General features: G+C 37.8%; 2 protein-coding genes and 1 long non-coding RNA gene across 4 annotated transcripts in view; 1 reads left to right on the top strand and 2 right to left on the bottom strand.

The window, feature by feature from the left end:
- Positions 1-3,551: 3,551 nt before the first annotated feature.
- Positions 3,552-17,331, bottom strand: LOC137858553 (uncharacterized). The gene is made up of 3 exons (XR_011097825.1): positions 16,809-17,331; positions 11,783-14,706; positions 3,552-5,493 (listed from the first exon to the last, which is right to left on the bottom strand). It is a non-coding gene; the product is annotated as an uncharacterized lncRNA (long non-coding RNA).
- A 36,058-nt stretch (positions 17,332-53,389) lies between these two features.
- On the top strand, positions 53,390-103,420 carry COL3A1 (collagen type III alpha 1 chain). Of its 2 annotated transcripts, XM_068686487.1 has the most exons (51): positions 53,390-53,531; positions 69,559-69,767; positions 71,844-71,876; positions 72,451-72,567; positions 74,781-74,852; positions 77,727-77,792; positions 78,337-78,390; positions 78,611-78,664; positions 79,366-79,419; positions 79,578-79,631; positions 81,193-81,246; positions 81,761-81,805; positions 82,024-82,077; positions 82,760-82,804; positions 83,400-83,453; positions 83,751-83,849; positions 83,973-84,017; positions 84,142-84,240; positions 84,965-85,018; positions 85,150-85,257; positions 86,476-86,529; positions 86,647-86,745; positions 87,834-87,887; positions 88,200-88,298; positions 88,441-88,494; positions 88,613-88,666; positions 89,228-89,281; positions 89,631-89,684; positions 89,870-89,914; positions 90,002-90,100; positions 90,222-90,329; positions 90,860-90,913; positions 91,878-91,931; positions 92,032-92,085; positions 92,765-92,818; positions 93,166-93,273; positions 93,450-93,503; positions 94,006-94,059; positions 94,564-94,725; positions 95,380-95,487; positions 95,965-96,072; positions 96,479-96,532; positions 96,712-96,819; positions 97,454-97,507; positions 97,618-97,725; positions 98,874-98,927; positions 99,149-99,256; positions 99,934-100,216; positions 100,630-100,817; positions 101,006-101,248; positions 102,234-103,420. In XM_068686487.1, the coding sequence occupies exons 1-51, from the start codon at positions 53,453-53,455 to the stop codon at positions 102,378-102,380; spliced, it is 4,380 nt and encodes a 1,459-aa protein (XP_068542588.1). In that variant the 5' UTR covers positions 53,390-53,452; the 3' UTR covers positions 102,381-103,420. The 2 variants fall into 2 exon arrangements, with proteins under 2 accessions (XP_068542588.1, XP_068542589.1); XM_068686488.1 differs by lacking the exon at positions 74,781-74,852.
- An 8,823-nt stretch (positions 103,421-112,243) lies between these two features.
- The window catches only part of COL5A2 (collagen type V alpha 2 chain), a 100,516-nt gene continuing 68,580 nt past the window's right edge, over positions 112,244-144,179 (bottom strand). The window contains exons 16-54 of the mRNA XM_068686489.1: positions 143,450-143,503; positions 142,569-142,613; positions 139,581-139,634; positions 137,733-137,831; positions 137,233-137,277; positions 137,029-137,127; positions 136,523-136,576; positions 135,267-135,374; positions 134,560-134,613; positions 133,728-133,826; positions 132,931-132,984; positions 132,019-132,117; positions 131,856-131,909; positions 131,702-131,755; positions 131,149-131,202; positions 130,451-130,504; positions 130,092-130,136; positions 129,555-129,653; positions 128,753-128,860; positions 128,585-128,638; positions 127,691-127,744; positions 127,521-127,574; positions 126,387-126,440; positions 125,464-125,571; positions 125,303-125,356; positions 125,049-125,102; positions 123,920-124,081; positions 123,711-123,818; positions 122,612-122,719; positions 122,404-122,457; positions 121,970-122,077; positions 121,804-121,857; positions 120,350-120,457; positions 119,353-119,406; positions 118,575-118,682; positions 116,779-117,070; positions 115,617-115,804; positions 114,819-115,043; positions 112,244-113,915 (exon numbers count right to left, since the gene is read on the bottom strand). Of these exons, the coding sequence (XP_068542590.1) occupies positions 113,769-113,915; positions 114,819-115,043; positions 115,617-115,804; positions 116,779-117,070; positions 118,575-118,682; positions 119,353-119,406; positions 120,350-120,457; positions 121,804-121,857; positions 121,970-122,077; positions 122,404-122,457; positions 122,612-122,719; positions 123,711-123,818; positions 123,920-124,081; positions 125,049-125,102; positions 125,303-125,356; positions 125,464-125,571; positions 126,387-126,440; positions 127,521-127,574; positions 127,691-127,744; positions 128,585-128,638; positions 128,753-128,860; positions 129,555-129,653; positions 130,092-130,136; positions 130,451-130,504; positions 131,149-131,202; positions 131,702-131,755; positions 131,856-131,909; positions 132,019-132,117; positions 132,931-132,984; positions 133,728-133,826; positions 134,560-134,613; positions 135,267-135,374; positions 136,523-136,576; positions 137,029-137,127; positions 137,233-137,277; positions 137,733-137,831; positions 139,581-139,634; positions 142,569-142,613; positions 143,450-143,503 (3,480 nt within the window). The 3' untranslated portion in view covers positions 112,244-113,768. The remainder of the gene's footprint in view (positions 113,916-114,818; positions 115,044-115,616; positions 115,805-116,778; positions 117,071-118,574; positions 118,683-119,352; positions 119,407-120,349; positions 120,458-121,803; positions 121,858-121,969; positions 122,078-122,403; positions 122,458-122,611; positions 122,720-123,710; positions 123,819-123,919; positions 124,082-125,048; positions 125,103-125,302; positions 125,357-125,463; positions 125,572-126,386; positions 126,441-127,520; positions 127,575-127,690; positions 127,745-128,584; positions 128,639-128,752; positions 128,861-129,554; positions 129,654-130,091; positions 130,137-130,450; positions 130,505-131,148; positions 131,203-131,701; positions 131,756-131,855; positions 131,910-132,018; positions 132,118-132,930; positions 132,985-133,727; positions 133,827-134,559; positions 134,614-135,266; positions 135,375-136,522; positions 136,577-137,028; positions 137,128-137,232; positions 137,278-137,732; positions 137,832-139,580; positions 139,635-142,568; positions 142,614-143,449; positions 143,504-144,179) is intronic.

Below are 144,179 nucleotides of genomic sequence, written 5' to 3' on the forward strand. Positions count from 1 at the left end.
TATACATAAATTGGTGAGTTTTTCTTTTCTGTCTGGGAAAGACATGGAGCTCATATCGAGGATTACATCCTTCAGATTCATCTAAAATGGTAAAAGACGTTTCAACTCTTCATGTCTGTGTAAATCTAAGAACGTTTAATACTGCAGAAGTCTGCTGTACAGTGAGTGACCTTTCCCATCATATTAGAAGTGCTTTTGGAGGAGCATGAGGATGTTGGAGCCATTTAAAAGTAACCTCTTTTAAGTATTTTCTCCTATAAGTACCATCGGTTGGTTTTTTTGTTTGTTTATTTTTTTAACGTACATTTAGTGACACTAAACTCTTATTATTTTCTGGAAGATATTTCATGTGTGAATAGATGTTTATCATTTTTGTGGCATGCTTAATATTTTAATATTTTCAAATTCACAGTCCTTATATTGCACCAAAATGCGTTTTTAGCTGAAATGGTAGACAAATGACAAATAGCAACTGCTTTAAAACCAGGCTTTCTTCAAAGTTTCTGGAGGCATGATATGAGAACTCCAATAAGTTTTTGCTAAAATATGTCTTCAAAATTCTGTTACCCTTTTATTAGACATTGCAATAGCTGAAACATTGGGGATCTCTTTGGGATTTAGTGACTAGCAACAAGGCAGTGATGCTATTTATTGCTTGATGCCATCATCCACTGAAGCAGATGGATGGGGAATTGTTTACAAGGGAAGATGTAAAAAATGAAGTAGGTTCAAAGTTCTTTTTCTTTGATTTTTTTTTTTTAATTATTATTTTTATTACAGACTTACTAAATTTGCAGTTGAAACTTCTATACCATTTTTGCAAATGCTGTATTTGTATCATCATCATCATCTTGGAATATTTCAAGAATTTACCTGCAGAATTTATCAGATAGCAATATGTGATATTAATGCTGAACATTCATACATATGAAGCTACGAATACATATGATTTTCTCCTTTACCTTCTTTTTAATAGCTATGATGTTATAGGACTTTAAAAATCTACACACATTGTAATTAATCTTTTGAAGTATTGTTTATATTGATTTCAAGGACCTTCCAGAATACACAGCAATGACGATTATTTTATAACATAAATATATTTAGTCAAAAGTAATAAGAAGAGTAAAGGAAATGTCATATTTCTGATAATCAAGTATATTAGCTAGATATTGATAGAAATCTGAAATGCCTGCATCTGATTTAAAATCTTAGAAAAACCTTTGCTTGTTTTTTTTAAAGTTTAAAAAACTTTAAAACTTTTTTAAAAAACTTTTTTTTAAGTTTAAAAAAAAAAAGTTAAAAAAAAAAAAAGTTGCATAACCAGCATGCACTTATGTGTAACATCTCCCGGAAAAGTAATAAATAATAACTGTACATAATGCATGTACTTAGCTTTAGGCAGTTGGAACTGAAAAATAGTTGCCAGAACACATACTCGTAACAAGTTTATCTTGGGGAGGCAAAGATAATCCATAGGCAAAGGGAACAAAACACACAAATCCTCCCCTTCCCCCTTCTAATATCAGGTGGTGTTGTGTGTGTTTACAGCTCCCAGCAGTGGGAATGTATAAATATTTTGTGAGTATTCCTCTGCAAGAGACAATTGCTATGATGCACATTGTTTTAAATGAATACATCCTGAGGCCATGACCATGGCATGCTGGTTTTTGTTTTTGTTTTAGTCTTTCTGAGATTACATCTTGATCAGGTTTGGATTTTGGAGGGGGTTTGATTGCAGTTTACTATCAGCCTGGAGCTCTGTGCTAAAAGTACCAAGTATGGACCTCCTTGTCTTCCAGGGTTTCCTTGGAAAGCAAAACATCAGTTGCCTAGCTGGCAGTTTTGCTAATGATGCTTAACTTATTTTTCTGTAGATACATTGCCTATAACATTGAGTGGACTATGGTTTTGGTCAAGAAAGCAAGCAGGTACAAACTACAAATCAATTGAAGTATTGTGGAAAGAGCAACCTTACTTTTATTTTTTTACAGCATCTAAATTTAAGTCACCCATTGTGATAAGAGCTGCCCATACAAATGGCTGCAGAGACTGTAAACATTTCGGACCTTCTTTGTATAAACCTGAAGTAATGTTCTGCAGCACAAAAGAAAACCCATGTTCTTCCAGACTTCAGTGTGTCAGGATTTTGCCAGAAAAGTATGGTAGCTATTCCTTTGTACTTCCTGCAAAGCTGAGGAGGCAGCGGGCTAAATTAAGACTTGATGACGTAGTTCCAGGAAACTTAGGGATTTAATTGATAATTTCTAAATAACAAACCTAACCATCCCTTGTCACTGGAAGATAACATAAATAGGATGGAAAATCAGTATTCCCCATGGGATTCAACATGGGAATGAATGTTACAAAGCCTCCACGTGAGGGGAAAAAAAAAGTCAGAAGAGTTGCATGTTATCTTTTCTGTGTACATTCAGTATTTTTAGACAGGCAGTCTTCAGAAATAAAGATTAAGGGAAGCATAATTAGAATTTGTTGAAAGAAATGAATGTTGCTTAATGAAGTGAAATATGTTTGAAAGACACGTATCTGATCATCAAAGCTATAAAAAATAATTCCTCCACGTGGATGAACTGTAGAGATACAGTCAAAACCTGGTGAAATCTCACTGTGCTCTTGCAATGTGTTTTGATAGAAGAGCTGCCAAAATAAAAAAGAGATTAAACAAAACAATAAGGACTTCTAAAACAAATACGAGATAAGGTGTTTAATGTGAAATGTGAACCAAGTGAAATTGTAAACTATGTTAACAATATTTCAGGAATGGATAGCAAGTGGTGTAAGGAAAAAGTGGCACATTCCATATGCTTTTAACCATGGGGCTTGAATATGAGGAGATTAATTTGGCGGGAAAAAAGGCATATGTCAGGAATGTTGACAGAGAAAAGAATTTTAATAGTTTAATCTTGGACATTCTTAATCTCACCAAAGCTTTTTTAAGAGAAGCTTTCTGCAATCAGAGAGAAAGATGTCTGGGGACTGGCAGAAATTGAGAGAGAGGTGCCAGTGAGAAGCGCATGAAGGGTGAAGAACATGTAGTTTACAGGGGAAAACACAGGGAGAAGACTCCTGGATGCCACCAAAATTATGATCCAGGAAACAGTGAAGCGTGGTGAAGTAGATTTTGTTTGTTAAAAATCTTTAATCTTTAAAGAGGTGGGTGTGAAATTACTGAAATACTGGGATGCTCATATCAAAAACGCTGGTAGGAAAAGGTATTGATGAAGTCATTTAGAGGAGAAAGACCAGGGAGTTACCAAAGTCAGTGAGAAATCTCTTGCTAAAATCCCTAGGGCCAGGTCAGACTTGGGGAGAGAAAAAGGAGGGGAACTGAAAGCAAATAGCAAGGATGCTGATTAGGAGAGAATACCTAGGTACAACAGGAATATAATGAATAAATCAATATTAGCTGCTCGCTTATCTCTGAAGGGAGCAGTTAGTTTTCTCTGCTCAAACTATGCTGTCCTGTCTAGTCAAGATTTCTTTGAACATCTTTTGGTAAGCTTTCAGGCTCTTCAGTATAGATTTATTTAAAAAAAATAAATAAAAAGCTTCTGGTACTCTTCATGTTTTTTCTTAACGTCTGTGGTACAAAATTAAAGATCTATACCAAATTATTGTCCCTGCTCCCATGCATATTCCAAATAGCAAACTGCTATTGCTATTATCAGTTGGACATTTTAAAACCACATTATTCTTTCATAGTCAGGAAAATATTTTAGTGACTAACTGTGGTTGCCTTCACTAGGGAACACCTAATTTGTTCTGTTAGATAGTGCCTTTCTGGCAGTGAAAAAGACTGCAAATACTTCCATATCCCACATGGGTATATGGCTAGCTCTTCTGTTTTCCAGTAGCTCTTTGGGGAATTCATTTTCTTGCTTCAGACATTTCCTGTTTGATGTTGTCCTGGTTTCAGTTAGGACAGAGTTAATTTTCTTCCTAGTAGCTGGTAGAATGCTATGTTTTGATTTAGGATGAGAAGAGTGCTGATAACACCCCAATGTTTTAATTGTTGCAGATCAGTGCTTACACCAAGCCAAGGACATTTCAGCTTCTCACTCTGTCCTGCCAGTGGGCAGGCTGGGGGTGCAGCAAGAGCTGGGAGGGGACAGACCCAGGACAGCTGACCCAAACTAGCCAAAGGGGTATTCCATCCCATCTGGGGTCATGCTAAACAATATATAGGGGTGGCTAGCCTGGGGCCGGACTGCTTGGGATTAGGCTGGGTATCGGTCAGAGGGTGGTGGGCAATTGCATTGTGCATCACTTCTTTGTACACATTATTAGTAGTAGTACTATTATCATCATTATTGTTATTATTATTTTTCTGTCTTAATAAACTGTCTTTATCTCAACTCATAGGCTTCACTTTTCTGTTTCTCTCCCCCATCCCAGAGAGGGAGGGGTGAGGGTGAGCGAATGGCTGTGTGGTGTTTAGCTGCCGGCCAGGTTAAACCACGACAGATGTAATGGGTTGTCTGCAGTTTGGTAACTTTGTTGTAGGTTTATTATTAAAATAAACACAGTTTTCCAGTGGTTCTTGAAAGCACCTTAGAATTCCACAGTTCCCGTAGGGGTTGTATTCTCCAAACAAAAGATAAAACAATGATAGCAGAAGAACCGTAGCGGGGAAACATAGATTTAAGCATTTGAGGAGGTTTGAGTTATTTCACTGTTGTGGGTTTTTGCAGCATGGACATTGCAGCATTTTATCTGAAACTGTACACTTGCATTTGGATGCTCAGCTATGTCAATCTACTCTGTGAGTTCTTTAGGGTGTTATCTTAGGGATTGTCTTGTGCTTGATGTAAGACATTAATCTTGCCTGGGATTCTACATTGTGTTTAGCAGCAACTGAAAGGATTTGCAAGTGAAATAATGCTTTCTTATATTCTCATTCCTCTTATGGTATTCTGCCTCTGCCAGCAGCCACTTACTCATGTTAAGGTTCTGCACATAAAGCAGTTTCCTTTTTCTTAAAAAGGCTTAAAATACCCTATAGTATTATCCAGTCTGCTATGTCATCAGCCTCTCTTTTTCTTCTGGGACCTATACTTGTCCATTTTGCAAATTCCCCAGCAATGTGGTCTGAACTAATGTAACAATCTGAAGTATTAAATGCAGTCAAAATTAGAGGGGGAAATGTGTATATTCATAATTTTTCCTTCTTAATGAGTGTTTTTCTGTTCTTCCCAAAACACAATTTACATCCATCCCAAAAATACAGTTTATGACTATTTCTTCACTGAGACAGGAGTTGAATGTGAATTTTCTCAGATGCTGACTGCATTCAGCTCTGCCTCAGCTGCTCTGTCTGGCAGAAGGCATTTGTGTTCACCAGAATTAAACTGATGCTCCATCCCATGAAGACAGAATAATGACATGAAGAGCAGGTCATTTCATTGAGTGATGGTGAAAACAGTCTGATGCTGGTGATTGTGCCTGAAGTGAATATAGACCAATTTCACCACTCTGTGGAAATCATAAGCATGTAAAAGGAGACCAATAGACTACTGTGCAATTTCTTATGTTCTGCTAAAGGAATAGGTTTAAGCACTGCCAATAACTGTTACTAAAAGCAAGAGAACTTGATTCTTTCTCCAGTATTTTCATATAAGAAAGTGAGGTCATTGTTTGAACACTGCTGCTATTTGACAGCCATCGTGGTGCGTGGGATAAGGTTTAACAAGGCCAAGTGCCAGGTCCCACACTTTGTCCACAATAACCCCGTGCAGCCCCATAGACTTGGAGCAGAGTGGCTAGAAGGTTGTGAAGAGGAAAGGGACCTGGGAGTGTTGATCGATGCTTGGCTGAACGAGCCGGCAGTGTGCTCAGGTGGCCAATAAGGCCAATGGCACCCTGGCCTGTATTAGAAGTACCGCAGCCAGCAGCAGCAGGGAGGTGGTTCTCCCCCTGGCCTCTGGTGAGGCCGCACCTCGAGTGCTGTTCAGCTTTGGGCCCCTCACTACAAGAAGGACATGGAGGCCATGGAGCGTGTCCAGAGCAGGGCAACAAAACTGGTGAGGGGCCTGGAACACAAGTCCTGTGAGGAGCGGCTGAGGGAGCTGGAGGTGTGTAGTCTGGAGAAGAGGAGGCTCCGGGGAAATCTCATTGCACTCCACAACTTCCTGAAGGGAGGTTGGGATGAGGAGGGCGTCAGCTTCTTTCAGATAACTAATAACAGGACTCGAGGAACTGGCCACAAGTTGCGCCTGGGGAGATTTAGTTTAGATATCAGGAAAACTTTTTCTCTCAAAGAGTGGTCAGGCACTGGAACCGCCGGCCCAGGGAGGTGGTGGAGTCACCATCCCTCACAGTGTTCAAGAAACGCCTGGCTGAGGTGCTACGAGGTACGATTTAGTAGCTTAGTGAGTAGTATTGGTGATAGGAGGACATTGGACTAGATGATCTGGTAGGTCCTTTCCAACCTTGTGTTTCTATGATTCTGTGACTCTGTAATGCTGGTGTTCATGTGGTCTCAGAATACAGTAGGCCGCTGGAGGAGCTGAGGGGCACTAGGTTCGTTGACTGACTTATTCAGGAAGAACACGTTCCAGTAAATTACGTGGTCCCATTTTAAAACAGATTCCTAATCTGAAAGGAATGTTTTGTGAACCTCTTGGTTCAAACCATTGCATATTGGTTAAATCAGATAAATACTTGTCCTAGGCCTTAGGATTTCTGCCCTATGGGATTAAGTGCAGCTTTGCTAGGAGAGCAGTACTTAAGATGGTGCCACAAAACGTTGCAAAGGATCTGCTTCCAACATGTTCACAGCTATTAAAACAGACTTCCCTGTGGGAGAGTACATGGAGTACAGTAACCTGACAGTGCTCTTTCACGATTACTCTGGTAACTACTGATTCCACTGTATTTGAGCTCTTCCCCTTGGGAACTACTGAGAGATGAGTCACTACCAGGAATGAAAGCAGCTGTATTTTGTATTCAGAATCAAGAAACTTGGCAGTGGTTCTCCTCAGGAACTTAAAAAGAGAAGCACCTAAATTATCATTATTTATTGTGGTTTAAATTATCTAGTACAGTTTTATGGAAAAGGTTGTGTCACTACTTATATGATAGTATAGCTTCCTTTATGCTGGCTGTTCAGATGTAGTGATATTGGCTTTTTGAGTCAATAAGTGAACAGAATGATTGAAATCTTTTACAGTAGCTCTTTGTGGAACCCCTCTGTGTCAAAAACATTCCTCTTGTATGTATGTGCATATAAAATACTACATCTGGCACAGATAGACAAAGTGAGCTTCTAGTTTCTTGTTTACCTACCTTTAAAATCAATAGCGTAGTTATATAAATCTTATCTGTAAATTCCTTCCAAAACTTATCTGAACATAACAGTTTCTAGATGAGAAAAATTCTAGCTTCTCTGCAGCAGTTCATTATCAAAAAAAGTCCCAACAGATTTTCCTTACAAAACAGCCAAAGGCAGGGAAAACAAACTAAAATAAATAAATAATTTTACATAACACTTGTACACTTTTGAAAAGAATACATATGCATGGGTCATTAAAATCATGTTTAAATTTTGGATTCTCTAAGCATGTCAAATCTAATCCCAGTTCTCTCTCTCTCTAGAGAACAGCAATAATATGTGTAATAAAAAAGCTCTCCAAAATGCAAAAGCTCAGTTTGGAGAGAGAAGACAGAAGTCAGAAATGGGAAGGGAGATGAGTTATGGAAACTGGGATAAAACAAGAAATTTCACCCTGTCCTGTACAAAGGCCACCATGGTGACCAAACAATATTATCTGTCCATATTTTTTCACTCCACAGATAGCTGAAGCTTTTATTTTCTGCTAATGTCTAAGATGAATTCTGTGTACTTATAATTACATCTTTAGCATGTCCACACCTGCATAACATCTGGGTCCCAGCAAAGGGGGGCCTCAGCTGCCATATACATGGAGAGTTTGCCTGACAAACTTAGTGCATTTCTAAACAAATTTTATAAAAGCCAAACGTGATTTTTTATCCAAGCAAGGGAAGTTATCTGGAACCAATGTTTTATAGGCATTAGCCAAACTGAGGACTATTTTCCTTCTCTGCAGTTGCAGCAAGAGATGAAGCCTTCTCAAGCCAGCTGTGGCGTACCAGGCCAGTGTTTTTGGATTCAAAAATGTGTGCTGTGACCCTGGCAGATTGATCACGCAGCTGATAAAGAATAACAAGTCATTCCTAGGAACAGCTGCTAGGCTGAGTAAGGATTCCAGGCTCTCAAGTGTAAGTAAGCACTCTCAGGTCCTATTAATTTAAAGAGAACTTATTGTCACATGAACTGCAAAACTTCTCTCTCCAAGCTGTGGATTACTGTGCAGACTACTTTGCAGTTCCCAGAAGTCTGATCACCAGCAAAGCACTTCTCCCCAATATTGTTCTCCAAGGTCTACTGCCAGCAGAGGCGTTGGTTTAGTCCCAGTGGGCTGTTTTGCCACGTCATTGCCGAGGATGGTGTGTTGTGTGTAGAAATAGTAAATTTAGATGGATTGTTTTGAATTTCTGTGGTAGTTGTAGCACAGTGTTTGTGGAGATGAACAGTGAGCTCTCCAGGAGTTTGGGTTTTTGTTTCACTTTGCTTTATATTTAACACTTAGATTTTTGGTCTCCAAGAATAAAAATGGGGGAGTGAGAATAAATTTCACAAAGCAGTTTCCTGTGAGCGTCTGTTTGAATATTTCAGTAATAAATATGCTGTGTCCTTACGACTACAGTTTTTCAGAATAAGGAGCATTGTTTTGCTATTCCTGTAGAACCTCCTCATTCCCTGATTCGGCCTGTTACTGTGTTTGACTTGCAGTGAAAACCTGAACTTTCTGGGGTAGAAATCCATGTCTCTCATGCATGCTAGCATAGTACCAGAACAAAGCTATGGCAGTGGCACAAAGTAATGGGTATCATGGACAGAAGAAAGCAAGTCAGGAGATAGTCAAGGACCCTAGGTCACTGGAGGACAGAGGGCCAAAGGTGCAGGTCAGCTTGGGGAAAAAGAAGCTGATGGGTTAGATTTTAATCAAGACCAGACAAAGTCTAATGCAGCACAGATTATCATTTGCACTATCATTTATGTAGTATTTATCATTTATATCGTTAAGTATTCCCAGACAAATACATTCCAACATCTATCTTTAGGGTCAGAGAAGGGCTAAACGTAGTCTAATAAATGATGCATAAAGGTGAATAATTACTTCTCTTGGTCTACTGGCTATGCTCCTGTTGATACAGCCCAGTCAACCCATTCCTCTAGCCTATGACTGTCACTCTGTTGTTCAGAATTACGGCTTTTCTCAAGCATGTCAACATTGCCCCTCCATTTGCTCTAAAACAAATGGGGCTGCCTGCACGCAAGTTAAGGTAGATCAAGGCTCTCATTTTTAACATATGAAGTAGAGTGAAACCTACTGTGTTGCCACACATCCTGAAAAACAAAATTGTAGACTTTTAGAGGTTGTAAACAAACATTGCCAAGTAATTTCTGAGTAAAGTCTTCATAAATAACAACAACTAGCAGGCTTCTCTTACAAGTGCTACCAGTGCATGAGCCACTTCATGAACAGTCAGAAAGATGTTAATTTTCAAACTTTCTGACTCAAATATCTTGGCTTAGTTATCTCAAATTTTCTCCAAAACAATTTCAGGGCAGCCACAAATCATATAGCATTTTGTTTTTTTCTTTTGTGAAAATATATCTCCATGGGAAAATCAAGTTAAAAATAGAGATTAGTTTGGAATAGGAATCTTAACTTCATGGCTGTGATGCTGTACTGAGGGATTAGTGTAGAAATAAAGCCTAAGTACTGTGGGGCGTTAGCACATGTATGGAGCCTCCTTGTTCTGGTGTTGATTTCAGGAAGTTCTGCACTACAGGTGGTCCCTGCAGATGGTCCATGGTCAGATATACTGGCCAGTTCTAATTACAGCAGAAGACTTGAGGAAAAAGTGGCTCACCTAGACACTCACTCCTTATATCAGAAATAACCACCCGTTGTCTGTGTTGCTAGTATTCTGCATCGATGCCATTCTCGATAAGCATTACGCCTACTTGAAAAAGCTACCTGCTACAGTCAGGGGAGTTGGAATTGGTAAAGGGTCACAAATTAACTATTTAGCAGAAAATCAAGCTAGAAAGTGAGAGGGATAAACTGCAAAAAGGTTAGGAGGAGACAATGGGAACATTTCGAAGGACTGTAGAATTCATCTACTGTATGGAGCACCAGTAATACGTCACTGCATTAAATGTACTCGTTAAAGGTAAACCTTGATTTTTCCATTGTAGCGTGCAAACATTTTCTAGATACGTCAGGTATGTAATGGGCTGCATCATCTACCCATATCTTGAACAGAAGAAATCTGCTTGATTTTTCTCAATAGAATACTAAAATTTAAGATATCAAGATTTGCTAACTGATTCTCATAAAGAGCAACTGCCACAAACTGAATCAAAATCCAGAATACTGTTAATGGTGCAAGCATTTGTAAGACCAAATTCTAGAACAAAAGAAAAGTAAGATCATCTCGTAAGCAATTTGACCTTCAGGAGGCTGGTAGGCAGTCCCTCAAAGGCCTTTCATTTGCTTTAGCACCGAGAATGATCAGTGTTTTGCACATGTGTATGTTTAGAATGCTACATTATGTCTCTGCATGTGAATGACCCGTTTTTGTTACAAACCAGACTGTTGACGTATGGTAATATATTTTAAGAGTGGGTTGATTTCTTTAGCTGTCTCTAAACAGTTTCTTAATTGCTTCAAATTTTCCTTTCTTTCCAATTTTATGCATAATGGTAGTTGACATGAATAACTATTACAGGTAGTCGTTAGTAAGCGTTTGTTATGGAAACTGGATTTTCTAGCATATTTGAGTCTATCATTTTCTGGACTGGTATGTATGTATGATACGGTATAAATTGCTTAATTTTTATTTTTTATTTTTTGGATCATCTTCCATCTATTTCCTGTTATTTTTGCACAAAATAGGTTATTTAAAAGTCAGTGAAGTCTGGTGACACAAGTTGGTGAGCCTTATCGACACTGTGTGTGTATGAGGATAGGAAAATTTTTCTGTTAATGCTGCATTTGGTATTTTCCACTCAGCAACTGTCTTCTGACTCTAAAGTGGTCATTTTCTGGTTACATTTTTTTAATTCATTTTCCCTTCCTGTGCATTTATATCCCAAACCTTTCTCCCTGTGATTCTCATCATCTGTGACCTCATCAAGGTGATGAAACCTCAAATTTCATTCATTCCTTTTTCTAATGAATTTTCCCTTTTCCCAACCAAAAGAAAATATTTTTTTTTTAAAAAAAAAAAGGTTTTAATTAAGATGCAGTTTTTCTTAACTTAAGTAACTTTGCTTGACCCCCTTCTGCCCTTCCTGTGTCATCTCTCTGGCCTTTGAAGCCTGAACAAATACTGTTTAGAAGTAAATGAAGGAGTTTTGAAATACCCCTTATTAAAACACTTTCTTGCACGAAGCATATAAAACTGGAGATGTAATTAAGCTCTTTTTTTTTTCCCCTCACCATTGGTGTACTGCTCAATGGAAACTCATTCTGGCAAAGACAGAAAGCTGTGGCTAAATGACATTAGTGGATGAGTCACTTGAACAGAACTTGCAAGGAAGGAAAGAAAAAAAAAACAACAACCCTCTGCTGCTTGATAAGAACCAGAATAAGTCCAGATGGTCTCAGTAAATCTTCCCATACTTGCCTGAGTAGTAATGGACAAAAACATTCAGGGCTATGCTTACATTTTCAGTAGTTCTTGTTTTGATGCAACAGGAGCTTTCAAGCACATGGGAATTCTCTTCATCAGGTTTCTGTGCAGATTAAGATCAATGAGGCCAAGCTGAGCACCACATTGCTTCCACAGGTGTTGAAACTTACTCACAGCTTAATAAGGATTGTAAGTGTTGTTATTAGGAATAACAGTTTGATGACTAAATACTTCACTTGTATGAATAACTGAAAATACAGGAGACAGAGTTTGCAGAGCCCAGTGCAACCCAGAGCTCCCATAGCAGAAGATCCCTGCTGAATCCTTGGCTGTGTTCCAGGACAGATGGAGTCTCTGGAGTAATGATGATGGGGCAGATCCCAGTAACTGCATGCAAGCTCTCATGTTTCAAATTTTTGTGTATTGGACAGGTTTTGGTAGATTTTCACACAAAAAAAAAAAAAAAAAAAAAAAGTTGGGCCAAGTTCTGTCAAATTTCAGTTCTTTGCTCCCAACCTGGAGATTCTAAAGGTTTTCAAACAAAGTATGACTTCTTACCCTTGCATCATTTTTAGAAGTGACTGAGCTGTTTTGTCTGATGCTCTTCCTTTCTCTTGTCCTGATTCTACATCAGTGTGAGACAGAGTTGGCCTGGGTAACTTCAACATAGGGAACTAGAACCGTGCAAGGCTCCAAAAAGAGAAGTAAGTGAGAGATACACTTGGGGTAACGTGATAAAGGTAATGCTGAGATGATGGTCATGACACACGAAAGGAGATGCTAGACCACTATGGACTTGTGTGTTTTTGAAGTGTTAGAATGTATACTTTCACATCAACAAGTGTAAGTGTGTTACACTTCCTACTGATTCTTTTCTGCTTATTCTTGTATTGTCAGGAAAATATCCTCAATCTGAGAATTAAGAACGTTCTTCTGTTTGTTTTTGTTTTCTGAAAAATGCCTCTCTAAGTGCATGGAGAAAGCAAGGAGGGACAGTTATTACTGAAATGTTCTTTGGTTTTCAGATGGCCTTGGTTCACTGCAGTGTGTGTGAGAGAACCTACTCATTATATACATGTATACTCATATATATATTATATATATATATATGTATATATATATAAACTCATTATATATACTTAGTATATAATTTTAATTCATGTAGAGCTGCTGAGAGCTGCTGGTTGATGCTTCAACCTGTGTCAAACAAGACCTTTCACGTTCAACTCGCAATTCTACCCAGCCACTGGCTGCTGCAGTGGCCATGCATCACTCACCACTTCCTAATCAGCCCATTGAAATTCAGCGCAAAGGATATGCAGTCTGCAGCGCATTCTTTGAAGAACAATGAATGACATCATGCAGCATAACTTCCTTGTAGGAACCACCGTGTAAACACAAGCGTGTACACAAGTGTAATTGCCTTTGAAGTAGCTCGGTTAGGTGTCATGTCAACAGGTTTGGGCCTGAAGTTCTTGGCTGAAAGATTTCTGTGGATTGGTGTGAAAATAAATCATTGGGTGTGGGCCAGCATGAAGTAAAACTGCTGGCAGCTGATCTTTGAATTCATCCTACTAAGACTGTGAGCTGACAAGTGATATTGTAAGACAGTGTCTTAGCTCATTGAGGGGGAAAAAAGGGGAAAGAAAAACAAGCACTAGTAACTAGGGAAGGTGTGCATGCAAGCACAGCTGCCTAACCTTTGACAAGCAAACCACATAAAGCTTCTTTTAATGCACATAATATTATGGTGAACTCCAGTTCCTAGTCTTTGGCCACCCACTTTGTCCTGACCACACACACTAGCCTATGACCCTGTTCAGCTTTTCAAGGGACACGGGCAGCGCAATGACTTGAGGGACACCACACGAGGGTTTGCAGTGAGCTGCTTGCTCTCCACTGCATTTTTTCCTGAAATCAAGCTTGCTTCCCCGTAACAGAGATCAACCTGCAAGTGCTCTTCAGTGGTCAGCACAACCGGCTTCAGTTTTGAAAAGGGTAGCACAGCAACACTATGCCTTGCTGGGAAGGGAATTCTGAGAGATTTTTCTTTGGATCTAGGCAAGCCTTTTGATCTAAAGATGCAAAGCAAGTTCCAAATAGACAGAGATAGGAGAAAAATAGCTCCAGACAGCCCTTAGAAACTGAAGCTTCAGTGTTTCCTTCGTCTCAATGCAATGTGAGAGGAGTTTCTGCTTATGAAAGCTTGTTTGTTCTAGGAATAAATCTGGAGGGGAAAAAGATTTGGAAGAGCATCAGCAAAATTAAATGTAAATGTCTGATATTAATCAAGTTCATTTTATATATTTATACCATGTGTGTTTATAGATAGAATTTTTTTTGACAAAATGGGTGTCTATACGTAGGGATGACAAGCATTCTGACAACAGCAGAGGAATTAGATGTTAGATGTTTTTGTGCATGAAAAAGAAATCTACTATGATTTTTTGATTGTTTCCTTAGAAATATCACCGAATCACTATGCTTCTTGGAATGCAGTTTGTCAAAAGACAAGAGGGGTGGGACCGACTTTTGACCTTTGCAAGGCCAGCCAAAAACTACAATCTCTGAGTTCTCTCATTGCTTAAAGTATAAAATGGGTGCTGTGGAGGTGTTGTGAGCACTCATACTCAAAGATTTGATATCAGGATCAAATCAAAAGCATACAAATGACAAAGTGCTATCTGTAGCCTTTTAAAGCACAGTTTTGAGTTATTGAAAAGGTGGAATTGTCATCAGAAAATGAGGGATGATTGTTATGTGAGATATTTAAGGAACGAAGAAAGGAAGGGGCGGGGGGGAAAGCTGTAAAAAATACTGCTGAGAGTAATCCAGCCCTGGATTTGGCTCCATCAATAATATATGTTCTGTGGTTGAGAAAACGTGCTTCTTGTGTCCACTGGCTGTAGTACATTCCAGCAAGGAAGCGTGAGATGCAGACACGCATTCTTTAGATATCTGTTAAGAAAAAAACGGTGTCATTCAAGTTAACGTAGGCTGCAAATACCACAAGCAGCAGAAAACCCTTGCTTCGCATTCTTTCTAAAGAGCTCTGTTGCAACACTTTATAAATGATAGGAGCAATATTTATAGGACACAGGGCACCTTAGGTTAATAAATAAAAAACATGAGTGAAACCAAGGCATTTTAGACAGAGGTGGAAATGGAGCACCTTCAAGATCTGTTCACGTTGTGGATAGGTGATAGTTTACTGCCAGCTGACAATCAGCAAACAGCGTGTAAAACGCAAGGTTTTTTTTTTGTTTTTTTTTGTTTTTTTTTTTAAACCTAGGTCTGCTCTCTGCTGTGTTTCTGCCCTCAGCTCTATTTCCAAGAAGTCCCTCCTTTGAGGTTTCTCATAAGCTAGCTGAATATTTTACTACATCAAGAAAGACTTGCATGTTATCAGCTGGGAGGCAGCAGGACCATGCAGCCATGAGCACGAGAGCAGCCAGAAAATAGATGAGTGTAGGTGCCTGTAGACTTGCAGATTCTGTACATGTCTGTTGCTCAGCAAAGCCCTTTGATCTGCTCTGAGAATTCATCAGAGAGGATTAAAATAAACCATATGCTTTAACTTCCCTGAAGAAGTTTAAAATGAATAATTGTCTGTCTTAAATACTTTGTATTGTACAAGAGGTTACCAGGCATCGCAGCTTCTCTCTAAGTGTTTCGGTTACAGAAAGCACTGAGGAAAGGGGGCAGATACAGAGAAAGGGAGAGTAGATGTAGAAATTGGTAAATACTGCTAGAATGACAATCTGTAGAGATCTCTCATTCAGTTTCATCAAAAGATTGGATGCGAGAGTGGGGGAAGACTTGGAGTGAAAGGGACAGGTTCAAACATAGTGTTTCAAAAAAAAGAAAAAGTCTGTAAAAGTGGTCACAAAAATGAACAGCACCATGAATTTTTTTTAAGGATGAGAAAACTGGCACAGCTTCTACAAAACTGAAAGTTATGATCCATTGACCTGAAGGGCAGGCTGATGGGAGTTTGGGAGAAAATAATCATTTCAGAGAAAACATACATCTGAAAAAGATTCGTGACAAACAGCTGGGGAAGGTATTGTGTAAAAATGAGTCAGAAGTTCTGTTTATTTGGCACCCATGAAAGGACAGATAATGTAAATGCGGTGGGACTGTGACATCTGTGCAAAAATTCCACATTTCCATTATTCCATAAGGGGAAACAGCTTAAGAGAGTTCATCCTGCACCTTGTGGTGGCTGGCAGCAGGTAGCCACTTCTTCAGCCTAACAGAGAATAAGGCATTAGTGCTGATGATTATTACAGTCATCTTTTCAGAACTATCTTAACTAAGCTGCATATTAGTCAGTGCTCTGGCTCATTTCTGCCTAAGCAAGAAGCAGATGGAGTAGTTTTGGGATGAGCTCATCTCAAATTAAGGAGCCGAAGGAACTTAGAATATTTCCAAAGGACGGGTCTTGCACACACATGTATATTAGCGTGGTCTGTATTACCATGAGATGCAAGTAGCCATGCAGGCATGATCCAAAGAAAATGAGATGGTTTTAGGCTCAGTCTCCCTTTACTTGTTGTGCTAGGTGCCCTTGAAATCCAGGGCTTCATCCCCTCAGGTAGTCATGTCTTTCTATCTGCAGGGTTTTGGATATACAGCAATCTCCTGATGCTCACAGTTGCAAACTGCCACCAAAAAAAATCATAACTGGTAGAACAAAAATATGGCAACAATGACAGACCATTACGTTTTTCAGCAGAGAACTACAGTAGAGCTGTAGAATCTAAATGTCTATAGCAGCCCTGAAGGAAAAGAGTGGGTCAAAACAGCAGTATTTATGCAAGCAAAGCACGGCACTTCAGCGAAACTGGAGACCGATCCTAGTGCCCTTGCTCACAATAGCATATGGAAATACAACCAGTGATGCTTATAAAGTAAGCGAAGGAGAATCAAAATGAAATCCCAGCTGTTTACCCTGCAGCACATAAATGTTTACAAGTACAACAAGCATCTATCATTCTCCATAAGTGCAAACTCAAGGCGTGAAAGATCTACTAAACGGTTGTTTCATTTCATCCTACCTGGTATGGTTTCCATTGCTCCAAGTAATCTTGTATAAAAGGGTAAGTTGATACTCTTCTCCAGCAGATAAGTTGGAACTTAGAAAAGAAAAACCAACTGTGCAAGTGTTGATATGCCAGTCATTCATTTTAATCCATTTTTTTTATTATTTGGGTTATATTGTTTCTATTATAGAAACCGAGCAATGTTTATTTTTAGGTTGACATAAAAATATTTAAGTCCTAAAATAGGCAGAGCAAAACAAGTCTAAGTGGGAATACTTGGTTAATGCAATCAAGCCTTCTTATTCTGCACTAGGGGCTGTTCCACAACCACTTTCAGGGAGCTTGAGTATTCCCATTAATTTGTGCTAATTTCAGCCATAAAAATCCACTTCACTTGAAAGGTTCCTCTACAAAATATTAATCTGATGAGCATCAGTTCTTCTCATAAAGAAGAATCCTTAGAATTACTTTGAAGGCATAGTTACATAGAACAGTTGTGTTTAAATAACATCAGTTTTGGATGTCATAAAATCTGAAATATCTTTATAGTTTCTGAAAGGCCACACCAGGGAGGAGGTGATATGGGAGGGGATAAACATACCAGAGGAGAGTAAAGCATCAATTTAGCAATGTCTCGTCCTGATAAGGAAATGCTACCCTACCAGACATGTAATTCTTCTGCAGCACAAACATTTCTCTCACCCTGGGGACCGTATTTTTCTTTAGAATTTAAAGAATTTAGTGCTTCTGTGGGGCCATAATTTATTGATAGAAGTTTCTTCATGCTTTTTTGCCAATGTATGGTCATTTGTAAAGTAAAACCTCTACATTTTTGGAAGAGGAGGTCATCACTATCAATTTATTTTCCCCTGAAATCTAATTAATCTTCTGAAAGGCTAAATTCCTCTTTTGCTAAAAGCCTAATTTTTAGAGCATGTTGTACTTCCTTGAGGTCAATGATATTAGCAGGTTGGGCATTGTGAGAGATTGAAACAATTTATATGTTCTGTTCCACTTTGGATGATATTATTTAGCTATCAGATAAAACTAGCTTTCAAAAACCTTTGTGTCTCCATTTTTTGTTAGTAAAATCTGGAGACTATTAATTTTCAGCAAAAGTAATAAAAAAAATAAAATAAAATAAAAAAAAAAACCTCCAGGTTAACCATTAAAATAATTTTCTGGATTTGTTGAGAAGAGCAATGTGTTTAATATAACAAAGCAAAAGCACTATTTGGGATCCCTCTGCTTCCTTTTTAAAGTTGTAAGTTCTCAAGATCTCCTAGCTGACTAAAGAATATGCTATACATAGTATTTTTGCTATTGCAGCAATCGGAGTTCACAGCAGAGTATGTGGATTTTCTGAATACCAGGCAGAACAAGTCTACTGAAGACAAGAAAAAAAAAAAAAAAGGCAGTAAATAGGAAAATATTCTGGGTGAGTTTGGTCAGTTGTTGTTGGCTTTGTTTTTCTTGTTGTTTTGTTTTTACTATAGCATCCCAAACCACTTAGATTAGAAGATTAGAAGCTTTCTGGCAGGCCAGCTATAAACTGTCCATATGTGTACAGTACATCCTACAAGATGCTTTGTTCTCAAGTATAGGGAAACAAATAAGGGCAAAAACACAAGATGCAGCAGAAAGTTTGTGCAGACATGTAGTGAGGAATACAGAAGAGTTTTGTATGAAGAAAGTGTTTAAGAGACTCAGTAGGGTATGTGAATGTTGAAGAGTAGGTGATAAAGATAAAGGTAGTAGGTGATAAAAGTATTTTGTATCCCTAAGAATGGTTAGAGGAGAGAAAGAGGAATGGAGTGTGCTCCTCTGCAGTTAATGGGAGCTTACTGCCTCTCCATATACTGTTGTAAAAGTATAGACTGGGTTACCAGTCACTGGTGCTTTTTTCTTTCTGGTGGGCTTCTACGTGCATTCCCCACTTCTCTAGACTCTTCCCTTACAGCTCCATTTTAGCATAAACAGAGTTTGGCAAAAATGAGGTGTTGGATTAGGTAGAATCAAGGCTGGAATGTCAGGACTGAGGACACATACATGTACAGCAGTTCAGCAGTACTGGGGGGGGGGGAAGGGAAGGGAAAGCCAAATCTGTTGCAAAAATGAACAAAACAAAAATAACCCAAACAAAAAAAAAGCCACAGCGTGCGAACAGAAAGAAACAAGGCACTCAATAGTAACAGATCTTTAAAGATAGAATAGGTTATTTCACAAGAGTAGAACTAAGCATGTTCTATTTTATTCCGTTTGTTTATGTTGAAAGGAAAGTCAAGTAGCTCTCAGATTCCTATCGCTAAGAGCTGAAGCTCCTGAGCTTCAAAATGGCTGTGGCTAAGCAGTCTGACACCGCAGTGAGTCACCCTGTGCCCTTAATGTCTCTCAACTATTTCAGTTTGTTCAGCCTTCCTTCTGAAAGAAGGAAAATCCATCAGGAATTAAGCACAATAACTTCTAAATGGTAACGATTTGAAATACAATTTGCAAAAACGCAAAGTTCCCAGCATATTGTGCAACAAGGAATGTATGCCTGTGCATACATTTCTGTAGTTTTCAACAATTTTAAGTGGTAGGTTACCTGCAGGTCTCATTTTAATCAGGCCCACAGTGAGGATCTGGAGCAGGGTTGTTTGCCTTTGAGGTCTTGTGGTTCAGTTCCATTCTGCAGTGAATATTATACACTTTCTGCTTCTAATGATTTCTACTTCTCATTTTCTTCATTACCAAATCACCTGCCTGCTATGTGATTTAGCCCCAAATCTTCTGTAACGGAACTGTTGGTACAACTTTTAGGTCAGGAATCTGCTTGAAAGAAGCAAGCATGTAGTTCTGCGTAATGCAATAGTAGCATGCTCTGTGATGGAATTTTGTCTTTACATATATCTGAGAAAAAATGAAACCTAGCACATCTAGTGCAAGCGACAGGACAGATCCCTGTCTAGAGTACCCACTGAAGGCAGTGGAATTATAACTGGAGATGAAAGAGTAGAGTTAAAACCAACAGGTTTGCTCTGGTGGTTGTAATGGAGGAGTAGCAGTTGAAAAAATGGACCTGGGGATTTTAATGAGTTGTTCAATGTCATGTTTTCATAGAAAATTGTCTATTTACTAAAATAAAAATATTCATCTTTTCCTAGGGCTGAATGCATGCTCCAAACATTCTAGAAACACAGTGATTCTTGTATGCTAATTATGAGTAGTCTCTTCGTCTTAGTGAATGAATTGCTTTGCTTAATGTCATGATGGGCAATGGTTGAAATGGAAATTAGGAGCACCCAGATACACGCTGTTTGGATGTATTAGCACATCATGCAGAAAGAAACACTGAGGGTATCTTGCCATAAACAATTTCCATTATGCTGACTTCAAATTTTTGATTTGCTTACTAAAATATTCCATTTGGAATTTCAAGAAAAATGTGTACTGAGGAACCAAAGTTTTCACAGAAATTTAACTGACAGTTTCAGAAATAAATCATAGATTTCAAAATATTTATAGTGCAGTACAAGAAGAAATAGTGTTTGGAAGGAATTACATACAGTTGTATATAAAACTAACCTTTGGCAATGACAGATCAGGAGGAAAGTTTAATTTTAGGGTTTGTTATTCTGTAGCTGTTCAGCAAGAATGTTTTCTGCTTGTCTTGGAAGCAAATGGTACCAACTACTATGGGAGATGAAAGTCAGAATAGTCGGAGTTCTGATCCAATGCAGCAGTTTGTGTGTATGACCAAAGCCTGTTCTTCCCTGTTTGTTTTTTCTCATCTTGAATATGTTTCGCTGTGACCCATTAGCCAAATGCGCTGTGTCTGCAAGAGTGCAACAAGTGTGCAGGATATTTTCTTACACTGAACAAAATGTAATGGTTACATTTCTACGATTACATGAAAAGGCAGGTGGCTACCACTTTGCCAAATGATTTCAGTGAATGAAGAAAACTTGAGCTTGTTTAACCTTTATAATTAAAAACAAACAAAAACATAATATATATATAATTAAATTAAAAAAAGAAAAAAAAAAGCATCTTCCTGAAGATGCAGGTTTCTGGAATGATATCTATGGTTTGTAACTAATCCATAGGCTGATTAGTTGCCTAATGAAAAGTAAACACAGTCTGACACTGGAACTTCTTTGGCCATTGCAATTTCATGTTTGCAGAAGCTGCCTGAGAAAAGATAAACAGACCTAAGACAAAGAGGAGGAAAAGATCTTTTCTACTAGGCCGTGAAAGATCAAATCCTACAGAGTAACAGCATGCTTAACATTTGCTCCAGTCTATAAGGCTGGAGTCCAGGCTTAACATTATGAAATATGTGCAAGGAAAGACTGAGGAGTAATGTCATATCAAACCTTTTCTCTGAAATTAAAGCTGGAAATAGATCTCTCTTAAATACTCTTTCTTATGATTTGAAAGGATAGCACACTTTTTTTTTCTTTTTTTTTTTTTTGTCATTGAGGTTAGTCTTATTTATTGCCTTTCTTTGTGAACTTCTCATTTTTTGAAGGCTTAAAATAAAAATAATTCCAATGGAAATGAGGTAGATAGTTTATTCTAGCTCCTGAGGGGTGTTTTATACAGAATTTTACAGGACAGGATTTGCCTTGCATATATTTAACTATATATGAACTAATTGTATACTGCACTGCCTGCAGTTTGCATTGTCAAGTATTGTTCAAATTAACAATGTTAATCTATAAGTCCATTGTCTTGAAGAGTTTAGGCCCCTTTTGCTCAGGTAAGACTTACAGGGACTTCACACAGTCAGGCCCAGCAGCTGTACTGTAGTTACTGATTCTGAGATGCCTGATGGGTTGTGGAAAAGCTGACACTGCCTAGCTCTTGCCTGGCCAACCCCCCATTCTTCTTGCTTCAGGCCAGTGTGGTACAGTGTTTCTGGAGCTCACCTTGAAGTCTGTTCCGGGGCCTCCATTCCCTCATGAAATTGCATAGATGCATATTGTGTGAAATGGTGTGAATGCTGGGTTTCCTCTTAAACCTTAGGGAAGTTTGCCGTGGCACTGATGTGCTCATCTCACAGCGAGCTGCGTGCATTGCAGGGACCCTGACTGGTGGGAACGTGCTTTGGGAGCAGCACAGATCTGGGTCCTGTAGTTTACCTTCTCGGAACCTTTTTTGGAGCATCATTTCCATGCCCCGTTCCCTTTTGTTACTGTAGGGTTGATCCTCTGATACTTGCAAGTGGAAGTGCAAAAACCTGATGAGTCACTGACTGCTAAGATGGATCTGTATTATTTATTAATTATTTATTGAAAGCCATACTATAAAGTACCCTGAACTCACTATATGACACACTGTACACTGCTCTTATACACTGTAGATGTCACAGGAGGTAATAAAAACATTCCAAAAAAGTAATATTGACAAAGTATGATTTAGCTTTTAAACTTATTTCTACTAATGCTGCTGTTTTCATTTCATCCATTATTATTATAAGCCTTTGGCAAAAGAAGCAAAACCAAAATAGTTCTCCACCCAGTATATTCAATGTTCTTGAGGCGAAAGAAAAGAAACAGCCTTGCTGTTTGCATATGATTGTAAAGGCTGTGTGGGGTAATGCATTTAAACCTGCAGCATTACAATCAGCAGGCCGTGAGAGTGTTAAACACTTACATAAACACCACTGTTAGTATTTTCAAATGAAGTGTAGGTAGGTTAGTCATGAAAGCCCTCTCCATAACCCTTTAAACTCTTTAAAAAGCATGAGTAATTTTCCATTCTTTTTTGTAAAACCTATTATAGACATGGTATTCTGTTCATCTAAATGTGCTGTTTGACTCACTGAAAGAAAGTAACGTAAATGAAATCTGAATTACAGCTGTTGTGTTCTAATGAGTAACATCTGCTTAGAAAGACACTGAGTCAAGAACCTAGTTCTCTGTGGAAGGAAAATATTTGTGAGTTTCACTGGAAAAGTTGACAGACATACATCTGTGTGCTCTGCTTCACAAGCTGAACACTAGGAATAATGCAAATTGTTGACTTGGCTTGGAGCAGTGAAAACATGGTTCGAGAATCCAACCATGTTCTGCGTGACTGAGTTCAAGAAGCAAATGTAAAGTCGTGGGCACGTGGTTTTTCTGTTTTGTCTTTTTTTTTCTTTCCATTCTTTTTTCCTTTTTTTTTTTTTTTTTTTTTTTTTTCTGTCTGCTTGGTTTGCCTTTTATATTTTGTGCTAGTTGTGGTATATTCATCCGGACTGCAGTGTGGAATGTCTTAAGCAAAGTTCACCAAGTAAATCAACACTTATTTTTATCCAAGATAGATAACTGATTAGCAAAGCAGGATGTAAAAGAGGGTAGCCTATTATGGTCTGAATTTTTCATGTATGTGCATGCAGCTTTAAATAAACACTTCAGCTTCCTGAGCATGCAAATTGTGTTACAGAGTTTGTGAGGTTTGTGTGATTTATAGGAAGGCTACCCTAAGAGAATGGTGTCTGTTTTTCAGTTTCACTGCAAGGTCAGCTCTGAATATGAGCAAAGCTTCAGCATGACACTGGACTTTCCTCTCTTCATATGTTCCAGTTGCTTAAGCTATTTGGAGAATGTGCAAGGCTTCTTCCAGTGTCATATGATAATAGCACCTAAGAATTTCTAACAAGTCATCTAACAAAATGTAGACTATTTCACCTCTTCCATTTGCATTTTATATATGCTTGTGTATCTAATAATAATTTTAAAATCACAAGCAGAGTTTAGAAAATGTTTAGAAAATCATGCAAAAGTGTAGAAAACCTGTATGACCATGTAACAGGCTGTGATGCACTGTAGAAACTACTTTCTACTTGTACAAGTAGAAAGACACCTTTACTGAGACTAATGTTCTTTAGCTTAAAATGTTCCATATTATTCTTTAATAAATAGTCATCTCTACATACCAGGTTTGAAAGAGTAATGCTAGTTAAATGTTAGAATACTCTCACTACAATGACATGTTAAGCCATATGTCATTATTTAAAATGAAAGGGCTAAAAATTTTGTCAGGGTTCACCTACCAGCCATTTAAAATGGCAGTAGGCATAATCAGTCTTAACATATAGAGCTTTGTGACTGAATTTGGGTTTTAGAAAACTTATTTGCTTTAAAAAAAACACTAATGCAGTCCATATATGTGGGCAACCAAACCTTTTTGTAAATTGTATTGCTGTCCAAACTCAATTATCATACTTAGTTTGCTTAAGCTGTCAAGCTCTTAGGTGATATTTTGTGTGCGCGTGTGCTGCATCTTGAATTTTGGCCTCACTGATGCCTGTGGATGCTAATGAAATCCATTGAAATACTTTAAAAAAGATTGTAGTAAAATGTGGATGCTTTAAGAATAGGATTCAGAACACCCAGGACTGAATTTCCTACTGCAAGTTAGAAACAATTTCATTGAGAGTTTTTCTTACCCAACAGTGAGAGAAGTGTCTGCCTAGAGCCTTTGTAGTTTTACATCACTTGATCTGCATTGCAGCATCAACTTCAAGCAATGCATGTTCTGTTTCTGCTTTTTTGGTGTTTTTGTCTGAGAATTTTTTTTGTCTGAAGTCTACATTAGATAGATCAAGTCATGAGAAAAAGCATCAGATCCTCTTATACTTGAACTTGGAAAGATCCATTCAGAGATATGAAATAAAAATATTTATTCCTGGAACTAATAATACTTTAAGTGTGTTTAGGTCACTTTATTCTCCTTGAAATTAGGTCTTTGTGTTGCAAGAATATGTTTCAAAGCTGCCATGTAGGAGACAAAAATTCATTTTCACATTCTGCAAACTTAGTAAATCAGTACATCATTTTTATTTCCAGTTCTGTAAAAGGACTTTGATTCAGATCCTTTCAGTACTTCAGCCTTACTTAGGTGACCAGATTTGACTGAAAATACAGATATCAGATAACACTTGATATTCTAAATAACGAGAGTTTACATTCATTGAAATCCAACTTAAAATTTTCTCTACAACTCTTTTTTCTTTTTTTAAAAGACACCGACACCTGGTAGCTGCAGTTGTGAGTCGCCCTTGGAATTGCAGTGACACTTTGAAATGAGGCTTCTTGATTTATGTTGGCTCTAGGCAGGCCCTATGAAACTCTGAAGCAAGATGGAAGAGCAGAAACAGCGCAACCATTTAAAAATATTTCACTGGAAATGGGCTTCTGGGAAGATAAAAGAATAGTTTGAGGTTCCATCACTTCAAAAGGAAAGAAAGAAAAATTTCTTTGAGAATACCCCAAGCAAATATCACACATTTCTCTCAAGATTTCATTTTGCCCTGCTTTCAGTCAGTCTCTCCTGATTTACATCAGAAGTAAGCATAGAGGGAAGACAGGCTGAGACAACAGCCGCAGCTTTGATATGCTGCCTTGTGATGAAATAGTTCTGTCAAATCTGATGTTCTCAGATAGTTTTGTGCTTTTGCACGAGAGGAGGGAAGCAGGGATGAATAGATGAGGATATTGATTTCAGCCCTCACAAAAGTCTTCATGCTCAGCGCTACTTAATTTATCTTAAACTTTTTTACTGCAAATGAGATCAAAACCCAGTTCTCATCTTCATGTGGATGATCATGTTGTCAATTGAAAGTCGTGTTTCTCCTCCACTTCACCATAAGCTGAATCATAGAGCTAAACGTTCCCACATTTGTAGGGAAAGGAACTGAAACATAAACCAGGCATGAATCCTGTGGCTTAAGTCCATCTCTATGTGTGATTTCTCATTCACTGAATTTTTTTATTGCTTTTTTGCTATTAAAAGCGACCGTAGCAGAGGTATAGGAAAGCTCCTACATCAGCCAAGTATAACCATCAGCTCTATGCTCTGTTTTTTCAACATTTACAGTTGTCGTGATTGGAGAATGACAGACACATTTGGCCCAGCCGCCTAAATGTAAAAAACACACTTCTGTAGTCTGGCAAGCTGAGTTGCTGTAACTTGTAGGCTAAATGGGAGAGAGACAGGAACAGCAGCACTTGTAGAAGGGTGGTCACCTAGGCCTGCGCCAGAGGAAGGGCACTACGAGGGTACGCGTGCATGACTTTGGCAACCTTTGGCAGTAGTGACATAAGGAGCATGAACCTCATTCAAAGTCATGAACCCAGAATGCTCTGGAAATGCTCCAGAGCAAGATAACATGTAAATTGTTTGCTTTATCTCCAAGAGCTGAACTTCAGCTCACTCACAGTAGCCCTTCCTGCTGCAAAGTGATCTACACAGCACAATTCGTGAGAGATTGGGAAGAATCAGTCAGGGTATGCGTGACTCCATGAGTGCTAAAAGTGTCATGGCCTTGGGGCAAGTTATTGGTTTGACCCAGATATTTATTTGAAGAATAAGCACGGATCTGTGCTGCAGAAGGTGGCGGCGTGCTCAGTACCAGCTTCTGGTTATCTCTGTTTCTTCTGTGAAGCCATAATGAGAATTATTGTTAATTTTATTGCTCATTAATGTCGTACTTAAAATTATCAGTCTCATAATATGAGAAACCAGAAACTCTGTGGAGATATTCCAGTAGAGTAGGAATGAAGCACTTAAAGGAAATAGTTCCGAAACATCCTTCCCGCTGAAATCATAAATCCGGGTCAAATGCAAAATGCTCAAGAATGTAAAACTGGTCAAATCTTCAAAGTCAAGCAATTATTTTCTCTAATTAGGACACTCTGCAAGTAATACAAATAAGCATGGCTGAAGAGTGGCTTTCAATGTGGTTTTTTGGTTGTGTGGTGGTGGTTTGTTTTTTTTTTAAGCATAAATGAAATACAAGGTTTCTCGATGTATTATTTTGTCATTAAGAGACTATTTTCCAAATCCAGGAACATCATTATGAATTCTTGTTTTAAAATATCATTTTCTTTTAATACTGCTTATAATCATGTATCATGGCATGAATCTCTCTTTCATAAGTAAGAACTTAAATACAGTATATAATTTAAGTGTGAGCCAAATCTCTGTAAATGCCATCAAATAACCTGGACTTCTATAACTAATTTTCCAAGTAGCATTTTCTGATTTACTGCTTTGCTGGAAGCACAGGAAGGAACAATAGGACTAGAATTTCTTCCAGGGCTGCCTTTTGACAGAGATGGTGAAGACTAGGTTCAGAAACAGCCTTTGTAGCATTTATCATCCCACACCATTTTAGTTACTTTTTTATTGTAAACCACAATTTAATTCTCCATGTTTATGCATTTACCTTCTTTTATATATGGGACAAGATTCAGGTGGCATTGGATAAAGCTGAAGTCTTGCTTCACCTTTATGACTTTCAAAAGTCTTCCCTCTGGCAGTTTCCAGCTCAAGAATTCAGCAGTCAGTTGGAGAGATGAACGAGAAGGGAAAATTTCTGGGGGCTGAGCAGCAAAGTTTAATATCCAAAGCTGAAAAGACTCCCAGATGAATAGAGCAAACCAGACAACCCACCAGACACAAACCCTGGCCCATAACCTGCAGATAAATGTGCTTGCATGGACAATTACCTACATGGTCCAATGATGTCAGTGGAAACCAACACAGAGGTAAGGATTTGAGGGCAGAAGCTTGGCTCTGTTCAGGTTAGGGAAGCTGCTCAGGTATTTCATTTCTTTGTCAAGTGAGACAGACATTAGATGCTTGCTTCCATTACATATTTATTCAGTAGGCCATTATTCAGTTCAAGCCACTCAGAGTTGCTGGCTGTCATGCTGAGCTGGGTGTTGCGCTTATCCCTTATTACTGGGAAGCTAGCTGCATATTTTAGACAAGGGCATGAGTGGAAATAAGACTTTTCATCCAACTATGATCTCCTTTTGCCACACAACAAAGTTTTTGTTGAATCTTGCGCAGTTTGGGTCATGCCTGAGGAGACACACAGAGTAAGAAAAAGTGAAACTGAACTTCTAGCAGAGTGTCATGGGAGAGCTGGCTATTATGTAACTAAACCAAAATAATTATGCTATAATTTTGTGCTTTTACGACTGAATCCTTTACACCAGTTTATAAATGCTAAAGTTACCCTCCGTGCGTGCTCTTTTATACTCTGCTCATCACTTAAGAAATACAGGAGAAAAAATGTGTTTTATTAATTTACTCCCTAATGCTGTTATTACAGGCTTAGATACACATTTTGTAAACATTTTTAGCTCTTGTTTCATCTTATTGTCTCCACTTGCTTTCTCCTGCTCTGATTTTGCATGGTCTTAGCCAAAGAGTAACAGATGTCCCACTGATTACTAATGTAGAAGACTGAATTTACTCTTGAAAGTCTTTAGAGGACAAAAGGGAAGTCCTCTGAATAATTCAGGCTTCCTTGTCTCTATTCCATTACTCAATCTGTGCTTTTGTTTTTCTCTTTAGATCTCCATGCTCCTTAAAATCACCTTTTTCTCACTTTTTTTCAGAATCCTCTGAAAGTGATTACTCCCAGCAGCCTAAGCTGGTTTAGACTAGCTTTCAGTGGACCAAACATAGGAGATATGGAGCATGAAAACTTTTCCTTTAAATGTGTCATGCTTCTGTCAGGTTCAGACCCGTTATTAACCTTGGAAGCTATTTCTCTTCGTAAATGTCATCCTATAAGAGTCTTCACAAATATATAGCTGAGAAAACTGACGTATTTAGTACTGAGCAGAAAAAAATACTTTTTTTTTTCCCTAATATTGATTATTACTATTTATAAATTAACCTCTGGTATCCTGTAAAAGTTCTGAGTTTGTGGAGTTGTTCAGGAAGCACACAAACTTTGTTCTTCAGATATTTAAGTAATCCCAATGTGTATAGAGAAATACATACTTTGTATTTTCCAAGGTGCAGAGGCAAAATTTGTGCTGAGTGCAAATTTAAAAGTGAGGTTTCTGGCTTGACTTTCAGGTGGGCAAAAAGGAAAAATAGGTCACATGGTTAACAGCAGCCACATGGAAGTTTTGTTTGTTTGTTTTCTCTGAAGTCTCCCTGAGACTAGTTTAAATCTTCTATCCTTTATACTGATGTTTTCATTTTATTTTGTCTTTCTTCTCATCATCTCTTGGTTCCAGAAATAGCTAACAGCAACCATTCATTTTGATTGCAAACGTATTTGGGTACTTTTCAGCTTAAAAGTATATTTACATCTATATGTTAAAAAAAAAAAACAAACAAACAAAAAAAAGAAAACACAACAACTGATTATCCTAATTTCAGTTTGTTACACTGTATATATTCAGCTGAGTTCCACAGACAACATCTAAAGAAATGTCATGTTTTCATACAGAGTTCTGGCATCTCTGCCTGCTGTTCTGCCAGACGTTTTGAGTTAACACAGGTCTGCCACTCAAAACCCCCTGGTTCTACCATCAGTACATCCCTCAGGCAGAGTAATAGTCAGTTTGTACCTGACACAGATGTTTGTAAGAATTACAGCTTGGGAGTTTATATGCATACTCTAAGATACCATGGTGAAAGCAGGTTGAAAGATGATGCAAGGTCATTATCGCAGAACATAGAAGGCTAATAATAATGGAGACTTTTTAGTTCATTATTAAACAATATTTTTGAGCTGATTAATCTTAGCTGTTGTCTGCTTTGCATTAAAAAAAAAAAAAATCAAGGAGAATTACTGTAGGGAGTAGGAGCAGTATGTCTTGGAGCACCATTATTGTTACGGCTTGAGTTTCCCATACCACACCACAATTTTAGTTCTGTATGAACAGGGCTTTCAAGGGCTCTCAGCCTCTCCAAAAGGTACTTCAAGGCTCTGTTCACTTTAAAAAATACAGGCTGCTCTGATTTTGGCTAATTCTTTTCTCTGGCACAGCTGAATTATTTTATAGTACACAAACCTTCCCACACTTCAGCTCACATCTTTGGCAATGCAACCAACCCCTGCTCCTACAGAGCCAGAGTGTGTGGAAGGCAGCCATGCAGCTGACTTAGGTTGATTTAAAAGATGGTGATCAGAGAGAGCAGAGTCCTCCAAAATGGGAAGCTCTCAAATGGGGCCGTAGCCACTGCACATGACTGACCTTTCCGTTCATTCCTTCTGGTGTCTGCTAATAGCAGCCCGATCTTCACTAAACATGCTTCCAAAAAAGCTTGGGCTAAGTGGAGAGGAAAAACATTTTGCCTGCTGTGTGCAAGCCTTTTGCTTTAGGTGTTCCTTTTCCATTCAGAGATCCATGAGGTTTACTACTTTCTTTGCTACGCGTTCTGTTTCTCTTTCAAGGCCTTACCAGACTGAAACACCAGGTAAATCCTCGAGACCCTTAGCCCACGCTATCTGCTGTGCATTTATGAATTTACACACTGATACTGCTCTCCTTTATCCTAGCTACCTTTTTAGTCTCTTGTTTCTGCAATACAGAATCACAGAATTGAAGGGGTTGGAAGGGACCTCAAAAGATCATGGGGTCCAACTCCCCTGCCAAAGCAGGTTCCTTAGAGCAGGCTGCCCAGGTAGGTGTCCAGACGGGCCTTGAATATCTCCAGAGAAGGAGACTCCACAACCCCCCTGGGCAGCCTGTTCCAGTGCTCCGTCACCCTCACTGTGAAGAAGTTCTTTCGCATGTTGGTGCAGAACTTCCTGTGCTCTGTGTTGTGGCCACTGCCCCTTGTCCTGTCCCCACAAACTACTGAAAAGAGGTTGGCAAAAACCTCCGTCTCCCACACTTCAGGTATTTATACACATTGATGAGATCCCCCCTCAGTCTTCTTTTCTCCAGGCTGAACAGCCCCAGATCTCTCAGCCTTTCCTCATAGGGGAGGTGCTCCAGGCCCCGTATCATCCTTGTGGCCGTGCGCTGGACTCTTTCCAGGAGATCCCTGTCTTTTTTGTACCGGGGAGCCAGAGAAACCAGAGATACACATATAATAATAATGCAAAATGCGAACATCCTTTTTTTTTTTTTTCTGTCTATTGCTTGAGTCATACATAACAGTCTATTGCCTGACTCATACGTAATAAGCAACATGAACACAAAGGGATAACTTTCTTGATGATCTGTTTTCTGTTAAGTGCTGTCTGTATAAAAGTCAGAGTATTGCTGTAGGCTACAATACTTCTTTCTGCAGGTCTTGTCACCAATATATCTCACCAAATGTATAGTGCAACTATATCATGATGCCAATATTTTAACCCCATGTCTTTACTACACATTCTTTTTCTTAAATAAAACAGTTCACATCCTAAGAAATATCCAGTTAAGTTTAGATTATGTTAAGCTTAGCCTAAATAGATAAGGTTAAAGTCTAGAAAATAGGGCTTTAGACCATGATCCGGGAGAGCTTTTGTGAAATGTTTTCCTGACCTAAATGGGATTATTCGGGTATTTAATCTTAAGTGTAAAAGCTTTGCCAAACTAGAGCACTGTTTAACCATAATACCTCTCTTGCTTTTATAGACTTAAAGGGAAATATGGGAAAGCTAAGCAAAACAACCTCAAACAAGATCTGTGTAACTTCTTTGGTATATAAATATCCCTAGACAGAGGAGAGAGACAACCAGAAGCACCACTTGAGAAATGGAATTCAAGGCAAATGTGAGTAAAAGCCTTCTCTTGAAAGCTTGCACAGAAAACTTTAGAATACGTTTAAGACAAAGATATTTGCCACATTTCTTATTATCATTATATCCTCAAAGCCTATTAGGGAATAAAGACAGATTTTTTTTTTTTTGATTAATTTTAGTATTACAAGCCTCAAAAATCCTGCCATTCCCAACTAAGCCTTAAACATTAAGGCTTTCTCATACTCACAAAGTATCCACAAAGAAGAGTTACTGCCATCCTAGTATCCTGGAGCAATGGGCTCTACATTTTCAATGTGATAATTCTGAATAAGTTTTTCACTCCCCTGGACCCACAAAACTGGAAGGTTGTTTTTGTGATGCCTTACCCATGTGGACACCTCTCTGTTTTCTTTCCCACATCATTTTTCATGGTGTTACTGTCTTTTATTCCTAGTTTCAAAGAGCAAGGCTTAAGTCTTCTGTAATCCATTAGACACCCATAGTAGCTTTTCCTTAATAATTTTCCTTAAATATTTTTCCTTAAATAACTTCCTATACTATTTTCCAGTTTTGAGAACAATGAGTATAGTTGTTATTGCATTTACTGTAGGTAATCTCAGTGTGGGGAAAAAAAAAAAGCAGGAGCACTGGTTCACAATTCTGTACTTTTGACAAGCTTGGAAGAACAAGCAAATCCAAAGCTATAGTACACACTTCTTAGTGTTTTATGTTTTAAATTATGTCCCACATTATGTTATGTTTTAAATCCACGTCCCAGCAGATTTCATAGCCTGGTTATTCAATAAGCATTTTGAAATCCTTGCTCTACTGAAATGATAAAGTTACAGTATAACTTACAAGAAATATTCTGGCACTTTTTTCTGTCCATATCTGACCCAGCCCTCATTGTTGCTTTAGGTAAACTCTCATCTTATTTCAGAAGTCAGTGTAATTCTCATTCTTGTCAGGATGATCCATGTTCTGTCTACCAAACAGAAGCAAGCATACAGACAACAAGCTAAACTTCTTTGGAGAAACAAAACAAAACAAAAAGAAAGGGAAATGCTCTTTCTAAAGAGCAGAGGGGAAATTCGAAGTCCCTTTTGCACAGAGCAATTTCATACCTTTGTCTCTCTGTTGCAAGAGGAGGCTGCTAGATTGCATGTTGTCTAGAGAGCCAACAGCTGGAGGAAGCTTTTGCAGTGGTTTATAAAACAATGAGGAGAATGAAAGAGGAATAAGGAATGGCTGTGAGCTGCCCTGAACTACAGGGCATCCAACAAGACTCTCAAGTGGCTATATCAAACCACACAAAAGGAGCATTTCTTCATCCAATGCAGCACAGTTCAAATGGTCATGGCCATGGGCCTTCCCATGGCATCTTGTGAATGCTCTTTGTAGAGGTTCACAACCCTCCTGGAGGATGCACGGGGAGGAAAAAAGAAGAAAATTACATTTGGAAGCTATTAAACACCAAACAGCACTTGTGGCTTAGGAAATCCCCAAGCTATAAATTGCTAGAAGCAACTCTACTGCAGGAAAGTATCAGTTTATTACTGCCCCGCTCTTCCCGAGGGGTCTGCTGTCGGTCACTGCTCAGACCATCGCACAGGGCTGAAAGTACCTTTGGTCTGATTCAGTAAAGGGAAAATAATATTTTTGTGCCAAGTAAATGATGCACGCAGTGTTTGGTAGTAAAATCTATGATATACCATGTTTCATCATTCAGAGGACCATCTTAAGTGAAGTTTGGTATGTTTCTCACCATGTAAAACATTCAGTGAAGGAAAGAACACGGGGTACAGAACAGTTAGTTAATTTGGGACTAAATCACAGCTCTCCAATAATCCTGCAGAAATATATGAGGTGGGTGTTTGGCATTAGATATTTACAAAGATGTTTACCCAGAAAAGACCCAGTTTTCTTATTGGTAACTTAGATTCCCTGTTATGTTTGTTTCTTCATAAAATAAGGCCATACTAAGAACTCTAGTCTGTATGTTTTTAAATGGCTAGAAATATTTATCAATCAAGTGATTTCTCTTGTAAGTCTCAAGCATCTAGCATTTGCAGTTTATTCGCATATAGAAGCATTGATATCTTCCTTGGGAAATTACAGGACTCCATGGATTTATATATAGGATATTATAAGAAAAAGCATTCAAGATTTTGGATGTCTGTCTGAAACACAGTGAAGTAGTCCCTCTCACTAATGAGTTCTTTAAATTGAAATCAAAGTCTCATGACAGCTGATAGTTTCACAGAATACTCTGAGGGAAATGGGGGGAAATGAAGGAAATGGGTTATATGCTGTAGAGTATACATAAGTATATAAGGCAGTAACCAGATATCTATGATTGCAGAACCAAAATAAACACTAAGTTCATAGGTTTTGTAAGGCTTTGTGTACATCACAGTTAACAGTGACAAAACCAAGACCAGGGCACTTAAAACCCTGCTGTTGCTGATGCCAATTTACTTAGATCTGAGTAACACATTGTACTGTTTTTCAAAATTACAGGAATTTGTAGACATCAGAATTTGTAAAAACAGAATAAAATTGAAGCTCATTCTTTTACTGAGGAGGGGACATTTTTAATAATGACTTTGTGTCATCAACTTAGAACACATACAAGTAGTTGGCCTGCAGATGAAATTTGCCATGGAGACGGAGCGAGCGAGACACAGACCACATAAGTATGTACAGTATGTTATTCTTATTCATTCCAAGGGCTGTAATTCAGCAAAGGTTTTCAGCCTGTTCTTTTAACTTAATAAATAGACCCACTCCATGCTCTTCTTCCTTCTGTGCAAGAATAAAGGGCTGATGGTGATTTATTTCATTTATTTTCATTGTTTCCAAACAACAGTCTTTGGTTAGATGATGTACAGGTGAGAATATGGAAGTGTTCAGCCCCTGCAGCATTCACGGTTGTATAACCCTGCTCCAAAAAGTATTTTGAGCTGCAACGTTAGTCAGCCACTCCTTGATTTCATGCCCTCAACATTTCTAAGCTAGTTCAGAGTTGTGTTGTGTTTCCTTACAGTTGATCAGTACATTTCTGCTTTAAAATTTATCTAATTTGCCTGACGAGATGGCATTGAGTTGGCTGTTTTTCTTCTTTTTGTTATGTCCATGTTTTAAAAATCAGGTTCATTTCTTCTGAGAGGCTGACATAAGCCTTACAACTAGCTGAGACTGTTAATGCTGAGTTGTGACAACAGCTATTTTTTAAAGAAAATAGGTTTTGCATAGTCTGCCATTCCCCACTATTTCTATATTCTCTTATCCCACTGTCCAGCTGTCATTTCACTGTTGCCTCTGGCTTTAAAATTGCTTAAATCTGCTCCCAGCCTACCCATGCCTACTGTAAGGCTGCTTGAGGTCAATCTCAGAATTCGGGTGAGGAATCTTCTTTCATTTTCTGTTATTTTCTGTTTAATGCTTTGCTTTATCACCCCTCAGATTAGTTCATATCTTTTTTACCCCATTATGGAGCTTTGGAAAAGAAGTGCCTGTGTAATAATGTGTAACTTTTATTAACTTTTAATTCTTGATTCCTGGACCATGAACTCTGTATCTGTGTGTATTTTATAAACAGCTCTTACTTATAGTAGCAATCATAAATACCTATTGAGATGATCTCCGTCATAAAACATGCATTTGCCAAAATCTTATTCCTTTGACTTCCATGTGGAAGATTATCCTGTAACAAAGAAAGAAACAACATTTCAGGGGGCAATACTATTTACCAAAGCTAAGTGTGGTATTTTTAACTACTGGCTTCTAAAACACAGGGCTCTACAAAAAGTTCAGGATAAAATCTAATGCAACCCACGCCATCAGGAAATATATTTTCCCTTAAGTAGCATCTCACATCCCCTAAGAAAACATGTGGACTAAGAACTACAATCCTATAAGACCACATCATATTGCCTTAAATTCATCAAGAACAGACCTAATTTAACTGTTTATATTTATAGGATATGTGAACTTGTAATGAAGTCCTATTACTTTGAGAATTTGAGTCTTGATTTCTAAATCAACATCTTTTAGAAATCTTTTAAGTTAGTAAATGTGTTCCTTGCCAAACCAAGCAGCAGCAGCAGCTGTTTCCTTTTGTATTCAACATTGACAAGCCACCTCTCAGTCTGTATAGAGGATGCTTCTGCACCATGAGTTACCATTGTCTGTAGCTACTCATAGCTGCAGAATGGCCCCATCTGAGAAGGATGAGTTTGCACAGACAACTTCTAGTTCAGAATCTGCTCCGTAGATGGCTCAGTGATGGCACAGAAATTGCAAAACTGGCAGTAGTATGTTAGGATCGGCGAAAAAAGAACCCATTTATTGACTCTGGTGAAGATTATGGTTCTCGCCAGCAGCATATGGTGTCATAATTAGATGTTATGAAGCTCGTGTGTGGAAAAATGCTACCAGACTTCTGGTTTACAGTACAGTGAGGAAAAAAAAAAAAAAAAAAAAACTAGCAAGGAGGAAGTTTTGATCTAGGAGCAAGTGCAACACTTTATTCACAGGTTCTTCATCTTTCTGAAACGTTTCAGAGAGGCATCTGTATCTAGTGATATGTGCTTAATAATGAGATGCTTCAGTGTGCTTAAGTAGGAAGGGAGTCTTCAGAGAAACAAAACATCAGGAGCACAGTTTGAATTAGAACATATTTACCTAAAAATATATTACTGTTAGAGTAGCGTAACATTGCTCACACTTTTTTGCTGTCTACTCGTGGCCTTCAAACTTTGATTGCTTTCATCCAAGTGCAGTGTTTCCTCTTCACATACAGATACGTGCCAGGCAGAGCCAATCTTAAGTGTTAGCCAACTCCCATCTGCTTATGGTAGTGGATATCAGGAAGCAAACTAAGATTGAAGTCATTTTATCTGAAAAAAAAAAATATATATATATATAACAATAATCCTTTAACAGAAAGTACAACATCAATTATTTGAAATGAAAAACATCAAAAGTAAACATTAGCCCATTTCCCAGTGTTCAGGTAGGCACATTTTTTTCTGGGGAGCAAAATGCATACCAAGCAAAAGACAAACGTATTAGTACCTGAGGTGGTTAAAAAGCTGGATTCTAAACCAGGCCATGAGGACACGAGTAGCCATCCAGAGTGGAGATGTCAGTCAGACTAGTATAGTTGCTCAAGAGCAGCATTAAAACAATTAAATGTAAGCGGTTTAATTTGATTTTATACTCTAAATATAAATAGTTTTCAGAAAATAAGACTATAAGGTCTTCTGGCAGTTTTTAACTTCTGTTTTCTTGGTATGCTACAAATAAGCATAGAAATAAACATTTTAATAGAATTTGGCGTTAATAGATTAGTAAAGGATTATTTTGACAAGTCTTTGCATGTTGCTATAATAGTACACTACAAGTATACATTTCTAACAAAAGTAGAAAAATGAAGGATAGCATTGCATTTATATATAGTAGGAAGTGAACCATCACAAAATGTGAACCCGAATACTTAAAACTGAATAAGTTGGTGTGTCATGCTCTTATCCATTGTTCCATCCCTGGCATACAGGAGGGAAATACTGGGTTTGCTAAATGCTTTAGTCAAAACAGCTCTCTGGTTTGGCGTGCCTGTAGATATCGCCTACTGCTCTGGATGCCTTCAAATGCTGTGTCAACAGTTCATAATCCTGTATGCAGAATTACTCCTCTCTTTTATACAAATTCATAATTTTCCAAATATGCTCATCTTTAGTTACCATTTTAATAAAGACTCCTCTCCTGAGTACACTCACATAATCTTGGAGACTAGAAGTGGAAAGGACTTATTAGGTCATCAAGTTTATCCATCTGCCAGTGCGTGATTTTGCCCTACAGTGCACTTTGTAATACTTGGTACAATGACATTTTAGGTGCACAAAGGGAAACAGGTTTTATCAGTTTAGAAAAAAATCTGTGGACAGAGATCTCTCATTTGCAAGTTTTATGTGTCTTGTTAACCTCTGTGAACATAAAGACTGAAAGGTTTTGCATGTTCTCCTTTCAGAGCGAGACTGCAGCCAGTATTTTTGCCTCAATTACATTGAAACTAAATAATAATAATAAATGTTTGAAGCTATTCCTCCATTATTCTTTTTTTTTTTTTTTTTTTTTTGCATCAGAACTTTCATACTATACTCTCTAGGTTGTAGAATGGATCGAAGGGTAAAATTAACAATATAAACTGTTCAAAAACGTTAAGATTTCTCTCTTCTTTTCAGTAGAGTTTTTTTTATTGATGCAGGCCCTAGACCAGAGCTTTTATTGTCTTCAAGAAGAGGTAGGGATGTAATGATGAGGCTCTGCGGAACATCTCCCACACTATCTCAACCGTGAGATATCTTTGTTTTCTCACACAAAGGATGTTGCTTTTTGGATTTTGATTGATTTAGAGTTACCTTGTTCCCGTCAGTGGAATCTCGTTGAGGTTAAGTCATTGAATCAGGCTCTGGCAAACACTCTTGTCTCGTGTCATTGTAGCAAGGTACGAGGTAGACATGGATCTTCAGAAGAGCCATCATACAGCTGCTAGTTTGCTCTGTTTTTTACAGTTCTTTTGGAATTAAGGCTTCTAGATAGTCAAAGATGAACATCTTTTCCCAGCTAGGTGTACTTAGTGGGTCCAAAGTTTCCAGTGATATGCTCACAAAGCATAGATGTAGACAACATAAAGAAACATAAATGCTTTGATATATTTGCATCTACATGCATACCTAAGGTCTGTTTTTAAAACTGTCCCACTGACACTAGGTTAGTTCTGTAAATAACTGTTCTGTGTCTTTATTTGGGAGTTCTGAGCAACTTTTTGTTGTTTCAAGACTCAGGAAATAAGATTGCAGGAGCTGTTCTTCTCTAAGTTTAGTTGTTTTTTTTGGAATGTATCCACTAAAATAGTTGCCTAAAAATTTGGACATGTGTTGCTAACAATTAACCTTGTATTTAGTATTTCATTTCTCTTTGCTGTAGAAGTCTTGGAGGAGAAAAATAATCCTAACATACAGAGCGCAGCTGCAGAATTGAATACAGCTGCAGAATTGAATACAGTTTCTATGCAGTTAGAATATGCATTAAATGTCAAATATGTTGATACCAAAATATACTTTATATACAGAAGTAATTGTTTCCTATATATATAAACACGGTATTACCAAAAAAAGTTATGTTTTGAATTCAGACTCTTAAAAGCTCTCCTAACACTAATTTCTAGGCAGGGTTATTTGCTTTGTCTTCATGAGAGCAAGTGAAACATCCAGGAGCAGGATCTGAGTGGTACCCACCTCAAAATTCCTTGTTGGTCTTGAAGAACTTTTACACGCAAAGTGGGAAACATTTATTCAAATAATTCCACTGAATCAGTAACGAAGTAATGTTGAACTTTGATCTTTTAATATATAAGTTATAATAAATAATTAAAAAAAAATCTTTATATTTGAAATAGGATATAAATCTAAAACATCGAACGGTTAAAAAAAAAAAAAGCACAATTCATTCAGAACTGATTAATTTGATTCTGCAGCTGAAGCTTGTTTGCCCCACATTATTTACAACAAGCATTTAGTAATCATTAAAACATAGAAAGTTACTGACAGCTTAGGAGTTTTCTAGAAACAATAAGTCAACTGTTCGTTTTTTCCCAGGCTGTTACAGATTTTATTGCTATCTAATCTAATGTCCAGAAACCCACTGTAAACACAGACTGATGTAAAGTAAACACTGAAGCCTCAGTATCAGATAAACAGAACACTGACAATTCAATTATTTTTTTTCCACACAAGTTTTCCCAACTTAATTCACATCAAACTTTCCATATGTATCAATTTCCATGGGACTTTATAAACTTTACATTGTTGTTTTTTGGGTTTTGTTTTTTTGATGAAGTCTAAAATTTTGCTGGCTATGCTGGGGGTTTGATGACACTGCATGCTTTCAGTAGATGTGAATTCAGAAAACAAATGCAGCATTGTGTATATTGACAAAATGTGGAAATAATACAGAGGTCAAGAAGAAAATATTTTCTTCTTTTTCTTCTTCCAGAAGAAAAAATAGTTTAACTCTTGCATGAGTTTTCTGTATGATTTTTGTGAAACTTTTGTGCTTCTTTGACATTACCTTCCACAAGAGAGAGGTGTATTAGTGGAATCTTTCAGAGACGTGCAGAAAATTGTGTCTAAAGACAGCCTTTGTCATAAATGTCATGAAAGCTAAGGAGGAGAAAAAAAAAAAAGCTTGGAAGTTGGTATATAATAAACTAGATAAAGGTTCTAAAAGGCCATTTGATAATTAACACTGGAGAGAAAGACAATGGAATGTTTCATGAAGAAAAAAAAGTTATTGATGATGATATTATTTGATGTATTAGGGAAGTGTTAGGGAAGACCAGAGTAATAAAGTGCGAAACCAAAACCAGAGGAGTTGAGACTACCTTTGTGTCTAGACACTGCTGTGGATGTTATTAGGCATTAAGAGTTTTTATGCAGAATAAACAAATTCATACTTCTTTATCTGCCAGCACAGGCAAAAACTAATTTCGTAGATCCAATATAGTTATCTAGTTTCTTAGTGTGTTTTTTTTTTAGCTCACTCAGAAAACAGTCAACCATGGTCTGAAAATTTCTAATTAGGAAAATACCAGGGATATTTTTATTGAAAGGCTGGCAGGAAATGGTGCATTAGTGGTATTTTCTTAAAAACTATCAGTTACGTTTCTGCTTGAGTTATCCGAATAGAAAATACAACATAAGAATACTGAAGGCAGAAATAAAAAAGGACAGTGAGCAGGTCAGAGGTGCAAAACTCAGCCTGGAATGGAAAAGGCAGATGTGGATGGGATAAAGGAACTGTGATCCAAACATTCCAGAGAAGTGCGCAATAGCTTGTGCAAGCACTCCCCTCAATAATTAGTGCCCAGTTTTGCATGTTCTGAGGATCAGAGGGATTTTCAAAGTGGAGAATACAATGAAATTCAACCCTGGTGCCAATTCCTAACTTCTTTCACCCTGACTGTAGTTAGGCACTCCATAACTAATCACTCAAGATATTAATGTAATATTTTCAAGTAAGCTAGTTTCTACCTATTGCATAACGTCAAAGTTTCTGCAAATTATTGCTGTCCCAGACATTAAACAGGAAGTCAGGCAGTGCTGTGTCTGCAGCTCTTTACAGGGAAGGCACAGAAGTGCAAAATTCGTAGCCAACATCGAAAATAGAAATTTACCCAAGCAGGTTAGAACAATCCCTGAGTCAATGAACATTAGTTTTGCTCCTCATAAATTTATCCCCACCCCCCAAAAATAAGCAAAGTATCAAAGAAGCTTTTAAATAAGCTTGTGTCCTTCAGGAAGATCATGCATAGAGAAACAGGCAGTTATTTGCTTATATGAGGGAACGGGTGAAAGGTTAGCAGACAGATCTATATCTCTGTGCTTCTGCTGCAGCAATGTCTGAAGGAATTGGCTGATCATTTTGTGGGTGGTTCTTTTGCTTTGCAAAGTCTCAGCTGAATAGCTACAGCTCTCTTCAGCCCCTCTGCTTCCCAAAGTACACAGAGAATTGAGGAATAACTAACAACTGTGAAAATAACTCGGGCATCCAAATATGCTATCCAAGGCCGTCATCTCATGAGACAGGCCAAGCCTTTGAAAAGAATGACCAGTTTATAATAAAATATATTATATAAAAGTATGTCATTTAAAATATATCCAAGAATATTATATATATATATATATAAAAATAAAAAATAATAAGAAGAACAGGTACGCCTTAAAGAAGCTGAATTTCTTGAAATTGCAGCTTTGTGTCATAAGGATAAATAGGACGGGAGTTAAAATTTTCAGATAATAGATTTCAGGATTCAGATATATGAGTCAACAATAGTTTAGGGGAAAAAAAAAGATCTGGTCAAAAAGAACAGACTGAAAAGATAAAAATGATATATGTGGGTTCCTGCAGATTGCAGGAAAAGTTATTGTACTTTTCACTAAGAAAATAAATTATTATTCTACTATTCAGATGTTTAAACTGAACAGAGTTAAAAACCACACTTGATCAGCAAGGCCTTTCTATTAACTACATTTTAAAGAATTCAAAACTTCCTCATCTCTACATTTCTGAGTGCACTCATTTACAAAGGTTAAAGGTCCGTGAAGTGTTTTATGTCTCAGGGTTAGCTCACTCCAGAGGGCATTCTGGAGCACAAGTGGCTCAGTCCTCACAGTAATTATTTTCAGACATTTTAAGTTTCATTTATTAACTTGTCAAAATATCTGACTCTTGCTCAGTTCCGTGGGTGGAGATGGTCGCGTGCTAAAGCCAATCTTCTGATCTATTGTTGCTGGCTTTGCCCCATGAGCTTGGAGGCTGGTCCCAGTAGAACAGCTCCTGCCCAGCTCCACTTTAGAAATGTTCCAGGGGCTTTGGTGGGGCTGAGGCAAGGGCAGCAGGGCAGGGTGTCAGCCCTCTGGCGCTTTTAGTGGCTTGCTGTACCCTGAGGTCCTGGCTTTCTTCCTTTCACAGCATCCATGTCTCACATCTCCACATCTACCTGCACAACTGTCTCTTCTACTTACTACCAAAATCTACGAGTTCTCCCTTTTCCTGGCCATGCCAGTAAGACCTCCTTGTGACTTGCTCATTCACTCCTTCAGTAGCTGCTGCAGTCTGTATGTTTTGGTGGCTCTCATAAGTTGTGTTTGAAGGGAGAACAAAAAGGCATAAGTCCCCCATTAACTGTACAGAGGTTAGATGGTTAACCCACTGCAGACAAGCCTGCTTTCATAGACGTACAGCTGTCTAAAGATAAAGTTCACTAGCAAAAATATTGCGAATATTAATTGTAATGTGTGAGAGGAGCATTTCATAATATTCATTTTAAAATATATCATGTGAGAGGAGTGTTTTACAATACCTATCGTCTGATAATTCCAAGGAGTCCTCAAAAGCAGATATTTCTTATATCTGAATTTATCACAAAATCACACAAAAAAAAAAAAAAAAAGTAGTTAATTTGAATTTGACCATATGCTCATAGGAAAAGACAAAGAACAAATAGTACAAGCCCCGTGGGGCAATCTTTTCTGTTTGTGCTGGAGATGGATTGACAATGAAATAGCAATACAGAAGGAATCTCTGATTTAGATGTCCTTCAATTATTTTTTTTTGTGTTAAGTAGCAAAATAAGTAGAGAAATAAACATGAGTGCAATGTCTGTGAAACACTGGAAGGTTAAAAGAAAGAGCAGCTTCTAGCTTTTGATTCCCTCAAGATAGCTGAGACGCTGCAGTGTCAGCCAAGAAGGGACTTGCTGATGCCATGCATCAAAATTGTGTGGTGTTGCTTTGTGCCTCTCTGGGGACAGGGCCTGAGGCATTGGGAGAGCTGGCTCTTTTGGCAGGCACAAGTCTGGATAGCTTGTGTTAAACCCCAATGTTGGGGTTTTTCCATTTCTCCATATGTACAGTGAGGTGCTTTGTTAAATGACTGATGTGTAAAATGAATGCGAACAAGGTCTAGAACAGAAAATGCAGGGCATGTAAACAGCAGGTATGTACCCCTCCAGATGCTGGTGGGCGCCTTGTCTTTTGCAAGAGGCCACAGTTTCCTACTGTTGGAAATAAGGCAATATGTATAGGGGTCATATCTGTATCTCCTAGTATCTCAATGCTCTCTAGAGACAAATTAATAGTAACTTTTAAGATTATTTTTTTTTCCTGGCAAGGCACAGTTTGGATGGGCTTAAGCCTGTATTCCCAAGGAGACCAGGCCAGCCTAGATACAGTCAGAGTAACATTTGGGAAGACTAAAGTGTTTCATTGATAAGGAATGTGGTAAGTCTGTTTGTATTGACGTGGTAGGGCTGTGGTGTTTGACACGTTCAGGAGTCTGGCTTATGTGTTTATTCAGCTCACTGAAAATAATACATTTCATTTAAAGACCGCAGAACAATGTCTTTTCATCCTCTTTTATATCCCACATCACTTCCAACAGCCATTCCTGGAGTGTTAAGAATTATTCTGCAGTGAAAGAATATTATTTCATGTGCTGTTTTTTCCTGATTCTTTCACAGGAACAGAAAATAAGGCGAGATTCTTCTTTATATATAGTTTCTTTCCATAAATCATTTCATTGAAAAGACCTTGGTGTCTCTCTAAATGTAACTGGTATCTATTTTAAGGTGAGGTAACACTTGCATAGTGAACATCTATATATTTTGGTCTTCTAATTTACTCTAAAAAGAATGTCTTCAGAATTTCCTTTCAGCTTGAAGCCTACCAGAAGCTCAGCTTTTAATAAAGTTCAATCACATACAGTGCTTCTAAGGAGGCCTAATAACTCTCTTTTGAGGGGTAATTAGCTCTGCACCAAATAGATTAAAACTGGCTTGCTCATTGTCTTCCAAAATAGCCAATGTGCTAGGTCCAGGGGAAAATTGGTGCACATTATTAGGCTGATAATATGAGAAGTTACTCAAGGACAAGTTCTTTTAATTGTTATGATTTAAATTATTTTTTACTCTGCCTAGCATAAATTGCAATCCACATTGCTTGTGTATTTTTACAAGTACTATATCTCATAAATATTAAAGTATTGCTATGGTCATCTTTGCAGCTTTCCAAAGATAATGATGAGGTGAATTGTACTAATTGTCCCTTGTTGGAAAATGGGGTTACAAAAAGGTTTTGATGAAAAGCTCTGAAAAAAACACCTTATTATAACTTTGAGTGGGTTAGTAAATAAATAAAAGCTATTGCCTCCTATCTCTATGCTTTAAGAAGAGATTGGACTGTGCACTTAGTCACATGGTCTGAACTTTTGGGTAGTTCTTGACACCTGTGCGGTGTCAAGAGTTGGACTTGATGATCCTTAAGGGTCCCTTCCAACTCAGGATATTCTATGATTCTGTGATCTCCCTGCCCAGAGCTTGTGTATTGAATATGTTTGATTTAAATGTATGCTGCTTTTCCACCTATGTGACATTTCATTCACAGGTTAACAAAAAAAAAGAATATGACCAAATCAGTGGTTAAAAATTTCAGTGTTGTATGTTGTCATTAGAAAGCTGCTTTAAGCTAGAATTCAAAAACCCTTTGATCACTAATGGGATGGTGACAGAAGTTTGCAGTTGGCATGCACCCATCTTGTCACAAAAATGATGGAGAGTATGTTGAAAAATGCACGCACATTACAGCCTTCAGTGGTTGTCGTGGCACCTAGGTGGCAAGGTCTCTGGGACCTTGGTAGCTACCTCAGCAGAAACCAAAATAATATAGTAACTAGTGTTCATATCATAATGTTGCCTGCACAGGGCTGCAGGTACACTAATTTTATATGGGAGGTACTGCACTTAAAATATTTTAACGGTAACATCCCCAGGTGCCAGGCTTTAAGACCATGCAGCGTAGCTAGTTGTTATTAATTTGTACAAAATTTACCACACAGCTTCCAGTTTCTTGATGTTTTTTGTCAATGTCTGCACTGGCAGTTGGCTCTGACGTGGTATGTGACCCATTCAGGAGTCAGGTACCTGTCCCAAGGGAAGCTGCCAACATGGACGTAAGGGGCAGATCTAACTTTGAGGACACTCAGTACCCTTCCCAGTAGAAGTTCATAAATCTTGCTGTGATCTTTCTTCATCATCAGGTTTTAACAGTGACATGCAGTAACTCCATAACACCGTTTTACAGCAGAGGTAACTATAATAGAATAGTGCGAAGGCCTTATTACAGTGACGTAGCATGTAACAACTTGATGGAACATGTGGCAAATTTACCTTTTCCTTTTTTCCACCAAGGTTTCAAGGTGCCATCGCGTGCTGGTGCACCTGTGCCGTAGCCCTCAGCAGGTCCATCATCACCCCCAGAGCCAGGCATGGTGCCACCTGGCTGTGTGTGCAGAGGGTGAGTAAGAGAAAGCTGTGAGGTTGTTGAAAGAGGAATGTTGTTTTATTCTGTTTTGCTAGTTAGGAAAAGTAAATATGCCAATGTTTTCTTCGTGATGAAGAACCTTACAGTGTGCTTGTTTTGCGTGGTGTTGTTCTCCAAAATCTCTGTTGCACCCAGGCAAATGTGCATGCACATGCTTGCAGGAGTCAACTACAAAACATTATCTTGAGGTCACCCTTGCTAAAAAGTAATCCAGTAGCTACTGAGAGAAACCTCCAGGAGAGTCCCTTTGTTGTTTATCTCCCTAAGGCAGTGGCCTTGAATTATGAAAATGGAAGGGGACTGCTCTAAGAACAGTCACAAGGCAAAAATGTCATCACCGTCTGTATTGATTATTTTTTTTAATCAGTCAGTGAAATCTGTTGATAGATTTTACATTTCAGTGCCTGATTTAGCTCAGAACGTAAACATCACCAGCTGGGCAGCTCTGTCAATAGCACTCAATTTTCAGAGAGGCTAAATATTCTTACAGTAATGTTAACTAAATTTTTCTCCAGAAATTTGTTCTATTCTGTTTCTCCGCTTAAGAAACGTCTTCAAAAATCCAGCCAAAAGCACAGAAGGTCTGACTGTGGTGATCTGCCCTATTTGGACATTAGTAGAACATTAATGAATCATCAACGTAATGCAAAATTTACTTTTTCACATGGTGATGGTACTACTCTAGTTCCAAAGATACAGATATTAAGAGTTTGACAGGAATGGCAGCAACGTTTCTTAGTCATAATGGTAAATGTCATTTGGCTGGTGAGAACCAAAGTTGAGGTACACAGCAGTCTTCATGCACTGTAGTTAGTAAATATGGCACTGGATCAGGACCAGGATTCTGCTTGTATCTTCTTTTTTATTTCTAGAAAATATTCTGTTTCCTTTATGCTGTAGTTTGCCGTTTGCCTTTGCAAAAATTACACTTCCTAAAGTTCTCAGAGATCTAGAGATGGTATATGTAAACTATTCTTCATCCTGAAATTTCACTACACTTCCAAAAGAAAATATTTCCTCCAGTTTCTGAGTAGTTGAAGTGGTCATGGGTGATATCTTGAGAGCTTAAGAAATAACAGCATTGCAGTGGTTTTGTTCACAATGACAAAACATAAAGAGGCACAGTAAGGCAGCTTATGGGAAAGATAGTACAATAACAACACTGACCTCCTGACCCTTGTAAATTAGGAAGTGCAATTTCTAAATCAAAAACAGCACCAGAAACTCTGGGAATGGAAACAGGCTTAATTCTTTGTTGTGCAAAGAAACCGAGATTTCCATAACAGCAGTTCAGATTTTTGGTTCCGTGGACATGTCCATTTGTTTCAGAAATTCCAGACAGCTGTGTGCTCGGAGTGGCTTTGGGAACAAGGATAGGCCAGTGGGGAAGTCATGAGGAGAATGGCTCGGGATCTGCACCCTTTCCATGACAAGGAGATGCAGGGAGGAGAACGAGATCTCTATATTCCTAAATGCTCTCTGAGGACTCTCTTTGCAGTCAAGACCATTCTCTCCTGCAGTGTCTGCAGGGCTGTCTTGAACACAGAGTCTGCAATAAGCCATGTACGTTTACCATCAAGGAAGAATGACCCAGACCAGATCTCTAATCTCAAAATAAACACTAACCAGATATAGTGGCATCCATGAAAAGATTCTTTCCACTGCTGCTTCTTTTAATTTTCTGTATGCAAGATTTGTTCAATACTATGGGTCCTGGAACTGATATCTAGCAGGAGTTTGGTGGAACATCCTTATGAGGACAGGCAATTCATCTGGGGCTGGGAAGGTTGGGATTAATTATATATATATTTTTTTCAAGGCATACTCTATTTCTTTGCCCCCTTGTAGTCATTTTTTTTTTATCCCTGTATAGTTCCACCAGTTTATTCATTGTTCTGCCATTTGAAAAGTGTTGTTCCATACCTTCAAATATTGATTTAATAAGAAGAAGTAGATACCTTTTTGAGTTTTCTAATGTGTGTAGAAAATTAACTGCTGAGAATAATTCATTCTTATATAAAAAATTAAAAAGATTTTGTACCTTTACACTATTTATTTAAAAAAAATAAAAAGCATAATCTCATATTGTTCAACTAAACATATACATATATTTTATGATATTTATTTTCACTTTTTTCATGATACACAATTGTTAGGAAAGGAGACAGAAAACATCTCTTATCTTTAGGAAGCAAAGAGCAAGTGGATCTCAAATAAGCATAACAATTTTTGTATTCATAGAATAATTATAATTTAGGTGTTTGGGCAGGCAGAAAGTTTACATTTGTGTTAGTTTGTCTGGGAAAACATCTGTTTAGCAAATGCAAAAAGATTGCCTGACATCAACCCAGGACTGGGTCAAGGCAGTATAAATCAGGCTGCCCTGCTGCTACTAGAAAATAAAACTATGGCAAGCACTTGGGAAATGTAAATTTTGTATCTGTATTACATTTACAGGTGTAAGCTACGTGCTATAAGCATGTGGAGATATGGGAGGAACAAAAGGAGATGTCTCAAGAACAGCCGCAGACAAGACAGTTTCGTAAGCAGAAGTCCCTACCACGCATAGAAAGCCCACGTTATGTTACAGCAACTTTGGTGAGTGATGAGGATGTGCTTGTGGGCAGGCTGGAAATCTGCAGGGGCTGAGGCAAGAGGAGGAAAAGAGGTGCCTCAGTACAAAAAACGGTGAATTCCAGGGTTTGCTGGATTCATACCACTGTTACCGCTGTTTGTGCCACAGAGTTTGTGGGGAATGAATGTGAGCTAACTTGGTTCTGTTTTCTTGATGATTCTTCCTGACTGTTTAACTTGGTCACCAGAGTCCACCACAACTTCGTTGTTACTACTTTTGGGTGGTTTTGTGACATCTTTTTACTCTGAGTATCTAATAAAACACCCAGGCTTGCCCAAGCAGATGCTAATGACATTGAGCTGTTAGATTTGAACTAGGATTTCTGTTCTGGAATACAAAACCAAAACCTGCAAGCTCATAAACAGCTTAGCCATAAAGCAGGTTGGGATCAGTAGTATAGTTGTTCTGTGCACGAGGATCCTGTGCATTACCCAGGATAACTCCTAAGTGCTGCCACTTCCCTGTAGCAGATACATGTATACCACGGCCTGTATGAGTGTTAGAGTTAACAAGAAAGGAATGCATGTGACAAGAGGTCATGGATCAGAAGAGATCCCTTCAAGCAGATGTGGAGAGCCAGCCTTCCAGGCCACCCAGCAGCAGCGGGGCTGGCCCAGCGTGGTCTGTGTTCCCTCCGCCCAGAGAAGCAGCTGGACACCACCTCTCCATTCTAGGAAACCCATACGCTCCTTGGACACGTGGCATGTCTGTGGTCCAGAAGAGAACGTCACACCTGCCTTGTACAGTCAGGGAAAATTGGTCCAATGTTAATCCTGAAGACTGAGATTTATTTTTCTTTTTTTTTTTTCCTTACATTTTGATGGCCAGGATTTCCTTTCTTGTGGATGAATCTCGTATTGCCATATTTTCTGACCTACTCACAGATCTTCCTTTGCCTCCATTTAGAATAGATTTTTCTAAAAAAATAATTGTTTTTCCTTTCTAATTTCTTCTGCTTTGAATCGTGTTAATTCCAAACCGATCAAGAGTTAAAACAATTAATCCTGTGTTCTTTGGTTTTGTTTTTTTCCAAACGATGAGTCATGAGTACGGATGGCCTTTTGTTATTCTTTAGTAAACTCAAAAAAGAATATTTATTCCCTCATTAGAAAAAACAATAAATCAGAGAAGAGAAAAATGTGAAAAAAAATAATTTTAAATAATTCCTGGCTGTGTCTTACAGTTGTTCTTTTTTATTTAGAAAATTAAAAAAAAAAATGGGGTGCAGAAAAAAACATTCCTAAAATGTGCTGGATCACCAGTACTGAAGGCTAAATCCTGGAATTTTTCTGTGTCGAGGTCTTATGTGAACCAACAGCTGAACTGCAGCGTGCTTTTGAGCCATGCTGGGAACTCCACGTGCTCTCTGGAACAGCAGTGCTTTGAGCAGAGGCAGCAGAGTGAAGGTTGGTGCACCCCCACTTCCTCCACAAACTCTGTGGTGCAAGGATAAAATACTTTATATGTTAGTGTGATCTCAGACTTCTCTATTCACAGTTTTATCAGTTTTTTTGTTACTTGGATGTATATCAAAACAGGATTTTTTGCACTCGTGTAAAAGCAAACGTAGCTGAGCAACTCACAACCAAATTTAGTCTTAAGTATTTTCTGCCATTTTTATGTTCTGTTTCTGTCCATCTAGAAGCCATAAGATGTATGTTGCAAAAGCCTTTACATGATACAAAGTCTTGCAGCCGTTCCATTGAGTATTTTCTTAGGGAATGGGATGGTGGTGTTTCTTTAAAAAAAAAAAAATGTGGAGGTCTGTTTTTTTCAGTTGCACAGTGGAAATCTGAATTAGAGATGAGAAGAAAGGATTCCTTGCAAAATAAGTTTGACACCTCGGTGAAAAAGAGGAGCATCTTCTCCAAGGCTTTGTGCCAGGGCCCTAAATTAACAGATTTCATCATTGGCGACAAGAGTAGGTACGTGTTCAGTACAAAAAACCACACCCTGGCCACAGATTCTGAGTTCCCCAGCATTCGGTACACCCAAAGGTCATTAAACTCGTTTGGCTTGCATCCCTCCTGCTGTGAAGAGAAAATGCTGTGGGTGCTGTCTGCTTCACCCGTATGCAGTCATAATGTTGGCTCTGCTCTAAGAGGCTTCACAGCTGTGCTGTAACACAGTTAGTTCCCAACATGACTCAGTTGAAGGATTTTATTTAATCTGCACAGGACTTTTGCAAAAAGAGAATTTTCATTTGTGAAAAGCGTTGAAGCTGTGCTAAGGTGAAAGCAGAAGGCGTGTGAACAGGAGGCTGCATCTCAAAAGCTAATTTCCCACTGTCTTAGGAAATAATTTCAGAGAAATGGAAAGATAGGAGATAAATGGAACAATTTCATTGATTTGGCCACCTTAATTCCTGTAATTGTCCTATTAGTCATCAGTGCTGTGGTCGTAGTTTGTATTACTTCTAGTTCATAAACAGGAATGATTAAATTGCAAGGGTTTTTGTTGTTGTTGTTTGTTTAGTGGCTCTAAATTCGGTTCTTCCGGTAGGTCAAGTATTTTTTAAAAGTGGGCTTGAAGAGAAAACAATCTGCTAGATGCATCTTAGCACTGTGTCTTTGTTCACTAATAGTGCAGTCCAGGGGGAAAAATATAAAGTCCTTACAAGAATGGTTAGAAGACTTGAACCAGGTTTCACTGACGTGGCATTTGGGGGAACTTATATAAACTAAGTTCCCCTATTTATTTATATTTGCTTTTGGTGATTATTTGCACTATTTTTGGCTTTTTATTCCTTTGAAGTTATATACCCCTTTTTAAATTTCAAGATACTCTACAATGATTTAAATCCTTCTAGAATAACAGCAACAAAAGAAATCTTGTTCCTGACATAGGACAATGACAAAAACTGAAGACTGGCAGTTCAGATTAAGCTCTCTTGGGGACAAAGGATAGCTACCGGCCTGTTTTACAAGTCTGAATTTTGAGAACTTTCAAAGTAACACTTAGATCATTTGCTTAAGGACTGATCTTTGGTGTAGGTGGACCTGAAGTCACCTGATAAATATATATTTTGTATTTGTATATATTATATATTCAGAATTTCATTGACCACGAGACTCAAATGTACATAAAGAATCACAAATTGCAGAAGGAGTAGCATATATACTCCAAAGTTGTCTGACACTGAGATTTGACAATAGTTTTGGTCTACACATCCTCCATGGTATCCATGGTAAAAAACAAATATATTCAGTAACAATTTTTTCCAGGTTCCCTCCATGCCCGTTCTCTGATTCTGATATGAATACATTTTTTCCAGTTTAATCCAGATGCCAAGACAAAATATGACAATACATTGCGCTTTCACTCTAGAAATGTAAAATCAAATCTACCACCACTTTTATTTAAAGTTAGCATTGATGAGAAACTCCAATGCAGCTGATTGTTGCCATTAATTATTTGCTGAGTCACAGCAAAGATGCCCCAGAACTCACGGAAGATAATGTCAATAAGTGCTAGTGATTTTTATGGGATGTAATCATGAAGTAATATAGGTTATGTTTCTATTCAGGAATGTCAGAGTTCATTTCTGTACAAATTGAAGCATGCAGATTGACTCTCCAATGCCTATCAGAAATAGTATATATCGTGATAAATTTGGCTTCATAACTTAGTTGGGGCATAATTTAATAGCCAAGGTGAACCATCCAGAACTGTTCTTAGAATTTAGATTTTAATTGAATGATCTAGTGTCGTTCTGTATAAATTGAAGGAAAGCAGTAGTAAAAATAAGGTATTCACTAAGGGTGTTCTCTGTTTTTTAAAAAGATGAGAAGCATAAGGAAATATTTGGTGAAAATATGAAAAAAATCATATGAGAATATGAAAAAATGCGTAAGTAAAACCTTACAGGCATGTGCATACAGATTTGAAGCCTTTTGGTTAGGATAGATCAATAGCAGGTGGCTATCTGCTTATTGTAGCTAGTTGATATCTATACGCCAAATAACTTAACCTATTAAGTAAAGTGATACTGGGTATGGAAACCTACAACTGCCTGAAATAACTCTGACATCCCAACACAGACAAGATGGACAATTTGAGAGTATTTAATTCAAACAGAAAAGCCCTTCATCATTCCTTTGAAAGGTATGAAGCCATTTCTGCCTTCTGATGTGTAAGATGTAAAAAGAGACCCTCCAGGTATGTTGAAAGTGTCATCAAGTTATTTAAGATCTCTTCATACTTGCTTCACCCCGTTTCACCTCAGGTGACCCTGGCAGAAGATGACTTTCCCATTTAAGTGCAAATGTATTTCAGGTAAATAGGTTTTGAAGTGAGACCTAATACCTATCAGATTAAAAGATAGCCTCACATTGCTTTGATTTTTTTATGCATGCACAGATGTGGGTCCCTTTTTTGGGGGATTGATAAATGCAACATTGACAGGAGAGACAGTTCCCTGGGTCACTGGTATCTCAGCAATGCTTAAGAGCAAATGAGTGAGCACTCTTGCAGTTAATGAGCTGGACCAAATTAACCAACTGAGAGTAGTAATTAATTTGATCACTGATTTATCAGAGATGCGCACTGACACAGCTTTCTGCATTCACTTTGGAGTCTCTCAAACTTGTAAGTTAAGCTAAATTGCCAACAAAACTAAATTTGTAACAAAACCTGTTTAAGCCATCTTATTTGGAAAATAGTTCTGTATGTTCTGATTCTTCTGATTATCAGTAGAGTGTTATATGGAATAATTCAAGAACAGAGGTTAATTAAAAATAGTAGTTTGATTTTTTTTTTCAGCTATATCTTCCTGTTGAGGAGCAAAGAGTAAAAAAAAAAAAAAAAAGTGGTACTTGCTGTAATAACAGCATTTAGCTGAATTATTGAAAAATGTATTGGTTTGTGAAATTGGTACCTATGCGCATATATATTATATATATATATATATTATATTTATTTATTTATTTATTTTTAATGTAAGCCTCCTTCTCCCTAGGTCACACAAAATCCTGATGTGAGAAAAGCACTGGAACAGAAATGTTGCAATTTTCAGGCCTCCCCTTCGTTAACTCTGATGAATCTTCAGCAGAAACAGCCAAGTTTGCTGCTGCACAGCTGAGACTTTTCAGTTTTGGGTGTCACATCAGGTACTCACCTTTCATCTTTGCTAGGAAGCACTAAGAATTATAAATTGTGTTTGGGTTGTATGACTGCTGATTTGCATGAAAAATGCTTTGCCCTGGGCAGGCTGCTGCTGGGCTCCTTTTTTTCCCGTCCATACATCTCGCACGCAGCACACACTGTGCATATATAGGCTCAGTGCGCGCTTCACACATGCACAAAAGCTCCAGATGTGCTGTGTATCTTGTTTAGTTGACTTTATTCTTCTGTAAAGCCAAGAGAAATATTAATCATTCATTTACTGTTAGGGGATGGGTCTTCTTCTCATATTTCAGTAAAGGGGGTGGAAAAGTAAAGTAAGCCAATTTTTTTCCTATTTAAGGCCAAAGCTGGGGAATGCTTGTGGCTGAGTTCTGTACATGGCCCGGTGCTGGAAGGGCAGGGAACGACCGATGTTGCTACTTTGAATAGATTTTTCTTTCCCCCCCATTTTTTCTTTTTGCACAGAGAGTCTCATGTCTAATATTTAGACATGATGAGCTTTGTGCAAAAAGTAACTTTGCTCATTCTTGCCGTGTTTCAACCCTCAGTTATTTTGGCACAACAGGACGGTGAGTAATTCAAGCTTCTTATGATTTAATGTTCTTGTTTTATTTTTTATTTTCACCAATCACTTAATAGCTGGTAAGAAACGCGTACTGACAGACCTCACCAGAACACTTTTCCTTCACTAATCCAGCAGTAAAGACAGCAAATGCTGAAGCTGAAAGCTGCGGGAGCATGCCTTACCCTCCCAAAGTTGCTCTTCGCTTTGCTGTTTGCCGGTGGCTAAGGGGACTGTGCAGTGCTCGCTGCTGTGCTGCATTTCTTCTTGTTCTTACTTGTCTTCCTATTACAGACACTGGAGAGTTTTTTGACTGTTTCCTTTAACTCGTGGAATAGCGTTTCAACTGCTGGCTGGGTGCTGTCTGGAAGTTATTTGTCACAAGCAATAAGTCTGCTTCCAGCTTTGTATCTGGACCGCTCCTTTGTACTTGCTTGTTTCCCCACAGCAGCATGGGGCTTTGTTTAAACAATTTGTGCACGGAAAACAGCCTGAGAAATTCTCCCCAGCTCTGATGAAACAGTTTTTAAGAGCGATATATGAAAAATATATCAGCGTGAGGGGTTTTTCCTTTGACATAAAGCAGGGGGGGTGGCTGAATTCCCCTAAACACAATGGTTTCTGTCGTGCATCTGCAGGCTGCTTTGGTCCCTCCTGGGACTGAGCAGCGACTGGCAGTGTCTGTGAGTGCCTGAGAGTGCTTATGTGTGTGTCTGCCAGGCAGCAAGTGAGCGTGGAACTTGGAGAGAGGAAAAAAATCCTTCATATAGAATAATTCAGCTTACTAGGGAGATAAGTGTGGTATGGTGATTTAAGTTAAACATTCCCAAGTGCATCTGACCTTTTTTGGATGTGTCCTGGTCCTGCTTGCTAGGCAGTTGAGAACAGACCTTCCTTACAATAAAGCGTATTTCTTTCTTGTAAATAGAAAAGATCTGCAATGTATTTATTCCTGTACTAGGGCAACAAATAACTTTACAAATCACTGAATAAGTGCCGGCCAGTTACACTGCAGCAAAGGAGAGCCAAATGCCTTTAAAGCCACACCCTTACCCGTCTGTATGCTGCAAATCAGGAAAACAGCTAGCCAGCTGATATCAAGCCTATCTGCCTAAGCCTGGCTGGAAAGCAGGAGCTTGCCATGAGCCCAGCAGCCGGCTGTGGCAGCCAGGTAGCACCGCCTGCAGCAGCAGCACGCCCAGCACCAGCCCACCTCGCCACGCGTGGGCACGGGTGAGGCACTGCACGGCAGCTGGAATTCTGTAGAGATGAAATGTGCTGTGCTGCAGACCGAGGTTTGCTATTTCTGCTTTTCCAGCATATATGCTGTGCTTCAGTAACCCTCAGTGATGGCAATATGGGAAAATTTGAGCTAACACATGCTGTGAGTTCTTTCTCTGCTTACAGCAACAAACGCTATACATATATAATTTGCATTAAATATTTGTAATATATTTCCTCTCTCTCTCTCTCTCTTCAGAGGGTTAAGGAATGTCCAATATAAAAAGAACAAACATCGGTTTTATTTCTCCCAATAAACTGAGGCCAGGTCTCTTTCCTTCCCTCTGGTTGCTTCCCTGGACGTTTCTGAAGTGCAACACATATTTGACTCAAGAGATGGTAAATCTGGGGTTAGAAGAACAGTATACAAACGAAGTGTGAGGGAGTATTCTCATTTCTCTGCCACATTCCTGTTTCATGGTGTAGTAACATTTCCTTCCTGGGCTCCCTTCCATACTACTTATAGAGATGCAGTTACACAGAGAGATTGATAAAATGCAAGTTAGCCTTTCATATACCCAGTAATATCCTCTCCTTGGAATGCTCCTTTCCACACTGCTCAGTTTGCTTTTCTCACAGGGAAAGAGATAATTGAAGTTGTTGGTTATTAGCATTGCGAATCCGTGTGCAGGGCAGTGATGGACTGGGAAGCCAAATTTTCCAGGATTCAAAAGAGAATTTCCAGACATGCTAAAATGCTCTCTCTTGTCAAGAAAAATGTTTATATGGTTAGTATCAAATGTAAGTCAATATAAAATTTTCCTTGAGAAAGCCTGCCAGGAGACAAGACTTGGCAAGATATTAAGGAAACCGCTCGGTATATACGAAGCTTAGGATAGTCAGATGTACCTCTGGGCTATGTGTTTCTTTGTATGGCTATAATAGCTAGGAATGGAGGTTTGAGTACAGCCTCAGGTTGAACTTCTTCAAAAGCCTGGGCTCTGGATGTTGTGGAATAAGAAATTTTCTGGGACTTCCAAGAAGAAAAGCTGAGTACCCTGGTAATCCGTTTCAGCCTGTAAACGAAGCCAGCCTGAGACAATTCAGGTTTTCTGACGTGTGCTGAGAATTGTGGTGTAAGGAGCTGCCAAGCCCTGAGCGTGTGCGGTATGAAATGCCTCCTGGTGACTGACAGCTGGCCTTCAGGTAGATGGGACACATTCCAGAAAGGTGTATTCATTTCCACCATCTGCAGGCACCTTTGCACCCTGCACGCTAAGCTACCAAATAGCAAAAGAACTCTGAAAACAACTTCAGGAAAGAAATCCATCCTCTACCCAGCCCACATGACTTGTACACTTGTGTAGTCTTCAGGCCCATGTTCATCTTGTCTAACTCGGGTTAGTAGAGTCAGTACAGACAGCAACTTCCAGAAGACAGCTTTAATTTTAGCTAGACTGGCTGGAGGTACTTGGCAATGTACACTGGCTACACAGGAAGCACATGCACAGCCCTGCTCATGTTGGGGCCAAAAGCAAGCTGAGATGGACCTGGGCCTGCCTCAGCTGTATCTGAGATGAGTAAAGGCCGTCACGTGGAGCATGACACTTCTCATGTACACCCAGCAGTCCACGAGGGACTTTCCTGAGGTCACTGGGAGAACACTGCTGCTCTAAAAGCAGGGTGCAAGCAGAGACAGAAACCCATTGTTTTTATTCCAACTAGATTTTTTTCTCTCATGTAATTTAGTGTTTTCATTGTAATGTATTATCTTGGATGTCCGGTCAGGAAGTTCATTTCTAAGATAATAACTTGGTCTTAAAATATCACTGGGAAGACTTATTGACCTTTCCTATTAGTTCGAGTTCCAAGTTACGGTTTTAAAATGAAGGAGGCTTTAGGGGGCAACATGTAAAGAACTCTTTATGTTGAGTAGTGATTTCTGATTAAAATACCCAGAAAGAAAGGGTGATATTTTAGGAACACTTGTTAATAGGTTGATTGAACTATTTTGCTTTCTTCTTTTAATTGGAAGGGATTAGATGGGCAATGGAATAGACAGGTACTGCTCAGCTGCATTGGTACTTCCAGACAGGCATTTTTAGCACTTAGCTATATGCAACATTACAAGTATTCCTTTTTGTTGTTGTTGTTGATAAATTCGCTAGTTTAAGGGTAATGTTAATGATAGTCAGAACTATCTTTCCTGAAAGGTTATGGTAACACAAGCAAAACCTCCTCCAGATTTTTGAAGGTAAAAACAGGCAATGTATATTTGGTACACTTACTGTGTGTTAACATATAATTGCATACTCTTAGCTCATCTAAACTATTGAAGGTACAGTAGGTCAGGGGTCTACTGCTCTTCTTCTATTTCTCCCAACTAGTTTATAGCAGACAATGTTCTGCTTAGGAAAGTTGATACATCCCTTTCTGGTTTGGAAAAATCATGCTAAACGAAAGCCTGGGGAATCCACCCCCTCTAAACATTATATATATGTCCTTGGAAATATGTCAAATTTCATAAACACATTTCAGATCACACATCCCTGGAAGACATTAGACTTAGGAAAATGAGACCATTAAATATCCTTTTCATTATTTTCCATATTTGTTTTTGATTTGAGACCAAGTCTACACAGACTGCATTTTTAAAGGAGGAGGGGGAGTTGGAAACCTCTCTTGCTTTCTTACAGGGAGAAAAGGCAGAGGTAGAAGGGTGTTGTCTCTGGCACTGATGTTATTGGTGATGTCTCAGAGCCATTACATTTGCTCCCTTCTTTGTGTTGCAGGTTACAAACTGGTCTTATTTCCTCTTCCAGCTTCTGCCAAAATTTTGAGGATTGAAATAGGCAGGCAAAGTGTCACTTGCAGAGTCATACTTGATGCCAGCTTTACACAGCAGCTGAGTGTTAGCTTTAATTAATGCTATTGAAGAGAAATACATTAATTAATTACTATTATTTTATCAGCCTGGCTGATAAAGCAAGCTGACATGGATCTACTAGTTATTGTCCTGATTATGTGCCAACGTTGTTCATTCCTTGTTTAGATCAGAAATGTGCAGAAAATCAGACATACCTAGCTTTGCAAACGGGAAAGCTTGCTGTAGATCAGTAACAACAGTGATACTGTCACCTAGCATTTTGGATCAAAAGCCATCTCTTCAGAGTTGAAAGGTTCAGCCTACCAGTAGGGGGAAACAACAACAAAGTGTGCTTCCCCAGGCTAGCCAGTGACCTGAAAGCTACATTGCTTGATGCTCTTATGGCAGGTTAGCAGTTTGGAGAAAAGCACAAGGCACAGCTGCTGTAGCAGTTGCATGTTTTAATTTGTCGCTTAGAAGTAATGAGTCCTCAAAACCCACAGAACTGGAAATTAGCGCAATTGTCATGTCCATTATTACTCCAGAGTGTGTTATGCTTTAGTCATGCTCAAGCAACAAGGCAAAAGATCTCAGCTGAGAAAAGGAAAGCTATTGGTAATAGCAAATGCATGTTGTTAGCAACATTGTTGAATGTTTGAAGTAACTAGATTAGATTCCCAGTTCACTGCAGAAATTCGATGCGATAGAACAAAATTCAATTTATTATTGGCAATGCCCAGAAACTAAAGCTCAAACTTGAAAAGGACAGAATAAAATCCTTTCTAATTCAACATAAAAACCTGAAGTAGCTTGATAAATTGTACTTGTACAACCTTAAAGTGGCTTAGGGTTCAGTCACCGGGTTCAGTCACCTGTCACCTACCTGTACACTTACAGTTTAAGACTTTCTGGGTTTGATTTTTGGCAGTCAGGTAAATAACCTTTAACCCAAGGTGGAACAAAAAGGAAGCTATTTTAGTGTCATTGTTTTACCTTGAAGTAGCTGCTATAATACTTTACCAACTTGTCCCTCCTTCAATACATCTATGATGTCTTGTGCACATGGAGATCTGGGCATGGATGTGATTCCTTCTTCAGGGGTAATGCACAAAGAGAGCTATTGTGTCCCTGTTCCTCTGGAAGAGGCTGTTGAGGGAGGTGTAGATGGGTGCAGAGGAGTGTGCTCCAGCCCCAGCCCTCCACATGCTACTCATCTCCAGACAGGCAGGGACCCAAGGGACCGCTCCCAGAGAGAAGGTTGTCTGGGGCCATGCTGCTCATGGTGATGTTCTCTCAGTTACAGACTGCATGGTGACTCACTGCAGTTCTCTCCCAGGACCATGCTGTTAACAGACAGTGCCCTGGCTTAGTAACTGTTGTGGGACGGCTACTCCTGTATGGAGTTTCTTTCTTCCATTGAATCTTTTGATGCACAGGGGTTGCGAAGCTTTGCTTTCTGTCCTCTCTGTGGCTTCTCTGACAAGAGGTGCTTTGTGCCTGCGAAATCTAGAAGGAATCCCCACAGAATTTTCCGAGCCTTCTCCATTTAGCCCAGTCCAGACACTTTGCATTTCAGGCAAATAAGAGTCCCATGCATAACTGCAGGGACAGTGTCATTAATATTTCTCACATTGCTTGACGCTGCATAATAGCTTCAAAGATTAACCCTTACTTTACTCCTGGTTGTGGCTACCAGACTGATAATCACAGACATTAAAAAATAGAGTATTTGTAACACCTTACAGGAGTCAGAAAGTCTCTTCTGTAAGTATAGTAGAGAGGTGTGCTTATTCTGTCTTGAATGCCAGAAGGGTGCAAGGAGGAATGAGTTCCATTGCTGGCAATAACCAATACATCTTTTACACAAAGGCACAGAACATTGTACATCACATTTATTCTTTCAGACAACCATTTCTCTTTCCCATCTTGTAGTGCATAGCAAAGGTTCTCCCCATTTTGCTTGAGAAAAGCTGCCCTAGTTCCAACCGCTATTTATTTATTTCCACTTCAGACCCAATATCCTCATCTCTGAGTGTGCAAAGTTGAAGTCTCTGCCTGCTTCTTGTCAAAATGACAATGGAAAACATGATATAACCCCCTCCAACAACAATCGTTTGTTGGCTTTAGTTTGGATAAACTTCAACTCTGGGACTTCTGGCTTTGTTTAGTGAAAGGACAGCAGAAGAGATTCCTTTCAGATTAACTAAGAGTGCTTCCATTTTCCCTCATTTACGTCAACCCCTTCATTTAAACATGAACTATCAGGATGAGAATGGAAGCGGTACCTCATTTAACAATGTCTGCACAGTTTTCTCTTTCTTGGAATCACACAAATAGTCCATGAAGAGATGGCTGTCAGGGAAGAGAAAGCATGCACAGGACATTGAACAGGAAGAATGTGAAGATAACGAGAAGATGCATGGCTTAAAGCTGAATGGGTTGTGTTATTTTGGAAGCCCAGGGCTTCTCTAACAGTTAAAGGGGGGTGACATTTGTAAATTTAAGACTAGCTGACTTTGTACAAGAATGGCCTGCAGCATAAGCCAGAGGAACACAAAGCTATCCAGAGCCAAAGGAGACCAATCCCTGTCTGCTGCTGCTTTTCTCTCTCAGTTAACGTGCATCCCACCCTACAGGGTGGCACAGGCAACTCTGCTCTTCTGCCAGGACAGCCAAAGGTCTGCTTCCATGTGGAAAACTTCTGTGGGCTGCTATGGTGGCTTCAGGGTCTGTGTTAGTCCCAGCCTCAGCACTGCGAAGGGCGGTGGAACCCAGGAACAACCCAAGCATGGTTGCAGCAGTAGATATCAAAGGATGATCTGTGTCTGGAAACTACTTCCCACAGCAATTCAACACTGGCAGTTCTTGGAAAATTTCTGGACGTAATTATTTCCCACTGAAATTCATGCCCAGTGCCCAGGCATCAGCAGGCCATCTGCTGTAAACCTCTATTTTCCCCCTCTTCTTTCCCATCCCCTTTCTGCTGCTGCTTCTTTTTCTCTCTCTTTTCCTTCTCTTCATTTTCTTTCAGGAAAAGAAGCAAGAGCAAAGTTGCAGCTCCTTTTTCAAACAGACACGAGAGAAACAATTGCTCGCTTGGATACAGCTAATGGAAAATATGGGCAGCATCGCTCATTATTCCTTTGATGTTCAGGATAATAGCCACACTGAGCATCAAAGGAGAATGAATTTCATCCCCCATGTTTTTCTTCAGTTATAAGCAGTGAAAATAGCCTTCATATTATCTTGGAAAACACTTCTGCGTTCACGAGAGGCTCTTTTAAAAATTTATATTTTTTTCTGGACTTGGCTTTAAATCTGCTGTATGTTGCTAGCTCGTTTCCCTGCAGAGCAGTAGTCATTCTGTGCCAGTTGTTTAAGAGAGGAATGTTCTAGTGAAAGCAAACAATAGGCTGTGTGGTGGGAATTGCAAATCTTTGAAAAGAGTAATTGAAATCTGCTCAGATAGTTGCAAGATTTTTTTGTGCAATGTTCTGAGCCTGTTGGTGGCTTTGCAGTTGGCAGGGTGGTCCTCTCATTAGAGCACTCTTTTTTTTTTTTTTTTTTTGCATAGACAGAATAGCATAAATATGGGGGGAAAAAAAAAAGATTAAATCCAACCAATTCTTTTGCTGCTAGAGTAGCTGCAAGGAGAAATAGTGGCGTAAACTTCTTTCAGTGAAAAGGAAAAAAAGAGGACAGAGCCTCTTCATTTATCAGGTTTCCTCTGGCTCAAGCTCTTCCACTCATACCTTTTAAGGACTCCAACAGATTAACTGGTGCATCTGGCTGTGTCTGCTCAGGATGTTACAGCCCTCCTCTGCTCTGGGTTGCTGCCTGCCCTTGCTCCATGCCAGCTGGCGCTGCAGCTGCGTGGGGCTGGGCGAGCAGGATGCGTGCGAGGGGCCAGGCAGGCACCGTAGTAAGTGATACTGCTCAACTCTTGTAAGAACAAAAGTCAGCTCTGGCCTTGCAGGTGCTTTGCTACGCCTAAAGCGTGGCCTTCACCTGACAAGGGGTCTAGTTTGGAAGATGCTTAGGCCTTTAAAAAATAGGTGGTGAAGTTGGAAGTGTCTTCAGTACCCTGAGAAAACCCTTGCGATACTGGCTGTAGTAGCCTTAGCAAGTTGACAATAAGAACATCGTGCTCAGTGTACAAATAGCCAATTAATGTCCTCTATGAGAATCAAATACTGCCATCTGTATCCAGCAAACTGTCCAGAATGGCTGTGAGGTGAATTGGTACAAATTGGAACGAGGAGTGAATGAATACAAATCCTTTTGCCGATGAAACTAGGCTAATGATGTTCTAGGCATTCAGAAATGCCTGCTGCATTTTGTTTTTCCCCTGACCTTGTGAATTGCAAATACTTTTAATTTATTGTCAAAGACATGATTCTTTTCTGTGGACTATATGCCAGAGTTCTTTAATCCATCACTGGAATATGAAATACAAGAACCAAAGCCTTCATTTACTTCCAAATTCTGAAATTACAGGGAAATCAATAAAACTGTACAGGGAGTTATGTGAGTGTAGAATTTGACCCCCTGCTGTTTTACTCATCTCTGATGCAAATCCACTACGGCCACAGAGCTGTAAGAGGGCTGACTTTGCCCAAACTATCTGAAAATATAAATGTTATTACCATATGTAATACACTGCACTATAACATTTCCCATCTGTTCCAGTCTCAGGAGAGAAGTATTGAATCAAGCTGGTCTCTTCCAAGGAAAAGCAGAGAAATGGCATTGCATAAAGTCATTAGTCCTCTCACTGAGCTAAGGGGGAAGAGAAGATCATGGGCAGCTCAAAACTTTAATTATCTGGAAAAAAAAAAAAAAAAAAAAAAAGTTGTTTTAATTGCAAACTTAGGCAATGAAAAGGAAAACCTGGTTGCACAGCCTGGACAACTTGCTCATACACAATAACTTTCCCAGATTTTCTTTATTCTTTCTCAGAGTAGGCCTATGGCAAGAATGGTGCAAAGAATCCTTCAGCATTATAAATGATTTTTGATCCTGGTCAAAAACAGAAATGCAGAAGAGAATGTCTTGTGTCTTGGAGATACACCTTCACCCTGGTTGATTTTTATCTCTCTGATAAAATGGTGTGATAGAATGGTGGATTTTGGTAATTTTTTCCACTTACTTAATCCTAGTAGTATTGAACATGAAGCTATTGCTCTCTTTTAGAAAAATGCTAGGCCAGTTTTTTATGAGATTAAATTGAGATTAGCTTGACACTTGAACTCTGTCCATACAAGCATTCATTGACTGCCCAAAGAGTGGGCAGGATGCATGTTTAAAGAAACCAATAAATCCATAAATTCACATCAGACCTTGAATTTACGTCAGCTTCCATCTGATTGGAGATTTAGACATGGGTCTTTGTGCCATTTGGCATCCTTCGCTCTAAAGACAAGGAGCACATCAAAACAAATTACTGCAGAGCAGTGAGAATTTATACCAGCACTACAACTCAATGTCCACAGGTAAACTGATTGCAGCCTGCTGCTTATTTTTAGAGTGACACCAAATGGCACAAAAGGTGATATGCAAAAAACATTTTAATATAAGAACAGAGGGAATGGAAAAACCTCATAGGCGTTTTACCAGTAATGGTAAGAATGACTGAGAAATTATGCAATGGCCCTCCCAAAGACTCTGACTGCACTGAATTAAGATGAATTTTTTACTTGCTGTGTGCCATCCTCTAACGCAAACAGTTCATCTTGTCAAAATGCTCAGTAAAAGCCCAGTAAGGTCAAGGGAGTTTCTGATCAGATGCTGTTTACCCTTGATCAGGAATGAATGATACATATTGCAGATTATAGCAAAACAAGTCTACCTCTACTTAAAAAACAGGTTAAAATGTAATTGGTTGAGTTGACTTTGGAAAGGAAATTCAAGACTAGCATCCCAATACAAATGGTCCTTCAGGAATATATTTCTCTGTTACAAAAAACAAACAAACAAACAAGCAAACATGCATGTAGGCCATGAAGTTGTCAAGAAATAACTAACAACAGAATTGTTTCTTGTGGCTATTGGGTGATTTTCCCAAAACAACTCTTACTGATCCAGAAACAGGAAAGCAACGATTCTCAGGACAACCTTAAGAAAGAAAATTATTGACCGAACATCACAAACTAAACCAATTTGTTTTCCCGTTAAGAGCTTTGAAACAAGAAATCTATTCTGCCATTGTCCTCCCTGCCATCCTGCAGCTGAAGGCATTGGGACTGTTGAGCAACAGCATCCCTGATGGGATGTCGCTTGTGCCTGTTTCAAAGCAAGGCGTCCGTGGCAGGGTGACCTTTAGCAGTTGCATGGAGAACATTATTCAAGGATGTCACCACGTGAGACTGAATACAGAAACATAAATGTTGAACACAGGGCACTGTGACAGTCCCAGTCCCTTCAGATCACATCACCTTCAAGAAGAGCAGCAGCCTTCAGAAGATACGGGAGAAAAGTTGGAGCCCTTAACATCAATCAAACTTTGAAAGATTAGGAAAGAGCTATAACCTGTGAGGAAAATAAAGGCATTTTGAGTTTTACTTGGTAACAAATTACGCCCATAAGGATATTGTTTGCCAAGTGTTTCACAAATTTCTAAATGCCACAGAAAGGTTGCAGCACTTGGAGCTTACAAAGAATGAAGGACACAAGCAGTGATTTGCTTAAAACACAAATACTTGTTTGTACCTGTGCAGGCCTATTTGTTTGTTTGTTTTTCCACTGTTTTGTTATGTGACAGACTAGGTGGGCCTCAGAGCAGGGACAGTCTCTGGCATAATGGACCTCTGCTTGAGAATCCAGCCTTCTCTATACATCGCCAGTGAAACAGAGAGAGTTTCCTTTCTCCAACACCTCTGACATAAAAGTACAGCATTATGGTTTACCAGCATTATTTTATGCTGCTTTCTCTTCCTTGCTCTGCAGCTGAATAAAGAGGAAAAGGGCTGGGAGTGGAGCAGTGGCACTGTCCAAATGCCAGCTTTTTTGGCAGATGAGCATCCCTAGAAGCTTCACTTTCAGTTTAAAATTCTTATCTGCTGTGAAACTTTGGAAATCTGGGAACCATTCAGTTGCACTCCCATCCTATTGCACCCAGTAACAGCTCTTTCTCCTGCAGGCAACGGAGAAGTAAAGAATTTTTAAAACGACACCTCTCTGATTTTTCACAGGCTGCAGTTGGTGTTTTGTTAATGGAGGTTTCATCCCTGACACTTCCATTCACCCACACAGGCAGTACAAAAATCACCAGCTGTTTTAGGGCAATTCCAGATGAGGAAATGTCTGCAGGCTCAGCAGTTTAAAAAACATGTAATTAACCTACTGTTTTTCTTATATTTCTGCCTGAACTACTTCAGGCTTTTTGAGTACTCAGCACTTACCTTGCTGGAGTCCACATGGGCAGAGCAGGCCTGTCTGGCTCAGCAAGCCGATTAGTTGATGAGGAGAGTCCATTTGTTTCCATTAGTGATCACACCATGGAATGAGCATGTTTGATTTTGTTATAAACACCGCCTTAATACCAGACAGCAAGGCCAAACCACTTGCTTTGAGGTAGACGCTGGCATTAATTTTCTGCTCAGTAGATGGAAAGCAGGGTTGCTTCAGGAGCTGGGATGGATTCCTCGGGCTCCTTCAGCATAGGGGAGAACGGGGCATTTCCACTGAAAATGAACTTTGTCTTTGTAAATTGGCCTCTTGATGAATAACATAAAGTCTTGCTGGAATATACAATAAATAGATGCATTTAGCCTAGAAGAAATGCAAAGATACTTTCTGAAGTAGTCATACAGTAAAGCAAATAACCCAAACCAGGTCAGCGTAAGAAAACATAAGCTTTGTACAATTAAAAGTCCCTTCCTGTTTCCAGCAGGCTTTGGATCCAGTCAAATTTAAGGGTAAGGACTCCTTCATTTCAGCCCATTAGGCTTGACTAGATCCAAGGTAAATAAATGCAAAACTTTTGCCTGACTGGTGGTGGTGGTGGTGGTCACCAGATTCTTGCAGACCAAAGCTCCTCAGCTCTGCTGGCAACTGGGCTCTGTGAGTATGCCACTAATGCAATAGCTGGTCATCTGCTTCGTCCAAAGTGGAAAAGCCTGTGGTTTTGGAGGACGCTGTTAGGAGATTTTTTTCTGTTTGCCGCATAAATGTGGTCAAGTCATGATCACAGCACTTCCACAGGTACAAAGCCAAACGCGAGTAGAAAGCAGGTCAGCTTCTCAGGTCATAGCACTTGCTAACAGATTTCCCTGTGTCAATACTTATGTAATGTATGACATCTGTCATCCTCCAGGCCTAAAATGACCGTATTTGCTTCCTCCTCTACCTATCTGGGCTCCTTAATGTTCCATTCTTAATGTTCACTCTCCTTCAAGACAGAATGATGATTTTCCTTTCAGCTCTGCCTGAGTTGCCTGCTTCCATATACAACTGCTAATCTGCTCAGAAAATGGGAAATAACTCAGAACCAGCATATCACAAAGACTGTTTCCATTTTTTTCTCCTCCTTTTTTTAGGCTTGCCCAGAGAAATACTACTCACAGCAAAATACAGAAATATTTTAAAATGTGAATGCTCAGTAAAAGGTGTAAAAGCCAAGTTATTCAGGCTTTCAGATACTCTATAAAATTAATGACTTCTAAAATTTATCATAGATTGACACAGCTCCCAACAAGCCATCGCAGTAACTGTCAGAGAAACAAAGCTTTCCAGAGCTGCTGCATTCAGGGCTTTCAGGAGCAGAATAAGATTTTGCATTGCCTTAGGCCAGCACTATTCATTTCTAATATATTTTTTAAATCTCTGGCTAATATATATGTTCAGGAATCCATCAGAAAAGCTGGTTAAGGCAAGTATGCGACTGTTTTACCACAAGTCTAGGAGCAGGCAAGTCAGCTTTTTTATGGCCTTATGCTTCCTATATGTTGCTTGCCAGTGCTTTAGCACAAATCAGCTTTCCAAAGCATTTCAGAGCTAACATTTAATGTTTATGAGCAATGCAAAATGCATTATGTCATAACATGCTGACACACAGATCTACATCTGAGCACAGAGGGGGTGTCTTGAATGGACTAAGTCTTCCCAGATGCAAGTTTCCTTTGGAAATCTATTTAATACTTTCATTCTGCCAAAGGCCACAACGATTTTCATTGCAACTCTCTTAGCTTATTTCTTAATTCATTTAATAATGTCCAGAAAGTTAGAAGCAAATATGAATGTCATTACATCCAGATGGTTTCAAGCTTTATTTCTTCTTTCTTCCTGTTAAATGATGCCATCTACTGCAGAAAAACTGAATGGCAACCTTGTAAGAACAGAAATCTGCTTTCTTTCTTTTTTTTTCCTGTACTTGAGTCATTTAAGTGTACGTTACATGTACACATAATAACATTCTTCTAGATCTGAGTAATGGCATTTTTATTTAATAATTCTATGCAAAACTGTGTTTTGCCCTAAGCTAAACAAAACTGGTCTCTTCCCTTGCTCATGATGTTTGTAAATGAGAAGGACATTTTACCCTGTGGAGGTGGAAAGTGTGTAAGTTGAGGTGATGCTGAGTACATTGCTGTAGAGCAGATCCGTGCCCAGCCGTGCTTTCAGGAGCACATCCATCTACCTACTTTCTTATGGACAGCAAGCTCTAGTCTTCCTAGTAGCTTTGAATTTATTCTACTCCATGCAATATAATGCCTTCTGGCTCTTCTTGTATACAGTGAGCCACTCACTCATACACTGAGCTATTCAGCTTCTGGCACTTCTAATTTAGGTTGGTTGGTTGGTTGGTTTGTTTGTTTTATGAGTCATTAGATCACACACACACACACACACACAAAAAAAAAAAAAAAAAAAAAAAAAAAAGGTTTCATTTGTAATGCTGCTCTTGTTTTGTAAAGTACTTTTCAGCCTCCTTGTTTATTGGGAAGCATTTCTAATTTGTCTTGTCAAGTTTGGTGGTTTTTTTATTTGTTTGTTTTCAACACCGTGAATTATTGGTTTCTTCGAGGAGGAAAATGTTTCTTAGAGAGACAGTCAGCTATTAATCAAGCAGAAAATCAGTTTATTTACCTGAGACGCTGACGTGATTATGCAGGATGAGAGCTGGGAAACCAAGCAACTATTTAGAAACTAAATCTAGCCTGAGAGACTAATGATGGTTGTCTGGATCCTACTCTGAAATAAATGTTACACTTCTTATCAGATATAGTGGCTGTTAAATGTTGTCCTCTGAAGCAGCACCTGATGCTGTGACCCTATGTCCTGGAAATAAGACATTCTTCACCATCTCTCAGTCAGGAGGTCTTGGTGGGCTTCTCCATTGCCCTCCTGTTTGAGCCCAGTTAAAGTATGAGTATGATGACATGAACTTCATGGGTGACACAGAGGGAAAAGTCAGGTCAATAGTGACAAGGAGATGCAGGGTCTGAAAAACTCATTTCAGTTGAGTGCAGGGCAGAAAAGTAAGTAGACTGTTCAGTTCTAAGACAAGAGGCTGAAGGGAAGATAGAAAGTAAAGTTATGTATTATGAGAAAGATAGACCTGAGCAGAGAAAATGGGGGGGAAAGAAAGAAAAGAAGCGTGAGAAGAGAAAGGATGTGACCAAAAAAGACAGAAAGAAAAGGAAAGAATATAAACAGAAAATTAGGCCAATGTGCCAATGTGGTAGTGGAAAAGAGAATTAACAAAGGTGAAACATACTGCACGGGAGAAAAGAAAATAGGGCTGCATAACCAACAGTAATAAGCTGCAGTATAGATTTGGACTCAGTCTTGTACTACATAATTAGGACCATTACAACAATTTGATGGTATTCAGAGTTTTCAGTCCGGAGCCAGCAGTAATTTTAATGTCAGAACTCTAAATTACATGTTTTGGTATATTTTTGTTTTTCTTTTTGAAGAATGATGTGTAGTAGGCAACTTTTCCTTAAGGATTAACTTTTCTCTTAAGGACTGTGTAGGTACACAGCTATTTCTCTATCACTGTGTGTTTGCAAACAAATTTTGAATTATTCATGGGGAAAAAAAATCTTACGTCATTAATGAAGGCATTCACTTATATTTGCTGTCTGAGACTAATATTTCTACAAAATTTACAAGGAACTTTGTTGATTATCTAACTTTGTAGTGTTATTTGTATATTACTTTATTAAATGGCTGAATTCTGGATCTGGTTTCTTAAAGAATACACAAACCTAAAGTTTAATGTTCAAATCTGTTTTCCATTAGTCTCCTCAAATTCATTATCTACAACAAATTTGATCAGTGGAATAGCTGCTGGAAGGAATTCACATAGCTATGGATATTACAGATGAACAACTTTCTGAAAATAGAGACTTACAGCATTTGAGCAGTCCAGATGACAAATTTATGGCAAACCATTTGGGCAATTAATGCAAACATTCTTTTAGATCTATTGCATATGTCAGCTTTCAAAAACCATTTTGAAAACACTTGATGCTCTCTATTAATGCAAGATGCTAGCAGCAAGAGCTCATGCTGGACAGACCACTTATTCTGCATCCATGTGCAAGTGCACATGTTGGCACTTGGGTGCCAATGGTACTCTCATTTGAGAGATTTGGCACACTTGCTTTTTATCTGCATCAAAGAATTCAATTGCTAATTACACTCAGTCTGACACTGGAATTACTCTAGACAGAAGATTATCGCAGATTTAATTGGGCTTTGGATCAACTCCAGGAGGTTTCTATTGATGTCTATTCATAGATTCAGAGCAGACTCTGCAGTTAATGTAACATCCTCCCAGTGTCTGAAGAGAAGCATTTAGCCTTTTACTGTACACAGATAAACTATATTACAGTAGAAAACAAAACAGATTATCTGAAAGCTTTCATGTTAATCCTCTTTGATTTGTAAAATACACCTGTAATAATACTGAACCTTTTTTTTTCTTTCTTTCCCATAGTCCTAGGAGGATGTACCCATCTTGGGCAGGTTTATGCTGACAGGGATGTTTGGAAACCAGAGCCGTGCCAAATCTGTGTGTGTGACTCCGGATCTGTTCTCTGTGATGACATCATCTGTGACGACCAGGAGTTAGACTGCCCCAACCCAGAGATCCCCTTTGGAGAGTGCTGTCCAGTTTGTCCACAAACAACACCGCAGCCTACAAAAGTAAGTCCTCAATATAGTTACTTTGGTGTCACCTTCTTCTTGAGCTAGGCCAATCTCAACTGATTTTCTCTTAGATAGTTTTAAATACTTTTCTTTTAAATACAGAGCATGTCACTTTTTGACTCCAGGCAAATACTTAGAATGGGTAAATTTTGCCAAATCAAATAAAAACACTGAATTTTCACTGAGTTTTATCTTTATTTTGGTAAAATTGAGAATATATCACTATGTCTGTATTCCAGCAGTGGATTGGTACCAGATCTGATAAAATACTTGTTAGCCCTTTGGACCATGCGTCTGAAAGCAAGAAGTCCTTCAACCCACTTTTCCATAGCCGACAGGCAAAGAGAAATAGAAACAAAGAGGGATAGAGGGCAATGGTTAGCTATTCATTTTTTCATTTTATGGCAAAACACAAGAATAATGCAAACAGCTTATTTGTCAACATCATGCGCATTGTAAATCCATGAAACTATTGCTAGCATAATTTTCACAGCATGCTGTGAGCTTGCATTTCTTATCATCTCAATTCTGTATCTTTGTATAGTAAATTTATTATTGCAGAGTTACTGTGTGACTTACTGCACTGTAAAGGAAAGTAAGTAGTATTAGCTAAAGCAGTTGTATCACCTTAACCTCATGAAAAAAAATATTGTTAGTGCATGCCAAATCTACCTAAACTGCCTCAGTCCTTGAGCTAGCTATACTGAAATCTGCATTGTAGAAATACTCAAAGGTCATCTGAACATTTCATGCTTGTTCAAGATCCCTGAGATCTTAAAAAAAAAAAAAAAAGTTGAAGTATATTGATTTCCATAGGCACATTGACAGTTCTTAACCAGGCATTTAAATGGGACAGACTCCTGAGATTTTCATTGCTTCAAAGGTTGGGTTGTATTAAAAGAATTCTAATGAATGATCTGTCAGTAACTCAATATCCCAACTTCCATTATGAATAAGAAATACAGATCCCTATAGAGTGATCTTTGTGTTTGTGTATGGAAGAGAGGGAAGACTGTGTGTAAGAGAAAAATAAAAGGTTGAAAAGAGATGTGTAGACAGAAGAGGAAGGCAGAAGATGCACAATTACAGCTTTATAAATAATGTTTCTGTTTAAATGTGAAAAGTTGCATACAAATGTGTATCCTAGTGTTGGTTCCATCATTCTAGTGCACTTATACAGCTTCCAGAATTGCCTGAGCTGCTTCACTGAACAGTTTGTAGCTGCACAAATGAGTGGTCCATACAAGCATGATGGAGATTCAAGCACAGCTTCCTCTCTCCTTGAGTCTTGGAGCTGCTTTCTGTTCAGTTCCTGGAGTAAGGGGTTGTCATTTCAGGACTGAAATCCCCAGGGAGGTTCAAACCCTGTTTAATCAGTTCTGTGGTACCTTGTAACATAGGCCACGTGGACTACTTCCTTCAGTCTTCAATTTGCAAGAGTTTGGTCAGCCCAGTAGAAGCTGTCCTGCTGACCTTGAGTAATGGACAGAAAATCACCACCTTGAAAAATCCAAGGTCGTTTCAGCTGAATATCCTTTGCTATCACTAGCAGCTGAATTCAATTAAAAAAAAAAAAAAGTTCTAAAATGCCAGTTGAGAATCTAGATTGTAACCTATAGATGAGTTGCTGATTGAAAAAATAAATTAATCGGGGGATCAGGTCTGAAAAAAAAATTAAAGTTAACTATATTATCACATGTATTAATGTGCTTTTTAGTAGGCAAGGATGCAAATAATTCATCCTTTACAGACTTTCACAGTGGACGTCTGTCCCTATCACACTAAATGGCAAAGCTCTACTGACTTCATTAGCACCAGATTTTTGCCTCTGGTAGATGTACACACTTTATGGATGCACCATGAATGTGTAGATGAAAGACTGGAAAAAAAAAAAAAAAAAAAAAGCTTTTAAATGTTTTGAAAAGAACAATTTTAATTTATTTGATAAAACTATATAAAACTATACTTCAGTATTTAAATGTATTTTCCTCTTGTTTATTTTTTCATATATATTCGGTTTTCAGTTTGACTTTGTTTTCTTTCTTAATTTAATTGTTTTTTCCTTTTTTCTAGCCTCCAGTCCCTCAAGGCCCCAGGGGAGAACCTGTAAGTGCAGCTTTTTTTTTCTTTTTTTCCCAAGAAAACTAACAAAATCAAGAGCCAGTTCTTACAGTGCGATATATACCATTCAAGCTGCTGAGATACCCAGCTTTCCTAGATGTCAGCACTGTCTGCAGCAAATCTGTGCAGTATTGTTATTTTGAAGTAATCTCTTTTAGCTTCAATGGAACTCTTAATGATTTCAACTGGGAAAAAATAGACAGTGAGGAGAGTTTAGTCCAAACTGCATTACATGTTATTTTTGTCATTGTTTCTTCCCAGTAGAAGGAAAATCTATGGTCTCCACTTGCAGTATTACTTTCATATTCAGGAATCGACCTGTTTAATATTTCTGATGTGCTTGATCAAATATTGGACGCAGTAAGGCTCCAGCAGCTAATAAAGGTTTCCTCATTTAAATTTGCCTACTGTCTACATCTTTCCTGAATGATCAGGCGTGTCCCTAATTATGGTTAATAGAGAAAGCTTCCCACCACCACAACCCCACAGACTTTGCGACAAACAGAAATGTTCGAGGCAAGCTTTGATGTCTATATCTGCTGTGTTTGTATCTTTGCAGGGCCCTCCTGGTCCTCCAGGCAGAAGTGGTACCCCTGGATCCCCAGGACAGCCAGGGAGCCCCGGAGCTCCTGGTCCCCCCGGCATCTGCCAGTCGTGTCCCAGCATCAACGGAGGTGTAAGTCATCATTGTGTTCAGCTTCTACTCGTTGCCCATGAGCAGTACTGTCCTGTGGACACCCACAGCCCTTGCTGTGAAGCAGCAGGCTGGGCTCTTGCGTTGGTGATGACTCCCAGAGATGACTAAAAAGTGGATGGGGAGGGAGAGAAGCTTGACTGTCTCTCAGCCTTTTCCAGTCCTCAACAAACCATCAGGAAGGTAAATTGACACAGTTGTGGCAAGCAATCTGCAATTGGAAAGCACCCACGCTGAGGAGAAATTTTAGGCATAATATAGTCAATAGCAGCACTTTATTGACTTCAAAGAGCCATTATTTCACCAAGAAAGCTTGGGGTGAAATAGGAGACATCCTGTTTCATGTGAATCACAGGATTGCCCTGATTGTTTTTGTTTTAAATAATACATAGGAGGGAGGGTTTCAAAGGCAGTAAAGAATTTATCCCTTGTACCTTCACACATATGTTGTTTTCAAAGGCATTTGTCTCTCATTTGTGCCTTTGAAAAACACAGCTGAGTAATAGGTCAAGGTTTTGTTTCTCTGTAGTTTATTTGTTTTTCCATGAAATTTGGCTGAAGCACAGTTAAATCACAGTCTTATCTTATTTTTAAAACTTTTGGGCCAGATCTGATGAAAGACTTATATGACTCAGAAATAATCTGACCAGAAAGAACTGTGCTGGAGGAAGTGTATCCTCTCAAGCTTAATGACAAAGGACCTCTCTCACTTTCCTTTATTTTGCATGTTTAACAAAGAACGTTCCCAGGCAACTAGACTGAAACTCGTGTCCCCTGCTTGCAGAGAAGTCCCATTTTGGTTGCTATTTGTTGTGTTCCCTCTTTATTTTTGGCCCACCAAATCTTGAATTCTCTTCTGAAGAGCTGGGCAGACACAGAAGGAAAGCTTCTGAGGTCTTATTGGGGTGGTGGTCAAAACCCCTGAGTCCCCTGTGCAACACCAGCATCACCAAGGTTAGCTGGCTAGTAAAGAGGAGACTTTAATATTGCAATTCCATCTTTAGATGCCTAAAATTCTGTCCAAGCCCCACTTTTGACACCTTCCAGACGTACAGAACATGATTTTTAGGCACACGTGGCATTGGTAGCTATGGTTAGCACTGTAGTATAATTGAGGAAAATATTTTCTTCATCTTAATTTTTTCTGCATGGGGCAGTGTTCTTTTTTGCACTCCAAGTGGTTCATGCTGTATCATGGAAAATTTTAACTGCAGGTACTGTGCAGCTTGATTTTTAAGGTTGTTGATTCACAGTTAGCACTTAGACAAGTGGTCCCGTTGTCTCCCAAGCAATCGAGCAAGCCCAACCTTACGAGATGGAATGGCTTTAATGCAAAACTGTTAAAATGTTATGATAAAACAGTTACTTTTGAACACAGGCCACTGTTCATCTGTTCATAGTTTCCACATACTCATCCCACTCACAGGTGAGCCAAAACACTGAGGAAAGACGTCTTCATTTTATTTAGTTCTGAAAGCAATCGTCAGGGAAGGACTGAGCTGCTGGGAGATGTGCTAACCAGCCTCAGTGGACATGACAATAATATACCAAGATAACTACCACTTTTGGCTTGGCAGATGCAGATACAAGAAAGGCTGAACTAGTCTCCAACTCCAATGCTGTTGAATCCTGGCCTCATGGCTGATATCAGTAGCACAGGATCCTTCTTGGGCCTGGCCAGTGGAAGAGCTGGATCCAAGGTGGTTTGGGTTATCAGACAGAACTCTGCATGTATCTGCACTTCAACCACCTATGTGCACTAATGCCATGTTGTTCAACTAAATTCCCTATTATCTGCATAATAAAGTCAACTTCAAATAGAAGAATTACATAGAATCTCCTTGAAAAACTGATTGTAAAATTCAATGGTTGGGGCTTTTTTTAAGCAGTATTTTATGTAAGTGGGCATGTCAGAGAAGCTATCTGCTGTCACAAAGCCCCACAGGACACGTTTTCTCTAAATGCTTTTGACTGAACTTCCATTGGTTTCCAGACAAATTGTCAGAAGTGTTTAAACCAAGAACACAAAAGTTATTGGCTAGGCTTCTCTTATGGATGATAGTACTCAATGTATGCAAATGAGTTCTTTCTATTAATTTGCCATATAAATGTAAGAAAATACTTATTTGACTTGTAGCAAACATTTTTTTCTCTTTTTTTTTTTTTTTTTCTGTTTTTCTCTATTTCTTTTACAGAGTTTTTCTCCACAGTATGACTCCTATGATGTGAAGGCTGGCTCAATTGGCATGGGTTACCCCCAGCCCATTGTAAGATGATAAAGCCTTTTATCTGTCCTCTTTTTTTTTTTTTTTTTTTTAAAGAACAAACTTTTTGCTTGTAGATTATGCCTTGGATGTCTATGTATCCTGATTATAATTTAACAAATTATGTTTTAATTTAATTATTGCCTGCAAGTGGAATGTGGTGTAAGACAGCAGTCTGCTTGGCAGCGTCATTCTAGAAAATTACTATAGATTATCTGTGGGTGCTTTGTTTTGGGGGTGTTTTTTTCTGTTTTTTTTTTTGTTTGTTTGTTTGTTTTGTTTTTTGTTTTTTTCTTGTTCTCTTTCTTTCTTCCTTTTCATCTTTCTGATCTCTCTCTGATTCATTTTCTCATCCTGCCCAAGAGTTTACTTCTTTCTCCCTTCCATACCCTCCTCATTTATCTGTTTTGTTATCTACTACTGATAGCTTCCCCCAACCTCCACCACATTTTAACCCCTTCTACTGTCCCAAATCTTCATTTATTCTTTCAACAGCATCCTGTCCTTACTCAGTGTGATTTTCCATACTTGTTCACATTTCTACAACTCAAAATTGCCTGATAACAAGTGAGAAAACCCTTGCTATAATCTCCTTTTCATCCCAGGCATCAAAGCTTTTCACTTTTTCTTTTTTTATTATGATTTTTTTACCCACAGCTATTCAGACTGTGTACTAAGGATGCTGTATCTCCCTGCTATGCCTGGCCTAAGTTTTTCACAATTTTTCTAGTGAGCTAAAGCTTGGATGGCCTGAAAGAGTTATGCATGAGCTATGTTTACTATATAAATTAAATGGTAAAGGTGTACCTCATGACTTTTCTTTTAGGCACTAGGATTTATAGATATTCACCACCGTTGACATGGATCTTTCTGCAGCAATGATATCATACTGATATCTTTAAGTGTCTTTCTTGATTCAGGCAATCTGTTATGTGATGGATATGACGAATTGCTATTATTTGAAATGGGCTGCTTTGTTTAAATGTAATTGTGATTGCTAATCTTGTGCTGCATAGCAAGGTTTGGGTGCCATATATTGCAATATATCCAGGCATTCCCAAGCAAACGTATTGTTTTTCAGGGTTCCATCAGATCATCTTGTGAAATAAATCTTACTTAATCGTGGCAGCTGTTTGTTCTGAACCGTAGTTTGTTATTTTCTCACCTTTATATTCATCTGTTTGTTTCTACCTCATTCATTCACTAATGTGGTCATTCATCCATTTGTCTTATTCAGTCCTTTATTTTTGTATTTGTTTGTTCATTTATTTGTTTTCAGCTCCTTACAGTTTTTGCCCACAGCTTGTTGCATCATCTACATTTTGCTACTTGGTGTCTTAATATGGGGTGTGCTGAACCATGCTTGTTACCAGGGTTATCTCTCAGTTAACAAGCATGGTTACTCCTCTCTTGGCATTTTTCCCTGAGGTGTTTACTGCTTGTACTTTGATCACAATTAAATTAACAAATCAAATCAATTACTAAACTAAATTAAATAATAATTTAATTGGGCATCCTAGAGTGTTTTCAACCAGAATTTTCTATATACTGTCACCTGTTGTTTTTTTTTTATACTGCATCATGCAATACATGACTGCAAAGTAGCAGAGCAGTAACAGGCAGATGTGACTAAATTCTCTAGAGCTATGCAGCATTTAATCTTAACATTACATAGATTCTTCCCATTAATTTTAATAAATATCCAAACTGAAATAAAATGGATGTATAATAAAATGAAAAATGTCATTGTAGCACTGACATTTTCCAATGGGTGGTTACTATGCCTCAGTCACGCATCTCCATTCCTGTCTTTCCAGTGGCTTCCTACTGCATGTAGGCTGATTTTGTATTTTACATCTCCATTTCTGTGTACTTTCTCATATAACCTTCACATGTTGGCTTTGACCCTTTCCCCCAGTGCACATACCCTAACTAAAAGCCGCTCATTTATCCACAGTCTGGAGACACTGGCAGTGAGCAAATGCCATTCCTAACAATGAGTTTATCCCTCCAGTGTGCACCCTGAAAAAGAATGACATCTCGTTTGTTTGTAGCCGTATGTCTGATGGATGGATTGCAATTGATGAGTTGATGATTCCAATCCATGCTGAATCCAGACTGGGTCTGTGCCAAACGGGTTGTAACAGTGAACAGAGAGGGGCTGCCTGTTGTATTCATGTACTGAAGGCAACCCTGTTTAATATATAGCTGTACTATTAATCTTGTATTACAAAAATAAGTTTTGTGTGTCATCTGTAATGCCTGACCTATTCTGACACCATATAACAATATCCCGTGAAACAAACACTGTGCCATATTAAGGTACAGCATGCATTTGCTGCACTGCAGCACACTGTTTCTCACATAATACCTGTACTTCATCTTTTTGGCTGTATCAAATTCACAAAGAGTTAAATTTAGCAAAAGCATTTTTAAAGAACCACATACAGCTGCAATAAATCACTGTGCTAATTTTTAAAAATGTTTGCATCTCAAATGCATTTCTGGCTGTTTCTACTAAAAGTAGAAATATTAACACTTCTCCCAAATTGAGAATTTCCTTAGTTTTTCATTTTACTCCATTTTTACCAATTAAATAAGGAACAGTGCTGCTGATTTGTTACTCCATGGGTATATTGCGGTGTTATCCTCTGAGTCCTTTGGTTAGTCCAGGTATAATTTATGCCTTATGGCTTTGCACTGTTAATGTTCAGAAAAGGGCTCATTGGCAAAAATGCTTGCTTTGCTGACAAGCAACAAAAATATGGCCTTAATTCAGTAAGTCACTGTTGCATCTGTTGGTGAATATTGCAGCTGCATTAAGCTTTGTAAATATATTACACTGATATAATGACTATTTTTGAATCTACAATATAGAGTGGCTTTCCAGGACCCCCTGGCCCCAGCGGCCCCCCTGGCCCACCTGGTCATGCAGGTCCCCCTGTAAGTAGAATTAATCTTTTCATAAACATCCAACTCTTCTATCTTAGCCTCTCCTTTTCTCTTTCATCAGTATTAGGTACATTTACAGCCATTAAATCTAGATACTAAGCTGAATAATTTTATGGATAGATGTAATTTCTTATTAACGGGGCCCTAGAATCTCTGCAGCATCAAGACTCAATGGCTGAGGGCTATTCTCTGTGTTTATGCCTGGGGCTTACTATGATTCTGTGGGGTGTCACCTAAAGTTGAATATTGCCCTTAAAATATACCACTGGCTGTGAGTCTCTGCTAATATTCCCAAATGTTTGTTCAGATAAAAATTTCACATGAGAAAAAGGAAACTGGAAATCCTAGTGCACACTCGGTAAACATACAAAGGATTTGGGGTTTTCAATGTATATCCCGTTTTAGAGGAGTACATTTAGTTCTGTTTTCATGGAGACATATTCTGCTTGGTAATAAGATCATTACAAAATACAGTAGCACCATGGCACAGTGCATGGAGTTATTCACATCTTAACTGCTTTTTGCTGCATCGTAGGGTTCTAATGGATACCAAGGTCCCCCCGGAGAACCAGGACAACCTGGCCCTTCTGTACGTATATGTTATATATCATTATATATGTCAAAGGCATGCTCCTACTAGCATGAATCTCTGTGTCATCACTGGAGTGGATTGAAATCTGGCGGTTCATCCTGCCTGTTTACTATTGTCTATGTCAATAGTACAAATATTTTATAGCACTTAATGCATTTTTAATTTGAAAGAGACTTAATATCTATTATTATATTTAATATTCATTATTTTTCTTCAGGGACCTCCAGGCCCTGCAGGCATGATAGGCCCAGCTGGTCCACCAGGAAAAGATGTAAGTTCACTATTATTTAAATTATTTATAGATTTAAAAATAAGAAAAACAAATTTCATTAAATGTTAAGTTAGCAGAGCACATTGATACCATTGCATTTAAGAATTTCTAATGTCTCCCAGTTTCTCAGTTAAACAACATGACTCTAAGAAACTGGATTTGGCTTACGTCAGATATAAGTGTCTATTCCAAAAAAGTTTCAATTTTAGCAGGATATTCCACTAACACAGTTAGGAAAAAATAAATAAACAAAGCAGACAGTAATGGTGGTTGCCTGCTCCCTTTAAGTCTTGCTTTGAGAGTTGAGGTTCTTAAAACCATCTTTTGACTCACAGCTGGAAATCCTGGATAATCCTTGCACAGGGAGAGACAATCAGCTGATGTTTTTGTCCATTTTGACTGTTTTACCATGAAAAATATTTTTTTTTCTGTGTTGATACAATTTCTAAAATGTTGGCTTGAAATATATTAGTTGCTAATCAAAATCTTGATTGAAAAAAAAAAAAGTGAGTTGATAACTTCTGGCAATGGTGTTCAGAAGGCAGTCATAGTGTGTACCTTCACCCTTGTGTAATTTTCCTTGCTGTCTTCAGTGGAAGTTTCATCTCCTTATTCCAACTCATCTTGATCTGTCAGGGCCATATCTTTGCCAGTAACTGAAGCAATAGCAAAGAAGTCAGCAATTTACTTTCTTTCCACAGGGAGAACCAGGAAGACCAGGCAGAAATGGAGACCGTGGAATCCCTGGATTACCGGTATAAAAAAGCCCCTAATAACAGTGATAATCTAATGATAGGTTTTGTTTTCCCATTTTGTATTAGTCAAGTGAACATGATACTTAATGAGCATTGGTTTGTGCCCTTCATACAGTAGGTATGTAAATTTACTCATCTTTCTGTGTTTGTGTGTTTAGGGTCACAAGGGACACCCTGGAATGCCTGGAATGCCTGGAATGAAAGGTTCGCGAGTAAGTATTTATTGACTGTACTGGGTGCAATGGAGTCTGTTGCTCTACATAAGCCATGGTATTGCACTGTGTTCCTTCAGTCATCAATTTCCAGCTAATGAGATTGAATCATAGTAACACAGACTGTTGAATTTTATCTAGTTACCTCAATTGTACTGCTCCATACTGCATGTTGGGTTAAGCACGTGTTCCTTAAAAGCATCCACTCTTAACTAATGCAAATAGAGACATGGGGGAATAAGAATTTTCTTTCAAAGAGTGTTCTACTAGCTAAAGCACTCATTATTTAAATGTGCTCCTTTATGTATAACATCAAGTAATGATGACTGAATGTGTTACAAATCTCAGCAACGTGCTTCCTTCTACATCAAGTAATGTGAAAACAGGAGTGCTACTTAAGTTATAAAATCCTAGAATCAAATACCATGTCTCCATCTCTACAGCAGCTAGCCCAAGACCCCAGTCTAAGTGAAATTATTTCAGTATGAAAAACATAAGTATATGATATGATAATTCTAAGTGATAATTAACCATTTAATAAAAGTATTATTAAATATTATTCAAATATTTGATAAAGAAGAATAGTGACAGATGTACAATTTATGCTACTCTGTTAAAGTCAACAGTAAGAAACCAATGTGTCAGCAAGCTAACCCATTGTGATATCATTTATTATATTATATTTAATTATTTATTAAATTATAAATTGTAGAAAGTGTAAGACAGTAAACATTCTAAAGCTAACTATTATAAAAACAATTGCAGTAGCAGAATAATTAAACATTATACTGTATAAACTTTACTGACAAGGTGAAAGCTTGATTTAGATTCATAGCTATTTTATACACAGCTGTCTGTTGTTTATACAGTCTGTTTCCATCCACATCACCGTTTCTTAATTTTATGACATTATAGCTTTAAGTATAAAGGAAAATAATATAAATGTAAGTAAAAGTTAACTGAAGTCAAAGAAGATAAATTAAAAGCACTGTTTCCACTTCTACTGTTTATACTTCTGAAATTAGGATTAATCAATCATAACTATAAAGTTATTCAAGATTTTAGAAATAATTGTTTGTAACCCCTGCTCTAAGTACTCAGCTTGCACCTGTTATAGTAATGATGTAATGAATATTTGCATTCAGCATTTATACCATGCATCTTTATAACAGGACTAACAGGATTCAGTCAACAGTATTTAAACATCTCTTTTATCATAAATTTTAGGTCTGTGTGAAGGCTAGAAAACTAGCTGAAAAGAGACAGAGTGAGTTCTCAGCAGTGTAAACTGGAGCCCACAATTTAATCCTTGTACACAGAGATTTTTGTCACTATTTTTTTCCCTGTAATTCTTTCTTAAACAATCTCAAATTTCCTACTGCCGTTCTGTAAGAGTGTGTAACGTACCTTCCTATGGTTCAAAATAATTGTCAATCTTTTTCAAATTTAAAATATTCACAGAAAACAGTGTACTTGAAGCTCAATAATTGGCCAAGGGGAATCAGATTTTCTAGACTACAAGAGAAATAGTATTCACAGATATGGTTTTCCTTTCCCACAGGGTTTTGATGGAAAAGATGGTGCCAAAGGTGATAGTGGTGCTCCAGGTCCAAAGGTAAAAAAAAAAAAAAAAAAAAAAAAAAAAATGTAGTGTAATCTTTTTAATAGATGTAAAAATACATTATTTGTTATGTAGCTATGCATTGCATATTATGCTATTCAGAAAAGCCATTAAGCATTGAAGAAACTGACTGAAGATCGCCATGAAAGGAACCATTCCAAAGGAGTTAGACTCTCTGGTCTATGTCATGCCCTGATCCTATAGCTATAACAAAGATGAGATTCTAAAAGGACAGGACATGCCCAGATCATTTGACTTTATTGCATAACAGTAAAGGACTGTGTCTTCCTAATTATTTTTTCTGTTTAAATATTTTCTTTTGGCATTTTTTTTGGTGGCTCAGGCCTCACAGATGCCTGTTCAAGCTGCAGACACACAGAGCCACACAGAAAGGGGCAAAGGTGTGGGCTGTCTCTTCTTCTTAGATAAATCAAAAAAATGTTCTCACCAGAGTTCATTCTGTAATTGTTTGTGTGTTGTTTTGTTTTGTTTTTAATTTACATAACAGGGTGAAACTGGTCTTCCTGGAGCAAACGGATCACCAGGCCAACCGGTAAATATGTGTACCCTGTAGCATCTAAATGGAAGGGCCACTAGCACTTTCCCCTTAATAGATTTATTCATCTTTTCATTTTTATTATTATTATTATTATTAACCTTAGTTACCCTACCACATACATTGACCAACAGTAAGGTCTGCAAATAAAAGCAGTACCAAGCCATATGTGTTTAGGAAACCATGTCACAAACTAGTTTTCTTATGTTTTCTAGGGACCAAGAGGACCAGCTGGTGAAAGAGGAAGACCTGGGAATCCTGGTGGCCCTGTAAGTAATTAATCGCAGCTGTTGTTCTTATCAGCAAGCAGCATATATCTTGTTTCAATATGATGGTAATTCCTTGCTTGTTTTACGATTTATCTTAAAACATCTGTAATGCAAAGGATTAGAAAACTGCATAGCATCTGTAAAATCATATATGAAAACATATCCGTCCCCAGCTAATCAGCAATATTTGTACAAATACTAGATAACTTGAGCAGCAGACCTGGTCTAACATGTCTGTAAGACAGGCAATTTATGATTTAAATCATACAGTTCTGTATCATATTCATTTAGGCTTTTTGAGTGATCTTTTTGTCTTTTATGTGAGTTAGAAGTAACTGTTATTTTGATCTTACTTATTTTTACTTTTATTTTTATTTACCAGTAAAAACTGGCCACAGGCCAGTTCTTGTAACTGTTATTTCCTTAAGAATTCTCAGAAGAATATATTTTCATGTCTTGCTGTCTCATCATTACAGTGCAAATCACATAAAGTGATGGATATTCCTTCAAAAACATTTAGTTAATTATTATTCTAGAATTTTACACTTGAGAAATCCTTGGGGTTTGGTAAACTAAGTAGGACTGTAGAAACAGAGAGATGCTTTGTGAGTCATGAGTGTTAAGGCATGTAGGTTCAGTGTCCAAGTAGTGCTCTTATCAGACCCCTCTGTTTTTTCCATAGGGTGCCCATGGCAAAGATGGATCCCCAGGAGCAGCAGGCCCACCTGTAAGAAGACCTAGAGTGCTTTGAATTTGAATATTTGTGTTGATCAAAATGCTTGAGCCACACAGTGAAAATAGGAGATTTTTAACACTTTAAATCAGAGTAGAATTGCTGTTCTCTACACGGATAAAATTTTGAATGCTCTTATCCAAGACATTATTTTGCTGAAGTGTGCAAAAGGTTATTTATCTTTTCCATCTGCATGATGAAACCTGAGCATGCCCATTTGTATGTGTAGCACCTTTATTGGCTTATTTTTCTCCTACACCTGTTTTTTATAATTAAAACAAATTTTGAACTATTTTATAACTTTATTTCTTTAATGATAGCTTTTATGTGTTTTTGTTTTTTTTTTTTTTAATTGACAACAAAGAAATTTAACTGAATATGAAAGTCAGGATAACAACACATAGGTGTGATATTTTAGGACTAGCCAAACTTCATCTTCTATAGCATAATTTATATTTGTTATTTTGCCATGTGTTTCCTTATTCAGAGAAAAATGTCATAATCAGGCTTTTCTTTTTTTAACTTAAGATTAATTCTATTCATATGGCTTTCACCTCTTGTATTAATACAATTTCTTTTACTTTTTAAGGGTCCCCCAGGTCCCCCTGGAACTGCAGGATTTCCAGGCTCTCCAGGTTTTAAGGTATTCAGCTACAGATACGTACTAATACAGGATTTAGTGTTTTATGTTGCATTGTGGGAGGGTTTCAAGTGAACTTTCAGCATCTAGAGGAGCTCTACACCATACATTTGATGGACTGCACTGTGACTATGTGTCTCAGCATTGGGTTGCTGAGCTTGTTTGGCTCTTGCACTCGGGTGATAGTAGTGGTAATGTTTTTCTCAAATCATGCAAAGGAGAGGAAGAGGCCATGACATTAATATTGATTTCCATGGAGATATGACTAAAACGCATTCATTTTTCCCTTTTTTTCCTTAGGGTGAAGCTGGTCCTCCTGGTCCTGCTGGTGCTAGTGGTAGTCCTGGAGAGAGAGGAGAACCTGGTCCTCAGGGTCATGCTGGGCCACCTGGGCCTCAGGTATGTAAATACCACCTGAGAACAGGGAAGTGGAGTGCCAGCTGCTCTTCACAAAGCCTTACAGCTCCTTTGGTTTAAGGATGATAGGTTAGCAGCATCAATTTAGACATTTCTTTTTTCCAGGGTCCTCCTGGAAGAGCTGGAAGTCCTGGCAACAAGGGTGAAATGGTGGGTACTTTTCATATCAGTGTCTTTTACTACGCTGAGTTTACAAGGGTCGCTGATAACCTGGGCAGAATCCAACCGTGCTGAGCTCTGTTCATCTTGGTCATCTCCTTTTGGCTCTCCACAGGGACCTTCTGGTATTCCTGGTGCTCCTGGTCTGCCAGGAGGCCGTGGTCTTCCTGGCCCACCTGGTGCAAGTGGAAATCCTGGAGCAAAAGGCACTCCGGTGAGTTACTAATATTCATTACACTGTACAAAAAAACAGCATGGTGGAAGTATTTCTGATATGTTAAAATAAATAAATAAATAAATTGAATTAGTCCTATTAGTTTGAGATGGTCTCATAAATTATTTCATGATAACTATAGATAACTATTTTTTATAAATATGTTTTTTATCTTTCACACATTACCTTCTATATTGGTATGTATGAATTAAATGTATCAATAATACTTATTAACTTTCCTAAATTATGTATCAAATCAGAAACACATAGCAAAACAGTATCTTGACTAAAACTGTTGCATAAAACAAAATCTGCCGTGTTAAAATCCCAGTTTCACCTGCTAAAATTCCCATTGTCCTGAATCTGCAGTCCACTATACCTAGTGAATTGTATCTACTCTTACCCTGTCATTCACCCTGATATGCTCTCTCCTGGCAGCTATACACCACACATAGTTCTTTCTCAACACACATAAAATTCTTCTCAGTGGTGCTTAAGATTACATCACTTCTTTACCAAATTTTGAAAGAGTACCATACATTCAACATCTAGATCCAATTGGTTTCTACTAATTCTGTTGCAATAAATTACTAAAATAATTTAAAAAAAAAAATCAATATATTGAAATATGTCTATTTCTTAGTATTTTAGTACTACCTGATAGCTCTGGAATAATAATACCTTATTGAAATCTATAACCTTAATGAGATTTTCTTCTGTTTAGGGAGAACCTGGTAAGAATGGTGCAAAAGGAGATCCAGGCCCAAAAGGCGAGCGTGTAAGTGATTTTAAAATGCATTCAGAGACTTCTTCCCAGGAAGTCTGAACCCTGAATCATTCCACACACAAAACTAGGGGGGGTTCTTTTCGAATCCTAAGGTCACTGGTGGCTTTTGTTATTGTTGCCAGGGTGAAAATGGCACCCCAGGTGCTCCTGGACCTCCTGGTGAGGAAGGCAAAAGAGGTGCAAATGGTGAACCTGGCCAGAATGGTGTCCCTGGAACACCTGGAGAAAGGGTAAGCCACTGTAGATGACCGTGCATACTAGGTATATTTTGAGTTAGTACAAAGGTGAAAAAAGCTGGTATTCAAAATTCTTCAAGATGATATTTGACTCCATATCAATTCTCACCAAAGTCAACATGTGGAACAGGGTTTCAAAACTTGGGAGAATTCTTATCTAGTTCCTAATCTCAGCTGCAGAGTTTGTCTCTATCTCAGTCTGGAATACTTTAAATTCTTTTTTTGATATTGAGGAACTAAAGTGGAAGTCATATCTAAAGCTTCATGCTGAAAAACAATTGTAAGCACCACATAGGAATTGGAAACATTTTTTAATTTTTGTGCTACTTTCAAAATGTCTTCTCAGTTTAAAAAATAAAAAACAAACAACTATTTGTGATAGGCATCACAAAGCATTAGCTTTGAAAAGTGAAATCAGTGCGAATTCTACATTCAGGATGTGTCATTATATCATCATCTTTATTGTAAATATGTCTTTAGCGTCGATAATGACAATAACAATATGGTCAGGGTATCTTTTATCTTATAATGTCATTATTACCAGCAGTTTTTCAGCTACTACATTCAGTAACTTTCCAAAGAGCATTCTCACAAAGGAGTTCTTGAATTGATTTATTGAATAACAAAATAGCAACAACATCACAAATTTTGTATTTCTTTTCCCATCTAAATCAAAGGAAATTGTATTCATTTATTTATAACACCTAATTTAAGAATCACTTGCAGTGCTTGCTAAAGCTATGAGGAAGCTATGATCTATGTGATGCACAGTGAACAAATAATTTTACATATATAAATTAGGCTGCAATTTATATTTTATAATTAAAATTCTTTGTAAGCAATAAGGATAGTAGTAAATATAATTATTACAATAATACAGTAGAGCACTTTTCAGTATTGAATTAGAAGAAAATATTTCTTCAAGACTGACCGTGTTGTTTAATTTTTTATATGTATTTTAAAAAAACGCTCATGAGTAAAAGGACTAATGTATGGCCTGTTGAAAGAAAATGAAGGACTACCTATTATATCAGTAGGGTTATGTCCTTGAGAAGATTCTTCTTCAGACTTTCTTAGCACAGTGAAATGTCATTTCCATGTATTTCTTTCATTAATTTTCTGAATGTCTAAAGGTAAATGGTTTAGAGAAAATATTTCCCATTACCCAAGTTATTTTGCCTAAAATCCATACTTGTTTCTTTTATTTCACAGGGCTCCCCTGGTTTCCGTGGTTTACCCGGTAGCAATGGACTTCCAGGCGAAAAGGTATGAGTCTTCCTCTAAAACCATCCCACACTTCTGTTGAATTCATGTTAATTTGAATAGACAATTTCAGATTCAATATGATTCCAATTGCCTTCATGATATATATTTTTTCTTTAGGGCCCTGCAGGTGAACGTGGCAGTCCAGGTCCCCCTGGCCCAAGTGGACCTGCAGGAGAACGTGGACAAGATGGAGGCCCTGGTCTTCCAGGAATGAGAGTAAGACAAGATATCTACAGAAAATAAGATAAATTCTATTAAAGATGCCTCATCTGAGCTGATAAAATAGAGAAGTCCAATTAGAGAACAAATTCTAGTGATGTCATTACTTCCTTTGAATCTGGAACATACGTTCATAGTGCTATAGATAACCATGCAGCAATGTGGAGCTTTCAGAAACATCTGTCAGAAGTGAATGTATGAAATTTATATGAAGTTGAACATGCTCCACAGCTCTCATGCATTCTTATGGCTTTAATGTGAGTTAGCATTAGATGAATTTCTGTATTGTCTTTTTACGTTTTAATGAATATTGAAGTGTATTATAAGATGAGTTGTTATAACATTTAATAGATAGCTGGTTTATTGCATTTGATATTGTTTTACTTATTTAAATAGAGCTAAATTTGAAATTTAAATACATGTTTAAATTATGCATTAATATGCATGTTTTAATATACTTAAATATTTAATGCTTCATATATAGTTTATTTGCAAGTAGTGCAAATTAATATAAATCTGATTGGTCAGATTTTCATAGGATATAAATCAAGAAGACTTTCAGAGATAATTTATTGTATAACGCACACAGAACATAATAACATTCTGTGAACTGTACTAAGAACTAGAAACCAATGGCAATAAATGCACTGAAATTTGAGCTTGAATGCAGGCTTCTGGGAGTTAAAATTTTATTGGAAATGAATATGACTTAAAATATAACATAAATAATCTCATTTTAAAATATAAAACAAAATAAGTAAAAATATATTATCAGTTGTGCTGCTTTAAAGTATAGGGCACAGTGAAACTTGTTTCATTCTTTGAATTTTTACTCTCTGAAATGAGTTTTTTCTCAAATAATGAAATAATATATTTTTGGTGCATGTTGTTTGATGGCTTGATCATGAAAATCTATGAGAAAGGGATTAAATCCTAGCAAAATTATTTGTTAGATTTCTTCAATTTTTCCCTTAATTAGAGGATTTTAATAAAGAAGTTAAAAGCAAGAAAATATTTTAAAAACTTATTTATTTATTGCTACACATTTTAAGCTGAAGAATAACATTTTTTTCCTTCAATTGCAGGGTTTGCCTGGAATTCCAGGAAGTGCTGGAAGCGATGGGAAGCCCGGCCCTCCAGTATGTACTATTGTTTGTTTGATTGATTAATTACAAACTATTGTTTGTATTGATTGCCTATTGTTTGTTTGTTTGTTTTAATTACCAGAGCGCTTCAGGTGCTGTTTCATTGTAATAGCTTTGTGTAGATCTTATACTCCATATTTCAAATATATTGAATTATATAGAAGCTTGGTTGAAATTCAAAATGCGTGAAGTCTTGAGTTTAAACGTCTCTAGCCTGATCTCACCTTGACTATTTAATGACTCACAGATGAGCATTTATTTCACCTAAGAGATGCCATGTCTTAATTTCTTTTCTGCTTATCCCAGGGTAACCAGGGTGAACCTGGCCGTTCTGGTCCACCTGGCCCACCAGGCCCACGTGGTCAACCAGGTGTAATGGGTTTCCCCGGACCTAAAGGAAATGAGGTTAGTGGTATTTCTCCACACCTGTGCTTGAGCAATCAACTGTTATGATTGCTTCATAGTGGAGGAATTTGGTGCTACAGCTTTGAATTATTGTATTTTGACCAGAACAGCTATTTTAAATGTGATCTTTCTCTTTTGTAAGGGTCTACCTGGTAAGAATGGAGAAAGAGGCCCTGGTGGACCACCTGGAACTCCTGTAAGTTTTATTCATGATTTTTTAACAATATAACAAAAATATTATAAAATCACCAAAATATTGGTAATTAATATAAAAATACCAACTCATAACCATAGCAAATTTTGCCTTTGTTTAGGGTCCTGCTGGAAAGAATGGTGACGTTGGCCTCCCTGGTCCTCCTGGACCTCCTGTAAGTGTTAGACTCCCATAAGAGTCAATTATCAGCTATTGCCAAGGTGGTCTGCAACCTACAGAAAGAGACTGTAAATTTGGAGGGGGGGGGAGGGGAGGGATATTTTTATGATATAAAGAAACTTCCTTTTAAGAAGAAAAATCCCAGATCTCTTCTTCCCCATTATTTCCATACAATAAACCCATGTTGGGAAAAACCTGAGGCAGGTATACCTGGTGTGAGTTGAAATGAAAAGTCAATTCACAGCTGTTAGGGATATACCATCTTCTCTAATTGAGACATATTAGTGCTCCCTTCAAAGTTTATCAGAGCTAGCAATTTTGGACTAGTGTCAAGTGACACAAATATTAAGTGAGATAAATATTTCTCCTAAATTACATTTGGTGGTTGGGGTGAAAAGAGAAAATACCAGAACACTGAGATACATTAGCCTTCAGAATTGTGAAATATCTTCTCCAATTCAAGATAAGGAGACATAGAGTAGAGGTAGTGTGGAGGTGTTTCTTTGTTGAAATATTCTGAGACAGTTTCATTTTTTCCTCTTCTCTTTGATTCTAGGGTCCTTCTGGGGAGAGAGGAGAACCAGGGCCATCAGGTTCTCCTGGCCTCCAGGTACTGTGTGTTTGTAGTTAATTTCTTTCTGATTCTTTTTAACAGACTAACAAAACCAAAGAGAAAGAAAAAAGACATCTAACCACTTTCATTAGCATACATGTAATCATACTTTGAAGTAAAACAAATCAATCAGTTGATAAAATGTATTGCTCACTATTTTGTAATTGCAAACCAGACGGCTGGCTCTGTGGATATTAAACTGCTATCAAAGTAACTCCTTCTCCTTTGTAGAGGATGGGAATGAGTAGGGTCCACATCTTTGTGTCAAAACATTTTGCTAAATAGAAGAATGCATATTTTATCTATGTAACCTAGACTTACCTTATGATACTGTTCCTTCTTATAGGGATTGCCTGGTGGACCAGGACCAGCTGGAGAAAATGGAAAGCCTGGAGAACCAGTAAGTATTATTTCCTTTCAAAGCTCTTCCCAGATCTACCAAATTTCCGAATTCAGACAGCCATGAACATTCTGCGGAGCAGAGAAATCTGTTTTCAGGGATAATAAGAGGGAGAAACAGGGTGCCAACCACAACGCAGATTTATTAAGTGCATGGATAACTTGTGTTTATTTTCTCATAAACAGGGGCCAAAAGGTGAAATTGGAGGACCCGGATTCCCAGGCCCTAAGGTAAATCATATAGCATCATTTCTACAGTTACATTAATAAATTGACAATTATGAACCTGACAACAAATAACATGTTTCTTTGTCACAGGGTGAAAATGGTATCCCAGGTGAACGTGGTGCACAGGGTCCTCCAGGACCTCCTGGAGCGAGAGGTGGGCCAGGTCCAGCTGGCTCAGAAGGTGCCAAGGTACCCACAGACTTGCCTGCCTTCCTGTTGCCATGTACAGCATTCAGTCATGCCCCAGAACCCCCCTCCCCCTTTATTGTTTTTTTCCCCACTTTTTCTAATTAGTTTTGTCAATCTTTAGGGTCCTGCTGGCCCCCCTGGAGCCCCTGGAGGCACAGGGCTGCCTGGCTTACAGGGAATGCCCGGCGAGAGAGGACCTTCTGGAAGTCCTGGACCAAAAGGGGATAAGGTAATGCACCCATCTCACCTACCCTTCCAATGTCAGTCTCCCATAAGGCATGGAGTTTTTTCACGTGTTCACTTTTGCCTGATTTCAGAGGTACTGATTGTGCAGTATTGTTGATTTAGCAGCATTATATGGACCATATGCATTTTTAAAATACAGCATTTTACAGCTGGTATAATATGCTAACTATTTTGTTCTGCTTCATCTGGTGAGGGAAGGATAAAACAGAACAGGTCCAATGAAGCTAATAAACAACTAGAATAGTTTATGCCAAGTTGTCTGCCTATAGTATGGGCTCCATTTTGAATCAGTCTGGAGTTTTTGCATCCAAGTATTCTGTATCTGATGCTCAATACTGTGCAGAATGTCATCTTGTTTCAGATTTGTATGACCACAATAAGGAAATATGGTTATCTGGATACCCTCAGTAGGAGATGCTCTCCTCAGTAATGTGTGGTGTGTTTGTTTGTTTTGTTGTTGTTTTGTCTCTTGCTTGTTTTTTGCTTATCCTTTTTACATCTTCTGCTTGCTAGGGTGAACCCGGTGGCAAAGGTGCTGATGGCCTTCCTGGTGCAAGAGGAGAGAGGGTGAGTGGTCTTTCAACTTCTAACAGTTTAGGAATTAGCTTCATACAGTCTACACGTAGAAGGCGAGTACACTTACAGTGAATAAATACTATCTAGGAGTTAAAATAGTAACCCCATTGTATTTCATTCTGGCTGTGTAAATCTGGTTTTATGAACTAAGTTAGACATACTACTATTCTTTGTGATCATGGCTGCCCAAGTAGATAGAACAGTTTTTGCAAGTATAAGATTATAGTTAATTGGAACAATGCTTTGGAGGGAAAGTCCCAATGCAGAGGTAGGAAAAATGTTATTAGCTTCCTTAAGCTAGCCAACTGAGAAGAATGTTGGTTATAATGAAGCACAAAAAGACACTGTGATAGCAAGGGCTCTCATACAGACTACAGTTTACTATGTATGATATATTTATACATCTATATAGCATATGCACTTGAAGTGTATACATAAATCCAACAAGTACATGTAAGCGATATATACATCAAAATAACAAGGGACAGCAAAAATATTAACGCAGCTTGTACGAGTGGGAGAAGTAGAGAAGTAGATTTCAATCCATATGGTACACATTGAATTCTCAAGGAAAAAAAATGAAGGCATTGGTCAAGAGATGTTGAATTTATCCCAGAGAAATATGGACCAATTATCTATATAAGAAGTTAAAGCAATAGGTGACTTTTGTTGTCTATTGAAAGAGACTCACTGACTTCAAGTGGCTTTGGATTAGATTTATATGGGGGGAAAAATAATGAGAAATGAATTGGAGATATCTCACATCACAAAATAGTGTGATGTCAGTATATCACTCCAAAATGTAGTGTGCAACAACATGCTGCCATTGTAGAGCGCTTTCATTTAGATAACATTTGTGTTTCAGTGCAAACACGTTGATAATGATATTGATCAAAATAGATGAGATAACAGCGTCATATTTTGATACAAAATATATTATTTTCTAATTGTTTAGGGTAATGTCGGTCCCATCGGTCCTCCTGGTCCTGCCGGCCCACCTGGAGATAAGGTAAAGCATCCTCCATAAAGATGCGTGATGCCATGAACAGTAGCATCACTGTCTCCCGGGAAGAGGAGGAAATCCTGGTAATCATTCTTGTTCCTTACAGGGAGAGACTGGTCCAGCAGGTGCCCCAGGTCCAATGGGTTCCCGCGGCGGTCCTGTAAGTGACAGTCATTTTCTTCCAGCGTACCTTTACTCATCTAGCCTGGTAGAAACATCCACGTTGTAAACTATCCCTATCAAGAACACATTCAGTTGAATCCGTAATAGACTAAGTACATTCAGCTCTCATTGACTCTTGGGATTTACACATGCTAAGGTCTTCAGAAAGTCAAAGCTTCTAAAGCTTTATAGGGATTGGAAGGCTACAATGACAGATCAGAGCAAGAGTTTGAACCAGTAGTTGCTAGATAAAGCAGAGGGATTTCCTTGAATTGTTTCCATCTTGTCTTATGGTTAAGTAAAATATATATATTCCTATATCTTACCTTAATAAAACCACTTGTGGCTCTCAGTTGCATCTAAGAAACAACATGGACTGTGGTCAGGGTTTATACAAGTGTAACTGAGATCAGTTTGTCACGCTTTAGATAGTTATCATATAATTACTGAACCGTTGTTTTTTAGAGCTCAGGAGCAAATGCTGGCTTTGGTTGTTTGCCTTTTTTGCTTACCATTTGTCTGGTCGTGTGTCCATCTGTTTCCCTACCCTAACCCTCCCCCAATCCTCCCCCCGTTAAGGCAAAGAAACTTCAGCTGTATTCATGAGTGTTCTCTAACTTCTGATATGAAGCCTATTTTTCTGACTTCTTCCATTGCTGACTTGTTGCTATCTACAGGGTGAACGAGGAGAACAAGGTCTCCCTGGACCTGCTGGCTTCCCTGGTGCTCCAGTAAGTATAAATACTTACAAGCAATTGAATGTGATTATCCATTTTTCATCTGTCTAAATTAATTTTCATCTCAGAAAGACTTGGATGTAACCACTTTAACATTAATACTTACTACTTTACATTTAATTTTGTACCAATATATATTGCTACAATACCAGTAAAATTGCTACTCTTTTTGTACTCAGTCACACACAAAGCAACATTTTCTTTACCCTTCCCTTCCCACGCCAGTAGACCAATAAACGTCATCCCTTAGGAGAGCATCTATATACGGTTTCTCATTACAGTGGTATTGTCTGCATTGTTTTGTTGTCGTGTCATAACATAACAATGCAATTTTTCTACAGGGCCAAAATGGTGAACCTGGTGGGAAAGGAGAGAGAGGCCCACCTGGTCTAAGAGGAGAGGCTGGACCCCCTGGAGCTGCAGGTCCACAAGGCGGCCCTGGTGCACCAGTAAGTATGTGCTGTTCCTCATTGCTCCAAGTGGAGACACTTCTTCAGTTTTCCTTCAGCCTCCTGGTGGCTTGGCCTACATGTGAGCATTCAAACTGCCTGTAACTTCATGGTGCAGCCTATAGTTTCTTATTTGTTTTTCAAATTATCTACTTTGTCTATTTCTTTCCATGTAGGGTCCACCTGGTCCCCAAGGAACAAAAGGAGAACGTGGATCACCTGGAGGCCCTGTAAGTGTTTCTTTCACTTAGTAACTGATGAATGGTTCTGTGTGTTAAAACAAACATGATGTAAATGAACCTCAAGGCCTCCAGTGACTTAAATATTAGTATTTCAAGAATATCTGAAATCTTCCACAAGGAGTAATAAAGGTTGAGGCATTTGTGAGCAGGTTTTCATAGATTTTAATATAAGTAAGGTGCCAAAATGGCTTCTGGGACAACACAAAGCTATAAATCATTTATCTCAGCAGTTATTAGATTTATATGTTATCTATGACAAGTTTCTGAGAGACAATTGGCTCAACTTTGAGGGACATGTGGGACCTTTCCATGAGGTATGGGGGGGGGAAATTCCTCACAAAGCTGATAGTTGCAGGCTGTATAATTCAGGTTTTATTTAAATAAATAAATAAATATAAATAAATAAAGTCAGCTTTTATACAGAAATCAATTGGATAAATTGTCATTTTTCTAATCTTCAGAAACTGACAAAATTATTGGTCTCTTACAGGGTGCTGCTGGTTTCCCTGGTGCTCGTGGTCTACCTGGTCCCCCTGGTAACAATGTAAGTTGTATTCTTACCTTGCAGATATCTTTAGACTTATTAATCTTGATTAAGTTGGATGTAGCATGATATGAATAGTGCACAATCAAAGTTATCTTGAATATGATGTTTGTGCCTAGAGAAAAACTTCTACTAAAGAGAGTTTACTCTCCCTCTGTACAAAATCAATCTGTTTTTATTTGCTTTAAAGATTAAGCAAATACAAAGAATAAGATGTATTTTCCCCTTTTTAATAAAAATTACAAATGATTCATTGTACTGTAACTAAGACCTGAGAAAACATCTATTATATTTGAATAAAATAATTTTTTGTTGTTTTATTGTTAACGACAGATACAGATATTGCTAAATAATAAGAAAAGTAGGATTTTATTTAACGTTAACATTAAAGTCAATGCAATTCTTCCCATTGATTATCTAAGCTACTGAAGGATCAATGCAGTAAATGTGTAGCACTGTTTCAGATGATAATACAGCTCATGCTCTTATTTTCAAAATGTTTAGGGTAGTCCAGGTCCCCCTGGTAATGCAGGGCCTGCCGGCAAGGATGGGCCTCCTGGACCCCCTGGTAATGCTGGTCCTCCTGGCAGTTCAGGATCTCCTGGAGTAAGAGGTGAGCCTGGCCCACCAGGTGAAAAAGGGACACCAGGCCCTCGTGGAGAAAGGGTGAGTACATGGCAAGCTGGGGCCTGTTATACCGATAGGTAGGGATTCTGTTTTGTCCCCTTGTACTCAGCCACACCTCAAGTACTGTGTTCAGTTTTGGGCACCTCAGTACACGAAGGACATTGAAGCTCTGGAATGTGTCTAGAGAAGGGTTATGAAGCTGGTGAAGGGCCTGGAGCATAAGCCCTATAGGGAGCGGCTGAGCAAACTGGGTTGTTTAGTCTGGTGAAGAGGAAGCTCAGGGGAGACCTCGTTGCTCTCTACAGCTACTGGAAAGGAAGGTGTGGGGAGCTGGGGGTCAGCCTCGTCTCACAGGTAACTAACAGGTGATAGGACTAGAGGGAATGGTCTCAAATTGCACCAGGGGAGGTTTAGGTTGGAAATTAGGAGAAAATTCTTCTCAAAGTGCAGTCAGGCATTGGAATGGGTTCCCCAGGGAGGTGCTGGCATCACTGTCCCTGGGGGTGTTCAAGGAAAGTTTGGATGTGGTGCTTAGGGACATGGTTTAGTGGGTGACATTGGTAGTAGGGTGATGGCTGGACAAGATGAGCTTGGAGGTCCTGTCCAACTTCAATGAGTCTATGATCAAGAACCTGAAGCCATCTTCCTGAATGTCAAATATGCTCAGTGTTGACTGACCTTTCTCTCAAACAGGGGGCACCTGGCGACCCCGGTCCTCAAGGTATCATTGGGAGCCGCGGTAACACGGGTTTGCCAGGTCCACGTGGCCTCCCTGGAGCAGCTGGCATGGCCGGTAGCAAGGTGAGTGTGCATTCACTGAAATGATAGCCTCCAAATTAGTGCAATGACTGTAATCCAGCAGTTAAAAATAGTCTAGTCACAGTAATTAATGTTATACTTCTTAATGCTTTTTAATCCATTTATTTGCATTTACAACCATAAGATCAGGCTTCAAAACATCCACTGGACAGCTATGGGATGTGAGGTTGTCTTTAGTCTCTAATACCAAGACTTTTGGATCAGATTCATTAGAAGTAAATAACGAGACAGCAAACTGAACGTGAGTCAGCAGTGTGTGCCTGGCAGCCAAAATAGCTGACCATACCCTGAGGCACCTCTTTTCTCTTGTTCCAAATACTCAAAATCACTAAAGTCACACTGGCACTTCATTTTATCAGGTCGCCTTCATAATCACTGTATATTTTGCTAAAGATGTATAACATGATGGCATTTCATAAGCACATTATCTACAATTAAATTTCTTCCCTCTTTCTTTAGGGTGAAGACGGTAAACCAGGCGTCAATGGTGTTCCAGGAGAACGTGGTGCTCCTGGTCCACAAGGTCCTATGGGACAAAGAGGCTTACCTGGAGAGCCCGGCAGAGACGTAAGTGGATGTGTTAGGCCTTCCTGATAGCTTGTGAGATATATACAGAAGACTCAGGAAGTAACAATGTTTTAAGGTTCATAAAGCTTCCCTCAAGCACCTGAGGGATGATGTCCTGTGCAGATTGCCTTCTCATGTTAGGAGAAAGTACAATCTTTGTTTTACGTTTTACCACCAGTGGACCATGTCTCTGTCTCACTTGGAACTGAACAAGAGACTTCACTGCCCATGCACTTACAAAATAAAATGTCCAATAAATAGTTCATGGGCCCCTCCACCTCCAGAAACACTTTGTTTTTTGAAAACCCTTGCTCTGATGAGCACTATTTCAATTTGCTAGAAAACATGGTGATTTTTCATACTCTAGTTTATAAACAAACTATACCACACTGTTGTTTTTTTCCAGGGTAACCCTGGATCGGATGGCTTGCCTGGACGCGATGGATCCCCAGGAGGCAAAGTAAGGACTGAGCACTGTCTTTAGATTGTCATCTCTGTGTAATATTGGCAATATAGGTAGTTAGTTCTGTGCCGCATAACTTGTTCCTCAATCCTGTTACACTCCAAAGAATGCAGTCTTTACATTGAAATTCTATAAAACGTTAAATTTCTTTCTCTATTTGCTGTTACCATCTGCAGGGTGACCGTGGTGAAAGTGGCCCTCCTGGAGCTCCAGGACCTCCTGGTCACCCTGGGCCTGCAGGAAACAATGGTGCCCCTGGAAAAGCTGGTGAAAGAGGATTTCAGGTAAAACCAAAACAAATAGCCAACTGCTTATTTATGTACCTTTCCTGTTGAAAATTGAAAAGTCAATTTCATGCAGTAATAGAAGTGGAAGTTTGGAAGACTGATACTATAACTATCTGTATTTGTTTCTGCCCTCGTTTCTTGGCATTGAGGGCCACTTTATAAAAATATCAAGGGGAAAGACATCACAGTTTATATTGCAGATAACTATGTATACAGTAAACTCAAAATTCACATGCCTAAGATGCCAAAAAGCACATCGTCCCACCAGGCCATTAGTTTTCATCCCATATAATGTTCATTCAATGTAAGCAGCCTTATTTATTAAACTAAGGGAGTAATTTTGGAAGTATTAAAGTTATTTTTCTGAAGCGCTGACACCAGCACTGGGTGCACTGAGCACCTCACAAATTGAAAAAGGAGTCTTCTGCATGAGGTATGCATTGGTGCATATGAGCAGCTGAGTAAGAATAACTTTGGTAGGAAAAGCAACTGATCAAAATTCTTATTGATTATATATATAGTGTGTGTAGCTTTTCCTTGTCTCTGGCTTTGAAGATACTCATCTGGAAATAAAAAGGTGGTCTAGTCGATTGCAACGAATCCATTCTATCTTGTTCTTATTGTGTTACAGGGTCCACCTGGCCCTCCTGGCTCTGCTGGTCCTGCTGGTGCTCGTGGTCCTGCTGTAAGTCACATTTAAAGTATTTGTGATAAAACACATTCACTGTTTCCTGAGATTTCGTCATGATTCTCATTTCTTTCTATGCTCCTTTTATTGCAAATCTACTCTTGAAGGGTCCTCAAGGTCCTCGTGGTGATAAAGGTGAAACTGGTGAACGAGGCAGCGCAGGCATCAAGGGTCATAGAGGATTTCCTGGTACCCCTGGTCTCCCTGGTCCTCCTGTGAGTATTTTGCATTGGATTAGGAATTTCATCTGTGTTCTTAATTTATGTGGTTTGCATCTCAGGTAACTAGTTGGCTTTAGCTAATTCACAGAGGAGAGAAACAAATACAAAGAAATGACTTGCGTAATTTAATTGTCATATATGTTGAAAAGTTCATGTTCCTGAATCAACCTGAAAAAGTATTAAAAGAACTGGAAGAAGCTGCAAGGAGCTAGAGCTGAATTTGCTAAAATTCCTTTTAGTTTTGTGTCTTTCTGACTTAATAAATAAATAAATAAATAAATAAAACACGTTCTTTGTACTCATATATATATAGGCAATTCCTGATTAAATTGTCAGAGATAATATATATATATATATATATATATATATATATATATGTTAGGCATCTAAATCCATTTAAAAAAAAAAAGCTGCTTGGAGTTTAAAGATGTCTTCTGTCAGGCATCTTTCACAGTAATTAATATCAGAGCATAATGGGCATGAAGTTGTAAACTACTGACTTGTAAACATGCATTACCATTTGGAACAGTTCTTAATAGCTAATATTGCAGGGTAAGAGACAAGCATGCCCTAGGTTTTTACGACAAATAAAAACTTAAAGAGGGGGTTATAGTGGAAAGAACTCTTAATAGCATGCATGGTAGAAGTGAGAATCAAGAAACTAAAAAGCATCTAGTTATTCTACCAATGATGGCAAGATTATGGAAGTTTTAACTATAAATGCCACCTATGTAAATCTATTTAATAACACACCATTATCTTATTGAGTCACTTATGAGTAAAAAGAAGTCTGATAAATTATTTCAATTAATACATTATTTCAATTTATTCTCAATGAGAAGATGAATCATTTTAAAACACATGATTTAGCTCTTTGAATACAAGATACCATTCTAAGCTTGTTGATGTCCATTGGCTGTCTTGCATTTTGGATAATATCACTTTTTTTTTTTTTATTAAGAGAACATTTGGTAACTTTTACTGGTACAAGAGTGACAACTATTCTTTCTCATACCTGACATAGTCCTCTCATAAACTTGTATTTCATACAATCATAAAGATGTTTTCAGTGTATTTTTTTAAGGCACATCCAGCTAGCTGTAAAAGATTACTGGAATGACTTACATACCTGTTCCTCATAGGGTCCCCTGGGTCCACAAGGTGCAATTGGAAGTCCAGGATCTTCAGGTGCAAGGGTAAGAAAAACTCCTTACTTAGGATAACTGGAGGAAAGATTCAGCATGTTTAAAAAATAATAATAATATTAAAATGACCATCTTAACAGGCAACTGCTGAAAAAAAAGAAAACACCTGATAAACTGTACAGAAATTTTAGAAAGCTCTCACAAATATTTTTGAATTAAGACTATCTGGTAAGCAATTTTTACCATAATATATGCATTCACCTTTGTTCTAGGGTCCCCCAGGACCAGCTGGGCCCCCTGGAAAAGATGGTACAAGCGGCTATCCAGGTCCAATTGGTCCTCCTGGCCCCCGTGGTAACAGAGGTGAAAGTGGCCCTGCAGTAAGTAAACTGTGCACACTCAAACACTTCTTTAGCAATTGTTCATTAAACAAAAGCTCTCTCCCATTTAAATATCTCCCTCAGAAAATTCTGTACTTCATGGACTGAGCTTGTGGTAGGACAGACCAATCTGTCAAGCCTAAGTCCAAAAAAAAACAGATAAGTTGTAGTTCAGTGTAACTACTGATGCATTGGGTGTTAGTCCCAGATAATTATTGACTTTTCTGTGTACGTTGGGAAGATAGAATCTCCACTTCAGAGAACAGCTTCCCTTTGTGTCTTAAAAAAGGGCTTTCTTAAATTCCTCCAAAGAGACCAGCACCGTAGAGGTCGCCAGCATAGCTTGTGGCACTACTTACAAAGCCAAGAAATAGCCCATCCTCTGGATTTTGGTGAAAAGGGTTCCACCTTCCTAAAGCTTAAGTAGAAGGAGGACAGTCACAGCCTGACAAAATTAGGAAAAGAAAATTCCAAGTTTAGGAAAATATTATTTTCCTAACAAATATTCATTCATAAAGAAATGTTTGCCTGGAATGTCTAACATATTTAATGTCACTTGCTATGAAAAAATAAGTAAATGAAATGAGTTTGTTTTTTTTTAAGATTAGGGTCCACACAGATTTATAGTTCTAACCTGTGATCTCTACTCAGCATCATGTTCCACTGTTTCTGTTTAGGGTCCACCAGGCCAACCTGGTCTTCCTGGGCCTTCTGGTCCTCCCGGTCCATGTTGCGGTGGTGGTGTAGCTTCCCTGGGTGCTGGTGAAAAAGGTCCAGTAGGCTACGGATATGAATATCGAGATGAGCCAAAGGAAAATGACATCAACCTGAGTGAGATCATGTCTTCAATGAAATCAATCAACAACCAGATTGAAAATATCATTAGTCCTGATGGATCACGAAAGAATCCAGCTCGTAACTGCAGAGATCTGAAATTCTGCCATCCTGATCTTAAGAGTGGTATGCAAAGTTTTTATTGCGCTAATGGTAGCAGGTCTAGATCTTTCCTGAATATTATTGTCTTTGAATATTTAAAGACTCAGAGATATGCTATAAAAAGTATCTAATTTGTTCTACAAATGTCATGATAAAGTTGGTAAACACAATAATCATTTAAATACCCTGCATTTATACAGTATATACACTGATTTCAGTTCACTCCTTACATACTTATAAGTGAAAATTTGCTTAAATCCCTTTCAAAAAAAAGTTCTATATTTAAGTGTCTTTTAACGCTATTCACATAAAATCAGTGTATTTTTATATAGTCTTATTTTCTGAAATAGATATAAGCCTAATGTCATACAGTTGAATTCTTCTCCAAATACATGTATATTAAGTCCCTGAACACTCACTCTTTTTACCACCTGTAGGAGAGTACTGGATTGATCCTAATCAAGGCTGCAAGATGGATGCTATTAAAGTATACTGTAATATGGAAACTGGTGAGACATGCCTCTCTGCTAACCCCAGCACTGTGCCAAGGAAAAACTGGTGGACCAGTGAAAACAGTGGAAAGAAACATGTTTGGTTTGGAGAGTCTATGAATGGAGGCTTCCAGGTGAGAAATTAACACTGTTAGTAGCCAAAAAGGTAGTACATATAATGTACTCATATACATCACAATTTACTAAGACATAACCCTGAAATTAAACTGAACTAACTATTTAATGGGTAAATAGTAATTACATAAACCAGCTCTAGGCATGACTAACTGAAAACCTTTTGCTTACGTTTTGTGCTCTTCAGTTCAGCTACGGTGATCCTGACCTCCCAGAGGATGTCTCAGAAGTTCAGCTGGCGTTCCTCCGCATCCTCTCCAGCCGTGCCTCCCAGAACATTACCTACCACTGCAAGAACAGCATTGCCTACATGGATCAAGCCAGCGGGAACGTTAAAAAAGCTCTGAAGCTGATGAGCTCTGTGGAAACTGAGATCAAGGCTGAAGGAAACAGCAAATATATGTATGCAGTTCTGGAAGACGGCTGTACTGTAAGTAAACAAGACTTTAGTGTGGTAGTCTAATAAATAACTCCTGCTAGAGTACTAGGCCCAGAATAAAGGGGGAGAGAGCCTTGAAAGATCTTGGTCCTGGGAAAGGACACATTTGCAACTGTAGAAAGTTGCACACACTCCCAATTAAATCTGTACTTTACAGACATCTTGCTCTAGAGCCAAAGACATTTAGAGGCCCACAGTGAAGTCGTGGGGACCAAGCTTTGATCCCAATCTCATGTCAAATCTAAAACTAACAGCAGCAGTAAGTGAATCATCTCAGTCATTCAAGAAATTCAAGGCTAGCAAAGTCAAGCCAGTCGCATAGGCTATGATTATGGGAATGCACAAACCCAAGTATTTTGCATGTTCAACTGTGCCTCCTTTACTGCAGCAGAAAGTACTGGAGAAAAACAGTAACATAAATGAGCATGCTAATCTTTCACTGCTGCCTTTTCAGTAATAAATACTAAACACGAGATATTATTTCTGCCTCCTTCTAGGATCCCAAAACACTAACAACCTGTAGATTAGCAACATACAAGGACACCCGCATGCATCTACTTCACAGCCATTTTGTGGCCATTCTTAAAATATGAACATGAAGAGCTACTTCATTACTGCTAGCACTCTGACCTGTAGCCAAAAAAACTTTCCCTGCTGCATAGCCATTTGTACAACCTCTCAGCACACCAAGCATATTTCAGTACTAAGTCAGGGCACTGCTCCAGAGTACCCAGCTGTCATCAGGGATCCCATCCATTCTTAGCAGAAACGTCTAAAACACCATCTAGTGTCGGACCAGAAATTAAGAATGGCTATCAACGTATTAATTTCTAAGGAGATTATGTCCTGTTTTTATGATGCTGAAAGGAATAAAGTAATATGGAAAGATAAAGTAGAAAATGCAGTAAACTATAGGATAACGTTTATATAGCCCAACATTGATTTCTAACATTTTTCTACTTATTTCATTTCACAGAAACACACTGGTGAATGGGGTAAAACAGTCTTTGAATACAGAACACGCAAGACAATGAGGTTGCCTGTGGTTGATATTGCACCTATAGATATTGGTGGTCCTGATCAAGAATTTGGCGTGGACATTGGCCCGGTCTGCTTCTTATAAATCGAAGATCCTGCTCTTTCTGAAACCCCAGCAAACAGATTCACACTCCAACTGTGCTCCTTTGTTTTAACCTTGTCAGCTAGTACAGATGACCATCTGTATCCCAGTTATTTATTAACAAAATTTCTGGGGGAAAATTAATTTGATATCAAGGGTTATTTTTTTTTTCGCTATTACACAAAATACAGTAAAAATGCTTTTTGCTCTTTTTTTTTTTTTTTTTACCAAATTCCATCTTCAGAACATGTCTCCGTGGTGCTATAATAAAACTTCAACACTTAATAAAACAACACTGTGTTCTATTAGTTGAATGTTAGCCAATTTACAAAGCACTGATTGCTCCCAGTACCAAAGTTTACCCTTCTTTCTAAGATGCAGTCCATAAAGCTAGAAAGACTCCCCTGTTTCAACTACCTCAACATGGACAGAAACTGGGATGTCTGATGAGTCAAACCAGAAAAAAAAAAATCCATCAAAAATCAGTCAAAACACATTAAACCCATTGGTTAAGTCAGTGGAATAATTTGGTACAAAAATCTGTTATTGCTGTACTGATTAGCTGTGAAAAAGTACAGTGTATTTTAAGAGCTTAATACCTTAATGGCAGTTGTCACCGTAATTTTATTGTTGGATTGTATTCTGTTATCAAAGGTGCTTCTCTACTTTCCTGTCATTGCTGGTCAAGACCACTAAAATTAGGGAAGTGTAAAAGACTAATATGATGGTGCTAATGTATTTTTCACTCCTAACTCTGCAAGTCAGGGTTATTGACTTGCTTTTTAAAACAAAATATAAGGATTAAAAGCAATTGTAAATGTCTCCTGTCAAAGATTGTCATTGGCATGTCATTGCTCAGAATTTTTTCCCTTCACTGTAAAAGTCAATAAAGAAGCAAAATTGTGAACTTCTTTTTTCACGTTAACACATTTATAGTGTTGAAGGTTAACCATCTTTGTAAGCTTTTATATGGTTGTTGGTCTATTCCTTACAGAGACACATAATAAAATATCTTAATAAAACTCCTTGTTTCATAAAACTGACTTTTTAATTTTACTGTTTGTACTTTTTCCCTCAAACAAACTAATAAGGTAAGACAAATTACAACAAATTAATAAGGTAACTTGTACTATGTTAACTGTTTTTCTCGGATAATTTTGCTTGAAGGCAAACCTTGTAATCCTAAGGAATGCAATTTATGGCATCATACAATGAAATTTTCTTACTTTTTCCACTCTTCTTCCAGGCTCATGTTTTCAAGCACGGTGAACGTCTCTGACCATCAGCCTGGATTCATTTCTGACAGAAAGAACCAGAACAGTACCCGTGCACCTAGACAGTTCAGTTTGGAGGAAACACAAGAGTTTAATTACTTCTCCACTCAAAACCGTGCCTCAGTCTAAACAGGCCATTGTAGGCTGCTTATATAAAATGCCTCAAGGGTCTTCTACAGTGCAGGCTACTGGCATTGGTTATTTTGATACAGCTGACAACCTAAGCATCTCCATATTGTTTATAGCTGATAGAGATGCGCAGCTCAGTCATCTCTTGACCTTAACAAAAGCTCAAGTTGTTGCAATTACCTCAGTACTTTGATGGTGTCTGAGCTTCAGGCCAGAAGAAAGAAATTAGCCACACAGCAGAATCCTGGCTGTGAAACCTCTCCCACAGGTAGAGATTGATTGATAGACTTGACTCAGTCTTTACCATGCCAGAGGAGCCAGAGAAAACAGCCAGAATTACTGCACCACCATGCATCACCTCAGAGTCCAGGGTGATGAAGGCCACTCCTACAACAAGGTCAGACAACAAAACTTACTTAAGGGAAAAAAATTATAAAGTCTTAAATGTTCTTGCTGATGACTGACTGCAAATCGGGCATTCTCTAAAAATACTTTCTAGATTGGACCAAGCAGGAAAAATAAGTGGAGAAATGCTGAAGGTTTTTTAAGAAACCTCAGTAGGCTTGGGGCTGAGCCAAGATACCGGCCTGCTCTAGCTTCACGGAATTTGGACAGGCCCACACAGAACCAGAGCACTGAAGGTCTAGGAAGACTTTGCCAGCACAAATACAGTATCAATGCAGACATGACTGTACTTACAACACAAAAAAATAGTGCCAGCAATTCATTAAAAAATATTGGCTCTCACAGGAAAACTCCCCATTTTATAATGAAAATAGCTACCGTTTGTGGAAGATGGGAAGTACATGTAACATTAGTCTGACATACATTACATGGTGGGAAGTCTGATAATTGGAACTGAACTTTTACAAAAGCAGTTCTTAGGAATGATAGCTGATGGAAAAATGCATTGGAAAAGCCTGTTCTCAACACACATGACAGAGAAAAATAGCCTCTAATCTCCATTACTACCGTGGCTGATTGTATGACGGCTAATAATTACTCAACCTAAGTAATTTACTTAATTCAAATAACATTCATTTTTTTCAGAAGGTCACTACTTAGGCCAATATTGATTCTGATACTTCTGCCCTTTTATAGGAAGGCCTTTGAGACAAGGGAAATATGAAATAGACCACGTTGATAAAAAAAAAAGAGTTATCCTACAAAATAAGGATAGCCTTTGGAAGACTTAGGTTTCTAGTCCCGTTTCTTACTCTTATTGTATCAGTCTGCAAATGGCTCCAATTTTTATTTTACATGGTAAATATAATAACAACAATAGCAATAACAACAACAACAGTAATAAATCTTACCTGCAACTTCAAGGCTAGCAGCACCGTTACTCACCGCTATAGACAGAGCATCAAGATCACAGTAGTTGTGGAAATAACCCCATTTTGCAGAGGTTACAACAATTAGAGAACTTTCAAAGATGCATGGAAACACCAACACTTGCTTTCAAGCTCTAAACTGATTTTAGCACATATTCAAGCATGTCTTCATTTGGTATATAAATTCCAATTTGTACTAGGGTCACCAAATAAGAATATTTTGCTTGCAATGGATAACATGCCCATTTCAACCAAGACCTTAGTGGTTCTTTGAAAAATCATGTAAATGTCTTGTGACCTTAGAAAGCACAGGAAAGAAATCAGGCCTGACAGGTTATGATTTTTAAATTAAGCACTTCTCTTCCAGAACTGTGAGTAAGGAGGCATTTGTTGCACAAATCCTAAGCTACAGAAGTGTAGGAAATCTTTTTCCTCATATTTAGCATTTTAATTCAGCATGTGGTTGTAATTATATCTTATGATCTTAAAGACAATCTACAAACCTAAAATACTGAGAAAGATATTTTGAAGGATATTTTTCATATATCAGATATTTCATATTTATTTCCGATAGGGAACCTTCTCAGCATAACATCTCAGCTGTTTCTGCCCACCTGTTTACCATGAGGAGGTCAGATGTCATCCACTCTGTGCTGAGGGATTGCCACTCCAGGACGAATTAAGTCTCGTAGAAAAAACTCCTGGTGCTCTTGTCTTCTTACTTGTACCTTGTCCTGCAATAACTACAGCTTAAAGAGCGTCTTCTGGAAGCATTGACACTAACTTGCCCTGCTGCTTTCCCATCACAGCAGCCACTCTGCTTGTGCCACCTCCTGCCTAGCAGGTCTGCGGTCATCCTCTTTTCTTTTCCCCCAGGTTGCCCATGACAAAGCTATGCTCATTCAAAATTGCTCTATTACTGCCAGAGGAGATTCACAAGATGAACTGCATGGTCTCCTTTCAGTTTTCATTTAGCCACGGACACCTCTGGATTAAGGATCAAAACTTGCATTTTGTTGCTGAATTTCAGGTCTATGTTCATATCCATTAAGAACACAATTAACAAGTCCCAATTCCTGAGGGGTTTTGTGAAGGTTTCTGTCATGACTCAAATGTCAGCTTTACTGTCTTTGTTACAGTACCTCCAAGGTACCTGAAAAAGCCTACTGATGCTTCCTTGTTCATTTGGTTGCATCTGCAAGGCAGAGAAGAGGATTGCTGTCAGGAAGTAGCCATGTTGATATGGCAGCAGTAAACGCTTTGGGTTTACTCATTTTTTATCTAGACTAAAGTATGTTCCTTAAAGGACAGAGGTTCCTAGATTACCATGATGGATCCTATAATTGTCACAATGTTCTGAGAATGTCGTGTTTCTGTGTCTCTGGGAAGATTGCTCCCCACCATACAGGGAAAAATATTTGACTGGAGGTTCCGGAACTACAAAAGTGTTCTTTTATTACAACCACTGGGATTTTTGACTCAGCTGACTGAGGGCAAAGGGCAGTTCTTCGATTCTTTGTCAGACACAAACTTGCATGTTTTTTCTGCACTTACATGCCTAAATAAGGCTGCAGTTTTCTCTGGAGGATGCATAACCATATCTCAATTAAGGAATAAAGTCTACAGTAGAAACATTTGATAGTGCTCCATCTTCAAAACTGAGAATACAATAGATTGTAATGATTATGAAATATTATTATTTAGAAAAACCTTGAGCAAGAACTTATAAAAAGATGATTTCTTATTCTAACCACAAGGAAACAAAAATGTGCAAGAAATTAAGGTGCAGGGAACAGAATAGAAAGAAACTCCTCTATAGTTTAGATTCAGTTAGAATGTTGCGTGATACCTTGGTACTTTCCCAGATCTTCCCCCAACAAATGATAAAGCATACACAATAGCACAAGAGGTACACTAGCAATTAGTCTCTCTGAATTTTCTCCTACGTTGGGTACACATATAAAGCATCTCAGTTTTAATCTTTGCATCATTCTGCTCAGGTCCTCCCCCAAAACTCACTGGCTTTACCACAGTATGTCCTGTTCCTCATGTTTGACACGGTGTCCTTTCCTATTCTGCTTATGGAAAAACAAACAAACAAACAAACAAAAGACCATTTCTTTTTCTATTTCTAAAGATATTTTATGTTTCCTATAATCAGCTCCTAGGAGTAACAACTTCACAAGAAAGCTGGTCTTTTGTACTTAGTTTTCCCTTTGCAACCATACATATGCTTTTGGGGCAGTCAAGGGCTCTGAATCGTTACTCATTATATTCTTCATAATGGTTCTCATGCTATTTGATACATTAATAAGCCTTACCTCCAATTTTAACAGTAGCTAACTTACTGAACTACAAGACAAGAAAAACATGTAGGCTAAAGATATTGTACTTCTTAAGAAACTGAATCTAACATTATGGCACCCATATCTATGACTGCATGAAGTCACAGGCTTTAACAAAATCTTTAAACTCATAGCAATAAGATAATGATCTAGTGGACAGAGTAATCTAGAATCAAAATCATATTTTTTTTTCTATCATAAACACACTAACCAGGTCTATGGCTCCACGGTTTCTTTAGCATTTCTATTTAATGTATTGAACTGATGGTTTGGTTTTACCTTTTGTCGTGGGGGGTGTGTGGTAATACCATCATTTTCTATTATAATTTTTACCTTGTTTTCTGTGTGATATTTGCCTGCTCGATGGGGAATCTTTCTTTCCATTGCCATTTCTACATTCACGTTTAGTTCTGCTCTTAGTTTTGCATCTGTTTTGATATCTTCCTGAGTGCTTTTTTGTTGTTGTTGTTATTAAGTACAGCCTCTCTCATTGAGTCCAACTGTCTAGCAAGTATTAAGTCTGTAGTTTATCCTCCCTTTCCTGAAAAAAAAAAATAAATAAATAAAATAATCTGTAGATTGAGAGATTTAGTCAGTGTGTAGATAAATTACCTTATCTGTTATTTTAAAACTTTTAAAACTATTTCTAAGCAAAAGTCTGCTGAATGTATATACCTTTGTATAGAGAGTTCTGCTGTCTGGAAAATCCTAATCACTTTCTTAAATTTCATGTAGGATTCGAATAATTTTTTACCCAGTTTTAGAACTAGGAATTCCCTCTGGAATCTCATCTGAAATTCTGAGAGCCTTCCAAGGGAGATTTGACTAAACTAAATCAAATGGAGCAGGTCACAGGAAGTGGTCCTGCCTGCCTGTTCAGCACTGCTGAGCTCACGCCTAGAGCGCTGTGTTCAGTTCTGGGCTCCCCTGTACAAGAGAAATACGGACTTACTGCAATGAGTCCAGCACAGGACCACAGTGATGATGAAGGGACTGGAGCATCTTTCACAGGAGAAGCAGAGAGAGCTGGGACTGTTTGGCCTGCAGAAGGCTCGCTGGGGCTCTGGGGAATTTATACATTCATGTGTATAAATAGCTGATGGGAGGGAATGCAGATGAGGGAGCCAGACTACTACTGTTTTTTTTTTTTATTATTTTTTACTGTGGTGGTGTTCAAACACTGGTACAGGTTTCCCAGTGTCCACACACAGAGACACTCAAACCCTGACTGGACACCTAGTATAGATGATTTCTTGAGCAGGGGGTTGGACTAGGTGTTCTCAGGTGCTCCCTTCCAACCTCAATTCTGTGATTAAAGCTTCAAACTCTTCTTTATTTTTCTAATTTCTCACACACACCTTCTTATACCTATATTCTTCAACCACGTCACCTCTCAGCGTACAATACCCTTCCCACATTTACCAGTGTAGTAACTGCTTTGCTCAATCTCAGCCAACTACAGAAAGATAAAAATAAACTTCAGGGCCCTTACCCAGGAGTAACAAGATAAATAATACATTTTGCTTTTAATCCAGTTTTAGACTCTTTACTTGCCTTCACAGAGAAAAGCTTTTCCTCGTTCTCCTCTCTTTGATTGCTATGCTCTGCAGACTTCGATTGTATTGCCTCTAGATACAATGATATCAAATTTCCTTTCTTAAATTTCCACGTTGCTTGGTGCATTTTTCTACTGCTGTGTAATACCCTGGTACTCTACAGAATGATTTTAGCTTTAAAAACTTAAAGTCGAATGTTTATCGTAGTTACTGAGAAGATAAAAAATAGTTAAGGAAGGAGCATGAGAGGGAGAGGACATGAGATTTGAACTTCTGGTCTCATACACCCAGAGACAAGAGTAACCACCAAGCTAGAGGGAAGTGCCAGAGCAGGGAGAATTGAAAAGGTCTTTTAGGAAGGACAGTGGAGGAGAGATATCTTAAGGTGCCTTTTAAAAGAGCACACGGTTCATGCTAAAAGTAAACTCCTTTTCATAGTCACTCTATAACTGAGGTGCATACATCCAAAAATGCAAGCCAAAAGACCGCTCTTATTCAGGCAGGATTAAACCATCAATTCCTTTTCTGCCCCACACATTAAGCATCCAGAACTGCTCAATACAAATTGCTCTTTGTGAGAAGGCTCTGATTGCATTTGACTCATGCATACAGAGCTGGGCTCATCAGGAAATACAGAAGGAATAAGAGCACTGTTTTTTAAAAAGATACAATATTATTCATTATACAGCACCTTACAGCTCCCAATAAATTAGGAAGAGATGTCAAGCAGCAATAAAAGAAAACATCTTGGAGAAAGCATAATTAAACTATCAAAATATAAGATGAAAGCTTACTAAAAATAGTCAATAGCAAAAAAAGAATAGGCTCAGCGATACCTGAATCTCAATTCCTTGTACATTGTGCTTGCAGAGAAATGCACCTTTTCATCTCTGGGAATATTTGCCAGACCCTTCAAGGTCCACTGAACATAACTGAAAGATCTTTCACGTTTTTTCATACCTCAGAATGAAAATATTCTCTTAAAGATTTAACTTGTAAGAAATCTAAGTTAAATACTCTATAAAAGTCATCAGTGTTAGGAGCCACTGCTCAAGAAAATCCATCCAAAATGGATTCTATCATATCAAATCAAAGCCCCAAAGGTGAAAAGTTAAAGAACTCATAGCTCCACAGACCAAAGCTGCTCATTTTCTTAACTCGGCTGCTTTTTTCTTCTCAGTGAGATATTAAAAAGGATAAGATCCCATTGCACTGATAAGGCCCCTCACAACCGAGGAGCTCTTCTTGGTCTCAAGCCTATAAGAAGCTGCACAATTGCAGAGTCAAGTCGCACATTTTATAGCTATAGTTCAGTGACACAGGGACAAAAGCTTAGCAGTGATGATATGAGCTTAAGAACAATCCAGACGAGTTGGTTAAATCAAATTTAAAAAATAAATAAATAAATCCAAATAGGTCTTTCTCTAAACATTCAAGCTAAACTATCGTATCACCAACTCCACCATTCTCAGCATACAGTATAGTGCCAATTTGTGAGTAGTGGATAACAAAATTTTACCTTCTGGATGAGATTTTAGTGACTATTTGCCACACTACTGCTGCACAGCTGCTACTGGGAGGTGTCAGCTACTGGAAGCACTGGGGTTCCTTTCTCACGGAGGACAGCACTCTGCGGGACTGGCAGTTATGAAAAGCAGAACAATAACCAATTCTTTTAATTATAAAATTGATTTAAATGAAGCCTCTGACATTTTACTGCCATAACTGTTTTAAAGTACCTTCTCTATCATTCCTAAGGCCATTAGCAAAAAGGACAGGAGAATTGCACTAAATGCCCTAAATAGCTAATATTTGATTAATGCTACTTTGGAGGTAAATCAGCTTTTTGCATATTATTAGCTCTTTCATTCTACGTTCATGGAATTAAAGCTGTATTTATACAAGGCTATGCCACGTGGCCAGATGAGAAGTAACGTCAAGCAGAGAAATCCTGCCCCAATGCCTCCCATCCACTCCCCTACCTTATTTTTTTATTTTTCTTTTCCTTGCTTAAAAAGGTTCTACAGTACTTGGGGAAAGTTTAAACAATAATAGAGAGGTAATATGCATGTACAGAATAGACATTGTTATCCCAGAGCAGAAAAAACACATGTCCAACTATTTGCATTACAAAAGCTCTTTAGTTAACTATTTTGGTTTCCTGAGAGCTCACACTTCAAGGCTTTGCCTCAGCAATTCTCCAATGATGTTTTTTACAAAATATTATTTTAGGATGCTTCCTAGTCAAAGCTCTCTTTCAGTGCTTGAGGCACATGAGGAAATATCGCACACTTTGTATGGAGATAGAGATGCAAAGAGAGAGACTTGAAAAGAAAGAAAACATATATCCCTTACAATTAGCTACTCTTCTCCTTCAACAACCTCGCCAAACATTTATACTGATCATGGATTATGATATTCTGATGATGAAAATCACAAATTAAGAAACAACAGCAACAAAACTCTCAAATGTGCTTTTATCCTCCACATGTTCTTTACTTTGTGCTTCTGGATAAATGTCCCTTGGAGACACGATCACCGCCATCAGATATCTACATTTTCGCAAGCATGTTGCAGTGAGCCACCATACCTCAGATCATTCCCTGTAGTTAATATCATCTAAACATTTCTTAAGGCTACAATACGATATGCCAACTCCTGAGCCACATATTAACAGAAGTCATTTCATGATAAAAAAGAAGTGCTCGTGTTCCAGCATGGGTAATAAAACAACAGCTAATGACAGCATGAATCTTACGACTCCCAGCTCATGTGGATGTGCCTACAGACAATATGGGAACTTCCAAAGCTCCTGCCCTTTCAGGAGGAAACAAACATAAATTCTTGCCCGCCTTAATAAAGTGCAACTTTATGGCTTGTCCGGAAACTGTATTCTGTCAGAGATAACTTACATTGACACTTGGAATCAGATAAATCACATTTTGCTCAGTCTCTGGAGTCTCAGACAACACAAGTTTGGCAGCCTTAATAGTATTTCTTGTGACTACTCCACACAAATCAACGCCTACCTTGTGAAAACTGTCACAAAGTATTATTCAGGACACTTTCATATTCTTAGGTGTAAAATACTTCAGGTGAACACATTGCAAAGGAGTTCGTCAAACAGCAACACAACAAAACAAAAGTTAAATACTTCTGTTTTTACTTTGGAAACAAACTGATACGGGACACACTGGAAGGAATTCTACAAAAAGGAAACCACTTCCGTAGCGAGAAGCATGTATTTAATTAAATGCTTTGCAAAGATACATGAATAAAGCTATGTGCATGACTTTCTTTAGGGATGGCCCCAGCTGTTTATTTTTATTTTTTTAAAGAAACAAACAAAAAACTTGGAGAGCACAGATGCAGTAAAGAAATAATAATAATAAAAAAAAAAAACAACTACGTAAGTTTGTACCCACATACTTTACAAAATAAAGCATGCTGGCGGTACAAATCATTTTATATACTGCATGACCAACAAATAAATGCACTGCAACATTGTTCTCTCAAACACCATAAGCCTAACAGCTAAACTCTGAAAATGACATTGACAGTCAGCATCTTTATTTCATCGGCCTTCTACAGAGTCATTTAGCACCATCACTTTTTGTTTGTTTGTTTTTGCCCTGCCTATCTCCTTTCTCGAAATAATAACAGAAGCATAGCACCTTTTAATATCTAAAATAAAAATAGGAATATTAAATGCATCCCAACTTCCAGAGATGAGGTAGCTCATGCTAAGAAATGATGGAATTTTCTTGCCTTGACAGCTCAAGACCAGTAAGACCAAATTACTGGTGATGCATGTCTGGATGTCAGCTAAAATCAATGAATTTCTAAATTTTCTTTCTCTTTATTAGCAATTGGTCTGATATACATGTGAATGATTTGCAACATACATAAATTGGCACCATATATAAGACACTGGTATAATTTGATATGTAATGGCTTATTAGATGGGCAAGTATTGGAAAATCGACAAGTATTGGGTTAAAATGTATTTTGAAGCTTAATAATAATTTAATGGAATTACACAGATACATCATGAGAAGTGAAGTCAGGCCTTACAATTTAAGATATGGGACACCTCTACTGAAATCTCGTATTTACCCCAGTAGTATTTTTGCTTCATAAATTAATCATGGCTGTGGAATACTTTTATGAGCATACTATTATATAGGAAAGTGCAGGAAAGACAATGCCAGATTCAGATGATTTTGTCTGAGAGATTTTCTTCTACAAGAGACAGATATCTGTGAATGGCTAACACACTGGCAACCACAGGAAGATAAACTGGGGTAGAGAGAGTAGATATGATTGAAATATTGCCAACAGTTCACAAAAGTGCTCTACTTTTCTGTTATTCAGTATGCATCCAAGCAAAAGAAATTATTAGAGCTTTACATAGTCCCCCATTAAAACTATCTATTTTGAATACCTGTAAGTTCTGAAATTATCTGAAACAAAAGCAAGGACAAATATTCATGTCATTTTTAAAAGGTGGTCATCGGTTCTCTTAAAATTGTACTGTTGTACTAAAAAGTCGGTTTCAATCATTTAAAACAGAACGTTTATAAGTAAAATAAATATTCAAAAGGAGGCCGGGCATTTAAAAAGAACTGTATATACAATGCTGATCCAATATCAGCCATTACTTCAAGAGTCTCAGGATTAACTTCAATCAGTCTAAGTTCATGTGTTTAATTGCTGCTGTGGCTGGGTAGTGTGTTAATCTCCCCCCTTCCTCTTACACAAAACAAACTGGCCCAATTTCAATTCCGAATTCCTGGTCAGTGCTGCCAACGTCCACTGGTGCAATATCTATGATAGGTAAGCGTGCCACATTTTGTGTTCTGTACTCAAAGACAGTCTTGCCCACGTTCCCATTACGTTTCTGAAAAAAAAAGGGGGGGAAGGGGGAGAGAGAGAAGAAATCAGTCCACAACTCATCTGAGAAACAGCCTGAATTCCAGCTGGTGAGTCAACTGTCTGAGATATTTCAGAATTATCTCACTGCATCTCTGCTGAGTAACGCATCCCCTACAACACTGCACCTTGATTATTTTAAAATGCGTATGTCTTTCTGTTACGGTGATGAACAGATCCTTCCAACTGACAGCAGGATTCCTCCCTCAAGCTGGATTGATTGATCTTTTCGATATTAAATTTTTCTTTATGTGACCTGGACCCACATTCTTGAAGTACATTCCTTTAAAGTACAGAGAGTAGTCTGATATATATAAAGGGCAAAACAAACTTTAGGCATATTTTGCTGTATATCTTGGACTAGGCTGAGAATGCTATTGAACTTGACAAAATTTACACAACTTCTACTTTTTGTTTTTTAAGGCCACTAAAAAGTTTCGGGGGGAATATTTTCCTTTCCTATTCAGTCAGCCACAATGAATTTCCTCCAGGGTATTGCTGCAATAATCCTACCCAATTGGTAGACAGATGCTTGAGATTAACTAACTTCTTTGTGTGATTTAACACAGAAGTAAACAAATATTGGGAAATGCAAACTCTGAAGATATCTATTTCCATATGCTCACTAATGATTACTAAGTTATAAATATCCTCTAAATAACGAAGACTTCTATTATATAAAATAGGAATTATTAAAATACCTATGCAATCACTTATTTCTATAATTCACGGTGAAATTCTGCAGCATTGTAATTACCCTATTTTATGGATTTACTTTTTTTCCAAATTAAGGAAGAGCTGCCATTACTGCCAATGTTAGAAGCCAAAAGTCCTTTTACTCCATACCAAGTGACAAAAAGACAGAACTTACTGAACAGCTGTCATGAAGCACAGTGTATCTGAATCGGCTGTTTCCCTCTGCTTTGATCTCCAGGTCATTGGCCCCTTTCAGAATTACTGCCTTTTTCAGGTTCTTTGTCTGTTCATCCATGTACCCAACACTGTTCTTACAAAGGTAAGTGATATTCTGGGATGCTTCCTTTGACAGGAGGCGCAGGAATGTCATTTGAGTGACAGCTGTATCCCCATACACAAACTGTGAAGATACGAAATAGATCACCATTTATTACATGAAAATTGATTAAGATCTTGAAAATTTTATAAACATTTCTGAAACACTATGACACATCACAATTTTATTTTCTTTAAAAACAGAATAGGTGACAGAATTAATAAAGTAAAACTTGTAACTTTAGGAGCATGGAGCTTTCTGAAAGAAAGTATAGAATTCAATTAAACAATTACAGCAGTGATTTCAATCGTATATTAGGGTAAACATACACCCTAAATAAAAGATAGTGAAAAGATAGTGAGTTACTAAAATAGGTTGTTAAAAAAGCTGGATTTTTTAAGGTCAAGAGAAATAAACATCTACCAGAAGTGGTTTATTTATAGCCAATCCTGCCTCAGAAGTTCTTTCATTGCATCTCCCAGCTCCCTTTCCTATAATTTCTGTATGATTACAACTAACTGTATATAACCCAGTCTAATCAAGAGTTAAAATGCTCTGACTGTTTCAGAATCTGATCAGTAGAGCACATAAAATTCTAAACCAGAAGGAGTCAATGTTCACAGTAGTTAATTCTTGAAATAAAATATATTTATTTACCTGTGATCCCCTGTTCATATCAAGGCCGTACCAAACGGGCTTCAAGTCAGATGATCTGCTGGTCCACCATGTTTTACGTGGGATAGCAGAAGGATTTGCAGAAATGCAGGTCTCTCCAGTTTCCATGTTGCAGTATACTTTTATAGCATCTTCAACACATCCCTGGTTAGGATCAATCCAATATTCACCTACAAAGAATAATAAATGAAATATAAAATTCTGTTATATTACTAAGATTCTTGAAATAACAGGGGAGTTATAAGAAAAAGTATGTCTTGACAGTACAAAAAAAAAAACAAACAAAAAAAAAAAAAAAAGAAAAAGCATGCATATCTTTCATGTGACAATCCAATGTGTGTTTTGATGTGTGCTTTGGTTATACGCTATAATGGTGCTTTAACTGAAAGCTGACAGGCATTTCAAATATTTCCAAATTGGGGAATTCAGACTTAAAAGTTGTTTAAGGTTATTTAAATCCATTTCAAAGCTCCTGAATGCTCCAAGCACATAAATTACACCTAAAATGCTAGAGCATATTTTTTTCTGAAGATTTTGAACTCATGTCAGCCTCTCCTAAGTTGATGCTGGAGTCAATGTATCAGGAAACAGGTGAAAGGCTGTTAAGGCCTGAAATGAATTGTCTCTACCTTCCAGTCTGTTCTGATTTATCACTGGTAACCCATGTTAATTAGGGAGATTCCTAATTTGCATGTAAGAATATTGCCACCTATGAATTGCTAATATGGAGCAGAGAATTCTGGATGGAAAGCATTCATAGGACATCAATTCACAGGTAACATTCTGAGCTAATAACAATTAATGCAATATTCACAACTGGTGTACCAACTTGCATCTATCATCACGTAAGTGGTACTCCATTGTGCTAATGCTTTCAGAATTAGTAGTACGTGTAAGTATAAAATATTTCAGATGTAAAAGATACATCTGAATATATATATTGAATAAATGAATAGGCAGCACAACATAATACATACTTCATAGGGAAGAAGAAATAATTTTTATGAGAAGTTTTTGAGTACTTAGTGTTAATGTTGATTTAGACCATCAAAACCTGTACTATGCTTTTTTCAGTGACCAAGTATATATGGGAAATAAGACAGAATCATATGGCTCATACAGAAGGTGGTGTGTTTATACGCACCACTCTTCTTGGATGGGTGGCACAGCTTCAGGTCATCACAAGTCCGTGCTGGGTGTTTCTTTGAACCATCCGGGCTGCGCATAGTCTCAATCTGGCTGCTCAGTGACTTCAGTGTGGCATGGACTCCTGGGTCTGTTTTGTTGTGGTCATCTGGAGCTGCTTCATCTTCAGTAAACTCTGGGAGTGGATCTGCCATAGCATCATCATAGTGTCCCATAATGTCACCAATGGCAGCAGTGAGGTGGCCTGGAGGGCCTGGAGGACCAGGAGGGCCAGGATCACCTGGTGGACCCTAAGATAAAACAAACAAAAAAAGGCAATAGAGGCACAGCAGAGTGAATACTAGGCAAAATGATATAGAAACTAGTGACTAAACAAGCAAAACTTTAAGGCCAATCACCTTGATGTGCAGGGAAAATTCAGATATAGGTAAGCAGTCTACATTTCCAGGATCAGAGGTAAGAGATTAGAACTACACTCTGCTTCATATCCTCACTGACTGTTTTAATACCTAGCTCAATTTTTTCTTACTGTAGCTTGCAGACAACAGCTGGAAAAAGTCATCAAGGAACAGCTTCTTGATTCCAGTTTTTTAAGCCATCTGTCCCTCCTGGTTCTCAAACTCCAGCCTAATTGCTTTATTTCATAGAATCCCAAACAGCTGCAAGTAATTTTGAGAGCAATCTAAAATTCTTGCCTCCTCTGCATCACCTCAGGCACACTTGCAATTGGTAAACCTGGAGGGAAAATTTGGCACCAGCTATACATTTTTCTTTCATAGTGCTGGGCTTTCTGGCCCCAGGTCACCAAAGATATGAAACAGAATTCACATCATCCCGACTTGGCACAGCAGGTATTTTCCTGAATAAGATATCCCTGAGGCAGGTTTTGAGGTCCTTCTGTTAACATGGACTGTGCTATGTGGGGAGGTAATTGAGCCTTGAGACAGAAAACATCTGTCAATAAGCATTATATGTCCACGTGCAGGCTCTGTGAGCTCTCTGGCAGTGGAAAGTCTGCAATATACCTTCACTGTAAGTTTGATGGTGCATCTCAGGTGCATCAGAGGGTATATCAAAATGCAGCATTTCCCTTGAGATTAATTAGTGCTCCGAAAGTAGTGCATACACCCAAACTAATACACTCTACGTGTGACAAATGAAATGCTTAACATTTATTTCTTATTGTTTCCAATTAATAGTGGCATGCAAGTAACCATGAAAAGCAAAACTGAAAATATTGGTATGTAGTATTTCTTGTATTGCCTCATTACCCAAAAAGAAATATTTGGATACATGTATTCTTAAACTTTACCACAGACTATTCATTCAATATTGATGCCTCAGCAGAAATGGAAATTCTGGTAACTGGCAGAAATTCAAATGAAATAGTGTAAACATTTGCACAATAAAGAGAGGAAACACCATAAATATTTGTCTTACAAGACAGGAAAACAGCTGAAAGTGCCTCCTCTGTCTTGCTCTTTGTTTTAGGCATCTTTTTATCTATGCTCCCAAAATAAGCAACGTCATTCTTTAACTCTTTACATGCTCATCCACATCACCCCATCCTCAGACCACTCTAATTTTCTAACTACCCTCCTTGGAATGATATTACATAGTTTTATGATTTATGATTCCTACACATAGTTACCCCAAATAGTTGTTGGAGAAACTGTATCTAGTATCATGATTTATCTTGAGCTCATGGACATTTGAGAATGTGCTGCAATGGATAGCAAAAAAAATCTCATTATGTGAAGGTAACCTCTTCCCTCCATATTCCTATCAGCTTACCTCAGGTCCAGCTTCTCCTACACTTCCTCTAACGCCAGGAGGCCCAACTGGCCCAAGTGGCCCAGGACTTCCATCTTTGCCTGAAGGACCGACTGGACCTGGAGGACCCTAGATAAAATAAGAGAAGGAAGGAATCTGTTTTAGCATTTAACAACAGTTGTATACAAAACAGCATTTTTACAAGCAATACCTCTTCAGGAAGCAATACGGTCATTTATATCTATTAACAAACTTTAAAAATTGCTCTTTTTCTTCTTCTCTAAAATGAAGAAACCAGTTTCAATGCTGTTCTTCTAATGTTAATCACCTCAGACAATATAACCACTGGATCCATGGTATTTCTTTTCCTAAAACATTTAAGTGAGTTAAATTCAAAGTGCTACACTTTGGAGTAGCTTCTGTATGCCCACATGCATACAGACCCAGAGACATTTTGTCACTTGGGAACATACAAGGATTCCTATTTCACCTTTAATTTGGGGTCAGTGATACCCAGAGGGTGCAAGGCAGAATATCAATAAGCAGAACTGCCACATATGTGGCTTTACATCAGGTGTAGCGTAAGTGTCTGTGTGAGCAGACTGTAGCCCTATAGTTACTCTGAACATTTATCTAGCCTTGTTACATTAAGCAAGACAATGCCTTTCGGCAAAAGATATGGTAATCAACCTGATATTGAAATCAATAAAAGCCAGTAAACTAAAAATGAAAGCCAAACAGAAATCTGTTCTTAGGAAAAACAAGCAAGAAAAATTCCAGGCTGAAATCTTATACTTACCCGAGGACCAAATGGTCCTGGAATGCCAGGACTGCCCTGTTCACCAATAGGGCCCTAAACAGAAGAAACTATCATTACCATTGTGATATGTACAGTATATTCCTTTAGTCTGAAAGAAATAGGGAGTGATATACAACATTCTGTACAAATAAGGTTATAATATACAGGAACAAGGGGTTATACCTTTCCTCTTCTGATCAGTTTTCATCTTTTTGTTCTCTTTTGTCACAAAGACACAGTAACTACAGCAATCATGACTGAGATATATAGAATGATGCTTAAGTATATATAAAGTTGTTTCCCCAGAAGACAGGTGCTTCACAATACATAGAATCAGATTGGCTTACAAAAGCGTAACTGACTGCTATTATGAAGTGGAAAGATGCTTTGGGTTTTGTTTTGTTTAACTCTTTGCCTACATGTTGAAATGTTCAGCTCTTGAACATGATCAGTGAAGAACTGTCAAAAAAATAAGTTTTTGATAGTATTTCCAACCAATTGCCACTGAAAATATGAAGTTCTTATAAATATTAGAGAGACAGTCATAGTCCTCAGGAGACTTTGCATTTGATTTCTTGACTGTAGAGTGTTCAAATACACTGACAAAAACTATTCCACACTCTAATGTGATGATCTGAAACAATCAACTTTTTTTTTTTTTTCACATCTTGTGCTGACACATTATAGACTGTCAGTGATTGGCCACTTTCAGGGATGATGCAAATGGAACAAGAAGAGGAGAATGCAGATCTTGCAAAACACAGGTTTACTTCACCATGAAGCAGAATTGTAATATTGCATTAAAAATGTAATATAGACAGACAGGCCACTCACAAACACCTACTGGGGGAAAAAAAAAAAAAAAAAAAAAGCTCTTGTGTACTTGCTTTTTCATTTGTTTTGATGGTTTTTGTTTGTTTGTTTGTTTTTTGGATTTAATGTGTCTAATACATGATTTAACTACCAAGGAAATAAAATTAGAGTCAAAACAACTTACAGGAGGACCAGGAAGGCCTTGAAGCCCAGTGAAACCCCTGTGTCCTTTCTGGCCCCTGTCACCCCGATCTCCATTGTCACCTTTGTCACCACGAGGCCCTTGGGGACCCTGTAAGAATCAGTATTGAAATGTAAAATTCTTAACTGGAAAAAAAATAAATCAATCAAAAAAATCATTTTCTTTTAGACACTGTATTCAGTCCTATTTCACTTCTAAAGCTAAGAGGAAGGTGATGCTGAGGCAGCTCTAGGAATCTTAATTTTTATGAAAGAATATGGAAATAATTACATAAAACTGTTATACTTAATTTCAAGTGTGGTAAACTTAGTCTGTTTACTTTCATTAGAGAGTAAAAAAGAAAGCAAAACAAAACAAAAAACTGTAATAATGATGCTAAACAAACTACATAATGAAATTGTGAAGTATCTTTGCCTTAGTGGATATGGCAAATGATTTTCATGGACAAGATCGAAGTATTAAGGATCTTTCACAGTCTTGTAACAATAAAACCTGTTTTGAGTATGAAAACCTCCATGTTGTATACTTTGCTTCTCGCAGCTCTTTTTGCCTTCATTATGAGTAAAGTACAACTGAAGTTACATTCTCTAACTGCAGATAACAGTGGTCAGGCTCCCCAATACAAATAGCTTGGCTCTACTGCTGTCTTAATTTCATTTTGGTATTTTAGATAGGTTGAAGCTTTTCATACTAATTGAAGAATCATTGGAAAAACATGGCTTCTGCTTTCAATTCTATATTTGTTATCCTTAATTTCATCCTAAATTTTCAATGCCAAATTCCGAATAGTTTATCGGTGGCATCAGTGTCATTAACTACTCAATAAACTTTCTCTCATATGACTTCTGCTTAGGGACTGGACAGCTTTCTTTTGAATTTCCCAAGTTTGCAATTCATTTTTTGTTCCAAGCTTGGACTGTAAAAAAGTTATGTAACACAAATAGATTTTTTGTTTGTTTGTTTTTCTATTTGGATTGATATCAGAATCTCATAAGCTGAATAAGGCAGTTTCATAGGAACAGGTGATTTATTTTTTTTTAATCTTTAATATTTCTGCTATTTTGATCCTAAAATCTGTCTTTTTGTTCAGCATTCATTGCTTTACCCCTCATTTGAATTCAAATTTGAATTGTCAGACAGACTCAAGCAATTTACTAACTCAGGTCTCCCATCCTCTGGGCAGTATCACACTCCAAATAGAGACTTCCACAGCACTTGTTATTTCTCTGCAAAGTATTTTAAAGAAAGAGTAAAAACACTGGTGCACTTAAGCAGATTTGTGCACCTTTACAGTTCAGAAGACTACCTGTATTCATCTGCAGTCAGAACATTAAAAGTTGAAGCCCTGTTCAGCATTGTCATTTGGGTTCTGTTTCTCACACACATTCCTGTAAAAAGTAGCTCAGATAAAATCACAGTGATCATGGAGAACTTACAGGCAAACCTCTTTTTCCTGCACGACCAGGTGGACCCATTGGACCTCGAGAACCCTACAAAGATTGCACAGAGATGACACATGAAGCAATGCACAAAAGTAGATGAAATATTAAAAACAAAGCAAACAAAACAAAACCAGCCAAACAAACAAAAGGCATCACTTACAGTTTCACCTCTTTGACCTGCATCTCCTGGAGGGCCAACAGGACCTGGAGTTCCTGGGCCCCCTGGGGAACCTGGTAAGCCTGCAGGGCCAGGTTCACCACGATCACCCTGTGAAACATAATTTCAATATTAATTATCTGAAGAGGACTGGACTAGATCAAAGCAATAAGTCTTTAGCATTCCTAATCTATTTTCTCACAGTTGCAGTCTACAAAGGTAATCATTCTGTAAGAACTCAAGTCTGACTTTCTGGAGGCAGGTGCTCTTATAAAGGTTTCCTCAACTTTGAGAGATATTTATTATTCAAAGCTATAATATACTTTTAAAACAACTTCTCCATGGCAGTTAACTGAATGAAGAAAACAAATCCACTATAAATCAACAATAAAAATGGAGATTTACATAATTGACTTAATAAAACAACTTATTCTTACACGTTCTCCAACAGCTCCATCTCGTCCAGGAGTACCATCATTACCAGCAGGTCCCTAGAGTTGCAAAACAGATACAGGTCTACCAATTAGCTCCATAGTCTTACATTTCCAGAAGAACTAGAAAATTGTTCTCCATCTTTAGCTTCAAGTATAGGAGAATAACCACTAGAATACTTATTTTTGTATATTACTAGACTCAAACACTTACTTCTGGGCCAGCTTCACCGACGGGACCAGTGGCACCTGACTGGCCTATAGGTCCTGGGGGACCTTTATCACCTGGTGGCCCAGTGGGACCTTGTTTTCCTGGTGTACCCTAAATAGATGAGAAATATGACATCAAAATTTTAATCACTAAATAAAGAAAGCAACAGAAAAAAAGGCTGACTATAAAACACTATTCATGAATCTGAAGTACCATCAACATTCACAGTTTCCTAAAACTGAGAATTAAGTAATGTGTTCTTCTTATTTATTTTGAATACGTATTTAATATAATGTGTATTTTTAAGCAATTGAATTGTGTTAGTCACTTTTGAATAGGCTTGTATTGTCTAGAAGCTTCACAAGAAGTTTATCTAGCAGCAACTCTCTAAGTGCACACTCCCCTTGACATGTCAATATATCTGATGGCCTTATCAAAGACAAGGTCTTCCCAACTCTGCAAAAATGTAATGCAGTTTGAAATAGGTAACTTTTTCTTTTTTTTTTTTCCTTTGTCTGTCTCACCAACAACATATCTTGTTAGCCTGCAATAATTTCTGGCTGTAAATTGACTTTATGGATCAAGTGGTAGTGACAGGTCCTCCACATCATCATTTTATTAATACTGTATTTAATGACTTGATCTTCTGGATGATTATGCTTTCCAATAAGTATCTATAAACCCCAGAAGAAAGTAAAGAGAGCACAAATGGCAATTTGGAATACTGTAGTTCACAATTTATGAAACAGCCGTTACAGAATATTTACTCACATTCAAGTGACCTTTGAGCACCTAATTGAACACTCTGGAGTGTTGTTTTTTTTCAAAGATCTAGTTTCAAGTCAGATAGGAATATTTTAGCCAGATGTCTTAACATATTACCCGCTTATGCTTAATTTAGGATCAGATCATCCAATAATGGCAGAAACAAAATCTCCAACCTCATGCATTTTCATGAGATTTAGTTATTCACTATTCTCTCTACATTCACTCCAGGAATTGGAGATTTCCAACCTTCTCCTCACATTATGGCGCACTATACTATCAAACCCACAAACACGACAATGTTTAAGGCTGGTGTGTCAACTTGGTCATTACTTACCGCAGGACCTGGCAATCCTGGCATGCCTCTTTCACCTCGCTGTCCTGGCATACCAACAATACCTCTCTGACCAGTAGTTCCTGCTGGACCCGGAGGGCCATCTGGTCCCTGAAATCCACAATGGATAAAATGATGTTACCATCATTTCTGTAGCAATAATACAACAAGACCAAGCCTAGAGGGAATTAATAACAACAACCAGGACATACCGGCTGCCCGTCTTCCCCTGCATCACCCTTGTCTCCAGGACCACCAGGAGGCCCGGCTGGCCCTCGATCACCCACACGGCCATGAGAACCAGGATCACCACGAAGACCTGGGGGACCTTCCTTTCCTGGCTCACCGATAGGCCCAGCAGGTCCTGGAGCTCCCTAGTAAGATTAAAAGACAACATTACATTGGACCTTTTCCTAATCAGGACTATTAAACTCTAAGGAATGTGTTTTGATTAACTATAAACATGCACACTCTAAGGGATGACCACAGTGTGACAGAGCTGAGAGCTAGTATGATCTCAATTTACAGCTGTGCTGGACTAACAGGGATTTCAAATTATGTCCAAACTCTACCCCTCTCTCCCATTCCACTGCCATTCCAAACTCCCTCCTTTAAAAGACATTTTATTTTACTTTTTTAGCCTCTGGTGTATAACTGCTGCCAGGTAACTCCTTGCCCGTTCTTTTGAATACCAAGTAAGTGTTTTCACACACCTTTGTTAATTTCTTGAAGACTTTTATAGAATTTCACATTTATAATATGTTTTCCATAAACTTTACCTTCGGATAAACTAACAATGACTGCAAGTTATTTTGGACAAAATCATCTTTGTGGAGATGAATTTTCACTTGTAGATTCACAGGCATTTTTTTAAACTACAGTGTTTCTAAAAATGTTTAGACATGAGAGATTTTTTTATGTGTGTGTTCTTACTTTATTTTAATAGATCTTATGAGTAGCTCCATAATGAGATAAACTGGAAGAGGCATCTTCCTTTCACAAAAACTCTCCTAACTTCAGTCATCACTGAAGGGGATGGTTGAAAGGAAGATAAGGTTGTTGTTTTAACTCACCAGAGCAGCTTGAATAGCTTGAAGCCTAACTAAAGCCTACTTAGCCCAGTGAAAATCCTGCATTAATTTGGACACATTGGATCAACCCCAAGACTAATGAATTGTATTTAATAAAGTCGGATGTAAACATGCAGTCACAAAAGTCAGTGCTCTCTTCCATAGCATCAGGCCATAAACATTGCTTCATCCTTCCCACTTCATTTAGTCTTCAATTTCTCAATGACAGGATTATAAATTACACCTATGAGAAATATGTCAATTGACTTACAGTTGGTCCTGGAGGTCCAACTCTTCCAGCAGATCCTGGGAATCCAGTAGCACCCTAAAAAATATTTTAATATCAACCTTACTGAAAGAAATATAGCATGGATTGCCTAAAGTTTTGCCTAACTGAATTAGTGAGCAAATGCTATAGTTACAAACTGTGAAACATGAGCCGAGATGAGGAATGATACACACATTGCATAAATTTGCACTATTAGATTATCTTCAGTCACCTCACAAAAAATTAAATCTACTTACAGGGGGACCCTGAGTTCCTCGACCACCTTTCAGACCAGGAACACCTGAAGGACCCTAAGATGAAATAAGAAAGAGTGCGGTGATAGTGAACACTCTGGACAATTTAATTACGCAAGATCAACCTATGCCAATGTTTCTCCAATTATGCTATTTATACTTACTGGTGGACCAGGAGACCCAGCAAGACCCTGTGGTCCTGGAGATCCAGCATCTCCTTTCTGTCCAGGTTCCCCAGGTTCACCTTTCACACCTGGCTGACCATCAGGGCCCTATAAGAGATCATATTTAAAAGAGGCGTCAAGTCAGAGAACACCACATTTTTCTAACTTAACAAAGACATTTTGTAAGAAATATCTAGAAGTCAAAAAATAACAGGAGAACAAATCAGCCCAAAGAACAGTGCATTTGGTAATTGGGTCGACTCAATAGAATTGTAACAGTTCACCACAATCTGCAGAACACAGATATGTTTTCTGAAAACTCTGTGAAATCAGTATTTCCATTAACAATAGTTTCCAAGCTAGTTAATATCTTTAATTTCTCTAGATTTTCTATTTTCCTTGACACCTATTGCATATCTAAAAGTAAAAGAGACTGAACAAACATTCTTTTTTCTTTTCCCATCAGGGAAAGCAGTTGCCTAAGTCTTTGTGAAAGATTGAATCACAATATTTAGACTGTGGGAAAGTTTGGAGGTATTCACTGAAAAGCTCACAATTTTTCTATTTGCTCCATCAATTCAGTCCATCCTCCACTAGTCATGGAGGAAATCTTTTCTACTTTTAGTAGATGACACTTTACAACTTGCCTCATTTTAATCTCAGAGGAGCAACATAGCATATTCATGAAGATATGAAATCTGATGAACAATTACATAATATTATCAACAAAATTACTTCTCAACTATCTAGGGTATTCATTGGCCCTCTTCCCTACTTTATATAATGATGGGGAAAAAAAAACAACAGCTCCTTTTGAAACAAAAATGTGACTCATTCCAGAACACTGTTGTATTATTCATAATGAAAGAAACTAAAGTCAAAGCATGACTAAAGGAAACTCATTAGTATTACAAAACACATACCGGAGGACCAGCAAAACCAACAGCACCCGTTGGGCCATTTTCTCCTCGGGAACCCTGGTCGAAAAATTAAGAATAATTGTATTTAACATATATGTCTTTCAATATATGGCAAAATTTGCATGTAAATACAGAAGAAATGAAGCTAACCGTTTCTTGTCATAAGTGTGATTATATTCTTGCTCTATTAATCAGAATCAAATGAGCATTTAATCACAATATAAAGGATGTTAAGTATGACATCAAGATCTTCCATGTGTTCAAGACTATATGTAAACTTTTGGAATTTAGAGATGGAAGACACATGTAAGCAGTAGAACAGCATTAAGAGGAATTCTGCTCTTAATCCTGCAAACCACTTCCAGTGGCTGTGGGATTAGCTGAAGAACATACACTCTATGGAACCTACCATTCTCATCGGGGAAAAAAATAAAAAATAATAATAATAATTCTAATGCGTATTCTTCTACAAGGTCAGAATGGGCTGTGAACTGCTTCAACTGAGCTTTCCACAAACCATTTGTTTGGAAATGGGGGAGCTGAAGTCTGCCAAGCTCCAGCATTCCCCAGAGGAGTGGAAGCTCTTCCAATTTATGCTGGAGTTAAGATTGTTCTGATTTATGAAAGAGACATAATCAATTCCAAGCAGTATGAAGGACCTAGAAGGGCTAAGCTTCTAAATCTTTAATCATTCAAGCCAACCCTCAAAATCTCTAAAATCAGAAATGGAAGATGACAAGAATTAACATAACTGGATATATCCAATAATAAGATGCATCTCTGAGTTTTTCCATCTAAATATTCTTATGGATACAGTAGTATCTGGTGTGGGCATGCTTTAAAAAGATTAAAACAATTAAAAGTGGTGTCATGCTTCCAGGTCAGAGGTACATGAAGGTAATTTTATGAAAAGATTGCCCTAAAACAAGCGTAAAACAGAGCAACGGGATCTGGCAATACAAGTGCACAGCATCAAGACAGGAACTACAAGTTTTGGCTACAAAGGAAGGAGGAGAAAAAGGAAAATATATCAGTAAATGATACAAATGCCTCGAGTGTGGATCAGAGTTAGATATTAGCCGTACCTTGGTAATATTTTTTTAACTTATGCCAGGAAAAAAACAAATGTTTACTCACAGGGTTTCCACGAGAGCCAGGAGGACCAACTAGACCTCGGGGACCTGGTTCACCCTTAAAATAAAATTTAAGGTTAGTTTCCAAGTAATTTATCTGATGAGTAACAGAAGTTTCAACAAGGCATGGTGATTAGAAACTTCAGTAGGGAAATGCCATAAAAATCTGTTTACCTTTTCACCAGTGGGACCTGCTGGACCCATTGGGCCTATTGGACCAGGGAGACCCTTTTGAACAAATGAAGATGAAAATAAGTTAGAAAAATGATGGTTATTCAAAATGGTTATTTTAAAACTTTTCATATGTTACTATTTCCATATGCTTCTTCATTTCTTAAAAATTCTCCTTTATTTCTTAATAATTATCAGGTCTTCTTTATCTAAAATTCACTAGCATTTCCTTTCCCAGTAACCAAAATCACATATCTCAATAACCTTGCTTTCCTTCATTCTCTCTTTCTTCACTAAATTAATCTTCTGCTTTGCAACATTTATGGATAAGGCCAATGATAAAAAACAGCTCTGGCTTCATTTGTCACTCTCAAAAGGAAATGAAGTCATTTTTCACTGACGTACAAGAAGCAGACTATCTTTTATGCTAGTATTTCACTCTTAAAGTTTCTATTGTTACTTTTGAAGTTTCATATATATCTTGCACACACCTCAAAAGTTTCCTTTTTCTCTTCATGAGGGAGTTAGGCAAATAGGTTCCAATCTCTGTCTGAACCAATCAACTACATTTGATGATCAAACAGCACTAGCCATATCAATTTATTGAATATTTAGAATTCCCAAATTAACATGCTACTTCTGGGAGACTTTTCCATTAATATCTTGACTCCTATTATCTATTATACAAAATATGGGCTTGGAACACAGGCATACCAGAATACAGTGCACATCTATCTTGGAAAAACTTGAAAACCAAATCTGGATCACAGGCAGAATAACTTCAGCCCATCATATCTCCAAGTTGAGTACTGTTTAATTCTATGACCTGAGTACCCCTAACACAATAAATAATCTTCTGTGTGAAGAGCAGGACTAAACAGTGAGAGATTTACTTACTCTTGCCCCATCATTGCCAGCTGTACCTTCAGCACCTTTCTCACCTATGCCACCCTGTGGAAAATACCCAGAAAGTCTGTTATGACACTGAATGGTTCATACTTGGCAGAAGTGCAGTATTAAGAGATGGGTGATTCTACTCAGCACAACAGAAATAGAGGGACTTACTCTATCGCCCTTTGGGCCTGGTGTTCCAGCAATCCCTCTTTCTCCAGGCATACCTTGAAGACCCGGTGGGCCTGGATCACCAGGCGTCCCACTTGGGCCTGGGCTTCCCTGAAACAAATAAAGAGCAAGTTGTTGTCTATTCATCTGAGAAGTATCTTTGTCTCTAGGCTGCAGAACATGCTGTGCCTTGTGTTGAAGTCTCTGGGGTAGTTTTAAGTAATAATTTTCTCTTAAATTTGGACCTTATTCATGTCCAAATACTTTTCATTTCCCATTGTGTTACTCAGGAAATTGTAATACCCTAGTCCTTCCAAATACATTAGCATGCACTCAGTACTTACTGGTGGTGAGAACAGACCAAAATAGAAGCTTGAGCTTCTCTCTAACTTGCCCTTGATGCCACATAGGTCTATTACACAAAGTAGCAACAGCTAGAAGTTGCCAGAGGTTTTTAATTATGCTTTGCTTCTCACAGCTCATATCTATTACAGCTCCCACACTGAGGCACTCCCTTATTGGTGTGATCTTCCTAGGCCCCATTAAATCAATTGCAGGTGAAAGAAAGGCATGCAATTTTCAGCGTTTGTTTTTCAACACACAACCCTGCCAATCTTGTTCAAGTAAACTGACATGGTTATTAAAACAGAGCTATTACTAAAGGTCTTTTTGCAGTTTAGAAATGGCTGTGCCCTGTTCTACTGAAAAACACAAACAAAAAAGAAAAGATCTCTCTTATATTCTTGCAAATGAAAATAATTATAAAAGACTTCACTGCAGCAATACAAATTTCCCTACAACTTACCTTTGGACCATCAGGACCATGACCTCCAGCCATACCCTTTTCACCCGCAAGTCCTGATGCACCTGGCTCTCCCCTTTCCCCTGGATTGCCTCGCTCTCCCTAAAAAAAAAAAAAAAAAAAAAAAAAAAAGGATAAATATTAATGATTTAGTAGCTAGGGCACAAGTCTGGTAGGAAAAATGAAAAAAAGTGTTATGTTTTTATTTTAAAGGCAGGTAATACCATGCATTGTTCAGCAAAATAAAGCCATTTCACAAACTGTAAACCAGTTTTACAGACTAAAAAAGAGTTCAAATACCTTAGCAGCTATTAACTAACACTGCTTCTTGAGCTATGGAGCCATTAAAGGTGGTCAGTTTCATAGAAAAACATACCACCTCAAATTGTATCCATGTATATAATCATTTTATTGGGGGTAAAAATGAAATAAAAAGACAAAATGTTCATGATAGCTGTTAAAGGTCATATAATGAATCTGCATTCAACCTCAGAGAACTGTTAAAAATATTTCTGAAAGAAAACACTTGAAAATACATACCCTAGGGCCCAATGGACCAACAACTCCAGGATCTCCAGGAACACCCTATGCAAAAGAGAGCTCACCATTAGAATTAAAATATTATTCATAGCCTTATAGCTGTGGAAATCTGAGCAAAACATTTTCATTTCCAAGATACTGTAATGTAAATGACTAGTTCTGGATACTATCTGTCCATGACAAGAGAAGATGACTATATTCTAGTAATTATTTTATCCAAGAGTAGTCTTGATAGACAGCTTGTCAACTACATCAGTAAATATTATGAAACAGTGTGAGCAATTAAATTACAAAGAGAATAAAACAAAAGGTAAAACTACATTATAAAGTGAATTATTGTTAAATTGTACAGAAATTACCTGATCACCTGGTTTTCCTCCCTCACCTGGAGGACCTGGTGGCCCAGGCAAGCCCTGTTAAAATGTAAATTAAAAAAATGTAAAAAATAAAAACTATGTTTAAAAAATGATGAAAAATTATGTAAATCAAGATTTAAGACTCCAAGAATATGAATGTACACAGTACAAGATTATGCCAGCAGAGATCCCCAAGTGAAATAGTTACAAGAATATTACATCAGTGTTTCCCCACTCTAAGTGAAATGGCAGCCCCCTAACGTTTGTCAGACATATATATACTATTCCTAAAAAATTAAGTTCTCTATAAACAGATTGACTTAATTAATACACTTAATTAATACTTTATTATAAATATATATATTATATATATTATATATATTTATAATATATTAAATATATAAATATAAATTTTAATATATATATATTGCCCTGTATTTGGAACATCTTCAGAAAATCTCCAAATAAAAACTGGAAAAAAAAACAACAAATTTTGTCTCAAGAGATACAGAGCTGCCATTTAAGCCTTTGCCAGTTCAGTTTAGTGTATAGCTGATGTGAAAGCTACGTATCAGTAATCATTCTAAGCACTACTGCCATCAATTCTGAAGCTGTATATTAAACGTTACTTGATTGAACTTCTCTAAATTAAGTTAATAAAGACATGGCTTATTTTATCTTACAAAAATAAATACACATACCTGAAACCCTGTAGGACCTGGAGGGCCTTGCTCTCCTCTTTCGCCTGCCAAACCCTATACAAAAGGAAATAAAAAATGTTAGAGGAACAGAGTCAGGTTCCACATTTTCCTTCTCTCTGAATATGTATATTTACAATTATGTATTTGTTTATTACACGTTTTTACTTATCCCTGGCCAAGGTGTACCCTATCTAAAACATATATAAGATACAACTTATCTCCTTATTTCTTTAAGACCCTCCCCCAGAATTCTGTGCTGATAGAAAAACACTCAGTTTCACTGAAACTAAGGAAGCTAGGAAATTAAACTATGAAAAAATTTTGCTCTTGTGCTATTTTTTTTTTTTTTATAATTGCCATAAAAGAACTGGAATACCAATATAAACACATCTTAATACAAAGCCCACATTTTTTGTAAGATTTTCTTTTCATGTTATTCAAGTTTTTGTTTGGAATCAACAAGTGGCATGAAGATAAATAAAAACAGAGGCAGAAAGATCAACGAATGGGTGGTAGGTCAGATAGCCAAGCAGTATTAAAAAAGTTGACTTACTGGTGGGCCAACAGGACCAGAAGGACCAACTTCACCATCTTTACCAGGAGCTCCCTAAATTAAGATTACATAGTAAAAAGCCTTGTATAGTGAACAAACATAACAGAAATGCATGCTTTCTGTAAGCACTGAAAATGATCACAATCACACTCACTCTCTGTCCTGGGACACCAGCATTGCCTGCTTCTCCAGGTTTTCCGGGATCACCCTAATTTGCAGGAATAAAAATTACCATTTTTAGGTTTTGTTTTCAGCTATTAACGTGTCTCCAAACGGTTACAGTTACGCAGACCTTGGGTACTAGGTGCAATACTCACACTACTACCCTTTGGCCCAGGAAGGCCCATGCTGCCTGGCTGACCTCTGATTCCTATTGAACCTGCAGGACCAGGACGTCCATCTTCTCCAGGGGCACCCTACAGAGAAAAAGTATTTTCTACATGAGATTAAAAATATTATTTATTCACATAAGCCTATTAAACTCTTGAAAATGACTCCCAGTGTAACTAGAGCCCAACCAGCTCTGACTGAACTTAAGAACAACCATGAAGTGACCAGATAATCACTTGAATTACTTCAGCAAAATAATTTCCTTAAATGGAATTAAAAAATTGGATACATTTTGTCACAGCTCAGTAATTGAACCCATGCTGTTTCTCAGGAATCACAGATGGAAAAGGTCAGCGATGAAGGCAAACGTCTTTCCAACATAAACCAAACAATCATAACAAAAAAACAGCATTTAATGCTAGAATGTTCCGTTTTAAAGTGAATATATCAAATGGTAGTTAAAACACTTTATCTTATATTGTTTACATATATAGAATAATATTAATGTAGTTTGGTGATACAGTTATCATTCAAAGCATCTTTAAAGCAGACAGAGCTCTAGCCACACTGTTGGAGCTAAGCAAATATGTAATTGTTATAATCGAGCCATTACATACAATCATTTTATTGTTCCCCAAAACAGACACTTAGAAAAAATATTTAGTTCACAATGATTGAAAAATATTGCAGCAACTGCTAAGCAGACACTGTTATACAGACAAAATTATAGAAACATTAATTGCACTATTTTTGGAGTTGAGAATCCAAACTGAACACTTAAAAGAGAAGACGAACCTTCAGAAATCAATAAAAATCAGGTTAATAACATAATTTCAATGAGTTGAGATCTCTGAATTACTGTGAAATTAGCTGAAAAGACAAAGTTTTCTGTTACTTACCAAAGGACCAAGTTTTCCTTCAGGGCCTTGAACACCTGGATTTCCCGTCAAACCCTAAAAGTGAAAATAATATTGGTGTTAGGTTGCCCATGTAAGTCTAGGACAACAGAAAATTATAAATTAACCCAAAAGATATGCTCAGTTACTACCATTGTTAAAGCACTCAGATATTCTTCACACAATTTTCCTTTCTGCATCCAAATTCCTCATCTTTATCTTCAAATTACTTTACAGCTTTATCATCCACTGTCTTTGATGTTCCTTTTTGCTATTCACCTTTTTCTCACTTTTACACCTCTTGAACTTCCCACAGATTCATCTTTACTTCTGCCAATATTACCCAGTGAACTATATCACACCTTGTTCTTGATGTTTCTTCTCTTGTTTTGTGACATTCCATATTCTCCCTACATCTTTTTCCAGAAAAAAAGTCTCTTGATGACATGCACCACTCAACTATATAAGTCATCAATCACCAATACAATGAAGGTTTAAGTTTTAATTCATATTAGCTGTGGTAACTATGTGCTTTACAAGCACACATCCTTAAATTGCATTAGCCAGTCTAAATCAGGGCTGTTTCTTTCAGAGACAAACGGAACCTGTGCTTTCCAACATCAGCAGAAAAAAAGATGACAGGTGTTTTGGCCTTTACCCTTTAAGTAAAAAATAAATGAAATAAATCTGAAATAAATCTGTCCTTGTACAGCAGCTTCTTAATTTTACAAAGTGATACCTGCAAACTTTTGAAAATGAAAAAAGTCATGGCTTATAGTGTACTGTTATTAAGTACTTACCCTTGCACCCGGGAGGCCAGGTTCACCAGGGCGCCCAGGATCTCCCTGACCCCCTTTAGGACCAGAAGAACCTGCAGGCCCACGCTCTCCTTGGGCACCCTACAAAGATACCAATAGGCTATTTGTTAACAGGTGTAACAGCCACAGTAAGAGAAAGTCAAATACAATAGATATCTTTAATTAAGGATTTATTTTTTTGAGAATAGAGCTCCAAAAAATCAATATTCTATCATTATTACTTTTTTTTTTTTTTTTTTCCAAATTTCTACTCTTCCATAAAGCAAGCTTATACAAGGACTTCAGAATCCCTGTATTTTTACCAAAAAGTTAAGAATTAGCAGAAACACTAGACAAACACATAGGTAAGTCATTTCCCTGCAAATGTTACAGCAGTTAGGAAAAACACAGGTAAGTTGATCTGGTCAAGGGACAAGCTAGAACAACTATACTATACACAAAGAAAGGCAATTCTTCAAATAATCACTTATTATAGAGCAATGTGTATAGCAGTATAGCAGCACAAAGAGGTCAATGTCTTTTATCTATTCACATCTGAGCTTGAGGGAGCATTAACTCAGGGGCGTACAGTGAAAGCTAAACATAAGAGCAATTCAAAGTGATTTTCCCAATACATTTTTAGTCTCAAAACATTCAGACCCCTTCTTGGCATTTGCCAATTTCTTGTGAATCTACTTCCAGTGATTTTGAGGATCTGCCCACTTATCCAGAAGCATATGTTTTTAATGGAACACTTTCTTTCATATCTGCATGTATGAAAATTTTTTTTTAAAAAAAAGACCAAATAATAGACAGATACTTTTATTTCATTTACCTTTGGTCCAGGCAAGCCATCAGAACCTGGAAAACCACGGTTTCCAGGAGCACCCTAGGGAAAAGCCATAGATAGATTACTGCCTTAATTTTTACATAACATATTGTAAATAAAGTATTTGGTTTCTTGTCTGGAGGTAGGTACAGTTTATTTCTTTATGATTTTCTTAATTCAGTACTTTAATCTTGTTTTTTCTGGGCCATTTGTAGTGGTAAAAAAAAAAGAAAAAAAAGCATGCTGACCAGCCTCTTTGAAAATGGGATGATCATTTGTATAGGGGTTAAGCACATCATCTGCAGATTAGCTCATCATGTCTCCAAACTATTACCATGCTGTACTGTACACTGAATTCACAAATTAGAATATCCACTGCAGAAGTAATACATACTGACATGGATTTCTTTCCCCAAAAATAGTACTAAGAAGTAAGATCAATTCAGGATGCAAAAAACATCTTCCCATATTTTTATATCCTGAGCTTCAGAGTATCATTTTCAAAGAGATTATGGTATGTTACAGAAGACAACATCCTAAAGTCACTAATCTGGTACAGAACCAAGTCGTAGACATTATTTGACTACTGTTAGGAAAATAAAGTTTGACCACACCCACAACCAAAGTCTATGAAAATTAATGGTTAGGTCAAGATCAAAAGCTTCTCAGATTGTCAGTGCCTCTCTCACAAGACATTCTTCTGGATTGCTTACCCTCTCTCCAACAGGACCTGGTGGACCTACTGACCCAGGATCACCTCGAGGGCCTCTTTTCCCTTCTTCACCTATAGGACCAATGGGACCCTGTGGACCTTGCGGACCCTATTAAAAGTAAAATATGTTTGAAAATTCATTGTTAAGCTCACCACTGCTCTTATTGAAACAGATTATCTTCTAAACATCATAAACATTGCTTCCAAATAAAGGAAGAAAGAAAATATAGTTAAGGTTTTGATTCAGTTAAAAAACATAGCATTTCAGGATCAGTTTCTCTCTTTTTTCATTAATTATTTATAAGCAAATTATTCAGTAAGAAGGTCACTATGAATTAATTGTACTTTAACTGTACAGTTTGTCAATACTCTATTATTACTACTATATTATTATTATTACTCTATTGTTATTATTACAGTGCTTATTATAACAATGTTTTCTCAGAAATTATAATTTTTAATTTTATTTATTATGATCAATTGAACAAGTAGCAAAAGACTCAAAATCTTGAAGAAATTCTCAAAGAAACAAGAATCCAGTCAGTGGGTAAGGAAAACATTATTTTATCTGCATAGTGTTTTTGGTTTTTGCATGCTCACTTAAACTGGTGAGAAAGAAAAACTAAAGATAGGTTGACAAACGAAACTGAACCCAACTTTGCGGAATTACTTTTCCTCCTAATTCACATGGTTACTGCATGAAATTAGCCATGTTCCCAAAGAATAATTCATAAATATTAGTTGTGGGATAAACAGCTATGCATACCATACAAGTATAGAGGTATTTATATTATTTTAATAATTTGTATATATTCAGCTGCATAAGTATGAAGTGTATTAAATGTATGTTTAAACAAATACTTTTTTATTATGATTAGCACACAGATGTGTGTGCTTTTAAACGTCCAGAAACAAGTGGGATCCATTTCTTGTGTGATGAAGAAATGAGAATAAAGTAATTCTGACTGGTACAGAAACCTCAGTAGCTGCTGGTTTCTCTGTCTTTGAGTTCTTTGAGGCCTATAAGGGGTGGGATATTTATAACATTTTATATAACATTTTATATAACACTTTACCATTCTTTCTTTATACTGTCTAGCCAGGTTCACTTTGGTTTGTCTTCCACAATAAGTATTTGACAAACAGAAGTAATAATGAGAAATAACATCAGAAACGTCTTGAAAACTGTACCAGTCTATTCCAAATACTCCTACAAGCCTTTGTGATTCCTTTTCATTTTACAAAGCTTATACTTACTGGTTCACCTTTGGGTCCTGCTTCTCCCTTGAAACCTGGAACACCAGGGTCTCCCTGAAACAAACAAACAAACAAACAAAACAATCCCATGATTAACACCTATAGAGTTAAAACTCTGCATAAATAATTTGATCATTTTGGATTATGTGATGAAATAGAAAAACATTCTCTAGTTTAGTAACTAGTTGTAGGTAATACAATAGGGTATTTTCAATGGTCTCTCTTTCCCTTTAGTGTGTTTATTGTGACATTTGCACAAAAACTTTAGTGAAAAATTTTAATTTGGGGAAATAACAGTTACTGTTTTTCAAAATTTATATAGACACACTTAGATTTCTAAGAAAGCCATAACAGTATTTTGGACATGTAGAAGACTCACAAGATCTGACTCTCAGCACACTCATTAATTTATTTAAAGGATCCTTACTGTTAATCACTGATTTAGTTTCATGGAGTGTCACATTTGCTAGATATTGTAATTTCCATGGTAACTAAGCCATCATTACCGGCTGCCCTCGAATACCAGGTGGGCCAGTACTGCCTTGGGGTCCTGGGGAGCCAGGTGGACCTGATAAGCCAGGAGGGCCTCCAGTGCCAGGAGATCCCTACAAATAGAAATAACAGCATGGTAAAGAAAAATAATAATATATATAAGGAAATAAAATAAAGCCACTTATATAATTTCTTCAGCAAGCCATGTGACTACTTACAGTTGGGCCTTTAGCACCTGGGGAACCATCTGTCCCTTCAGTACCCTAAAAATAACACACAAATCATTAAAATTAATTTTAGTTAGGGGAAGATTGATAACAAAAGCAGAAGATAGCAATTTTCTGCACTTTACAAGAGCAGAAAATAAAGACTATTAAATAAATATATTAGCATAGGATCTGTTACTTGTGCAAATGTAAATAGTAACAAAGTGGGCAAGTTAATGTGACTTTTCATCTTCATATCTTAAGCTTTAAAGTAATTCTAGGATTGAGACTATACCACACTGTGCAACTTGAAGTTTTCCAAGCTTTTTTAATTGAATTATAAAAAGTTGTTTTGAACAAAAACAGAAAACAAATAAATGATACATTTTCTTTTCTGAAGAAAAAGTAATTTGGGCAAAATTCACTGTCTATCAAATGGGGTATTAAAATTCCCTATAAACAGGCAACATGCACACACTTAACTACTGAGGAACTCAATTTAATATACTTACTGGAAGACCTTGTGATCCAGCTGGGCCTTGTGGACCTGTTTCACCTCTTTGTCCTTGAGGGCCTTCAGGACCACGAGGACCTGTTGGACCTGCTTCTCCCTAAGACATCATAGAATAAAACCACTGGAGATTATTTTGATCTAAATAGTAGCACTTCAAAGTAACTAAGGAGGAATACTAGGTTCATAAGACAAAAACAACTCAGATCTTTAAATACTTCATTATCCTTAAAATATATTTTTACTTAATTCTGCATCAATGTGAACATAAAACTTCAAAACTACAAATGGATTTTTTTTCAATGTATAAAAGGAAACTTTCTACAGAGGAGCAACGCTCTATCCGGTGGCCTAAATCAGATCAGATATTTTAGACAGACATCTCTATCTAAAATCCCAGGACAGATTTGCAATTCAGAAGCTTTATTTTAGCTTTGTTACAAGCATTGACATGTGGGAGTAACATTTGTTTTTATTTTGCACAGTACAAATTAACCTGCTGTTGCAGCACGATATTATATATTAAACAAACAAATATATATGCATACATGCAATACTCTGTAATACTCTGATTGTCAAAGGTTATGCTGATCAGAGTATGATAGACCAAAAAAATGATCACTCCCAGCAAAGCCTTGCCAGGGTGGACTGGATCCTCCTCCAACAAAACAATTTCTTCTGAGATCTCCTTTGAATTTTATTTTTATTAAGGAAATTTGAATTTTGGAATTGATGCTATTAATATTGCATCTTCAGAACTCAAGTGCACGTTTTCAACATGTAGTCTGCTTAGCTTGTATAAGTTCAAAGCAGCTATTCCAATTTACACCATCTGATGGTCAAACTTGAAGGTAGCTCCTCCTTTTCAAAAGCTTTCGTTGATTCTTCACATGACAGTTTCTCCAAATATTTATTTAGATATTTAGTACTGTTTAGCCATACCAAACCATTTTATTACATGCACTGAAAAGGCTTATTATTTTATTGTATATGTTATGTTAATACTATTATTAAGACACGTTTCCAAAAAAAAAAAGTTTCATGAATGTTGCCAGCTTTATGACAACACAAAACATCTGCTGAACTTGGCTACCTGGCTAATTGAAAAATAATTTTTTTTTGTATAATTTTATCCTGTCATGTTTAAGAATTGGAAAGAAACAACTAAGAGCAGTTGGGTGAAGGGCAATTGAAAGAAGTATAAGGAAATTGTGTGAGTCATCTTTTCTATCTTTGCAGACTTATTCTCAAGACTAGGAAAAAAATAATTGAGTAGTTTCTAGAAAAACAAGAGAGGAAATTCCCACAAACACAGCACCAGAACTAGTGAAAGTTTTCCATGTTAGCCCAATCACTCAGAACCACAAAAGTTTGAAATCATCATTTGAATTATTGCAATAATTGTGGTACATCTCTGTTGGGGTTTTAGGCATTTTTCGTACCACTTTAGGTCATCTCAAAAACTTGTTGGCCAAAACTGGTCACCGGAAGGTGCTGCTTCCATACTAAGTCTTGGATTAGTCATAACAACTCAACTTGCAGAACTCATCTTGTTATTCTTTAAATAAACTGCACAAGATTTTGGGAGCATAGTATAACAGTTATCTTATTATCATCCTGTAGTGCAAGTTAAAGTGAAAACAAAAAAAAATCTTAATTGTGGTGAGTTCTAATTATTTCATTTGACTTCTGATTTCCATCTTCTTTCTCAAGAATATCAAGACTGATTTCACAGCAATTCTTATTGATCTGAGTACAGGTCATTATGGAAACACTATATAGTCCAGGGTGATTCTGTGTTGCTAAACATACTAAAAGGTAGTTTTATTTCATTTATTTATTTACTTACCTTTACACCAGGAGCACCTGGAAAACCTGGAGAACCAGTTATGCCAAGTGGACCCTGTAAAAGATAGACACAAACAATTCCACTGTTTAGACCATACAGATAAGTATCTAATCAGTGGGTAAATACGGTTCTTGGATTACATATATTTTCATTGTAAAATATTTTTCATAACAAAAAATAAATAACATTTTTTTTCTGAGAGATATACACAATTCTATGGAATTGTGACGTTTTAATAATATATTTACTGAATTGTAAGCAAATTTGCAGCTTGATTCAGCTATTAATGTGCAAATTGCAACATACACTAATCAAAGTTATTATAGCAATTGTTTTTCAATTTTAGTTTTAATAAAGTCTTATTTTCTCTTTCTAGGTTTATATTACTGTGGTATGGCAAGGAAAAGATATTTGTTCAGTGATCACAATTTGTCCTGTAGAAAGTAGCCAAGGAGAGTTTCAATTCTTTTAAACATAAAACACTAACCTATAAAAAAGAGAAATACTAGTCACTTCTCCACTGAAACCATTGTGTTGCTAGACAAGATTTTTGAGGTGAAGAATATGACCAGTAATAATATAATTAAAGGCTGTGCAACTGCATGTTCATGCTTCCTACTCTTCTCTTCCATTGAGATTCCCAAACTCACAACCAAATTCATTTGCAAACTTTAAAATGCAGGGTTTGTATCATGTTTTCAAGGCTATACAGACAAAGATGTACAGCAGGAAGTGTTTATTGCTTGGATTTTTTGTCCAGATATAGGCAGATATTTCTGGAAGAGAAGGAAAGGCTCATTTATGGCATACCTTGAAACACTATTCCATGCAGAGGTCATCTTCAGTTCCCAAAAGCAATACAGAGGAAAGTCTGACAGCTTGAGCAGACCACACTATTGATGTCGCTACACTATTTCTAGTTCTAGAGTCAAATTCTTGGTGTTTTATACTGCAGAGCACATGTGCACCTTATGGTTGGGCATGGATGCAACCAGCTGGACTTGCATTACACGGAAGACTGGCCAAAGTCACTAGACAGCAAACTGTAGATGCATATACTGTAGCATGGTATGATGCTAACCCCATTAAACAGAAAGGCTTCCTATTGAGGACCTTCGAATAAATTTATAAATCATTTCCCTTTCCATAAAGCCTCTTGTGCTGAACAATATATTCAACAGACAAACATTTCTGCTGTATTTCTGCTGTAGATTCTGTGTGGCGGCACACAGTGGTTATAAGTATTCATTACAATTCTGGCCTCCCAGATGATTCCTCTCTCTTTTCCTGATTTTCGCTCTTTTTGTAAAATATGATGCACACTGTGAAAAAATGTTCCATGTAGTGAAGCTCTGCTGACAAACTTAATAAGAACAATTTGTACCAGAGAGTGTTAATTACAGACAACATTTCTGCCATGACCTCGCACTGGATTTCTACAGAACTGATGTAAGAGCTCAATAAGTATAATTCTGAAAACCTATGTCCCAGTTTATTGGGACAAAATACACATCTGCCAAATCTCTCTGTCATTTCAAGGAGAATTCCAGAATTAGGGGAGACCACTGTACTGACTCAGATAACAATGCATTTCATTAACTCTTCCTCCAATAAGAAACATATGCATTAAGAATCAGTATCTCCCTTGTGACTGAATGGGAATTTACCAAAAATGTTAGTCAACCAATTATCATATCCAGTGAAGCTGAACTCATATTTTATGCCAAATAAAAATTCCAAGCTTCATGTAGAATGGCTTGCCTTTTAACTCTATTTTGCTTTCAGTACTGAAAAATCTTTTCACTGTTTCAAAGCTTCTTCTAGTAAGTTGCCCTTTTTTGTGATACACTTAATAACTGAGTTTTTAAGCCTTTAGATAAATACTTATCTGCTTCTATTCCAGTTACTTTTTTTTTTTTTAAATGAAGTTTGTCAGAAAAGTGTTCATTAAGATGACATATATAAAATAAATGTTTCTCAGGGCTTATATCACTATGAAACAAAGTCTCTACAGAATGAAATTTTAATTGTGGTCAGGTGTGTTTGGGGATTGGTTCATGATGGCTGCATCAACAGGCGGAAACTGTCAACTGCATCCCAGAAGAGATGCTTGCAAAACAAACGCACACACAAACAAAACTCCACATTTTTAAGGTGTGAGTTGGCCTAGCACAAAGAGTATGAAATTGTCTTAAACTTCCATTTGCAAAAGCAACACATAACTACTGAATAACTGGTAATAATCACACTGGCTTCCTCATACATTTGCTCATGTGAATTGACTCAAATGCAGCTTGCAAATGCACTGTCATATTGCATCATAGGAACAAAACACCATTTGGTATGCTAACACCCACACTTTAAACTGCCACAGTCATACATGTATTCAGCTCAATTGCAATTATGTCAGAACTTCCACGGTCATGCATACCAGGCTTTCTCAGTAAGACACTTTTTAGCAATTTGGAAAATGTTCACACACATGCTGCTGGTTCTTCAGTTCAGTGTGTGACAGTCTATAATTAAAAGTCTGTCTTTTACATGTTTTGTAATGGATTAATTGCAAGTATCAAGTTTTGCTATTGGTGAGTGCATTATCTTGCTGAGAATGGGTATAACCTCATTTGTCAACTTTATATGGAAAGGAAGATAACCTGCAATTATAAACTGTTGTACATATCATTAAGACAATTATAGCCCTAAAACATGGATACTACTGCATAAAAGCAACAAAGCATCATCTCTCCAGGGAAGGTGCTGTATCCTACCCCTCTGCAAATTAAAACCTTTAGATGAAGTAAAATACAGAGCACTGTTTCTCAGCACTAAAGCTACAGTCAGTGCCAGAACCAGGAACCAATTACAGATATTATAGCGACTCTTTCTTTTACCAGCAACTACCAACAGGCATTTGTTTCTTTTGGTGATGTCAAAAGGCAAGTGCTAAATATGAAGTGAAATAAAAATGTGATTAAGAAAGAAACTTACCATTGGCCCTGGCTTCCCAGGCATACCGTGCTGGCCACGTCCACCCTAGATATGAAAACAGAGAAACATTTGTAAGAACTTTTTTTTTTTTTTTTTTTTTTTTTTAAGTTGTGGTAACAGCCATACAGACTAAAGCATTCAAACAAATGCTGGATTACTTTGGAAGAAATTATGCTTACTTTAAGTAAACAGATTTGTCTATTAAATTCAGAGAGTATGATATTTTGACACTGTCATTGTATGGAACAATACCAAATTGAGCAGAGAAATGTCCTGGGGAGAAATGTAAGAAAAAAAGCACAAGCTTTTTTTACACTAGATGTAAAGCAACAGAGAGAAATTTCTACTCAAATATGGTCTCATGTCAAGGCTAATCCCCCTTTTTGCTGAAAAGCAGAATAATTTTTAACAAGATTGCTTTCTTGCCTGGAGTTAAATGGTAATAGTTAATATAAATTGAAAGCCTAGATTTTCATTTTAATCTTGTTTCCAAACTTTTTTTTCTCTCTTTTTCAAGAGAAAAGCCATATTGTACAGAAACAAAGTAGAAATTTATGAATCTCAGAAATAAGTGGGAAATAAGTGGTGGGAGGATATTTGGTTACATGGGCAATTCTATCATGAGAAATTACCATGCAGCTAACATTGTCTTTTTAACATTGTTTTTGACTTCTGAAATATGCATTAATCATTTCACCCCAAAAACTCTGTCCAGTCTATACTTTCTTAAGCAGAAGTCACAATGGAAGTGACTAGCAGTCACACACACACACACGAGAGAGAGAGAAAAAAAAAAAAAAAAAAAAAAAAAAAAAACACTTCCAGGCTAATGGCTTTAAAACAGACGAATTACAAGGAAACAGAATCAAGACCCTACTTACAGGGGCACCCTGTGGTCCAATTCGACCTCTCTCTCCTGGCATTCCTCTAGGTCCCTTGAAGAGAGAATTAAAATAAATAAATAAAATCAGCATTCAAGAGCTCATCATGGTAGAATAACAAAAAGTAGAAAACACAGCTCACTTGAGTTTTCCTCCATAGCAGAGGGGATGCTCCCGCTCCCCTCCCCATCCCACCCCCCTCTTTTTAATCCATCTTTTTCAGTTCTTTTTACTTTTTCTTCAAAAGCCTTGACTTTACTTTTCCTTCAGAGAAGTTCTGTACTGTATTACTCTTCAGCACTTTTCTGTTCCACCTTCTTTATGTGTTTGTAACAAGAACATGATTAGTTTCACTGAGCCTACAAGCACAATAAGAACAGGCTATGTGAACGATGGTTGCAAAAACCAAGGGCTGTGTTTTTTTCTTCCTGCAATTGTTCCTTATCTTGTTCTATGGCAGGAAAGTAGTAGCAGCTTACATAAATCCTTGCAGCCTCACAGGCTTGCCCAGTGGAAATTTAATAGACTGCAATTTCTCTTTTCCTGCTCCAACAGTATTTCTCATTTTAAACACATCAGAATAAATTCTATATACACTCACTAGGGTCAATAATGCAATCTCATTTACTATGGCTCATTCACAAACTAGGTTCCACTTCAGGGACATTGCATTCTGCCTGACACAAGACAGTGCTTCACAGAGATGCCATTAACTGATATCAGACAGGTG

This window comes from Anas acuta, chromosome 6 (genome assembly GCF_963932015.1).
Source record: "Anas acuta chromosome 6, bAnaAcu1.1, whole genome shotgun sequence".
Lineage (NCBI taxonomy): Eukaryota > Metazoa > Chordata > Aves > Anseriformes > Anatidae > Anas > Anas acuta.

Excerpts from the sequence above, each read along its gene's own strand:
- COL3A1 (XM_068686487.1), top strand. The coding sequence starts at position 53,453 with ATGATGAGCTTTGTGCAAAAAGTAACTTTGCTCATTCTTGCCGTGTTT. Across the intron at positions 85,258-86,475 it reads CTGGAACACCTGGAGAAAGG|GGCTCCCCTGGTTTCCGTGG; the intron begins GTAAGCCACTGT and ends TTTATTTCACAG. Across the intron at positions 94,060-94,563 it reads CTGGTCCCCCTGGTAACAAT|GGTAGTCCAGGTCCCCCTGG; the intron begins GTAAGTTGTATT and ends CAAAATGTTTAG.